The following is a 144,179-nucleotide window of genomic DNA, read 5'->3' on the forward strand; positions in this document are numbered from 1 at the left end:
TTACTACAAAATTTAAAAAAAAATTATTTTAAAATTTCAAAGAAGTGAAGAAGGAGAAACATCTAGTAAAAGTAAATGTAAAATTAATTTTCTTCTGGTGCAAGCAAAGAAACATGAGTCTAATCTGACTTTGTCAAATGAGTGTATCTCCATACACTGTTAAAAATTCAGGAAGATTTTCTGGTAATTGTTACTGTAAAATTGCATCGCCGACGCATCGCTGATTTTTACGGTAATTTATACTGGAGAAATAAGCGATCCCAGCGCCAACTGGTTGCTGTGGCCTACCGAGGAAACCGTAAAATTTTACAGTAACATTTGATTTTTACGGTAATAGTTACTGGCAACATGGATGCCAGTAACAATTACCGTAAATTTTCCGGAAAATTTTTAACAGTGTACATTTCATTGAAAATAGCTACCGAAAATTCAGGTCTTAGTCGCCAAAAGTGGCAATCATGGGTTTCTTTATTTGTGAAGATTCATATCGTATATTGAGGTACGAAAACATGGTTCCAATCTAGAGACGTTTTCGGAACAAGTAACTCGGAGAAAACTCCCTTAAGTGTATTTATTTTTGCGTTGAATATATACACCTATTTTTAAATAGCTACCAAAGAGTCAAAAAAACGGTTAACATGTTTTGTAAATCTGGTTGACGTAAGTCAATTTAGCCACTGTGCTGTTAGGGTAAATTTTTCTAACACGCTTTACGATGCCTGTCGAAATGGAATTGATTTATTTCTTGAATCAAACACGTATAACTTTTAGATAAAATAATTAATTTTTGTTTCTGAAATTACTAAAATTAACACTTCTGTGTGTTATAACTAGAGATGAAAACAGTCGGAAAAAACCGGAAAATTTCCGAAAGAAACGGTTTTTTTCCGAAGGGGTTTATTTCCACTTCGGAAAAATTGAAAACTTGAATTTTTTCAACTTTTCATGGAGTTTCAATTGAAATTTTCAGCAAAAAGTAATAAAATTAGAAATTTCTCATACTTAAAATCAGACGCTATATCCTTTCTCCAGGCAGAACAGGCCATAGATTGTAACAAATGTGATTGAGGTCTATTGAGTAGAGCATCCACTCTAAAGATATCAAGTCAAAAACAATGCGCCTTGCACCACTCTTGTCTTTTTGGCCGTATGAACGGGTGTAGAATCTAATTGAAATGTCCAGTCTACATTACTGAAGAGCTCTTAGAGCCATAGAGGTACAACAGCTTCTAAAATGTCCTTCTGGTACACTTTTTGATTCATTTTACAGCCTTCACTCACAATAAAACAGAGATTTTTCGTCGCTTGTGGGTTGATTACATCACAGATCAAGCCTAACTTCGGATTTTGGCGATGTTTAACAGTTTCTAATGTGCTTAAATTGTTTACAAACCAAATCGTATCGTTCTGGGGGTTATGCATTGGTTGAACAGTCAATCAGTGAAAGGTATCTCTTCCTTCACGGACTTGCGGCCCGTCTCAAACGTTTTTTGCATCTTTATTGTAGTCATACAAATTTGTTTTCTTCAGAAAATCCTGAACTTTTTGGAACTCGTAAAGCTTCTGTTCGAGATCTGTTTTTGCCGTTAGTCGTACTGATCTGTCACAAATTCCCCCCGTTCCACAAAGCACTTCTCTCGGAAACACAAGGGTTTCATTTAACTCACTTAGATGCCCTGACGATTAACGGAAATGTTCACTGTTCATTTTTGTATGCTTTCTGGACACCGAATATTATTTCCAAGCCACTTGAAGCGGCATACTGAGTCAGATACTGTTTGCTGAGGCACAACAAGCATACGGACTATCGTTCTACTTGGTCAAACACCTTAAAAATAGCAGGTCTTTTGCTTAAAATTGCAACAAAACCGAAAAACAATACATGAACTGGGATAAAGTATATTGTAAATTATTTTCTAATAAATTGAGGGACAAAAACAAATTAAGACACTCATTTAAAATAAATTAGTTTGCTTCCATTCGATGATGCTAACTTTGTTCGAGCTTTTCTGCCGCACTGCACACTGTCGTGCTAAGAATTTGCAGTTGAGCTCAAACTAAGATATTGTTTTTTAAAGTTTAGCTCATCCATTTATTTGATTCAGATGTCTTTTTTTTTAATAGTTCTTGATCAAATGACCCTAAAACAATTTATTTATTAAGTAAAATACAAACAGAGAACAACATGGTTACAATAACTCAATTTTGTTCAAAAGTATGACTGCTTTTACTACCGTGCTTAGTACGGTCGTATAGTTAACTGAAACTCCAGTTTAAGTTTTGGTTCAGCTTTGGAAACCATTATGCAGTTTTGGTTTGAGGTTTCCGTTAGAAAGAAAAAGAAAAACCAATTTAGTTTTGATTTGGATTTAGACTGGATTGGAAAAAATCAAAACTCAGTAGCATTCATTTTCAGACATTAAAGTTACATTGCAAGGAAGGGAAATCATACTTATTTTTCTTTCAAACAATATCAATCATAAAGTAAGACAAGTAGTGTCTGCTGTAATTTGCAAATTTGTGCTTCATCTAACGTTGTTTTGTCTTACTTTACTGTTCAGCACAAAGGTATTTATTTATCTTAATATCAATCATATTTGAAATTCAATAATTACTATTATTATTTCAAATTTCACAGGCAATCTAAAATAGAAAATGCAATTGTTGATTAGACACACCTTACCCAATATTATTGGTTGAATGACGACTTGACTTATTTCTTGCGTTTGACCAAGAAAGCTCTCAATTATAAAACAAAAAAATTTTTTTTAAATTAAACTTACCTTTATGTGTAATTATGTCCAGCAGAAAAAGAAGATGCGTGGATTGCATATATTTTTAAATGCTTAACCCTTTATATATTCCAAGAAACACAGAACTATTAAGGAACCTTATTTTTATTCATAAAAAATATCAGTTTTTCCTTTTTTTTTTTTTTTCAATTTTCCCCGAAAAAACCGATAAAAAACCAGTTTCTTTCCACCGCTTCAAAATTTCCGGAAATTTTACATCTCTAGTTATAACTCATAATATTTACAATCACTAGGCTTCGCAACTAACCCAATTTTCCCGTAAAGTTCATCATCGTCACTGTGTGAGTATGGGTTGGTGCAAGCGGTTGTAAACTAATGTTATATAATCTGTTAAACGAAGACCATTCTCAAATAACCGGATAACGCAATACGAAAGAAAATAAATAATTCCAATTGAACAAAACTAACAGCAAGTTAATTTTTGAAATTCAAAGAAAAAGTTTCTTTCGCTAATTTAAAAGTTCCGCAAGCAACCATTTCCAACCCGGGTAGCTGTTCGAATCAATAGCCGTTAAATCTGACTTTTCTCTCTTTCAACTTTAGTACATAATTCAATTTCCTTAGTCTTTGAGATGATATACATCCGTCTTTTCATGTACTTTTGTAAAAAAAATAATTTCAAACTGTGAGACAAACATTGTTTTCTTGAAAAGAAGTCTTTTCCTCAATTATTTCGTGAGTGCTCTTTGGTTCTAGAGAGAGAAAAAGTCGAATGTGTGTGGTGTTTTAAAATCTTTATCGAAAATCCGTAGCTTGTTTTTGTAACTTATAGAAAATTACGTTTTTATAAATGAAGCTTTTGGAGTTTTTTTTTTTTTTTAATTGTTTTTTTAATTTAGTTTTTGGTAAACTTTTTCCACAAAAATCTTGAAAATTGCTTTAATTTTGCGTTTTTAAATTTTATTTTCTTTCAAAATTTAAATACATTTTGCTGAAGCGCATTTATTTTAATCTTCTTATAGCTCACATTAAGAAATGTATAGTTTACCACATAGTGATTGTGTACTCTTATAAACAACGTACGTATGTTATTCGATATGTCAGGGTCTATTTTAGAGAAAAATTGGAAACTATTATTCAAATTGTAAACAATAGGGGAGGATGGCCCAAAGCGGGTAGGTTTTTGAAGAACGCTCGAAAATTGTAGTTTTTGGATTTTTATCGCAATAATTTCGGTTTATTTCCTAGAAGAGTTTTTGAACTTCAAAATAAAAAGGGATTTTTGTATTATTTTAAACTTAATATTTATTTATTATCAAATTTTACAAAATTTGAAAAACCCGCTTTGCCCTACCCAGGGAGCCCAAATGATTAAAATACTTGACCTGCCATTATATAAAATAATGTAAAACAGCTGTACTTATCCAATTTAAAATCAGCACATTTGTTTACAAAACATAAAGAAATAACTGGTAAAATTGATAGACTAATTTATTGCCATCCTAAAAAATAACTTTTTAAAATAATACTTATGCTATTAAATTAGAAGTTCTTAGTCAGCACACGAGTCAAGAAAGTACAAATAAATATAAGAGTAAATCCTAAATCCTATACTCGCGTTGACCGACCCGCTTTGCCCAAAAGCACGTTTTTTATTTCTAAAATTATAGCCGTAAATTTAAAAATAAAATAAATAAATAAATAAATAAAAAACGAAATGACTATTTTAGTTTGTAGGTGGGTGATGTCAGAATAACTTAATATTATTGACAATCAAAAAAATAAGCTGTTCTTCAACTAATCATAAGTTACAAAACTTCATTTTTTAAGAAATGTATCTTTTTTTTTATTATTATTATTTTAAGCTTGTTCGCGACTTACCGCTTCACTGCTGCTTCGCTGGAACTGATAAAAAACTCGCGGGGGGGGGGGCATGTAAACACGACATACGTATGCATCGCCACTTACACATCATTGGGGAAGGGCATAAGAAGGACTACCCGCTTTGGGCCACCCTCCTCTATTCGAAGTGTTGGTCTTTTTTTTTCATTTTTAACTTTTAGTAAATACTTTCCAACGCATCAAAAGGTGTGTTGTTGTCGTTGTCTTGTGCCATCTCGGCTTTCGCAAGACAACAACAAAAATGAAAAATGTCCCAACACAGCAAAAGATGTTTTCGGAATTGTGATAAATGTGGCAAAAACTATAATACGTATACGCATCGTAGGCGACATATGAATATGTCATCTGCAATGAACGAATATAAAAGTCATTTAACTTCTTTCCTTTGGTGTAAACCATAAACAGATAAGATTTACGCCAGCTATTTTTACTTCCTTTTAGAAAAAAGGAAGCATTGTATTCGCGAAAAAATTTTCACTCAAAAATCGACCTTAATTTACATTTTGCTTCCCCCCGAATGAATGTTGAGTTTTTTTTTCGACTCGACCACACGTGCATAGATACCTCAGAACGTATGGACACCCGAAATATCTATTTTGACGATTCCTGAGTTAATTACAACGAGTTTTCTCGTGACGTCTGTACGTACGTATGTATGTATGTGCGGATGTGCGCATGTGCGTATGTATGTCGCATAACTCAAGAACGATATGTCCTAGAAAGTTGAAATTTGGTACATAGACTCCTAGTGGGGTCTAGCTGTGCACCTCCCCTTTTGGTTGCATTCGGGTGTTTCTAAAAAGGTCTTTTGCCCCTTTTTAGGGGAAAACCATTGTTAATTTCGATGTAAACTTTAGTGGTGTTATAATTTGGGGGACACTTGGCGATAAATCTCCAGTCTTTCGGTCACTCAAAAATCGGCCTTAATTTCCATTTTGCTCACCCCCGAATGAATATTCAGTTTATTTTTCAACCCGACCACACGTGGATATATGCCTAGGAACGTACAGACACTCGAAATATCCATTTTGACCATCCCCCGAGTTAATTACAACGAGTTTTCTCGTGACGTCCGTATGTACGTATGTATGTGCGTCTGTGCGTATGTGTGTATGTATGTCGGATAACTCAAGAACGGAATGTCCTAGAAAGTTGAAATTTGGTACTCAGTCTTCTAGTGGGGTCTAGTTGCGCACCTCTCTTTTTGGTTGCATTTGGATGCTTTAAAGGGGGTCTTTTGCCCCTTTTTGGGGGGTAATCATTGTTAATTACGATGTAAGCTCAAGTGGTGTTATAATTTGGTAGACACTTGGCTATATATCGCCAGTCTTTTGGTCGCCAAGTTTTATCGCGAACTTGGCGACAAATTTGGCGGATTTTTTTTTTTTAATCTGGTTTCAATTTGGCCATTGTTGGTGATATTTAGAGAGTAAGCTATTGAATCATATTAAAATTGCCAAAAATGTGGAAATGACATCAAATTGGAGTAAAAGGAAGTCATGTGATGCACACAGCAGCTCGTTCTCTTCTATTTTATGAATTTTGTTTTTAACAGATGGTATCAATCTCTGAAGGACTTATGTATCATTATTATCTCAAAAGCTGCTATTTTTTTAAGCAGATTAGAAAAGCAATTTCCAGTGAAAAAGACTTGACTTTGCTTTAATGTTTTAGAAGCTTTCCAAATACCCGAAAAATATTTTAATAAAAATATGAGTTATTAAAATTAGATACCATCAAAAAGTAATCACAATGACAAAAGTTGCTCTAATTCATAGAAAATTTCCGCTAAAGTTACCAGTTCTGTTTAAATTGAGAGTAGATTGGAAAAGCAATATCCAGAGAAAAGGGTTTCTTTCTGTGTTTAAGTACCGCCATACGTCTCTTATGTCAAAAACGACTTTCGTTTGGCACATATCTTATTTATATTTCCATCGTCCAGATTGCATTCTGCATTTTGTTTACAGCTTTTACTAAAATGGGCTTTTGTAAGGAGATGTTTTTCACGTACAATTTCGCGTGATCGTGTAGTATTCTCTCATCTTGAAAAAGCTCAATAGTCTTTTTAACTTGCAATTTTTTTACATTAATAACAAATACTACCTTGCGCCTAAGAATATTTTCATAATTTTAAATAGCAACACAATATGAAGACACTTTTTGAAAAAGTATTCCATTCAGCAATGCCTCAAGAGACTTGTAATAAATGTATGTTGCCTCAAGAGATAGACTGTAAAAACTTTTTGAAAGTTAATTTTAAACTCTATATTGTTTATATTTCAACTGTTCCATCATCACACACGCAAAAAACAGGATTCTTTGGCACTTTCTTTATTTTTAACTGAAATGAAGTTTTAACTGGATACTGCTTTTTACTGAAGACCGAAGTGGACACATCAATAAGGTGTCGGACTCGTAACCGAAGGATCCTGGGTTCGAAATCAGCAGGTCGAATAACCTCTGTGTCCGTTAACGGTGACTAAAAGCACGTTAATTTTAAGTCATCCAAGTGAATCATGCATCTTGTGTGCTGGACCAGAGATTGCTCGGCTTTTGGCCTGGATCAAAAAAAAAAAAAAAAAAAAAGAGATGATATGGTATGATATATCCTAAAACTTAATTTTTTTTCTACCGAGAAACAAGTTTGTTGTAACCTCAAATAATGTATCTGAAAATAATTTAGCTCATTAATTTTTTTTAATGATAATTATAATTTTTTTATCATAAATATAAACGAGCTGATGTGTGCATCACATGACTTCCTTTTACTCCAATTTAGTGTCATTTTCCCATCATTTGCAATTTTAATGTGATTCAATAGTTTACTCTCTAAATATCATCAACAATGGCCAAATTAAAACCAAATTTTAGAAAAAATCCGCCTAATTTTTCGCCAAGTTGGCGCCAAAACTCGGCGACCAAAAGACTGGCGATATATCGCCAAGTGTCTGACAAATTATAACACCACTTGAGTTTACATCGAAATTAACGATGATTTTCTCCCAAAAAAGGGCAAAAGACCCCTTAAATAACAACCGAATGCAACCAAAAGAGAAGGTGCACAACTAGACCCCACTAGGAGTCTACGTACTAAATTTCAACTTTCTAGGACATAGCGTTTTTGAGTTATGCAAGATACATACACACATAAACACATACGCACATACCTACGTACATACGGACGTCACGAGAAAATTTGTTGTAATTAACTCGGGGGTCGTCAAAATGGATATTTCAGATGTCTGTAGGTTCCTAGGCATATATCCACGTGTGGTCGGATTGAAAAAAGAACTCAACATTCATTCGGGGGTGAGAAAAATGGAAATTAATGCTGATTTTTGAGTGAAAAATTTTTTACGAATACAATACTTCCTGTTTTGTAAAAGGAAGTAAAAATGGAGGAAAAAAGGGAAAACTTAGCTTTTAATAAAAGAAAACTGTACTAAAATTCACATTTCCCTGCTGTCTGCTGTCAGATTATTTTTTGTATTAATTCTACACTAAATACTTTGAATGATGTTATATGTTTGCAATCGCCTTCGGTTTTACTTTGCCTAACCATATAAGACAACTTTGTCGCTCTTATCCGTAATTTATACTTTTGCGTAAGCAACCTGCTTGAGAGCATCGCTCATTATTTCACTTCTGCTCCCACGAGGTGCAATGAGCGATTAATTTCCACACAAAGGTGCTAACTCTGGCATTTATCTCCATTACCTGTAAGGTACAAACACCCCACCGTTCGTGATAAATTCATGTGATATAGGTAAAATGCCCTCATGAAATGCTGTAACAGAACACGGCAGCTTAAGCTAGTATTTGGTTGTTATTGAGCATATTTAAATGCTTAAACCTTTTAAATGTATTGCTCTGGCGTTGTTCGGTTCATTCATAGAGTTGTTTTAACGCCACAAAATGTACAAAATAATGACAAGATTTTTGAAATCAGTAATGTTTCTAATGTTTTATTACATTTACTGATCAACGTGTCAGATTTGCAGTTGTAGATAATTTATAGAAAATTTTACTGTTCATTTTTAAAATGATTTTTTTTTTGTTAAAATTTGAATTTTAATTTATAAACCCGAACTGAAAAATCTACGGATGCCCCTGGTTAAGAGTTATTTTAGCGCAAAATCCCAGATTGATAAATATAGCCTTCAAACACACTTAGTATGTTAATAATAGGTTAGAATGACTTTAAAATGCAGTTTATGACTTATTAAATAACCATTATAAATAGTCGAAAGTTTCAAATAAAATAACAGCGTATAAGTATTCTGTGTGGATTTTACAGAGAATACTTTTGTGTATTGTGTATGCAATTGTAAACGTTTGTATATGGAAGGATGTGAAGTCATCTTGATATTTTTATAGCTATGTCTGATTTATATACTTGAAGCTAAACCCAATGTCTTTCTGCAAATGCTTGCGATTAGATATGATGCACATTACACATATATCATCGACAATGCTAAACTTCCATTTTCACTTCCTTTTACAAAAAAGGAATATTGTATTGGCGAAAAAATTTCACTCAAAAATCGACCTTAATTTCCATTTTACTAACCCTCAAATGAATATTGAGTTTTTTTTTTTTCCCCGACTCGACCACACGTGGATAAGTGCCTAAGAACGTATAGACACGCGAAATATCCATAGTGACGATTCCCGAGTTAATTACAACGAATTTTCTCGTGACGTCTGTATGTACGTATGTATGTATGTATATGCGTATGTATGTCGCATAACTCAAGAACGGAATGTTCTAGAAAATTGAAATTCGGTACGTAGACTCCTAGTGGTGTCTAGTTGTGCACCTCCCCATTTGGTTGCATTCGGGGGTTTCTAAAGGGGTCGTTTTCCCCTTTTTGTGGGGAAATCATTGTTAATTTCGATGTAAACTAAAGTGGTGTTATTATTTGGCATTGACTTGGCGATATATCGCCAGTCTTTGGTTGCCAAGTTTTGTCGCCAACTTGGTGACAAATTTGCCTTTTTTTTTAATCTGGTTTCAATTTGGCCACTGTTGGCGATATTTAGAGAGTAAACTATTGAATGACATTAAAACTGCCAGTAATGGGGAAATGACATCAAATTGGAATAAAAGGAAGTCATGTGATGCGCACATCAGCTCGTTTTTATACATTATTGAGCAAATATTAAAAAAAGGCATTTGCAATGAATTTGCATCAACATCAAAAAAACATCAATTTGTGTATTCGACAATCTCAAGTCATAGCTCCTAAATTTATATCGCAAAATGTCTTCCAATGAATAAAAATTCTGCAGTAAAAAAGTCATACCTATTTACTTTTATTTCAATAAATGGTATTCCATCTAGATCTGGTACACTCACTTTACACGATATTTAAAGTGTTTACTTCATTTCATTCTTGTGTTTAAAGAAATGTATATTTTTTCTGTGTTTAAGAAGGTTAATTCCTTAAATATTAATGAAAAAGAAAGCTAAATGATGCAGTAAATCTTAAATTTAATTTTTTAAAGTGCTGTCGTTGATGAATTGATAGAACAAACAAAATTGATAATGAAGCTGTTCCTTTCAAAGAGGAAAAGCAAATTTTATAATCTCAATCAATTTGTATAGTTTAAAAAGTTTTATCACTTAGCTTAATTAAAATGATGCTTAAAAAATTCTAAGAGTAGTTAAGACCTTTTTATAATTAAAAAGGTAAGACAAGAGTTGTTGAATTTCAGAGATTAATAAAAGTGGTTAACGTTTTTTTTTTTATTAAAAATATTTGTCTTATTTCTTGATGAAATTTAAGCAGTTAAAAATAAATCATTAAAGAAATAAAACCAGGAACATAGGTTTTCAAATAAAAGTTTTATGCTTGAAGTGATTTAGTATGCTTCTCAAATAGTTAACGTAAATACGTGTTTGAAGAATAGAACCGATATATAAACAAATATGTATGATATTTTTTTTAATCGATGTCCAGTAAAGACATGGAAGTTTGAACAAATGAACAGATAAATTGGTAATACATTTTATTTTCTAGGTTAAGCATTTCAATACAATGAAATAACTGAAAGTTGTCTAGAAACGATCCTACATTAAGACTTAAAACAGTTTTTATATTAAAAGAAATCAGCACAATATTTCTGATATTTTTTCCTATTGCAAAAGAAAAAGGGCAAAAAATATATAAAAATATTTGAAAAAACTACTAAAAATCTCCCCTACTTAGTTCGCATTTATGTTACATTGCGGGTCTTTTTTTTTAATTTAAATTACGTGATAGAAAATTTTACCAGGCAATTTTCTCTGTAGCACTTCCTAGCTCACATTACACAGTTCTAGTTTTAATAATCTTGCATAAACATTTTATTATATCTGAAACTAGCTGTACCCGACGCGCGTTGCTACGCCAACAAAAAAAATACATCATTATACTGATTTTCATGACAATCGGTGGAACGGGGCAGAAGTTGCTACTCTGCAGTGCCATCTGGTGGCGAGTGGCTTCAATGAGCATATTATGCACCTTCTCCGTGCAAAAATACATATATATAGCAATTTTCATAATAATCGGTCCAGATATCAAGTGAAGCCGTGACTAGACTCAAATTTTGTACTCACGCAGTTTGCAAGATCAATCAATCGCTAAAAATTTCAAATAGAAAAAGTTTTAAATCCCCCCGTTGCATGAAAAGCCATAAAACAATAAAGAAAGATTTTTTTTTGTTCAAACTCAAGAAAAATGGCAACAGCTAACTTCTTATCAATGAGATCTTCACGCGAATTAATTTCTGCAGCCGATAATTTTATTCGTATTTATCCAATGGATTGTGACTTAAATTGGAATAAAAAAGGAACAATCAATCGGATTTTTTTCGAACTGGTCTATAAACATTCCCAGTACCAAAAATAACAAACGCTGAAAGTTTCAACCAAATCTGCCGAGTAGTTTTTGAGTTCATGGATGACATACAGAAAAACATTCATTTTTATATATATAGATGTGTTTTTTAGATAAAGATCTTTCCCAGGTTGTTTCTTTCTCGGAATAAGAATTAATAAAAGAAAATAACAACAGTAGTAATAGTTAGGAAGTAACATGATGCATTCATACAAGCGCATACAAACATAATATGCTTTACATAAACATTCATAGGAGGGGGAGCATTATGGAATAGTCTAGAAATATATAATACCGAGTTTTCAGCTGCGTGTTTAGAGCTTGTATCAAGGATAAATTTGATGAACTCCACATAAAAGATTCCCATGATTTAGTTAAAAAGTTTGAGGTAAATTTCAATGCGTCATTGTATACTTTCATGTATCAGATTTATTTTATTTTTTTTATAATTTCATTTACAGCTGTTTGCTTTCGAAACGTAGCGAAAGAAAACTCAATGCTACTGACGATGCACAAAATACATCAAAAAAATCAGATAAGAGTTTCATTTAATAAGAAATTATTTTCGTACAAAAATATTTCAGTTATATCGATTCTCAATTTTTTTATTAATAACCGTTGCAAACAAAATTAAACATTATTTTTACTCCTTCAAATTAAAAATATGATTTTTTATATTGAATGTGTGCTAAATAAAAATTCTTGGCCTATTTGCTTCTATTACATAAAGTTTTTTTTTTTTTTTTTTTTGCGAAATCACTTTACATGTGTAGCATAATTCCGCTAATTTCATCACGAACATTGCCATAATATACTTCTTCTAAAGAAAAATGTAATATGCAATGCACACACAATTTGCTGCATTTAGTTTTATAAACTCCTAACGTGTACGAAAATTATGTTGTACAGTAAATAAAATCAATTTAGGTGCGGGGTTGAGTGAAGTTAAATCGATACAAAACAAAACACAGCTTTTGTTTGAAATCTTTTTTTTTTTTTTCGAAAATTTGTTTTGACGGCACAGTTTCGGTTTATAAACTTACTTCATAATAAAGTAACATTTGAAGATAATTCTGTGAAACTTTCATTAAGTTTTCATGGAAAAATAAGTCGTTTCGAGGACATCTCAAGACGAAACAAAATATACTGCGGTGCCCTTTGTAATTCATCACTGGATCCTCTGAAAAGAAAAGAAATGTAATGATTTTTATTAGTTACAGTAGATCTCTACGAATCAATTGGTATCCGACTCCATTCAGATAATTTGAAATTCTGATAATTGGATTTTCCCTAAAAAAATTAAAAATCCATTTTTTAGTTAGTTACTGCATGTATGTTTAAAATAGGAGAAAAATAATTGAAAGGAAAAATAAAGTTTAATGAATTAAATGAATGAGAATACTTTTACATGTTAAGCGTAGTTTCAAGTGCTGCACATTAGAGACCTAATCCAATAATGTTCACCCTGCGCCTACGCTAGTTTTGCGGAGGGAAGGACAATAGCAAACAGAATCATTCCAGAACGTTGACATCTTGCCTTTTTTTTTTTTTTTTCTATAAGGATAATCAACGATTCGGACAGTCAGAACTCGGATAATTATAGTTCTACTGTATTATGCTTCTGCAATGACAATGCTTTATTTTGTTTAATACTTTCAAGGTAATTTTGAAACAGTAAAATTTTCGATTCCCCCCCCCCAATGAAGTATATAGACCAAAGTGCTGCAAAAAATGAAAATTCAAATCAAGAAAAAAACTTGACGTTTTTACCTCATAAAAAGTACTTACTATTAAAGTCATTTTGGGGTTTTTGATTTCACATTATCTAGTGGTTAATTATGGGAGAAACCGCAGTGAAACTTCTTCTTTTATTTTTCCTAAAAAGTCTTTTTGAGGAGATTCTTTGGCAAGACCTCATTTCTTCTTAAAAACTGATGACGATTTAACAGAATAATCTTCAAATATGCTACTTTATTGTTCAGTGGTTATAGGGGAAAAAAATATGTTAACTGTGTAGTTGAAAATAAATGGGGAAAATATGCTCTTTTTTATCGAATTTAACTTACTCCTTTATATTTTCTAATCTGATTTCAGCATGCTAAAAAAACAAAGATATTTAAATTTCGGGGACAGCGATTTCATCGCACTCTCTAGTGTTATTGTTTTTTTTTAATTTATTTATTTATTTTTGTATAAGTTCAACTGATATTACGTAAAATTCAAGTTATGGTAGTACATATTTGATACATTATAACTTCATTAAATTATTTATACACGGTTTTAAAGATTGAAAGTAAGTCTGTTTGAATTGCTTTTAAAACTTAATAATTGCTTTTGAGTAAGTATTCAAAATGCTATGTAAACATTTTTTATACTTTACTATTAATTTTTATTTTAATGGTGGCACATTTTTCAAAACTTGCGCGAAACAGCGAAAAAAGAAAATTATATATATATATATATATATATATATATATATATATATATATATATATATATATATATATATATATATATATATATATATATATATATATATATATATATATATACATTGTACTGTTCTTGCGGATATATGCATCGATGTTACTATAGTTTTGACATCTGGAAACTAGCACTGAGAGAAATTTTGATGGATTCTCCCTTTTAAGTGACACAACACGCAAATAGTGTCCAACAGATTCCCATTGAGTTCCACTCAACTAGGCGTTAATTAATAACCCAACTGACTTATGCATAAATGCAGTTCAAACGACGGGGAATAAATTTCCTATGCGCGCCTGGGGCCCGATGTCTGCTTAAGATCGCCGAAACTCGCTTCAATTCACAAATGCGTGCACTAACAACTGTCTGATCCAACGCCAAATTAATTACCTTGTCTGAATAAAATTCCTTGGGTGATACCCAGGGAATTATCTTATCCCTGAAATCACGTGCTGTGTAGGATAAGGATACAATGAATATTGCAGAAAAATGTTCTTTCTTATCTATTGGTTCCTGATCGGTTTATAATTTTCTCATTGGTGTTTGGCTAATCCGCTATTTTTAACTTTTAAGCTGCATGCTTATCTGCTCTTGGCTTTTGTCGGATGTCTTTTCATCCATAAGCTCTTTACTTTTTGCATTGAAACAGGCATTCCCTGTAACGCCGAAACACGTGTCTGCTGTAATTGGCTAATTTGTGCCTTTTTTTTTTTACGTTGTTTTTCTTACTTTACTGTTCAGCACAAAGGTATTTATTTATCTTATTTATCTGATATATATTTGTCAAAATTATTTATGTGACAGAACTAAGAAATAACGCGGCTGCATATTATATGACACTCTAACCGAACAGAGACATTCTCAAAAGACCACACACATCCATGTATACTCATGTTTTGAAGTGAAAAAAATAGATGCGCAGATCTTACTTACGTTTTAAATTAGTGAGATCTTGAAAAAACATATTTGCGCTGTGAAATATTTATTTTATCCCTAAATTTTCAATGCAAAAAATGTCGATTCTTTTACTGCAGACACGTATTTCGGTCTTTGCATTGAAAAAGGTGTTCCTTGTAACACCGGAACACGTGTCTGCAGTAATATATGATTTTTCTCCATTACAACTTTGGTAATTCATTCATTTAATCATATCTTTGCTCACGTTCCCTACTTCAGACTGCAATAAGCACTGAGATATAGCTACAGGTATTTTTTTTTTTTTTTTTTAAAGCGTAAAAGCATTTCGGAGGAGTGACACACAGAAAAGTAGTGCAGACCATACGAGGGGGGACCCAAAAATAACCGGATTTTTGTTCTAAAATATTTATATATTAGTTTATTCACAAAATTTCTTTAGTCTCCTTTAAAGTGTTCACCCTTAGATGCAATACACTTGGTAATTCTTTTTTTTCACTGTTAGAAGCTCCCCTGGAACTCCATTTGACCATGTCCAGTGCCTGTTGCAAAGCAGTTTTTACAGCCTCTACATCATCAAAACGCTTCACTTTCAGATTTTTTTCATCCTCGGAAACAGAAAAAGATCACAGGCGGCTAGGTCTGGCGAATACGGGGGTCGAAGAACGGCTGGCCACCGAGATGAGAGGCCAATTAGCGGTTAATAGTGAAGGTTGTGTGTACGGGAGCGCTATCATTGTGAAGGGGAACCATCCTTCCGATCGCCCTAGCGAGCTCCAACTCACTCTTGTTTCTTCTAAATTTTCGTCAATCGTAAAACGACGACTCTCGTTGATTTTTGGCAGATTTTTTTCAACATTTTCATCGTTTCGGGACGTTGAAGGGCTCTCAGAGCGAGCACGATCTTCAACATTCATGCTACCGCGTTTAAAGCACCCAAACCACTCGAAAACTTATGTACGACTCATAGCACCGATCTTGAAAGCTTGTTGAAACATTTGGTAAGCTAATCTCTTGCCGACATTTCAAGCAGGAGAAGCAAAATTTCAAGTTTACAGTTTGTTCTTTCAAATTGCCATAATGAGTTCGGAGGCAGAAAGAAACAACACCTGAGAAAACCAACCCTACGATCAGACGTTATCAATTAAACTGACGCCACCTGCACAGCTGATTTGTGAAGGTCTCTACTTCAGCCATCTAGCTGGAGAACATTCTACTACATCTAGGATTGGCATCGCACCATTAGTCCGGTTTCTTTTGGGTCCCCCCTCGTAAAAGCGATCAATTCTGTTTTCAAAGATGTTAATTCCCTATTGAAAACAAAAAGCGTAAAACTACGGTTTGAATACATTTGTGAGGCATTTCTTCGATTTTAATTAAGTTAAAATGCTTTTATAGACGTTAAAAATATTTATGCAAGTTATGTTACTGAAGAAGGTTTTGGTTTTCTAAACTTTTTCGCTGGTTTCAAAATAAGGTAGAATTATGTTTTTATTATTTCAATTGTATGTTGTTGGCACAAAAAGCAAACTTTATTTTAAAATACTAAACTTGGTTATTTTACTTTTCTACAAATAAATAATTGAACAAAGAAGCTTTACATTGAGGTTCACATTTTACTACTGCATTACAATAATAATTTACGAATGTTTTATGACTCATACATATTTCCAATACATAAGGCTTTAAATTTTTTTCAGGATAGAGTTTAACAAGATCATTAAAATACTTTTCTTTTCCTTTTCTTTTCCTTAAAGGGTTTTTCTTTTCCTTTCTTTTTTTTATGAATCAATTGCGTCTCCATGAGCTAACTTTAAAACTTTCTGCGCATGCATAAATTTGTTTCCTGTATGTCCATAGCGAAAGTCGCTGATGGCAACAGAGTGTGACTGAGGTAGTGTGTAGGGTTCTCGTCAGATGTTTTTATTTCAAGAAACATAACGAAACGGCTGGTTCAGCGTTACTATTGCATCAAGTTTTGTAAGAAACTGGGTGCCAAATGAAAAAATTCATGCATGCGCACAAAGGTGTCGCCTCATGGAACCACGTTTGATTCATATCTATCAAGTTTTAATACAAAAAAAAAGTTTTACATTTTTCTAACAGCCTTTGTATACATATATACTTAAAAGGGAAAAAGAGTTTTACCTTTTGCGCAGTTTTTATTCTAAGAGAAGTTGTTGTTTATCGTAGCAAAAAAAAAATTTCAACGCAGTCACTTTTACATAGTCATATTTATAAACAAAATGCATATCGACAGCAAGAGAAAATATAACAAGACTTTAAGTTGTGTTAAAAGCATTTATTCCTTTGTTTCGAACTCCTAAATTTTTGAAAGGGGAAAAAATAGAAGCAAACTAAGAGCTAAATGAAACTTTTAATGCAAAAAAAAAAAAAAAAAAACGGTATATTAAACTCTGTTTGCGGAAAAATTTCATTTTCATTCTCAAAACCGCTGAGGAATTTTAACAAGGCTAGCAAATTACTCAACGCTAAGCGTGTACGACATTTACGTTAGGGTATTTCATTTTATCTCTTAAAGTTAAACGCAGCTTGAAGAAGAAGATGAAAATGCGATTTGCAAGAATAAGGGAAATAACTTTTTATTAAAGTAGCAGCATTTGCGGATTTTAGTTTTGAGGAATTTTATGCCTTTACAACACTTAGTAGAAGACAGATTATGATTTTAAGCACGAAGAATCAGTTTCATACTTCTAGAAGCATTTTGAGGCTAGAACCTTTTTAGTGTGTGTGTGTGTGTGTGTGTGTGTGTGTGTGTGTGTGTGCGCGCGCGCGCGCATTAAAAAACTTACAACATAATTATTTTCAGTTTTTCTGTCTTTACACATTAAAAGGTAAAACTAGTTTTCTTTCAAAGGCTACCTTTTCGCTGGATAGCGGTCGGCATTGTTAATAGCATTGGGAATTCCAACTGGCTGCATAAAGATAATTGAAACGAAAGACATGAACGCAATTGATATCGCGTGCCTTCTATGAGTCAACCCGTGTTCCTATGATTCGCATAGAATCATGGAAACCGTACGAATATAAACCGTACGTATGGAATCGAATATAACGTAATGATTGTATAACATCAAGAATCTTCAGAACAACATTTAAATAATGATTTTCATTTATTTATTTATTGAACATTGGACAATCTCCAAAAACTGGAATCGTTATAAAATACTTGGAGAGGAGGTGTAATCGCACTTTTACTTCCAAGTCGTACACCCCGGACGACTATATTTAAGGAAATTGAGAAGTTTCTATCTGAAGAAAAGTGAAATTGGTTATTTTAAACCACACTGCAAAAAATAATATGGAATGTTTTCGGAAAATAATGGCCATCTAATGTTTCTAATTTCTGCTAGTAAAATATCTACCAAAAAAAAGGAGATAAATTTACAGCTGAAATTCGGTAACCTTCCTGGAATTTTCTCGTAAAATTCGGAAACCTTTTCAATAAAAACCAGTCATGTTTCCGGAATAAACCAAGAACTTTACCAAAAAAAAATATTTTTTATCGTAATAGCTAGGCACCTTTTAAAATTAAAAGAAAGGCTCCTAGTGCAATTTAACAAATACCGAGCTACTAATTTGTCTGTAATTCCTGCATGGTTACAGTATCCATCCATACTTCATTATTGGCTGGGGTTCAGTCAATATGGAACGGCTGTGACAAAACTACAGGTGAAACACGTAATAAAGATAAGTATATCTACACTATAAGTAAAAAATATTTTTCGTGACAATGATAACCTTGCATACATGCAACTTGTAGGAATTGAAGACATTTTTCGTAAACATACTTGCTTTTTACAGGAAGCTAATGGAAAATCGAGAAATCCAACAACGCTAGCTGGAAACGTTTCTGTGCACTGTAAAAACGATTCAGAAACGTTCCTGGAAAATAATGGGCAGCTGATGTGTCCAATTCCTGCCTGTAACGTATCTTGCAAAATCCAGGAATGTTTTCCACTAAAATTCAGTAACCTTCCTGATATTATCCTGGAAGGCTTCTGACAAATTCACAAATCTTCCCGTTAAAAGCCAGTCGTGTCCCTGGAAATTTAGAGTCATTTTAGGAAGGTATAATATAATAGCTTGGCATCTGTGTGTGTGTGTGCCTAGTTTATCAAGGAAGTTCCAAGAGCAATATTGCAAACATGGCCAAAGCTAAGCCAGAATTGCAAGTAAGTAACAAGAATTACTTCCCTGCATTTCTTGCAAAGCAATCGTTGTCCATACTTATTGGCTCCCTTTGGGAGCTTAATCAGTCTGGACGGGCCGTAGTTGAGCTGAAGCCGATACACTTTATAAATACACGCAGTTAATCTTTAAACTAGGAGCTAAATATGTTTTTCGTAACGATGAGAAGTCTGCATTCGCGCAACTTGTAGCAATTCAGGAAACTTTTTGACAGTGATACTTAATTTTTCCAGGAAGTAGATAAAACAATTGAAATCCTGAAACGTAACACGGAAGTACTCAGTAACGTTTCAGAATTTTTTTACAGTGTGATGTTTCGTAATTTTATTACGGTACAGTCTCATACAGCAGGATGTTTCCAAGAAGGCTCCTGTGAAACTCAAAAATTTCAATTTCCATATAGCAATTCACGACATTTTTAGTAATCATACTTGTTTTACCCAGGAAGCTAATGGAAACTCAAGAAATCGAACAACGCTAGCTGGAAACGTTTCTGTGATGGTTCGTAGTTTTCTTACAGTACAGTCTCATACAACAGATACTTCCAAGAAGCGTACAGAGAGCAGTACCTCTGTACATGGCATTGTATGTCAGATATTGAAGTATATGAAACTTTGCTAGATTTAATGCGTTTATTTTAATTTAAACTTATAGAAACTCATTTTGCTCTTTTAAGTAGGGGATATTATGAATTTTTATTTAAATCAATTTAATTCAATTAATTTATCGATTGAGGCAATGAAAAGCAAAGGGGTGTAAGTGGCAAAATTGAAAATTTGGAGATAGTCACTCCAAATAGAAGATGAACCTCTCCTTTGTTTTGAGGCAAGAGATAGCACTAGTAGTCTTGGTAGGCGCTGCTTTACACAGTGATTTAGAAAAACTTTTCAACGAAAGCCTACCTAGAACCTTATCTTTAAACGCGTTTTACTCAAAGCCTGAAAATGTCTACTTACATCCCTTTGCTTCTCACTGCCTCAATTGTAATTAAAAACCATTTCTCATGAAGCTTATTTATCGGTATAATACTCATCATGATAAAACTATTGAGAAGCAAAGGGGTGTAAGTGGCAAAATTGAAAATTTGGAGATAGTCACTCCAAATAGAAGGTGAACCTCTCCTTTGTTTTGAGGCAAGAGATAGCACTAGTAGTCTTGGTAGGCGCTGCTTTACAGAGTGATTTAGAAAAACTTTTCAACGAAAGCCTACCTAGAACCTTATCTTTAAACGCGTTTTACTCAAAGCCTGAAAATGTCTACTTACATCCCTTTGCTTCTCACTGCCTCAATTGTAATTAAAAACCATTTCTCATGAAGCTTATTTATCGGTATAATACTCATCATGATAAAACTATTGAGAAGCAAAGGGGTGTAAGTGGCAAAATTGAAAATTTGGAGATAGTCACTCCAAATAGAAGGTGAACCTCTCCTTTGTTTTGAGGCAAGAGATAGCACTAGTAGTCTTGGTAGACGCTGCTATACAGCATAATTTAGAAAAACTTTTCAATGAAAGCCTACCTAGGACCTTATCTTTAAACGCGTTTTACTCAAAGCCTGAAAATGTCTACTTACATCCCTTTGCTTCTCACTACCTCAATTGTAATTAAAAACCATTTCTCATGAAGCTTATTTATCGGTATAATACTCAGCATTTTAAAACTATTGAAAATACACATACATCTTTATAAACAGATGTTTCTTCTGTTCAAAAGGTTTTAATTTATTATCGAAATATATATTTAGATATTTGTACATCGAGGTACTACTACACATTGAGGTTTAATATTTTAATGGAAACTTATATCTCATTAATTTCGTTTGATCGTAGTTGGAAAATATTTAGAATTTAAAGCTTATTTTAAACTTTTAAACAATGCCAAATTAGAAATAAATAAACTAAAAGTTCTCGTTACAGATTGGTTAATATTATTCACCAATAATTTGCTCTTAAAATTATACGAAATTTGTTCTGTTTTTTTATGACATTTCCCATTTTTCTTTTAATTGTAGCTTGAAAGGATTCAAAACTGAAAGCTTATTTGAAACAATTCCAAATTAGAAATTAATAAACTAAACGTTCACGTTAAAGGGTAATTTTATTATTGAGCCATAAAATGCTACGAATTGTGTTCCAATTTTTATGATATTTCAATTTTGTTTTATTTTTGAATTGTCGGAAACTATTAAATTTGACTCAAGCCAAACCAATTTCATTGCAGTTATGATCAAATACGGATCATTGAAACAATTAAATAGAGCGCCGACATTCCCTTACTCTTTCTCTCACTGCTCAAATATGCAATTTAAGAACCTTTGATCTGCATTAACGTAATAATGGATTTCATTTTACAGTTAACCACACCAGATATTTCCCTAACTATCAAACTAAATGACAAAAATATAGTTACAGTTCATTCAACTGTAATAGTATAAAGAGGAAAAAGTTGAATATTTTTTTCTGACCGTACTATTTTTTGTAAAATTGCTTTTAACTGCGTTTTTAAAATGCTTTTATAAATTAAATTGTTCAGAAAGTAATGCATCCGTCGTACCTTTTATGCGGGAAATTCTTTGTAATACGAAAACAGGGAGTGTCAAAGCTGCTTATTCGTTTTAGAGTAATAAAAAATATAATTTGATTTTTTTTTTAATGATCAAAAAAATAATAATTCGTTTAAAAACAAACATGAAATTCTGCGTTGATGACATTTACAATGGGGTTGTTTCCTTCAGTCAAAAGTACTACTTTTAGTCACTGAAATTGACGTGGTAGATAGAATGAGTAAAAAAACCCAGAAAATACTTTCACTTTCCCAACTGTTATTTTTTAATTAATTTTTTTAAGTTTCCGATTTTGAAAACAAGGCATAATCTTTATGACGTCATAAATGATGCGATTTGGCGCATCTTTCTACCACGTTTCCACGTTATTATAATCAAGAAGCGAATTAAATATTGCGCTCTGCGCTTGCCATCAACCATATCGTTGCCAAAACACGTGAGTAAAGGTGCGAATTAAATATTTTTCTCCGTTAATGGCAACACTGACTGGCATTTCATCATTTGTGATGTCACACGACAGAAGCGTAAACAATGAAAGCGAGAAAATTTAAATATTTTTTTTAAATATTAAACTTAAACAAATTATTTAAAAAATGGTCAGATTCTGTGTTTTTAAGCATGCTCATTCAGAAAAAAATACTTTTAAAATTTTGGAAACAAACCCATTATATTTATTTACTCTTTCTTCTTTTTTTATTTTTTATTTATTTATTTATTTATTTTTTATTTATTTATTTATTTTTTTTTGAATAAAGAATTAAATTGAAAGAAATTTATTAATTACTAGAAAATCACTCGTCAAGATATGACGGGTGAAAATTGCTTCTACATTAGAACGAAGCCAATTGCCTGTTTGATGATACTTTGATACTTGACATTTTAACCCTTAACTGCAGTGGATTAACCCTAAACTCCAGTAGATAGCGTTCATTATTGACTCCTTTTTCGTTTCTTCATTCCTCTGAAATGACAGTCTTACCAGTAAAACAGTTAAATTACCGGATGTAGTTCAGTCTTGTCACTATAAAGCATTTCCCTGTATTTTAAACATTACCAAAACATATTAACAAAATTATCATGTCGTGGCACGAGTTTAATTAATGATAACGTCGGGAGCGTTACTCGATCAGTGGCTATTATATATATGATTATTTTTAACAGTTAGGAGTGAAGTTTCCTTTTGGCCTTGCGCAAAAGCAATGTCCATTTAAGAAATTTCTGTCCTTTAGATGAAACCGTGCGTTTCAGCAGAATTTACAACGAGGGCAAAATCAAAGGCTCTAAAAAGAACTGCAGAAGAAACTAATACATCCGGCCCCCGTTTATCCGGGTCAGATTTGTAGAGCATTGAAGATATTCATAATAAGTATTGATTCATTTAAAATAAAACGTGAAATTTCGCGCTGATGACATTTGTGATTGCATTTAATAAATGTTTTTTAAATAAAGAATTTGCTTGATAGGAGTTTATTATCTAACTAGTGGTACCCGCACGACTTTACCCGTAGTAGAAAATTAAAAGGTCATTTTGTTCACCTGTATATTTACAAATAATGGATGATGAATTTCTCGCCAATTTCTTATGTTCATTTGCTCGCCCATGTTACTGTTTCACGTTATGATAATTTGGTAATTTACTCGTCCACGTTATGATAATTTGCTTGGTAAAATGTTCTTAAAATTGGAATAAAAAAAATAGCAAGTTCGAATTTGCGAAAAAACGCTTCAAGGTGCTCACTCCTATGCTACGAACTAATTCTGCGCCAAATTTCATGAAAATCTGCCGAACGGTCAAGGCGCTTTACGCGCAACAGACATCCGGAGAAACAGATATCCAGAGATCCAGACTTTTTCAGCTTTATTAGTAGTAAAGACTTCAACATTTAAGAGTGAAGTTTCATTCTTTCCTTGCACAAAAGCAAGATCTTTTCAAGTCATTTCTGTCCTTCAGATGAAAACCTACGTTTCAACAGAATCTACAACAAGGGCAAAATCAAGGGCTGTAAAAATAAGAACAGAAAAACCTCGTATATCCGGCTCCCGTTTATCCGGATCAAATTTGTACAGTATTGAAATTATTATATTCACCGACATAATAGTTCTTACCCTGAACAATCCATTAACTGTACAACTCCTGCATAGATCGTACAACAAACTATAGGGGTGTCGTACAATAAACTATTTTAAGGGTCAACCTCCCGGAATCTTTAGTTTAAACACACATTGCGTATTCTTATATGACACTTTATATTCAGTTCAGGACTTTCCTGATCTAACTCTTAGTTCCCAAAATGTTTTTTGAGCAATCACAATTGCTTATTGCTTTCATTTGACTGTTTTTGGCGTCCTATGATTTTATTTTCCCACCGCCACCCTCTGCAGCATCACCGTCGACCGGCTCCTCACGATGCTGCACCTATAGCGAAAGCCGTCTCCAGGTTGCATCCATGTCCTACACACACGCGCATACATACACAACTACACACATATACACACATACACACACATACACACACACAAACACACATACATACATACACACATACACCTACACACACATACACGCATACATACAGACACCTACACACACAAAAACATACACACACACATACACACAACTACCCACACATTCATGCCTGCACACAGACACAAACACACATGCCTACACAAACATACACATACCCTAACACATAAACACACATACTCCGCACACAAACACACACGCCTACATACACACACTCGTGATTGCGAAAAACATAATTTGAATTCAAGATGTCAAAATTCAAATTATTATGTTTTTTTTTTTTTTTTACAAAGCACTTGATTTCAAATTATGGGTCTTCATGTATCGCAGATACATCAGATTGGAGCTAAAAATTAAATTAAAGAAACTGATAAAAAGAAAATTTAAAATGCATAAAACAGTAAAATTATCAACAACAAAACAATAAAGAAATGTATAACGATTCAAAGGAGAAGAATTACGTATAAATACATGAAATCGAAAATAATTCAGTCACTAAATGTCAACATCATACAACATCAACAACAAAACAAAAAAGAAATGTATAACGATTCAAAGGAGAAAAATTACGTATAAATACATGAAATCGAAAATAATTCAGTCACTAAATGTCAACATCATACAACATCAACAACAAAACAAAAAAGAAATGTATAACGATTCAAAGGAGAAGAATTACGTATAAATACATGAAATCGAAAATAATTCAGTCACTAAATGTCAACATCAACTGGCACGCTAATATCGGTAGCAAAGATTGAGTAGAGAGCAATTGAGTAGATGTTCTTTGCCCACTATATCTTCATTGCATAGAGTGTAGTTGGGACTGTTATATATGCCAATAAAATGCAGGTGTTTAGCAAGGCAATCGTGACTAGTTTCCAAACGAAATATCGCAACTGCACAACAGAATTCAATTCCCAGAATGTAAATTCTGGTTTCGCTAGAATCTGGCTGGAGGTTGAAAATCGTCTAAATGTTCTCAAAACTATGTAAGTTGTGAACGTAGGGCTGAATTAACGTTAAAAGAAAATCAAATTTTGAGGTAAGTATCAAAATTTTTTTTAAAAAAGTGAAGAATTATGTCTGACTCTGATGTAGATTTTTTTCCCTTGTCATTAAAAAGTGAAAGTCTTAAGTCTTTCCAGTGCAACTGTTTAAAAAAATTCCGAAACGTCACTGATTATTTCGGTGGAACGTTTCGGGATTTTACAGGTCTTTATCCATTTCCCCCTTAAAATCAAGCATATTTGCAAAAAAAAAAATGTTTCCTGAATTGCTACAAGGTGGCACGAATGCAGAATTTTCACTGCCGTGAGAAATATTATTAGTTACCAGTTTAAAGGTTGACTGAGCGTGATTATTAAGCATATCGGCTTTAGTTCGCTTACGTTCCGTTAAGATTGACCAAGCTCCGGATGAGAGCGAATAAGTCTCTGGATAGCTGCAGCTTTTCAAGGCAAGGGTTTTAGTCAAGGGAGATGCTTATTTCTTACTTTCAATTCTGTTTTAACTTTGGCCACGTTTACATTAATAATTTAGGAGCTTTCTTATTAAACCAGGAAAGTTCTAATGAACTACATTAAATATATTCAGTAAATTACCGCCAATTAGCCAGGGCTAAAGCAGAAATACATGAAATACACCGCCAGCTCAGTCAATTCCAGCCGAGTACTGCAGTTTCGTACTTATTAGCACTCATCAGCCCGGCATAGGAAAGTGACTGAGCTGGAATGTACCTAATTTTCATTGTAGGTTACCCCTCCAGAGACATGACTGGCCTTAACCGAGGAGATTTCCAAATTGTTCAGAAACATTCAAGGATAATTTCAGGAAAATTACTGACTTTTAGCTGAAAACGTTTCTGTTTTTGACGAGATATGTTACTGGCAGAAATTAGGCATATCAACTGCCCATTATTTTAAAGGAACGTTTCATAATTACTTTTATAGTGAAGACTTGATAAATACCCTATACGAAGTTCTTCTGAAATCTTAAAATATCCCCTGAGGGATCCTCAGAAAAATCCACTCAAATGCACTAAGAAAAAACAACAGTTCAAAATGCAAGAGGAACACTTCACGTCTAAGCCGAATGCCTGTAAACCACGACTCAAAAATTATCACAGGATCTGCACCAAAAGTTAAGAAATGTATCACATATAGACAGTCCCTCTCTTTATGTAGTTTTTATAGCACCGAAAAAAGCCTGCTCAAATATCTGGGATGGTCAAGACATTGCTAGGGTTGGTGGCGGGTTTGCCTACTATTTGGCGATATCTCAGAAAGTTTGGCCCAAAAATTAGATTCGGACTCCAGTTAGTAATAATGCTGATATTAGGCGAAATGACTGAGCACGCCTGAAAACAAAACGTTGAAACATTGGTCACATTTTCTATCGACAGTTCAAGCAAAGTTGTCTTTCCTGACCACTTTCTAGGTATTACTTTTATAAAATTTTAGAGGCATTTAATGTTTCACAAAGTTTAATGTTTATTTCTTCTAAAGTTGGGGTTAATAATAGTTAATGAGCTAAGAATAGTTAAATTACGAAATATATGAACTGACTGTTTTCGAAAACTTATAACAGGAAAACGGTTAATGATAAAAAGAATAATTCTTGCAGAAAATTCATGTGGTGGGTCGTAAGTTTTTTCTCACTGAGTTCCAAATTTTGGTTCAAAAATTTTCCAATAGATGACGCTGCAGATAGTAAGCCCGTGACTCAAAGAAAAGTAGAAAATAAAATCATAATTTTTTGAAAAAGATTTTTAATGAACAAAATTACACAGCAATATTTTCAAAATGTCTACCGTCCGTCGGCTGCAATCGCATACCGCAATCGGAGGAAAAACCGGTGAATTTCAAATTTTCCTTTTTGACTTAAAGGTCTTACTATCTCTGCAGTGCCATCAATTGAAAAATTTTTGAACTAAAATTTGCAACTCTGGGGGGGGGGGAGGTTATCGCTCACCACATGAATTTTCTGCAGAGAAGATGATTTTTATGATTAACATTTCTCCCGTTATGAATTTTGGAAAACAGTCAGTCTATTTCAGGGGACACCCTGTATTTCTTATAAACTACAAAAATATAGTAATAATTTTACAACGGGATCGATTTAAACTCAACTCTACTCTGTCTTTATTTAAACCTAAAAATACAGGAGAAACAAATTATAGAACCAAATTAAAAGAAAAACTTCCCCATTAAAAAAAGTCTTTGCTTACATTAGTTTATCCCAACACTATCAATTCAAAATACTTTATATAACGTATCATTTCCATTAAGATGATAGAAGCAGCAATCTTGCAACTCTACTCAATCGACACGCTGTAGGGAGGGGGAGAGTTAATAAAAATTATTAATAGGTCTGAGAGAAAGCTGCAGAACGTCGAAGGAGAATTCTTCTTCTTAATTTTTCATGGACGGAATTACTGCCAATGTTTCACCTCTTTAGCGATGAATAAGATATTTTCTTACTCCTTAATCTGATTTTGGTGCTTGAATAATGTTTAAATGTGATAAATTGTTTGTTTTGGGGATGAAAATGATAAACATTAGTCATGTTTGAAGTGAAGTTTTATTGATTGAAGAAAAAAATGTTTAAGCTAAACTTTCCGGTAAACAAATAACTTGTTTCTTTGATTTAAGGTATTACGTATTATTTATGTCTATCCCATTGAAGGTTACAATTAAATGCACAATGTAGTTTTAGTTGGTACCTTCATCGATGAGAAAGATTTTTTTAAGGTTTGAAATACGCTTTATCCTTTTCATTTCCGTTCTTTCTGCAACTTCTAGCTTTTCTTAATCTAATTTGTGTGCGTACCCCTGCGCATTTTCAAATAATAGTTTCTACATAATGTGAAATACGTCATATTACACTATACGCGTACGCGTTACATACATTCATGCGTTTCGAAAAATTTGTTGTGATTTTCGATAAAACGCAAAACTACTAATTCTTTTTCGATCGCAGAAGTGATCGTAAATTGAATAATTGCAGCACTTTTGCCCAACATTGTATGACATTGATCTATGCAAGTATGTAGTGGGTTAAAAAAAATCGAGGACTACAGTCACCGTTGACAGTCAAACGTAAACGTGGTCAAAAGAGGCGGATTAATGTAATGGATAATCGATGCATGTTCAGATTTTTCTTGAAAATACGCAGGAAACTTGTTTTCGTTGAGAGATCTCGGCGATTTTCCCAAGATTTTGGAAACTCTTTGTGAAGATGATTCCCTTTCAGATACCAATTTAAAATTTTACTTAGTTTCCAAAGCGCTCATCTTCAGAGAATTCTTGCCCGTCTTTAAATTGCCGGTGCCAATTTTACACCCCCAATCTCGCCATCCTGTAGCTACACCTTAATCTTTCTTTAGCATATCTAAAGTCTCTGAAGGTGTTTTAAATAGATGTTGATACGTTATGTTACAGAAGTGCTCTTGAAAATGCATATTTCTCACATTACCGAACAGCTCTGCCTAGTTTCTGGCAACTTACGCGCATGCTCAATTTAATCACATGACATGGGTGAAACTAACTAAACAATTAGGTGAGAGATAATAGAATACATCTTAAACGAATTCACGTTAATTAAATGCCTTAGCTGTCATTGGTGACCCCGAACTTTTGGAACCTATTACATATATATATATATATATTATAAGTTATTGATGATGGTCATGTGTCAGTGGTGACGTATCAGATTCGAAAAATCGCCAGATTTTGTGACAAAGACGAGTTGCCGAAAATGATGCCAACTTGGCAATATCTCTTCAATTTCTTAAAAAGCCGATAGACTCCAGATACGTTATCATCACCAAGTGAAACGCCGCAAGCGGTAAAATAAAATTTGTTGGCTGGAATAGTTGTTTGTTGTATAAATAAATATTTGTTTCATTTTTATTATTTAAATAATTTAGATGAGAGCTTTTTACATAGGAATTTTGCAATACGTTGACGGAAACTGCTAATAAGTTAGAATCGGAAATAGTACATTTTAGCACAAGTGTATTCCAGAAGCAGTACCTCTAAATAATTCACTGTATACCGCGCAATATTTTACTCAATAATCACGTACTTAAACAGCAAAATAAATGAAGTCTGCAAAAAATGATAGCAATAGCAGCATTAATTTTATTAAGCAACCTCACAGTATATTTTGTTAAGAATTCACATACAAGATTATTTGTTTAAAACATATAAGTTATTTCTGTTTACAAAAAGTAACTACATTACAAAAATGGAATGAAAGGAATTAGGGTTAAAACCCAATGCAAAATATACATCATTTGTCTTTTTTATGAGACAGTACTCTTCAAAAAAGAACGGAAATTCAAATATCATAATCCCTTTATATATTCGATTCAAACGAAAATTTCAGATAGTTATGATTTTCATCCAATTTCTACGTTTACATATATTCCTATCATTAACATAGCTTTTTCTCGTTTTATTTTTGTTAAATAACTTGGTGTTAGCATGGTTTTCGTTTATATGTCTCTGATGTGGAATATACGTTGATAATTGCATCGTTATCTGCCGAAAACTCTCCTGTAAAAAACATTTTGTTCACAAAACTTTTTCCCAAGTTTTTGTTCTTACATTTCAAATGCTCGTTATGAAAGAACTTAAAGAATCTGTTAAAATAAAATAGCTGATTTCTTTTTGAACTAATTTTATTTTTGAAGTACCTCCACTTGTTCATTTGCTTTAAAGAATTTGATAGCTTATGTAAAGAAAAGAAAAACTAGGCATTCCTTCGTAACCATTAGTTTTCTCATTTTAAATAATATTAAAATCTTAGAGTCAAGGCACTTTCTACATTGGTAAAAACTGCAAAATGCCGTTTACATTGCCACTCTGTGCTCCGCTTTTATATTCCTTCAATATAATAATGGGAATACCATTATTATGTCCTTACACTGTTGAAAATTCAGGAAGATTTTCTGGTACTTGTTACTGTAAAATGGCGGACTTAACGCATCGCTGATTTTAACGGTAATATATACCGGAAAAATAAGCGACCGCAGCTCCAATTGGTTGCTGTGGTCTACCGAGGAAACCGTAAAATTTTACAGTAACATTTGATTTTTACGGTAATAGTTACTGGCAACATAGATGCCAGTAACAATTACCGTAAATTTTCCGGAAAAGTTTTAACAGTGTAATTTTAAGGGGGTCCAGGACACATTTTGAAATTTTTTTTATTATATACTTTAGAGTTTTGAATTTTTTTACACTGATTCACCATTTAATTAATAAGCAAAATCACAACATAAATATGAAAAAAAAAAATTTATTTAAATTTAATTCGTTTAAAAAAAATGGGGTTGCTTTAAATTGCTATAACTCAAAATATTGTTGGTCAATTTTCAATTGTTTTTTCAAAAAAGTATGCACAAATATCCAAGCTTTAATTTTTATTCGGAGATTTTAAAAACATTGATTCAATAAAAAATTAAAAATATTGGAGGAAAAATTTCAAAAAATTCGAAGATACTTTTTTTTAAAAAAAGACTTTTTTTTTGCAGTAACCGTTTTTTTTTTTTTTTTTTAATCAAAATCGCCGAATAAAAATTAAAGTAAACTGTTTGAAAAAGACATGCTCCAAATTTCATTACTTTATCTTCATTGGTTCCTGACTTATAAGAGTTTGAATTCAAGAAATCGGGAAAAATTGCATCATGGAGAAAAACGCGTTTAAAGTTTTAAAGTTCAATACACATTAGTTAGGTGCGGGCAACAAAAAGAATTATATCTTTTGTTCTAATAAAGATAGAAACACGATTCAAACGTTCTTTTAAGCAGAAGAAACGGAGTAATTTTTTAAATGATAAAAAAAAAATGCAAAATTTGACAATTTTTGTGTCCCGGACCCCCTTAATGAAAATTTTAACATTTTTCAATAATTGAATGTATTTTTTTACAGAATTATATTGCATGCTTATGGTTCCTTTAACGTTGCATTTATATTCCTTGGTCGATTTTGCCAAAAAGGTAACTTAACGTACAACATTGTTTAAAGGTGGCGGCAAATACTATTGTTGACATACAGTTGCTGTGAGCTACCATCTATAAAACTGCTACATTGCATTGGTGAAAACTTCACTAAAGCCATCAAGATCAAATAAAAGTTAAAAAACGCAACCAATAAAGGAACGTCTTATGGTTAAAATGTGAAAAATGTGATCTTGTGATTAAAATGTGCAAAATGATCTTGAATTGAAAAGCAAGCTTGTTTTTAAAAAAATAATGTTCCCTCGTCTCATGTATTATAGAAAGAAGAAAAAATTATTCAAGTAAAAGGAAAATATATTCAGTAATTACAAAATATGCCCAATTTACTATACGATTGAAGAAAAAATACTTGACTTTTTGATCCCTAACACAGTAAATTTATGACACTGATAAGAATTAAACTAAAAACTGCTTAAGGCTTTCCCGGCCGGCGTCAATATGAAAAAATAACATTTCCGGGCTTGTTGGCCGTGGTCGAAATGGAAAAGAAAATCCACACGGTTTATCAAGCTCTGCGGCTGACATCAACAGTGGATGAGTTCGATGCGACTGATGAGCTGCTCCGGTATTTAAGCAAACTGCCGGTGGGTGCCGGTTAATGATTGGATGGAGTTCTGAAACTGCTGGCGGATGCCGGTTCCTGATTGGAGGGCGTTCTTCTCTTGGATTGCGTTCTACTTTGATTGGTGCTCTGATGGAAAGTGGGAGTGACTTCAGATTCAAAATGGGAGGTGACATCAGTCTGTTTCAAACTGTTGTGGCGAACATATCTCTTCTCTGAACTGTTTAATATTATAACCTTTCTTCCCAATAATGCTTACAACTTCCTTTCCCTGCATGATGAGTCAGATGGTTAGAATGAGGAATGTGCCATCTGCAGGCAAGGGATCTACAGCCCCGGTTGGGGGTGGTCTATGGAGGACCTGGGGTTTTTAAGTATCCACAGGTTGTATAAGATAACATGCCTTTCAGCGAAGAGATTTTGACAAGTAAACTGAATGAACGATTTCGTTCATTCAGCCTCCAAGAGAAGAACGCGATCCAATCAGGAAAAGCAATCCACCAGCAGTTTGAGGACTCCATCCAATCAGGAACCGGCGCCCACTAGCAGTTTGCGTAAATACCGGAGCAACTCCTCAATCGTATCGAACTCATCCACTGATGATGTCAGCCGCAGAAATTGACGAAACGTCAAGATTTTCTTTTCCATTTCGACCACGACCAATAAACCCAGAATCATTATACTAAATATCACTATCATGTGACATCAATGCAAAAAGAAAAAAGTTTAAGGTTTTATGAGTGTAATCAAGTGCATGCGCAGCAAAGTGGATGGGGTAAAATTAAACAACTCATTTCCATTTACTTATTGAAACATTTATAAAGTTACTTATGTCTTCATTTGCTAATTAATGTCTTTACATTCCTTAATTTAATAATTATCCTTTTTCTTTCATTTATTTATTTCTTAATCATCCACGATTTTATTCACTCATTTATTTTTCTTATAAATTAAGTTGTTCATTTATTCTTCTATTGAATTACTACATATTCATTTGATCATTCATTCTTTTATTTACTCATTCATTTGATCAAAAATAAAAACTCACACTTAGAAGACTTTGTAAAGGCATTTGAGAATATATATATATATATATATATATATATATATATATATATATATATATATATATATATATATATATATATATATATATATATATATATATATATATATATATATATATATATATATATATATATATATATAGAAAAAATTAGTATAAGTATCTAAGTATCGAATAACTTTAAAACTCTAAACTAAAGTAACTTCCTAATATATGCTTAATATGTTCAACAAAAAATAAATAAATAAATCTTTCTCAAATGCCTTTACAAAGTCTTCTAAGTGTGATGAAAGCGAAACTCTAGTGGCAAAGATGAGCATTCACAGAAGTCAGTTTTTTAATACTCTCAAGGATGTGAGAAAACATTTTCGTTTGCTTTATTCATAGCAGTATCCCAGTGTATTAGACGATGACTGAGAAAAAAAAATGAGCATTTCTGTTGAAATAAAATGGAATGAAATGATGATTTCGAAGGTGATTTCTTGCAGCTGTTGCGAAAATGTGCTTTCATGCCAACGTGTCAAACCCAATCTGATTTTTCGCCATTTTTCATTCATTTCATTGATGTTTGAGTGTAGATAATTTTACGACGGAATTTTCGGAATATATTATTAAAGTTCAAAGGTTTTTCAGAGAATTATTCTGAGTTCTATTACTTTTAAAAGTGCTCCTTTTATATTGTTTTAACTAAATATCTGTCATATTGCTTTTGACACGTATCTTGTAATTGATGGAACCCTCTCTGAAATGCCTAGCTCAAATTCGATGATTATCCAATCGTTAGTTGAAGTTCCTTAATTCCAACACTTTTTTCCCGGCTGAGGCAGAAACTGATACTTAAATCTCAAGAAATCTGTATTAATGTGACGATAAGCCTACTCAGTTTGACGAAAGTTTATTCGGAGTATTTTTCTATTTCTGAAAGCGTAATAACAGAAAAACAATTTGTAAGGCTTCAGCAGCAATATTGAAAGAAAGACAATTTAAATAAGTTCAACCTTATGCCTTACGAAAAACAGCAACTAAGCTTTGAATTAAATTCAACCCCAATGCCCAAAACAGTAAATCCTCGTCATATCGTGCTTAGACGGAAAAAATAAAAGAAGCGCAATATATCCAAGGTCAAAAAGTAATGATCCAATTAGCGTACAAATATATGATAGGTGCACGAACAAAAAAATAGATAATTGTTACACAAGGTAAAATCCTTCTTAATAAAAAATAGAAAATTAGTCTACCAAATTTCCTTTCAAAATAAAAAAAATACTTAATTTAAAATCATGGAACACCAATCAAAACTTGTAGCTTCAACGACAACAAATTAATTGCACGGAAAACAAGCCCGTTTTGTTCATTAATTAAAAGAAAAAAAGAAAGAGAAATATTTTTTCTGAGAAATTTTTCTGCGATGTTAAATATAAAGCAACTTTTTTTTTTTAAATATTTTCGGGATTCCAAGGAAAAGCACGATACATCCGAATGAGTGATGTAACGAGTAACGATATAACGAGGGATTAAAATTTACTTTTCCCACAACATGTGCGAAATGTTGTGGGAAAAGTAAATCACAAGAGCGAATTGGCAAGTATTTCGCTTTAAATTTCTTAATAACCTATTACCGTAAAAATGCATACGGAAATGTTCGGTAAGATTCTAATCTGGTTACTTATCTCATTTTCCGGTTTCAAAAGGAGAAATTTTTGCCAATCATTACGGTAAAGCTTTCTGCGCAATAAGTTACTCTAATATCTTTGAAAGAGCAAGTGTTGCATCAAAAAAAAAAAAAAAGAACCTCTGTAGAGAAGTTAATGATAAGTTAAAAGTAAAACTAATTATCTGGAGCAGCCAGGCATTAAACATGTTTTTACTATCAAATTAATCTATACTGTGTTCTGTTCGTTCTGTCTATACTTTTTGTTCTAACTTTTTGAAACTGATCAGAACATATACTAAAGCACCTAAAAAGGATAATAAAAAAACTAACAAAAATTAAATATTCCTTAAAAGAACATTTTTCGAAAACTGTAACTTTGCTTCAACCGTGTGCTCATAAAATGAGTTATTGGTCAAGGAGGCACATACTGAGAGAGGCACTGCCATGTCAATGTATAAATAATCAAATTATTATTTATTAAATCATTCTCATGAACTAGAGAGTCGCTCGTCAAGGAACGACGGGGAAAATTGCTTCTACATTTGAACGAAACAATTGCCTGTTTGGTGATCTTTTGATATTTGAAATTTTAATCCTGACTCCAGTGGATTAATTCTAAACTCCAATAGAATAGCGTTCATTGTTGACCACTTTTTCGTTTCTTCATTCCCCTGAAATGACAGTCCTACCAGTAAAACGGTTAAGTTTGCGGATCGAGTTCAGCCTTGTCATAATAAAGTCTTTCCATACATGTTATATACTACTAAAACACATTATCAAATTATCATGCCGTAGCGCGAGTTTCATTGTTGGAACACGCGCGTTACTCTATTAGCGGCTATTATATATATATATATATATATATATATATATATTCAAATTTTATTTTATTTATTTATTTATTTATTTATTTTTTTGAAAAAATAGTTTTTTTTCTTTAATTTAATTAATTTTTATTATTTTGTTTTGCATTATTTTACTATACATTTTCTCAAAAATGTAAACTGAAAGAGAAAATTCTGAATATGAAATAAAAAACATGTTTTTCAAAATTACAGCATTACATTTTATTTCGTTGCTCTAAAGATGCAAATGCAACAAAAACTCGTCAAAATAGAGTACATTTTTACTACAACTTGAAAGAAAATGGAATATTTCTCAGGATATCATAATTCTATCTTTTTCTGACTGGAGCTGGGTACAAAACATAGTGCGTACATAAAAATGATTTCGAGCATTATTTTTATAATCAAAAAAGATTTAAGCATTTTCTTGAAGGAAACATCTAGTCATAAATACTTGACTTGATGCCCTAAAATCTTACAAAAAAATATCAGTTTTTATAGATTCAAAATATTCAAATCAAGAGCTTTCAAGCAACACCGAATTCATGTTTTACATAATATTGATAGGAGGGTCAATCTAAAAGTAATGTTCCCATCAATTTCAGAAATATACATCACTGTCTATTATCACTGAAATTTACATCATTGGAAAGAAAAAGAAACGTTTCTCTATTTTTATACATAATCGCCATCTTTTTCTGTGCATTACTGTTGACTGTGCCCAAACTTCTGTATCGAGTGTCACAGAAGTCCATCGCCAAGTTGAGAGGGGAAACGTTTTACCCCTTTTTAGACTTCTTCATCGCTCCGGAGACGTTGGCCATCAAAGTGTTCTTTAAACTTAGGAAACAAGTGGTAATCACTGGACTTGAGCTCCGGGCTGCATCAAGAGCAGAGTGGTTTGTTGATTGTCATTTCCCACTCTGGCGGTGGAATTCTGTGACACTCGATAAAAAAAATTAAGGCACCGTCGCCAACTATGCACAGAAAAAGATGGCGATTATGTATAAAAATAGAGAAACATTTTTTCGTATTATATATATATATATATATAATACGATATATATTATATATATATATATATATATATATATATATATATATATATATATATATATATATATATATATATATATATATATATATATATATATATATATATATTCCGTGGATGGCTAATTACCGGAACTTGTTTTCCTAATTAGTCGAGGCGAAACCCCCTGCTTTTAGTTTTAGGTTTGAGCTCTTGTTTATTGTTTATAGTTTAGCATGTGGTGCATTTGCCCAATGTTACTCTATTTTGCATGTACAGAAGCTTAAACATTCTCTTTTAGTTTAAAGTTAAAAAATTTTAGTCTTTTGACCATATTTAATGAATCCTCCACGGCTGATGAGCTCTGGGTTCATACTTTATCTTTTCCTATTTAATAGTTATTTGCAATTTTCCTTTTTATCATCATTAATTTTATATAATTTGTTTAATATTTGGATTTGGCTTGCTTATTTTACATTTACTTGGCTTTTTAGTTTTGCTGCGTTGTGCATCTATGAGCTTTTGGTGTGGTCTTTTCAATATTTTTCACTTTTATTTTTATTATTATATATATATATATATATATATATATATATATATATATATATATATATATATAATTTTACTAATATTTATAGCGTAAATAACTGTAGCTAAATAATAAGGACATTAAAAGATACATTTAGTCAAAATAGCAAAAATATCGTGCTCAGGTAAAAAATTAAAAAAATCATTTCTTTCTCAGTTAAAACTATACATATGCAATCACAGCTATTAAAACACGTGATACGCTAAGTTCAAGTAAAAAAAGGAGTAAGTCTTGTTCCTTTTTTCCAAAAAGAAACTTTAATGGAAAATCTGAATACGAATTCAACCCTATTAGAAGTATAAAAAGCTAAGATATTGATCTAGTATTGGAATCCAATGAAAATAGTTCCCTTTTCTATGATTTTTTAAACAGAATTGAAAGTCCAAGTCTCTTTAACCATGCTGTCTGCGATTTTTGTTACTTGAAAAACTAAGATACATAAATGTTCTGTTAAAATTACGGGGAAATATATGTTTTGTTCTTTGAATTGTAAATCAGTTCTATTAAAATATGTAATTGGTAATGGAAAACTTATCAAAAAAGTTTCAACGTAACTAAATCACATTAAGGCAGCTGAAAAAGTTTTTTTATGGATGATATATGTTATATTCTTCAATAACTTCTTTTGTGAAAAATTGTAATACACTGGCCTCAAAAAGTTAAGGTACAACTGGTTTTTTGCGTCTAATTTGCAAATGAATAAACGTGGAAACAAAAAATTTGGAGGATATGTGCGTTAAATGGTTTTTTATTGAATGCGTCATAGAAATTTGCATACGTGTATTGCAGAAACGATTTATAACAAAAAAAGCAATCTTTGCGGAAAAGTCCATTCTTGAAGAAAACAGAACATCACAGTGTTATGTAGTAAAATGTCAGAGAACAATACAAAAAAGGGTTCTTATAAGGAATATGTCCCCCCTAACTTGAATTCATTGGCGGCATCGATTTTCCATGCTATTTATTAAGTTGTCGGACACCGGAATAGGAAGCAAAGACCAGACACAGAGTAAGCCTTGTTCCAGCTCATGTAACGACCTTGGAGGAGGATTGAAAGCATCAACCTGTCTGCCAAGATAGTCCCATAGATGTTCTATCGGATGCAGGTCTGAAGATTGAGCTAGCCATTCCATTCGTCCCATACCGTGATCCTCACGATACTCCTTAACAATCTGAGCTCGGTGATGTCGTGCATTATAATCGGTCAGAATGAAGTCATTACCAGTAGCATCAGCATATGAGCAGACATATGGATCAAGGATCTCATTCCGATAGCTCAGAACATTCAGAGTTCTCCCATGGAACACATGCAGGTCAGTGTGACCACCGAGCGAAATCCCTGCTCAAACCATGATTCCACTACCTCTATGACCGCCTTATTCACCATTAACCTAACCACACGCCTTAAACCGCGAGTTTCATTAACTCGTAGTTGGGATTGTTACCGCGAGGTTAAAATTTCGGTATTCACCGGCGAAAAACACCTCGGAGTTTCTCAACAAGAAGTTACTCAACTAAACTTCATGCGGTTATAAGCGCAGACACCCTATTGGCTAATAAAGATCATATGATTTTCACACGTTTTCTTCTTCGTTACTGTTATTTCAGCTCTGCGCTTGTGTAGAGTTCGTGGTAGAGGTAAAGCCGATCTTTGCTCGTGGTGTTGTTGTCATAAGCCTGATAACTTTTTTATCTTTTTTTATAAAGTAGCTTGTTGGTAAAGAAAATGGAAATAGGTAATAAAAAAGAACGCGTCATCTCTATATACGCGTCTCTGAGTTCTAAAAACTCGATGTATTGCAGTTGCCGTATGCGAAGTTGCACTCGGTCCGCCATTGTTTCAAATGTTTACTTGTAAAATGCGCATGCTCAGAAGCCAAACCAAGCCCTTAACCTTGCTTCCGGAGCTTGGTTAGGTTTTCCAACCACGCCTGGTTTCGAAACCTGTCAGCGAATAGTTGAAGTTAACGGTGAATACAGAAGAAGGGGATAACCCCAGGTTAAGCGCTTAACCGCGTAGTTCAGTTAATGATGAATACAGCGGTAAGTGTGGTCTTTCAACAGTTTTAGATTGATGGTATCTATTGCGCTGTTCCCTCCAGATCAGTAGACGCACTGAATCACTCCCTAATGTAAATCTGGACTCGTCTGTGAACAGCACAGAAGCCCATTGCTGCTGGGTGCAGGAAACATGTCCGCTTGCCCAGCATAAGCGGATCCTTCGCAGTGGTCCGTTAAGCAGAACACACACAACTGGTTATCTTGCATAGATACCTGCATTGTGAAGACAATTTCGCACCGTTGTAGCAGAGATTCTTCTTCCTGATGCTACAAAGTGGTCTGTAACGAGCTGCGGCACAGTAATGGTTCTTCTGCTTCGGGCTGAAAGAACTAGAAAACGATCTTCTACAGGTATTGTAGCTAGTGGTTGGCCCGGAGCAGGTCTTCTGGACATAAAATCTTCGGATTGGTATCGATCCTAAAGTCGCTGAGCAACACTACGAGACACATTGAGACGCCTAGCAGCATCAGCCTGCGACAAACTCATTTCAATCCATCTAACTGCCCTCCACCTTAACGACGAATCAGGTAAACGACACCTCTGAAACATTTTCTAAACTCTATTGACTATTGTCACCGAAACTGCCAACAGTTAAAAATCAGCACAGCTAACACACAAAAGTATGAAAGCTCAATATTTGCATATTTTTTCGCACTCTTAAAAATATGTTTTTTTTTTTCTATAAAATAAAAGTGGCAGCAACTTTTTTTTCATAAGTGACTTTAAAGTTCGTTATTATCATTCATGCAAACTATGCATTTTATTGTTATTGCCATTTTTTTATCGTGAGCTTCCAAAGACATGTTGTACTTTAACTTTTTTAAGCCAGTGTATGATAAGCCAAAGCAGAAGATACACTGTGAATATCGCTTAACAGAATTAAAGAATCAACACCTTTCAACAGTAGGTATAATTTTTAAAAATCTACTAGTTATTGATAAACATTAATTAAGAAAGTAATGTGAAGCCTTATTTTGGTAACAGAAGAAACTGAATATTTTTAGCTAAAGAAAAATGGATTTAATTCATTGCTAAATATAGCAAAAAGTTTCAGTATATTATGAACAATAAAAACAATCTTAGGTATTACTTACATATAAAAACTCAATCAAGTCTATTACGATTGTTGAAATGAGAAAAATTGATTCAACTTATTTTATAGCAATATACTTTACTGTTTTAATCAAGAAATTCTTTAGAAAAACTATTAGGTATATAAAATACAAAAGTGAGGAGTTTCTGAAAAAAAAGAAAACAAGTAACTCTCTGAAGTACGAAATATAGAAAAAAAATACGATAAAAATGCGACTTTAAAATATTCCGAGTTTATACAACTGGATTCGTTTAAAAAAATACGAAATTAAAAAAGAAACGCTGTATTAACAAAAGAATGTTAAATCGAAAATTTTGAAATCAAAAATAATTGGATTAACATAATTCAAAAGAATAAAACTCAATCCAGTGGAGGAAATGAAATAATCTTTGTTTTACTTAGTTCAAGTCATTAACGAAGTTCTGTTATTTAATGAGCGGAAGTTGTATTTCCTAATTTGATTCAGCCAAGTTTTCAGAATTTAATTGAGTGTCTCAAAAAAAAAAAATTCTTAAAATAATTTCCGCAAAAGTTATGTTTTTCCCCTGTGCTCAGTTTCTTGGCAGTTACAATAGATTTGTTCTTGACTACAGGCATACGCAAACTAAAGAAAATATTAATCTTAAAATACCTACATTCTTTTAGAAAGACTTTCTTAAGTTAACAACATAACTAAAATATAAACATGAACGAACTATTTTGACTGTATTCTCGCTGTTTGTTTTCCACCAATAATATATTTAAATTGCAGTAATAGTAGTTACAGTTGAGTTACATTTGTTAGAGAAACGATGCATTATTTTCATTTTTAGAAGTAAAAGTATAATACAATTAAGATATAAATACAGGGTATTATCAAAGTCCATGTCATTCAAGTTAATCATATGGTAAGATTTACATTGTACAGTTGGGAACAACTGGTAGGAATGAAAATTGTAGTGTTTCGATAAAGACAAACGATATAAGTGAAACTTTTATATTACACTGTTAAAAAAAAAAAAAATCCGAAATTTTACGGTAAATGTTACTGGCATCCATATTTTACTGTAATTGTCACTGGCAAGTCATGTTTTACTGAGCAATTTTACCGTAAAATTAACGAGACTTAAAAGACGCAAAATGCGAGCAGCAGGTTCGATCTCAGGACCATCGAACTGGCAAGTGGCTTTGCTGTCCACCATGCGAGTTGGGATAGCCGCGTTCGCAACTTTTTTACCTCGTAAATAACAGCTCCGGGTCCAAAAAAAAAATGGTTGAAAAATTCCCCGTTTACATGTAAAAAGAGGTTTTCCATTGTACCAGAGAAAACTGTTTTTACCCAGCATCCTTAGCGGCTATACCCAGCAAGTAGACGAACTTGTTTCACGTAATGCATTCTGGGTAAACTCCGTTTCTACTAAAGAAGGAAGCAGGAGGAGAAAATTTCCACATATACACAGCAAATAACCGGAATGCGGTGAAAAGCAGATTTTTTTCCGGGGTCGAAAGTGCCCATGGAAACGCGCCTATCGAGTGAGGGGAAACACGGGTGTTATGTGATTCGCACCGTAATTTGAAGTGGTGTATCAATTGGCGCTGCAATCGTTCATTTTTTTGGTACAACTCACAGTACATTTTTTCTGTACTGTAAACATTCCATTTTGCAGTAATATTTACCATAAAAGTTTCCTGATTTTTTTAAAAGTGTGCAGGGAAGTACAAAAATGGAGGGAGGGTTGTACTACCTGTCAATTTGACGAAAATCGATGCACCAGTGACTGGTCCTAGAACCCCTCCGAAGGACAGACCGACCTATCCTCCATTTTGGTTCCAAGAACACTTTAGCTTTAGACTTGTGTCAAGAACTTGTAAGTGCACTTTACTATAGTCGCTTGTTGTCACATTCTCCCCATCGTATGACCCTCTTGTCATCTCTTTCCTCTCCCTTGTCACAAACTGTTACTATTTTGTGAACCCCACCTTAAAGCGGGACTTAATTCGTAGAAAGAGCCTGTTTTGTGGTAACCGTATGCAAATATATATTTCCCTACTCTTTGTTCACGTATGCAAAGAAAAAAAGAATTGCGCTGCAATTGGTGCCAAATATTTGACGCCAATAGATAAAGAGCCCTCTCCTTGTCACAAACTGTTACTGTTTCTCGTACCCCACCTTAAAGCGGGACTCAATTCGTGGACAGCCCCTGTTTTGTGGTAGCCTTTATAAGTCTCTGAATATAGACCAGAAGAAATCAAATCATTAGTTTTGTCAATATAAGATGATTTGTGAAGAACAACAATATGACCACCTTTGTCAGCTTTTGTAACAACTATACCTGAATTATTCAGTAAGTTAAGGGCCCTATAGCCAGAGAAATACATGAAATACACCGCCAGCTGTATTTCATGTATTTCTGCCTTAGCCCTGGCTATAGGGCGGTAACTTACTGAATATACCAGCCTTGCCTGCAATATTCGAGTTAAACCGAACTATTGTTTCGGTCTCGTCTGGTCAGTGCTAATTCTATGTTAGCTACCAGTTTGTTTGGAACTCTTGGCTTCCTTAAGAGGTTTTCCACCTCCAGCTCAGTTAATACTATGCCGGGCTGATGAATGCTAATAAACATGAAACTGCAGTCCTCGGCTGGAATTGACTGAGCTGGCGGTGTATTTCATGTATACCTGAATTAGAAGTTAATTTCTTTATTATTTTCAGCACAAAGGTATTTATTCGTTATTAAGAAATGTATGGCTCTAAAATAATTCCAAGTGACGGAATGATGGTAATGTAAACTACCACGTGGGTGCAAAGCCTTTTTTATGGTAAATACATTTATATTGGTACGTACTACATCAGGAAATTTGTACGAGACTATTGCAATCGACTCCTATGAGCGTATAAGGGACAGATCATAAAAGAGTCATTGAAAAATTAATGACTAAAATAATTTGTAGATTAATCTTAACCTATTGCAACCACGAACTAAAAAGGAATTCAAAATGTACAATTGTTGATTAAACTAGTAACTCAGAATACTTTATTATTCTAATGTTTAATTACGACCTTAAATAGTTTTCATTGTCAGGAGTTTATTCCAGTTATCGATTGTTGATTTGGTGTAGTTTGAGGTTCACATTTTAAATATTGAGGTATAAATATGTACTGTTCTAAAAGGTTAGAATATATTGTATGGAAGAGGTTGCTATCTGCTTTTTCATACAATATATTTTACCTTGTAGGAATCTTATCGCTTACCTTCCTCTTGTCTATTTGCACCCACGAGCTCAAAAATAATTCAAAATGTACAACTGTTGATTAAATTAATAACTTCGTCGATGAATACTTTATTATTCTATTGTTTTATTACGACCTTAAGTAGTTTTCATTGGCTATCGATTGATTATTTGGTTCAATTAGAAGTTCAAATTTTAAATAGTATGGTAGAAATACGTGACAGGTCTACAAGGTAGGAATATGTTGCATAAAAATTCAGGTAAGATTGTGAATTTAGTCATGTGTTTTATTTCATACTTTAAGAAACAACTACATGATTTCATAAATGCCTTAAGCTAATGCCCGCCTTTTTTTGCAATAAGTAATTCGTGCAACCACGAATTACTTATTGCTCTCACTTGACATTGCTGATGTTCCTTTGATTTATTTTTCTATATGCTGATAATGAAAACTTCTGATCCAAGGGACTACGTGAGCATGTTCCTCTTTCAGGGCTGCGGCTTCCATGCCCCCGGAATCGACTTTCTTTATAGCCGACCTCTCGACGTTACATAGACCTCTTTGGACAAAAAAAATATCCATCAGACAAGATCTAGCATCCAGCCTCTGGCATTATTTTACATGTTGACGTCATAAAATCAAATTATGTTTTTAACAATTATGATTGCAATAGGAGCATTGTAGAAATAAGAAGCCCAACGAGCAGGGTCTTACCGCAGTTTGAGACTATGAAATACATAGTTTGAATTGAAAACGTCAAAATTAAAATGAATGTTTTTTTTTGAGCAATCACGATTGCTTATTGCTTTCATTTGACTGTTTTTGACGTCCTTTCATTTTATTTTCTCACCGCCACCCTCCGCACCATCACCGTCGACCTAGAGCGAAAGCCGTCTCCAGGTTGCGTCCATGTCCTACACACACGCACATACATACACAATTACACACACACACATATACACACACGCATACATACAGACACCTACACATACACACACATACACACAACTACCCACACATATACATACAGACACCTACACATACACACACATACACACAACTACCCACACATTCATGCCTACACACACATACACATACCACCTACACACAAACACACATACCCCCCCCCCCACACACACAAACACACACTCGTGATTGCGAAAAACATAATTTGAATTCAAGATGTCAAAATTCAATTTTTTTTTTTACAAAATTATGGGGACGATAATGATAAAAATTTACATTTGATTGTAAATATGTAAAAACTCAATTTTAAAGAAAGTGTTTAATTATGTCTATTGATTTTGCCAGAAACATTTTGTTAGAAATTTTAGAAAATGAGTATTATTGGTTTTTCTATGGAATGAACGGTTCAGAAATAGTTTCCTTTTTTAAGGATATTTCGCCAAGTTATGCATCATCTCTAAATGTAGAGTATGAACTCTGTTTACGGGATGCATAGACCGAATGTAAACAAAAAGGTTTCCAGAAGATTTGCCGCTATGCCTTTTCCGGGGATTTTCTCTTGAATGAAAATTAAGTCAACCACACACACACACAATGGAATTCTTATTTGTTGTCTGCTTGACCCGCACTTGTTTTTGTCCAAGCCAAGCACGTAATGGGGTGGTTTCCTTCAGTCAAAAGTACTACTTTTAGTCATTGAAATGGATAAAATAAGGAAAAAAAATTACATGGACCCAGAAAATACTTTGATTTTCCCAACAGTTTTTTTTTAATTAATATTTTTAAATGTCCGATTTTTCAAACAAGGCGTGGTCTTTATGACGTCACAAATGATGCAATTAGGCGCATCTTTCTACTACGTTTCCACATTATGATAATTAAACAGCGAATTAAAATTGCGCTCTACGCTTGGTATCAACCATATCGTTGCCAATACGCGTGAGTAAAGATGCGAATTAAATATTTTGTTCTGTGAATGGCAACATTGAATGGCATTTCATCATTTGTGATGTCACACGACAGAAGTGTAAAAAATGAAAGCGCACCGATTTAAGTAATTTTTTTTAAATATTAAACTTGAATGAATTATTCAAAAAATGGTCAGATCCTATGTTTTTAAGCATGTTCTTTCAGAAAAAAATACTTTAAAAATTTTGGAAACGACCCCATTGAGGTCACCATATGGCACAATTCTTCGTTTACGTCTAGTCTACCTTTCCCGCGAATGGATTGTAAATGAATGTAAAGTAATCCTGCAAAGGCCTTTGCGGAATAAATCATCTACAAGTTTGCATTGAAAAAGGAGTTCCTTGAAACCCGGAAACATGCTTTTGCATTTTTTCTTTTTCAAATTCGAGTTTTTAATGCTATTTGAGTTTTACTATTGGTTTCTTGTACAAAGTTATTTGTTTATTTCTTTACACAAAAGTCGTTTAATTTGAGAGAAATATTCATTTTTTTTTTTGCAAAATGCTCTCAAATCATCTGTATCAAAGAGGAGCAATAATGGTCGTGTTTGAATAGGATCATCCTGTAACCCGAGCAGTTGATAATATGATGGTTGATAACACCAGTGGTTAGTGTGCGTAGAAAGTTTTCATATACGATCGGCAAACCAATGGCTTTGTTAGAACGCATCTGGTTAGTTCCTGGTGTGCCCAGGTTAACCGATTGAATTATTCGAATGCGACCAAATAGAATATCCCGTTGCCATCTGTGCTTTTTCCGCATTAAAAGTTTTATGAAGTAGTATGATTTTGAACGCGTGACATTCGTGCATGTGTACTATCACTGCAATATGATGACGATATTATTACACACTTTAGAGTTCGAACTGATTTTTATAAACCAACACCAACACAGGTTCCACAATCCTGGTACTGTTTTCTCGATGCATAGTCAAAACTTGTCCGTTCATAAGTTTATAAGTGGTAACGAGTTCAAATTTAGTACAACGGAGTACAGACTGTTTTGCACAAAAAAAAAGATAAATTAATTTGAATTATGGCATTTTGAATTCAAATTATGTTTTTCGCAATCACGAGTGTGTGTGTGTGTGTGTGTGTATGTAGGCGTGTGTGTTTGTGTCTGTATGCAGGTATGAGTGTGTGTGTGTATACAAGTGTGTGTTTGTGTCTGTGTGCAGGCATGAGTGTGTGTGTATGTGTGTGTGCGCGTGTGTATTTGTATCTGTGTGCAGGCATGAGTGTGTGTGTATGTGTGTGCGCGTGTGTATTTGTGTCTGTGTGCAGGCATGAGTGTGTGTGTGTGCAGGTGTGTGTACGTATGCGTGTGTATGTTGGATATGGACGTAACCTGGAGACGGTTTTCACTAGAGGAGCAGCATCGTGAGGCCGGTCGACGGTGGTGCTACAGAGGGAGGCGGTGGGAAAATAAAATCATAGGAACATCAAAACAGTCAAATGAGAACAATAAGCAATCGTGATTGCTCAAAAAAAAAGAACTGAAAAAAGAATTTTTCAAAAAGTCATGGAATTTTTTTTAGTATATATTTGCACTAAACTTATTTTTAAAATAGCGGTCAACGTTTTTATGCTCTTCATTTTCAAAATAAACTTTAAAGATCTTTTATAGAAAAAAAAAATTCTTTGCTTTTCTTCTTTTTATTGAAAAGAGAATTTAATCTTTTTAATGGATTTAATATTTTTTGTCTGTTTTCTGATTTTGAAAAAGCTGTCGCGTTTTTGTCCTTGTTAATAAATTCGATTACAATAAAGTTAGATTTTTTTTCCAGCAGTAAAAATCGAATCTTTTTGTATGTAAATTATGTTGATGTTTTCTCGTAGACTTGTGATTAGATTTCGTATAAATTTCAATTTATTACATTTTCATAAATGATTTTTTTTTCATTCGTCGTAGAGTTTGCGAGAAGACAATAGATTTAAATGTGACGCAAATGGAATATATTTTTGACCCATTGTTTTTGTAAAATACTGCTAATTAAAAATAACATATTTCTGCAAAATGTAGAATCATTTCATTCATGCGCTTTTTCCAATAATAAAATATTGTGCGCTATTTATCTAAACTGGATTAAAGACTAAGACTTGAATTCAAAGCAGAAACCCAATGACTGCTTGCAGTAGCTGAATTGTTGATTTTTGTTTTATTTTCTAAAACATAGCATAACAACTTTAAAAAAAAAAAGTTTTGAAAGTTCAATTTGGTTGCGAAGCATTAATTTTCAATTAAAATTTATACATTAACTTTATAATAGAAAGTAAGTAACAACATAAATACTTTCATGACAGTACAGCAAAATAACATACTTTTTGTTCATAATCATCTTAGGTTGCGTTCGACGAACCTAACCGGTTGACCGGTAACTAACCGCACCGTTCTATTATCTACCGGTTACTGCACCGGTTACTGTTTTAAGCTGTTGATTGGTTGATTGAAGCACGTGATCATTAGCTGTCACGTGATCGGTTAACCGGTAACTACCGGTTGAGTTCGTCAAACGCAAGCTTAGTTAAAAACTTTAAAAGTAATAAAAATAAATTCAATCGGAGATTAAAGAACTTGCATTTCTGTATTCCGAACGTTTGTTACTGTCAAACCAGTGATCAGTTAGGCTTTTGTTATTGAAAATTAGCCCTTACATAGGATAAAAGCTTTATTTAAGAATGTCACATTTCTTTCCTTCAAAAGAAAAAAAGATTGGTTATTATAAAATAAAGTAAGTTCCTTATCACAAATTGTAAAATATCGTGTTTTTGTGAATCTCAAATACCTGCGTTTTTTAATTAGAAAACTATATGTCAGTTATATAATCATGTAAACACACAAATTAAGAAAAAGGCAAAACTACAAAACTGATTTACAAAGCAAAACACCCTTTTTTGGGAAAAAAAATCATAGATAAAAGAAAAGGAATTTTTTTTAAGTATTGATGTAAAAGCCGAATGTATTGAAAATACCATTATTTGTAAAAAAGCAGTCGAAAACTTTGTACTATGGAATGAGTAAAAATGACAACAACTTGCATAAAGTACAAATAATGTAGTAAAAAAGAGTTAAAAACTCAGCAAACAGCTGTTTCGGGGCTGTCATATGCAAGCCCCTTCATCAGTGCAAAAAAGAACTGAAAGTTCACACAATGTAAACCGAACGATAAAACTCTTACTTTATAATACTACATTATTTGTACTTTATGCACGTTGTTGTCATTTTTACTCATACCATTATTTAACAAAGGATTTTTTTTTTAATTTGAACTTGATTATTTTCATACTACACTAGTTTTATATTTCAGGTTTTATGTTTTGGTTTTTTATTCATAGATTTTATTTATTTCACAGTACAAAAAGCAAGAATACATATCGATTCATTAATTTGAACATGATTATTTTCATACTACATAGTTTTATATTTCAGGTTTTACGTTTTGGTTTTTTGTTCTCAGATTTTATTTATTTCACAGTACAAAAAGCAAGAATGCATATAGATTCCAAAATTTGAATTTTTTTTTTTTTTTTTTTTGCTGTAGAAGTCTTTTTTGAAGAGGAAAGAGTTTTACAATGAAAATGATTAAATTTCTATCGGAAACATCAATTAAATAACTTGAAGCTGCTTAAAAATAGCGTTAAAGTTGTGTTGATTGGAGGACGAAAGAAGAACAGAATGGGAACTCGTTCATAAACCTTTTTTATTATTTTTTTTTTATTTGTTTATTTTTGTTTTGTTTCTGTTCTAGAAATGGTCTTTTTAAAAATTTGTAACCACCAAATGGAAACTTTACAGATACATTAAATTTTATTGGTTTAAAAAAACAGCTCAAAAGTTTAAAAAAGAGTGAATGATTTCTAAAGAGTCATCGTTGACATAATATACTATCTCATTTTAATTACCGTATTTTTTATAGATATATTTGGGGTTAATTTATCTAGAAACTAACCAGTCATACTATGACGGGTGCGAATTGACATTTAATTTCATTTGTAGACATAAGAAACCAAATGAGTAGGATCCTATCGCAATTAATGATTGAAAAAACACAATAATTTGAATTCAAGGCAACAAAATTACAATGAATGCTTTGGGCTTGTTGCTGGTCGTTTTATTTAAGTAATTTTATCGATTTTGATATGAAATTAGGATGAAAATCATAGCAGGTTCATACACCTAGCACGTTGATTTAGCTAGCGAATATGCACTCCATATCTGGGAAGCAAACCAACCACTTGGACATTGGTCAAACAGTTGTTTGCTTTGGCCAATAGGGACTCCCATTCCTTTGAAAACTCCTCATTTTTACTGTGGCCTACATCATTTGTTCTCACCCACAAAGTAACCATATCCTCCTCATTTAATAACCCTTTCTTTTCAGCAACCTTATTAACGTCTTTCACCCGAGCCCCTGGTAAACAACACCTAGCCACCTTATGCTTTACTCTCCCAACTGTATTACCCACCTCCCTTACCACAGAGTCCCCCAAAATTACACCCTTAGTTTCCCAATCTGAATCATTATTTCAAACTCCCCCCTTTAAACTTAAAATACACGGCCAGCTCAGTTATTCCAGCGGTTGCGGTCGCTCATCTGGTTTGCTAATTCTGCATTAGCTACCAGTTTGTTTGGCTCTCTTGGCTCCCTTAAGAGATTTTTCACCTCCAGCTCATGTGATCCCTATTCCGAGCTGATAAGTGCTAAAAAGCACGAAACTGCAGTCCTCGGATGGAATAACTTAGCTGGCGGTGTATTTTGAGTATTTCTGCCTTAGCCCTGGCTTTAGGGCGGAAATTTACTACAAAATCCCCCCTTTATCTCTGAAATATTTGTACCCACTACAACTGGCCTACAACCTAATGCTAACTAGGCTTTCAAAGTTAGCGTCCTAACTTTTAAGTCTGAGAGTTCAGCACATTTAGTGCAGATATGATCCTTCTCAAAAACACTCATCCTCCCCCTTGTACAGGCAGAACATATGACCGAAGTCAGATGAGATCCACCTGCCTCCCTTTCTACTCTTAACCTCTTTCATTCTGCATATAACACACATTTCTACTCAGTGAAAATTCAAAAAAGCCAACCAGAAATGACAAAAATGCAAAAAACACAGAATAATACACTAAAAACACCATATAGCGGTAAATAAACAAACTGTGTTGCTACTTCCATCCAAGCACACAAAATCAAAACAAGGAGATCATTAGGCTAAGCTCCCAAAAATGCAAAAACACTTCAAAAATGCAAAAACACTTCAAGAATGCAATAATAGTAAAAATAAGCCCCCAAAAAACTAAAACACTAAATTACATGATGAAATGCAGTAAAAATACTAAAACTAGACAGTAGTAATCAAAAAATATACTAAAAAACCACTTATCTGAGTAGGAGAACAGAACTCTCCATTAGAGATCCTAAATACGGAGAGATTGGACAACTTCACAGATGCGGCCATCTTGGTTGCGTTCGACGAAACTCACCGGTCGACCGGTAAGTAACTGGTTACAAACTGAAGCGTTCTATGATCAACCGATTACCACAGCGGTTACCATTCTAAGCAGTTGATTGGTTGATTGGAGCACGTGATCATTAGCTGTCACGTGATTAACTAACCGGTCGCTCCCGGTCGAGCTCGTCGAACGCAACCCTTATGTCTAAAGATGCTCACTCCCCTTAGACCGTAATGCATCTTCTACCCCAAATATCACTGTACATTGTAATGAAAAAATTACAGGCTGGTTCTGATATTATGAAATGAAATGTGCAAAGCACAAATATCTGTTTGTTTTCTGTATTTATGAACAAACTTTTGAGAAAAAAAAAATTCTTTATAAGCGCTATGACGATACGAAACGATTGGCACCGGATTGCCAGACTGGGCGCTCACTTCGTTTGATGAAAATAGAAGGAGAACAAAAATCAGTCTATTTTTCAAAGATTTCATGTCGTATATTCCGTGGGAAATCTAGAAATTCATACAGCACAGCATTTCGAGCTAACAATGGACTAAACATGGCGGACAGCCATGTTTAGCGCGCCGTTGTCCAATCTCTACGTGTATAGGATTTCTACTCTCCATACACCACATGCGCCCTCTGGTGGCCAACCAGCAGTGTCCCAATGTAAAGGAAACTTATCTCATTTGTTGATAACCCATAGTTTAAAAAATTGAAAAAAAAAAAAATCTGTTGAGCCACATTCCACGAAAAAGTTGTTACTTTGCCCGCACGTACCTAATGGTTCACATATTTCATTAAAAAATAATTATTTTAAAAAAGTAAAGACGAAATACTTTGCTTATGGAATCACACATTCGTTTGTAATTTGTTATGCACTAAAATTTGTATCATTACCATTTAAATTATTATTTTTACTGAAATATATGAGGCAGCGCGTGCGGGACAAAATCAGTTTTCCGTGGAATGGCACAGTTGTTGCACTTAAGCGTTTTCTACTGGACGGTCTACCCTACATGTAAAGTAGGCGCTTTTTTTGGTCTTTATTTTATTCATATATATATATATATATATATATATATATATATATATATATATATATATATATATATATATATATATATATATATATATATATATATATATATATATATATATATATATATTGCACCATCCTATCCATCAGATAAAAAACATGTTTCAAACTTACGCACTGAAAAATCAGAGAAACTAAAAAAAATGTATTTTACACAAAACTGTTCTTTTCAGCCAAAAACTCAAAAATTGTGAGTGCCTCTGTACTTAAACATGCATACATTCACGATTCCACAATCTGGCCACAGAAAACGTTGAATCTGGCTAGAGACCAAGTTAGGACAATTCCATCAGAATGAATATAGGAAGGGAGAAAGGGGAAAATAGTCATGTTATTTTTACTTAAGTGTTTTATAATGTCAGTGTAAGCTTATTAATTTATTGTATTCTCTAAGATGAAAATAAGGGGGAACGAACACAGCTTTTATGAAAACAACAAAAAGAAACTAAAATGTTTTCATTTAGTTCAGAAAAATAAAAGCAAAATGGTAAGTTCAAATGATCGAATTCAACTCGGACACCTTTTAATCAAAAACTAATCTCTGACTCCGCTGCTCAATTCCGTTTTCCACAGTTCTGGTTCAAAATGGAAAACCCAGGTTAAGGATTACTTTCACAGAAACTGATGCAGGAATTCTTAGAGACCCGCTTTGGAAGTAAAAAATATAAAAAGTTAAATAGCCGTCTGGTTTATGCCATTAAATACTTAGAACCAGATCTTAATTTACGTGGGAGCTCAAAGGAGCCCAGCTCTTGCACTTCTATGCAATTTTCTGTCAATATTTACAAATTTTGAAAGTATTCAAACTATTGACGCATTAAAATAAGGCCTGAAGGCTAGAGCTCCGTCAATCTTTAGATAGAAATTAAGTCCTGCTTAGAAAACAATTCAAAGCATTTACTATTCTTAGTCTTTAAATTGTCAACTTCAAAACATCAACCCTTTTTGATGTGACAATGTGAGATTTCAGTAAAATACTCCAGACATCAAGATTGGAAGTTTTAAAGACACTTGTTTGTCTTTTCAAGGCATAAAATGTGTTGGAAAGTTATTGATTACGAGTTCTTTTTCTTTTGAATAAATACCTACAAAACATTGCGTTGAGGTATTTTATTACGGACGCAAACGTATCCAAACATTTTTATCGCGTTTTAGCGAGTGCATTAGCTTTTATCCGTGTAAGAAGAAATATTGTTTTTATACACACCAAATAAAATAGCTATATCTTAGAAACAAAAATGACGACGTGTCTCAGCGCTCTATGATTACTTAAATAAAATGCACAAGCAGATGCTTAAAACATGTTACGAGCTTCTGAACAAGTGATTCTGGTACTTTTTAAAATGGTACTTTGTAAAAGCTATATTATTGCTTTTTGTTGGAGTTGATGTGGAATTAGAATTGACATGCAAAAAATAAATAAATAAATAAATAAGTAAAATTTGAATATATGAATATACATACACACACACACAGACACACACACACACACACACACACACACACACACACATATATATATATATATATATATATATATATATATATATATATATATATATATATATATATATATATATATATATATATATATATATATATATATATATATATATATATATATATATATATACATTTTTTTTTTTTGAGGTGAGCGGTAACCTTTCAACCAAACACCAATGCATCAAGGGTGTACATTTGCAACTAAATTGACTTATTTGATAAATTCTTCCTTTTGCAACACTAAAAAAACGTGAAACAAAGTAAAATGTATTAGAAGTCACTCTTTCATTATAGAATTAAAAAATGTAAATAAAAAGAAGCAATGTGTACCCACTCGAAAGCAATATGCTTACGCAGTATTGCATCTCTATAGTACAGAAATTAACAAGTTTATGGTATTAAAATTAATTCTTGATTGCTTTTGAACTGTTTTTTTTCAATAGTTCAACCCCCCCCCCCTCCCCCTACAACTCCCAGTCTCTGATTGTCAAAGTTTATCCAATATAAAATGTAGTTTTGTTTTAGGAACAGACACACTATGATTTTTTAAACAAATTTAGTTTAATGCCAGTGTAATTTCAATTTGTGCTAAGTTGAAACAGTGTTTAAATAACGTTATCAATTGAATTCAGGTACCTGAAAAACAAAAGTGCTTAAAAATCAAGCAAAGCGCATAAGGAGGTCGAAATGAAATATGCCAATCTCTGTTCACGTGACACTTAAAATTTGCTTATTAAAGTGAAAATTAAAAATATATTTGAATACAAACGAAAGAATTCCGTACAAAAATATGAGACGCTCTTATGTTCGACTATTTGAATTACTAAGTTGAATCAGTTTCATGAAGTGACTTGTATAAGCTTCAGAAAATTTCAAGGCGTCTTCAAAAATTAATTTATTTAATGGAAGAGCCCAGATCTATAGAAAAAAAACTGAAAAAGAAGTTTTTTAATTGGTACGGAATGTGAAAGCGTGGGAGTAAATTTATATGGAAGGTTCAAAAAGAAGTGGAAATCAAGTTTCATATTAAAAACACTCGTTTAAATAGGAATGAAAAAAATCCGTCTTTTTGCACTTTGAAGCGACGGAATTTTTTTTATCAATTTGTTGTATAAGCAATTTCTATTTTCTGAAGTCTTCTCTTTCTATGTTTTAATAACTCTCAATGAAGTTCTTTTTTCATCCACGTTAATGTTTCACCAGTAATATCATCTTTTATGTAAAAAAATGCTGCATTTTTTTAAGAATATTTAATAGTAGAAATGTTTTGCACTCCTTGAAAGATTAGAGCTTTTAAAAGACATATAGAAAGCAATTTTTGTTAAATGTTTCAATTAAATGTAAACTACTAAGGAACGGCGCTTTTTACACGCATTCTTGACAAATTTTTAGCTAGATTATGAATTTTTCATCGGTTAATCAACTTCAAAAAACAAACCAAACCAAAAAGGAAGTTCAGGAAATTTACATTCCCGTCCTTCAGGGTAACTTTACCCCACAAAATTTATATATTTTTAAAACCCTCACTAATAATTTAATAGCGTTATTGCGTTCATTGACATGAAATTGAAGAAAATCCCTAAAGTTAGCATAGTTATCCAAAAATTTAAGAAATAACAAACATAAACACAATTCAAATGAATTATTTCAAACTTAAACTGACGCATATGCTTACTATAGAGCATAGCATGTAAGAAATATGATGTGTGAAGAAAATAAAAGAAAAACTGTCCAACACGCAACATCTATAGTATCCAACTCCTCGCATTAATTTAAATTTTAACATTTTGAATTTAAATTATGTTTTTCGCAAATAATGAATTACGGTAGGACTCCATTCGTTGTGTTTCTTGTTTCTATAAATGATTCCTGTTACAATCATAACTGTCATAAACATAATTTGATTCCAATATGTCAAAATTAGTGGCAGCAATGCAAAAGTTAATGTCAGTGGCTGGATGATGTGTGCTGGATGCTGAATGTTGGGAGCAACATGCTAGCTGTTGTCTGCTGGATGCTAGATGTTGTCTGATGGATGATAGATGTTATGTGCTGGATGCTAGGTGTTGTCTGCTGGATGCTGGATGTTGTCTGCTGGATGCTGGATGTTGTCCGCTGGATGCTGTATGTTGTCTGCTGGATGCTGGATGTTGTCTGCTGGATGCTGGATGTTTCCTGCTGGATGCTGGATGTTGTCTGCTGGATGCTGGATGTTGTCTGCTGGATGCTGGATGTTGTCTGCTGGATGCTGGATGTTTCCTGCTGGATGCTGGATGTTGTCTGCTGGATGCTGGATGTTGTCTGCTGGATGCTGGATGTTGTCTGCTGGATGCTGGATGTTGTCTGCTGGATGTTGGATGTTGTTTGATGGATGCAAAAGGTTGTGTGCTGGATGCTAGATGTTGCGTGCTGGTTGCATGTATGTTGTCTGCTGGATGCTAGATGATGCTGTCTCCTTGACAATAGATGATATTGCCTGCTGAATGCTAGTTTATGTTGTCTGCTGGATGTTAGATATTGTTTGGTGGATGCTAGATGTTATGTGCTGTGTCTGCTGGATACTGGATGTTGTCTGCTGGATGCTGGATGTTGTTTGATGGATGCAAAAGGTTGTCTGCTGGATGCTAGATGTTGCGTGCTGGATGCTGGATGTTGTCATCTGGAAGCTAGATGTTGTCTGCTGGATGCTGGATGTTGTCATCTGGAAGCTAGATGTTGTCTGCTGGATGCTGGATGTTGTCAGATGGATGCTAGATGTCTGCTGGAAGCTAGATGTTGCGTGCTGGCTGCATGTATGTTGTCTGCTGGATGCTAGATGATGTTGTCTCCCGGGTGATAGATGATATTACCTGCTGAATGATAGATGATGTTGTCTGCTGAATGCTAGATGCTATGCGCTGGATGCTAGATGTTGTACGCTGGATACTAGATATTCTGTGCTGCTGGCTAGATGCTGCGCTCTGGATGCTAGATATTGTGCGCTACATGCTAGATGTTGTACGCTGGATATCTTTTTGTCTAAAGAGGATTGTGTTAAGTTGAGACAAATAAAATCGATTCCGGGGGACATGATCGAGGATTCGGAGGAGTTAGCATCCGAGAGGCGCATCCAAGCGCGGAGACCTTATTACTTCCAAAGCGATAGGACATCAAGTACGGTCATTTGATAACAATAAGCAATCGTGACGGCTCACTAAAAAAAAGCTGTGTACGATGCTCGACAAAAACTATACTTCTAAATATATAAGAACATTATATTTCTTATTTTATAGCGTCTCATGATTTCCCTAATTTATCATACTACATAAAATATTACAGCGTGAGAACGAGAGATTTCTACTACTGCAAGTCAACACGCACATTCAAGAATAACTTCCCACACTAACTCCTGTTTCATTGGAATATTCATTTACCTGTGTTGCCAACTGATTTTGAAACATCAACATACATAAGGTACGTGGACAAAGGCGGCCAGTGTTTCTAAGGTAGACCTACTTCAAAAAGTAAAATCAGTGTTGTTTACTATCACTAAATGGTGGAACAGCATTTTAAAACACGTAACTGCTGTGCAAAAGGATGAATTTGAGAAAAAGACCGTTATAGGTCACCATTATCAGCAGTGATTTCTCTTTTGAGGAGGAGTAGCTCTAACTTCCAGGTTCAATCATATTATTTAAATTTACTTGAGTTTAAATTCTTATGACTTTGGGGTAAGTTTTCTAAAAGGTTGTTTCTTTCTTTTTAGGGTCATTAAGTTTAATTCTGTTAAATTTAATGGATTAATAATTTTACATAACGAATAATGACTGTATGCATCCTCCCAAGGTGTCCACTTGAAGACAAAAATGTAAACTAATGTAGTGATTTCTGTTGATTCACTGCATTATATTACTTTTAACGCAACGCCTGATTCTACTGTCATTTTCTTTAAAAACAAAACCAAAAAATAATAAACAAAAAAAAAAGGAACAAGTGAATCCAAGACACTGCAGGAAAAAAGAATGCTGATTGTATTTTTCCATATAATTTCCTTGTAGTTAAATATTTTCTTTTAGTTGAACATTGTATTTATTTTTTATAAGTATAAATCGTGTGCCGATTCCTTTTTTTTTCACATTTTAGAAGTAATTTCAGCGTACCTTTGGGTCATCTTTAGAGCACTACGCTTCTAAGATAGCCCACAAGCTGTAATTTTAAAAGTCTGTTATAAGAACAGTTGATTTTTGTCTCACAAAAGCAAATTGCACTTCATATGTGTCACAGATAGGTTTAAAATCAAACAATACCCCTTACCAGAAAAATATAAAAAGTTACTGGAGCTTAACTATGGCCTACTTTGACTGCTTCGACGAATTTAAAGAGAAACTTATAAAGCAAACATACCTATTTCTGGAGATTAAGTAGCGTTTTCGTCAATAAAATATATTATTTAGTCGTAATTCTTATTTTATATGCTTATCAAACAGAAACAAAATAAAGCTGAAAGTCTGAATGTCTGCTACACGCATAGCGCATAAACCGTTCGGCCGATTTTCATACAATTTTCTTCTTTTTACTTCCTTTTACAAAAAAGGAAGTATAGTATTCGAGAAAAAAATTTCTCTCAAAATTCCGCCTTAATTTCCATTTTGCTCACCCCCGAATTAATGTTTAGTTTTTTTTTCAACCCGATCACACGCGGATAAGTGCTTACGAACATACAAATATTCGAAATATGCGTTTTGACATTCCCCGAGTTAATTACAACGACTTTTCTCGTGACGTCCGTATGTATGTATGTGCGTATGTGCGGATGTGTGTATGTATGTCGCATAACTCAAGAACGGTATGTCCTAGAAAGTTGAAATTTGGTACGTAGACTCCTAGTGGGGTCTAGTTGTGCACCTCCCCTTTTGGTTGCTTTCGGGTGTTTTTAAGGGGGTCTTTTGCCCCTTTTTGTGGGGAAATCATTGTTAATTTCGATGTATACTCAAGTGGTGTTATAATTTGGCAGACACTTGGCGACATATCGCCAGTCTTTTAGTCACCAAGTTTGTCGCCAACTTGGCGACAAATTTGGCGATTATATTGTAAAATCTGGTTTTAGTTTGGTAACTGGTGGTGATATTTAGAGCGTAAACTATTGAATTACATTAAAATTTCCAATAATGGGAAAATGACATTAAAATTGGAGTAAAAGGAAGTCATGTGATGCACACATCAGCTCGTTTGATAAAAATGTTAAGTCATCATTGGTGGATTTAATTCTTCTGCAGCAATACCGAGCGAATTATTATAACATGGACGAGCAAATTAACGTAGCATATTGGCGAGAAGTTCATCATCCATTATTTGTAAGTATACAGGCGAACCAAATGACCTTTTAATTTTCTACTACGGGCAAAGCCGTCCGGGTACCGCTAGATCAAATAATAAATGCGACAGGTTTTTACGAATCTTCTATTCGAAATTTGATTTGGCGTTATTAAACGTTTTAAGCACTCTTTTATCCTACCTCCACACACTTAGTGCAATGCAATTGGAATATTTATTTTCTAATTTTCTAAAATGGAATTTCAAACGCTTTATTTTCTGAGTATACGATGAACGTTTCAAATGCTGTTCGCATGTAATTGAAATAATGCACCTTAAGAGATATTGAGTTGCAAAACCATTATCTATCCATCTAAGTTCTCTTTAAAAGCTATTTTCGTGTTCAAAATGAGAAAGATTAGAAGAAATATTTCTTTCACTTAAAGTAAAAGATCTCAAATTATTACATTTAAAGTCGCATTAAAACTTTGGTTAAATTCCGATGAAAAGAACTGGAAAATCCCAGGGAGGGGGGAAAAATCCTCGTTAATTTTTGAGTTTTTCAACTGATTTTTTTTTTCTTTCCATTTTTAGCATTTTGTCACACGTTTTCTCATGTGCATTTTGTTTTGTCAATAAAGCTCTTATTAAATAAACTGATTAAACATTTTTTTACAAATAATGAATATTTAATATTTAACATGGCAAGCATGTAATAGGAAAGATGAATGATTGCATTTGCTTTTTGAAGTAACATTTTCTTAAAGTGAAAATGTTACTATCTTTTTCCTTCGTTTTGGAACAAACAGAAAACTTTATCTTTTATATTAATTGAATACTAATTTCTTTTATATTATTTTAATACGTACGGCATACTCTCTGATTTGGATTACATAAATCAAATGACTTTCTAAGAAGAGCAATATGATTCGAAAAAATAATAAATTTAAACAAAGACAGCTGAGTTTTATGCCTAAGTAAGGTGTTTGCACCCCATATAAGAAGAGGACCCCCAAAAATACCCGGATGTTTGCTCTAAAATATTTATTTATCAGTTGATTTATAAAATGTCTTTAATCCCCTTCAATGGGTTCGTCATGACACGCAATACACTTGTCAATTCTTTTTTTTTCCACTGTTGTGAAAACTCTGAAACTCTTTAACTTTTTCACGTCCAGTACCCTTTGTGAAGCAGTTTTGACAGCCTCTAAAATGCATCCCTTTTGGATTTTTTTTTATCCACAAGAAAAGAAAAAGAAATCACAGGGGGCTAGGTCTGGCGAATACAGGGACTGAGGAAGGACTAGCCGCCCCTGAGTGGTCAAGTAGCCATAAATAGTGCAGGCTGAGTGTGTGGGAGCGTTATCATGGTGAAGAAACCATTCACCCGATCGCCCGCACGAGCTCCAACTCACTGCTGAAACTTCGTCAATCGTAAAAATGCGATTCTCGTTGATTTTTTGGCTGATTTTTTCCACGTATTCATCATTTCGAGACATTGAAGGGCGCCGAGAACAAACGTAATCTTCAACAGTCATCTCCCCACGTTTAAAGCTACCAAACTACTCCAAAACTTGTGTACGGCTCCATAGCATCGTTCTAGAAAGCGTCTTGAAGTATTTGGGAAGTTATTCCGCTGCCGACTTTTCTAGCAGGAAGCGAAATTTCGTGCTTACGCTTTGTTCTTTGGAATTTGCCGTAATGAGTTAGCTGGCGATAAGAACTTGAACACTTGAGAAAACCAACAATATGATCAGACGTTATCAACTATTGTCCGTTTTTCAGAAGTTGAGACTTGGCCACGCCCCCAACACGTGGTATCGGAAGATTCTATATGCGTCTTTTGGGGATGAAGCTTCAGACCAACACTGAGAAAGGTTGCCAGTTGGCCATCGTTATCGCAATGGAAGAAGACGAGTGTTCTATAATTTTCTAAGAAATCACCTCCCACCTTCTCTCTCGAAGAAAAGGTGTGCTACATTTGTTAAGATTTGCAGTGTATTTCTATACGTTTCGGGTTAATTTATCATTGATTTTGCAAAGGAAATCCTAAACTTTCTGTTTTTCGCACTAACTAAACATTTTCTGCAAACACGGTGAGCAGTTACAGGTGAAATTGGAACGAAAATGTTTCATTCTATTATGCTGAAACTTTCACAGAACTCAAACGTGGGTTTTAACGCATTTTCTAATTATAAATCTCTGATCGCATTTTGTTAACTTTGCTGGTCAACCATTTCTCACCTTATTTTCGATCCAATTTTCTTCTTTAAAGCGTTTTTTTAAGTATTACACAGTAGTATGGGATAAATGAACTATTTTGCAATGTTTCGAACTGTTTTACTTCGCATATAATGAAGAATTAATACATTTTCGAATTGCGTTTGTTGTTACTTTGCGAATGCGACCCATTTTGAAAATAATTCGTAGAATTTATGAAGTAAACAAGCAAACATTAATACCAAACAATCTTTTAACCACTGCATTGAAAAAATAATAAAAAAAAGAAAACGAACAGACGACGACTTTAATTTCGAATTTTTCTGAAAATATTTCTATGTCACCTCGTTTTTGGCCCATTTCAAACAGTAAATATTTTGTAAAAAATGTCGGGTTGATGTAATATAGAGACAGTATGAAAAAGTATTGAACTACTATTTCAATTTCTAGGCACTTCATTTTTAGCCACACACATTTAAAGCGTACGAATAATTTTGGAAGCCACAGTAGGTAAGTTGCACTCTGTGTGACACATTTCAATACTTTAGTACTATTTTTTTTTTTTTTTCAATATAACTTTTATTCTTCAGAAATGAAAAAAGGAACAAAACAAAAGTTAAAGTAATCATAAAATAGGCAAAAATTTGTTGCCCGTATTCTAATACAGCTCTGAACAAGGACGGATATAAGGCAGGGGCGTTGGGGGCGACCGCCCCTTCCTTGAGTCGAGATGCAGAACTCTTCCACGGCATATCTTTGATACTGAAGTTGAAAATTGTTTTAGCCTATCTTCAATAGTTTTACGAAGCTTAGGGATCCGAACTTTATATAAGAAGTATTTCAAAGTAGTAAAGTAATTAGTAGGAAGTATTCAAAAACTCAATTTTAGACGATTTTAGTGATATTAAATAAGGTTATAGGGCGCAAGGGCTCTTCTCACGAAAGTTTCGAAAATTGACGTCCCCTCCCCCCCCCCCCAAAAAAAAAGAGAAACTATTATGGGACACCTTTGATGGCGTTAAGATAAGGGATGTGGTTTGGTACACTCCTCTGCAATTTTGTAGAAAAAAAAGTCCCCCTCCCTCCCAAAATAACTGAAATGAGACGATCTTTCATGGTGTTTGGAAGGGGGGATGGAGCGGAGGTTTGTGAATTTATAAAAGGGAAAAAGTGTGAAATCAATCGCCCCCTCCTTGAATAGTATCTGGATCCGTCCTTGACTCTGAATGTAAAAGGCGTAATTTTTAGCAAGAAACATTGCTATAGTCAACCTATTCAGTTGTTCAACGTATCGCACATTGCTCCCCCCCCCCCCCCCCCGCACCATTTAGGTGAGCTAACTTTGAGATTTTTGTGTCGAGAAAGAGCATTAAATTTAGAATTTAAATCAGTAGCCGGTGCGGTTTTCCAAATTTTGAATTGTGTCACTTTCCTTGCCGGGGTGCAATATGATTCTTTGTTAAGAACATACATGATCTTAAAAATATTGTGACTAGCGCTATCCAGGGGGAGGGGGAGCCGGTCTTTTCCCTTAAAACAATTGTTGGTGCGATTTTGGTGACTTAGAGCAAATCTAAGGAGCCGTTCATAAATGATGTTACGCTTGAAAGGGGTAGGGAGGGAGGGTTCGGTTTTCATGAACTTCTGATAGTTAGTCTCAAGGGGGAAGGAGGGGATTACAAGAAATGTGACTTCACACATTTTGGTTCAAATAAAAGTGTTCGTTATAGCAAGTGGACGTTAAGCTACTGTTGTACTGAAGTGTTATAACTAACTTCGTTTCTGCCCCCCCCCCATAGAAACGAAGTTAATTAGCCCCCCCCCCCCCGCGCTGGCAAATACTCGCCCTGGAAGTACTCGTCATCTCTTAAGACGGCCCTACCGATGAACCTATAATTTTAAAACAGTATTCAAATCAGTCACTTTTTATAACGCACCGAAAATTATTACATATTTCTAAACATTAACATCCATGCAATACGTAGAGAAATAATCTTGATTTTAATAATCAATTGCATTAATATATTTCAGATTGATTTTTTTTCTCATTTACTTTTATTTCTCACATGTAAATCCTTTCTGGAACAGCTGGCCAGTTCCCGCCTTTGGTTCAACCAGGTTTTTTGTGGGGGGGGGGCAACTTTTGTTCGAATAATGTCATCAGCATTTTTTAAAAATAACTGCTACTGTAGATATACTGATTGTATATCCACTCTAATTGATCTGAAATTTTGTACAATCCATACAGAAGCATCAAAGACCCAGCCCCTGAGAGCTTCTGAGTCATCTCCCCCCCCCCCCTCAAGAAGAGAGAGAGGGAGATGGAGAGAGATGTACTAAGTCTTCAAAAAGAACGCAACCCTTAAGCATTTCAATGCAACAGTCTGTGTGGCAATGATATTTTTCTGCCCCCCCCCCCTTTTTTTTTTAACAGCGCACTTGCAATTTCGAATATAGGACGTAAGTGTTTAAAAGGATATCGTTCAAAATTCAGAAAGCCTATCCTTAATAGAAATGTTTCATTTGGAAAACAAAATACCTTATTATTTTTTTTTTTTGTAAATACAATATTTATAGTTCTGAAATTTTCAGTTTAAAAGGTAAAGATTCCCCGTAGACGACAATTACGCGAAGCTAGAAACGAAAGGAAAGAACACAATGAAATTTTCGCAAATTTAAATGCCCGCCAAAGTTAGGGTTGTCTCAATCGCAAGCGGTAGCGATCACCCCCGCGCTAAAATTAGCTCTGCTTTCGGGAAGGCGTGCCGAAGTGTCTTCTCCTCATGAATGCACAATACTCACGCCACTTTGCACAGCTGTTTCGTGAAGGTCTCTACTTGAACCATCTAGCTAGAGAACATTCCACTACATCTAGCATCGGCATTGCTACATCAGTCCGGTTTCTTTTGCCCCCACCTCCCACTCCTATATGGTTTATCAGAAAATTCACCCTAATACAGTAAAACCTGTCTACAACGATACTGTTGGAACCTTAAAAAATATCGTAATAGACAGGTTATCGTTTTAGACAGTTTGATAATTCATGCTGACGTTTTGCTGCGGCCAGAAAAAAATATTGTAATAGGCAGGTTATCGTTATAGACAGTACCGTTATACACAGGTTTCACTGTATAGACTTTTTGCGCCTTCCAGATTTATAAAAGAGTGCAAAATTCTTTTCCGCTGAAATTTATCTTTTCACCTTAATACAATAAAATTTGCAAGCTTCGGCGAAATTTCTGGAATAAGTTACATTAAGAATTGGAGTTTTAAGTTATATTTTAAATATTATTAATAGTTTTGTTTTAGGTATTTTCATCAAGTTCCTTTTTCTTCGATTTGGAGCAGACTTTTTAGACTGTTTTAATTATAATAAGTTTGTTAATTGGATTTTTTATTTTTTTATTTAGTGGAAGTGGGATTTTCATTTTGTTCTAATCATAAGACGTATTTTAATCTGATTCTTCCTAAAAGAAGATATAAATTTTCGCGAACCAAATTTAATTGCGCAGCAATCTTCGGCGGTTGGTGAAAGTCAGCAAGTAGGGGGCGGATCACCCTAGTAATAACAATAATAATATGATAATAAAAGCAATAACGACAATAATAATAACAGTGAAACACTAACAAAATTAATAATAATAAAACCAATAATAATAATTATAACTACAACAAAAACAGCAAAACCAACATTTCAACAATAATAATGATTATAAATGTGCTCACTGGAATAATAGAAAAATATCTAATTTTAACGTTTTTACACAGAAAGACAGTTTATAAAAAAAAGTGAAAAATATTGTAGCTTGTAATATGTGTAAAAAAAGTATGCATGAATCTTTCGAGTTAAAAAAAACGTAAAGTAAAACTCATCTATCCATTAGCATTTTGATTAAAAACGCGTATCATATGCTTATTATCATCGAGTTTAAGAAGCTGGATATGAGTAAAAAAATGTAAGCACTTTTCATGAATGTATTTTTTTCCGTATTTTAACGAGTCAAAAAGCAAGGCACAAGAATTAAGTGTGTGATGATTAATCTTTATTTGGATAAATTGTAAAGATATGCTATAAAGAAAAAAGTACAGTTTGTAATGAAAATAAATTTTTCTATGCTTTAAAACTCAAGATTATTTATTATGTCTGAAAGAAATTTTCTATTTTCTGTGCGAAATATAATTAAAAGTATTTATAATGAAAGTATATATGAATAAGAAATAGCTTGAAGGAAACAAAATATAGTCATAAAGGAAGGGGGAGGGGGAATAGTCATAAAAGGATTGGGCAAACTGAAATGTTGAAATATTTATTGCTTTTAGCGCCACCTATCTGGTAATATTTTAACTATGTAGTAATACACGTAGTCTATTACAGCCAGTAAAAAGTAACCTCTGAAGATCAAAGAATATGAAAATAAAAGCAATTTTTAACATTGATACTCATAATGTAATATTCTGTTGTAAGTCAAAATTATTTTTCTTATTTTAAAATAATAATCGTTACTAATATTTTAAATAATAATTAAGGCCTACTAATATTCAGTGCAGCAATTATTTATTTAACTAGTTGCGTGCCCGGCGTTGCACGGGGTACTTAAAAAATGAAAGAGATGTCCAATTGATGTTTTTGTATTACTATGACATCAGTTTCTAAAGCGCTAAGGAGTAAATAAATACGCGTAATGCAAGGTTTGCAAAACACCAGTAGAGCATATTTTTGGCAAAACTCTGTTTAACGTTATTTATAGTTACCAATGATACAATTTATTAGTATTTTCAATTAGCACAAAAGATGAAAATATATTCCTGAATAACGTTATGTTAATTACCGTTTTAATTAATATCTCCGCTAATTAAAGTCGCACAATTACGAGATTGGTCCTATTGTTTTCTTTGGAAAATTTTGAATTGATCGGTATCTCGTTTGACTGTCGATTCGCAGCGGCCCTCGAGAAAATCGATCTTCAGACAGACAGACAGTTAGACGGACGCGAACAGATTTTAATATTATAGTGGATACTAATTTTTGTTTTAAATTTTTTATATAATTCGTCAAGTGTGCGCGGGGCAAAGGGAAATACTAGCTCATTTCGTTTACTCATTTAATCAAAACTTGATTCATTCACATATTTATGCATCAATTAATTCATTTGCATTTGTTCATTGAAAAATTTACTTATTTATTCTCATTCACTTATTTCCTTATTTATTTTTTTTTCTTTTGTTCGCTCATTTATTTTTATTACATACTAATGTACTTCTGCTCATTTATTCATTTATTATTTCATTTTTGAGCAATCACGATTGCTTATTGTTCTCACTTGACTGTTTTGATGTCCTATGATTTTATTTTCCAACCGCCTCCTCTCTAGCACCACCGTCGGCCAGCAGCTTCACGATGCTGCTCCTCTAGCGAAAACCGTCTCCAGGTTGCGTCACTTACTTCCCTACCTTTACTCATACACCTACATACACAAACACATACACACACGCTTACATACAGACATCTACACATACACACAAACACATATACACCTACACATACACACAACTACCCACATATACACCTACACATACACACAACTACCCACACATACACATACCCCCCCACACACGCACAAACACACATGCATACAACTACCCACACACACACACAAACACACATGCCTACACACACATACACATACCCCCACACACAAACATTCCACTACCCCCCTCACACACAAACACAAACGCCTGCATACACACACTCGTGATTGCGAAAAACATAATTTGAATTCAAAGTCTCAAAGTTAAAATTAATTTTTTTTTATTCATTCTTCTACTTTCTCATTCCTTTGATAAAAAGTATTTTCAATAATCAAGCAAAATATATTTTAGAATAAAAATGATTTATTTTTCACTTTGCCCCATGAAAAAACAAAAAAAAAAGGGAAATGCTTTAAGCCTTTGGAAGTTTAAATTTACTGCTAAAAATAAAAATAATAATAATAATTCAATGCAAGTTTCATTATAAAATGAATAGGTCTTTCTTTATGTTCTGTAATTTTCAAAACAAATTTCTAAACTTCATTTTGAAAAAGGTAAGTTATCTTAACTATTTAACTATTTATTTTGTCTGAAAATAAGCAGATCAATAATATGATACTATCTGTTCTTTGTCAAGTTTGGCATTTTTCAACGTACTAATATTTTTCTTTACTTATTATATCATTAACTTTGTTCAAACTTGTATTTTCACAAGAAGGTACAAATTTTAGACAGCTCTTCAGTTACAACTGTAAACGCGAAACAACCTCAAAAGAAATATTCCGAATAAGAAAAGATTTTTACCATTATACCCATTGTTTCTAACAAACTTCATATTTTTCTCCATTTTCAATTTTTACATATTTGTGTCAGACGCTCAAAACAACAATTTCAAGACGACATCAAAGAGTACTGTAATATTCTAAAGTGTGCGCTCTTTTTTTTCCTAAATATCGAATTTCAGGAAGCACTTATCTTCTTTTATGGAAACAAAATGAAACCAAAACTTGCTAAAAGCTAATGCATTTCCAGGTCTGTCCTTAAATTCAAAGATGTTTCTGAATGGACGGCGTTTGTCACAAAATAACTTCCTTCGGTTTGTTAATGATGTTGACAAAGAGGGAAACGGAGCTTTACATCATATACTAGCAAAATGCGATTTCTTAAAAATAAAATTACATTATATTTATGTTTGAAATACGAAACTTTAACATTGACTTATTATTTAATTTATTATGCACTAGTGGTGCCCGCACGGCTTTTCCCCTAGTAGAAAATTAAAAGTTCATTTGGTTCGGCTGTATATTTACAAATAATGGATGATGAATTTCTCGCCAATTTGCTATGTTTATTTGCTCACCCATGTTACGGTTCCACGTTATGATAACTTCCTAATTTACTCTTCCACGTTGTGATAATTTGCTCGGTAATATGTTCTTAATATTAAAATTAAAAAGGAAAAAAGCGAATTTTTGAAAAATCGCTTCGAGGTGCACTCTCCCATGCCACAAATTAATTTTGTACCGAATTTCATGAAAATCCGCCGAACGATTTAGGCGCTGTGTGCATCACAGAGATCCAGACTGAGAGATTTTGAGCTTTATTATTAGTAAAGGTTCTTGTAATGAAAAAAATTGACATGCAAATAGTTAGTTAACGTATAGTCAAGACCGCTTAATGGACTAGCCAATTTTCCACGAAATATTATTCTTATAAACGGAACATTCCATTAAATGGGTTTAAAAATATAGACATCAACGGTTTGGTACATTGAAAATGAACTACATTAAGCGGGATATTCTTTTAACCGAGAGTCTAATAAACGGACTTGACTATATTCATAAAACTCTCTTTTTTTTAATTTTAATGTTTTTATGTTAGTATCCCCCCCCCCACCTTTTTTTTACAATTGAAAATATAAAACTGACTCATAACAGAAATAATGTGATTGCATTGTAGTAGCTCGATATTGAATAAAAAATAAATTTTGCTCTCGGCACAAAAAGCAAGGGGTCGGGGGGGGGGGGGGTAGGGGGTTCAAATTTAACCCGTACTTTTAATATCTGTTTGCGGCATCGTAGTTCCTTAAACGGTAAGCCGATTTTGATTTATGTTTATTTATATTATAGAAAAGTGACTTGATTGAGCGTACTCTTAGCCTTATTCATTTCATTTGTTAAGTTTTTAATTTAATATTACTTTATGTTTAGCTTATTTCAGTAGAGCTTGCTTTGCATCACTCACAAGAGTAAATAAACAGACATGGGAACGGCATGAACTTTTTTTCCAGAAAGAAATTTGAAACATGGTTTATATGTTTATGGAGGGCACTGAATCTGATGGAGGAGTTCTAATAATTCGCAAGTTCCCCGTTTTCGAGTTATACGTGGATCCCCGATTTTACATTGTTTATTTCATCATACGCTATTCCACTGCCCGTTTTCTGTGGGTGCCTTAAAAACTTTCTTCTTTAGGTTTCCATTTTTCAAAATAATTTTTTTCATAGCTGCTTGAAGCAGCTTTGGCCTTTTTTTTTTTTTTTTTTTGAGCAATCACGATTGCTTATTGCTTTCATTTGACTGTTTTGATGTCCCATGATTTTATTTTCCCGCCAGCACCCTCTGCAGCATCACCGTCGACCGACTCCTCACGATGCTGCTCCTATAGCGAAAGTAGTGTCCATGCATCCATATCGTACACACAAGCGCATACATGCACAACTATACACATACGCACAAACACATACACACACGCATACATACAGACACCTACATATACGCACAAACACATACACACACTCATACATACAGACACCTACACATTCACACACACACAAACACATTCACACAACTTCCCACACATTCATGCCTGCACACAGACACAAACACATATGTCTACTTACACATACACATAACCCGCCCCCACGCACACAAACACTCATACACACAACTACCCACACACTCATACCTGCACACAGACACAAACACATGTACCCCTACACACAAACACACATACCCCCCCCCCTACTCACACACAAACACACACGCCTACATACACACACACACTCGTGATTGCGAAAAACATAATTTGAATTCAAGATGACAAAACTCTTTTTTTTTTTTTTTTTTGTCGAATCGTCCTTTACCTGCGAGAGGGATTTCTTCTGATCGTCCAATCTTTCTTCATGACCATTAAGGACTAGAGCTGCTGAAACTCTTCTCGAAAATGCTTGTATGATCTCATGACATCACGATTTCCTTCAAAATTTGATTTACCACCCGCTTTCAATGATAATGATGAAGACGAAGAAGATACAATCCAAGGTGTCCCCACAGCTAATTAAGCATAAAAACGCTAAAGCTATTTTTATTTCTAAATGCCAACTAAGTAGAAAATTTTGCAAAGCTTTGTTGGTAAAGGTCGTGCTATAGGTAAAATTATATTGTTTTTCTTATCTTGTGCCAGCAAGGCTGGCAATTTGGGGTGAGCTGCTTCACTTTTCCAACTGTGCCGTAATTTGGTTTGAAGTCCGACTTCTACAGTACAAGCATGCCATAAGGACCCGTTTATAGGGTAGACAACCATTCACAGCATAACAACACATTCACACAAAGAAAGGATAAGGACAGGAGAGAGAAAGTACGTCCATGCCCGAGCCGGGATTCGAACCGGGACCTTCCTGTCACAGCCAGACTTCTCTGACCACTAGACAAGGCAGGCGGTACGCATATTAGGAAATATGACGTATTTCATATTCTGAAGAAACTACTATTTGAAAATTCGCAGGGGGGGGTACGCAAACAAATTAGACTAAGAAAAACGGGAAGTTGCAGAAAGAACGGAAATGAAAAGGATAAAACGTATTTTAAACCTTAAAAAGAATCTTTCTCATCCATCAAGGTATCAACTAAAACTAAATTGTGTATTTAATTGTAACTATCAATGGGATAGACATAAATAATACGTAATACCTTAAATCAAAGAAACAAGTTATTTGTTTTCCGGAAAATTTAGCTTAAACATTTTTTTCTTCAATCAATAAAATTTCATTTCAAACATGACTAATGTTTATCATTTTCATCTCCAAAACAAACAATTTATCACATTTAAACATTATTCAAGCACCAAAATCAGATTAAGGAGTAAGAAAATATCTTATTCATCGCTAAAGAGATAAAACATTGGCAGTAATTCCGTCCATGAAAAATTTAAAAAAGTCCGACTTCCACACTACACACCCGCCATAAGGAGCAGTTTAGAAGGTAAGCTACCAATCGCAACACAACAACATTGATGAAGTACGTCCGTGCTCGAGCCGGGATTCGAACCCTGGACATCCCCATCGCTGTTCGACTCCTCAGACAACTAGACAGGGCAGGCGGCAATTGAAGTTGTATTTAAAAACAAGTAAATATATTACACATTTTCCCCATTACTTCCTTGGATAAGAGTCATCGCTGGCCCGACAGAAAACTTAAAATCAGGGGTCCACTATAGCATATAATGGTATATTTCAATGGCGTTAGTCTCGGTTTTCAGACATCTCTCAAATAGTAGACTGAAATTGGAACTATTTTATAAATTAGCACCGAATTTAATATAGGAATTGGAAACTAATACACCAGCCTTATTTATACAATAGCGAATTCAGTGACCGAGTAACGCTCTTGACGTCATCAGCAATGAAACGGGCACCACGGCATGATAATTTGATAATATTTTTTGGTAATGTTTGACATTCTGGGAAATGCTTTATTTCGACATGGCAGAACTGGATCCAGTAACTTAACTGTTTTACTGGTAAGACTCATTTTAGGAGAATAAAGAAACGAAAAAGTGGTCAATAATGAACGCTCTCTACTGGAGTTTAGGGTTAATCCAGTGGAGTTAGGGTTAAGATGTCAACTATAAAAATATTACCAAATCGTCAATTGCTTCGTTCAAATGTAGAAGCAATTTTCACACGTCATACCTTGACGGGCGATTTTCTAGTTTCAGAAAATGACCAATGACTACGATAGACTGGGGCACGTTTACAAGGATTTTTTTCAATGAATTGTCTAATTTTTATGTTTAAATTTAGGAAATTTTAGACATTGCGGTTTTATGAAGCAGTTAATGGAGTCAAATTGGTATATTAAGTTGTTGCTCAGTTTGTTTTTTTAACCATTAAAAAAGTCATTTTTGAGCCCAAGTCGGTTGCGTAAACTTGTCCCGGACACGGGGCACGTTTGCGCGTATTTATTTTGACAAATAAAGTGGTTTTGTTAGTGTTTTGAACATAATGTTTTCCGTCGCTAAAATAAAACAAATTTATTACAAACTGAATAGTGTATAAATTTATAGCTGAAGGGGCATGAAAACAACACTACATGATTGTAAGCTATAAGATACGAATCTGTAACTTAATTAAAAATGAAATGGTGATTTTCAACACTAAATAGCCTGAAAATACTAAAAAAGTTTAAGACTGTTCGGAGCGAAAAAAACGTAAGGTTCACACTTAAGTAAGACACAGTAAGAACGTGCGTAAAGGCGCTCCGACATCAACGCGTAAACTTGCCCTTTGCAAAGTTTGGATTTATTTCTAACGGTCTAAGAAATTGAACAACATTTCAATTCATACAAATGCAATTCTCAAAAAAGGATAAAATTCCGCATTTTTTATACATATTTGTTCTTTCCTAACGAAGTATTATTTGTTCACAATACTGTTTGACCATCGATTGCATGGAAAAGCTTATGTCCGGTTTATAGGCGGAAATGGACACATCTATTAGTTTATAGGGATGTTAGTTGGTTTGTTTCAGGTGTGCACTTTTGCCTCTATATTACTTAGCCTTAGTTTTGTAAAAATGAAAATTTGTTCACAGCAACATTTTTTAAATCTCAAGTATATTCGATCTATATTCTCAAGGCAAAAATTAATTGATTTATTTATTCACAACAAAGTTTTGAGCTTACCATTTTGCTTTTACGTTCCTGAACGAAATGAAAATATTTTATTTTCTTTTTGTTAGGTCCATGGAAACTATTTTTGTTTTTCCTTATTTTATATTAGAAAATGCAATAAATGTATAAGGTACTAGTGACATTATAAAACGTGTGCATCAAAATCCCATCGTTATTTTCCCTTCTCCACTGCTAGATTCATTCAGATAGAATCGTCTTTACTTGGCAGATTGCCAAATTACATACAATCCGTGGTCAAACAGTAAGCTTCAAAACGTTCAACCCAAATTTACTCAATTTGGTAAAAAACAGATTTTCCTTTCCACATGCTAGCCCGAAGCTCGACTGAAACTCAAAAACTTGTGAGAATGTTTGCTAAGGAGCAGATATTATCTGTTCCTTAATCATATCAATCTGTTATGACTGTTGACTCTCCTGTTATATTTCGTTTTGAGAAAAGGGTACTGCGTAAACGTGCTCCATACGTAAACGTGCCCCGGTCTACCCTGCTGGACGGTCTTATAAGTGTTGCATAAAATACCCAGACTTACGCTATTGAAATAAACAGTCATATGCTATATTTCAATCTTGCATATATCGAAAATGGAAACAAAAGACAAATTAAACCCCACCCTCAGATTAAACACTCTCGATATACAGGGTGTTCCGTTTTAACCTGCAAGACCTCTATTTTTGCAACCATTAGTCCTAGATGCATACTTCCAATTGCAAAATTGTTCAAAACCAGAAGGGAAGTTAAGATATGGAAAGTTTGAAGTAAAAATAAAAATGAGTAAAAAAAATACAAAATTTAACTTTTTATACCGGCCCCATGTCCTCTAACTTATATTTAGAAAAATAATCGAAATTGAAAAAAATTCCAACACAAAAAGTTTGAAATGAGTACGTCCAATATTCACCGAGATATGAAATGCAGCGTTTTGTAACTTACACTACTTTTCACTCGGCGTCAATAACACCTTTTGGGGGGAAATATAGTAGTTAAAAGAATTTAAAATTCTATGTGTGCATAGAATGTGGTCTTTCAAATTGTTCAAGGTTTCGTAGTGTGTTTTTCGTATCACGGCATAACATCAGCATTTATTTTTGAATGGCAATAAAAAATATAATTACCTTTTTTTTCTTATTTTGACGACCTTTCGTTTTTCTGAAAGGGCGATAAGTTCCAATTTCATCTTCTGTATGGTCCCTTAAAACTTTAAACTCGAATATCTTTTTGAGGTTTAGTCGCACAAATGACAAGTTTTTGGGTCAGTAATAGTTTTCAATGGAGATTATTTCTCTAAATATTAGTTACGGGACCTAGGGCCCGTATAAAAAGTTAAATTTTGTATTTTTTGACTCATTTCAATTTTTGCTTCAAACTTTCAATATCTTAACTGCATCCGTTTTTGAACATTTTTGCAAATGGAAGTATACATGTAGGACTAATAGTTGCGAAAATAAAGGTCTTGTAGGTTAAAACGGAACATCCTGTATATAAGAATAATATTTCAATATGTTTTCAGGTTAAACAGGTTCAGCACAAGAAGAAACACCAAATCGGTATCAGAACGAGAAGAGATAAAAAAAAAGAAAACAACAAGTTTTATGTTCTGAATGCAAATTGGTTCAGATTAAAGTATGAAAACAAATCTATTTGTAGTGTATCAAAAAGTATTACCCAAATCATTGATACTTAGATAATGGCTAACTGACAAATTTTCGAAACGCAAACATAAAATGCGAATGTCTATTAAATCGCTTGTCAGTCGTAGGTCAGTCGCAACTTCTAAAAAGTGAAACATTCGAAACAATTGAAGACTGCAATGCATGTTTAGTTTTGGTGTCACCTACTTTCGCCGGCATTTAAAATTTCCTCCACCCATTTTCTCTGTTTCAACCTAACCCTTTAATTTTTTTTCAGAAGGCAGGACATTTTAAATGACTGCAAAAAGTAGGGTGAACCTTATTTTTCAAGGAATTAACAGAAAACAATAAATGCTAATTTTGAAAAGTTCTTTGCTCAAATGAACTGTCGTAACAGGCAAGTTTACAAAATACATTTTTCTGAAAAATACAATTGCTTCAACAAGCATGTTTTAAAGATCTAACTTTTCAAATTATAATAAAATGCTAATTGATTTAACGCTATTAAGGAAATTGAATACATTATTTATTTATCTTTTTAAAGTGGTATCTTTATACCATTTCTTTTATTCATAATCAAGTATCATTTTAATTAAGGAAACGGAAATTTTCGCTTTTTGTTTAGGACAAGGAAATCTCTTATGAGTGAATCTTTTGAAAAGTAATCACGTGCAGAAGTTATTTCAATTACATTCAGTGAAAGAGCTTTTTATTATTATTATTATTACTCATGCTTTTTGTCTCATTGAACTAAATTCATGCATTTAATATGTAGAATAAACTATAAAATAAGTGCGAATTTCTTAATCCTATTTTACTTGAGAAATGACATCATGGATTTCATTGCAAAAGCCAGAAAAAATTGATTCATTTTTAGCTTTGATTTAGCATGCATAGAAAGTTTCATAAAATGTATTACACTAAACTGCTCCGATTCAAAATGTTGGAGTTGGAGTGGTTTTATTAAACTTTAAAAGTTTTCAATAGTTTTTATTAGAAATGAAAAATGAATGACAGAGTACGATGAACCTTTTCCTTGTAAAAGTTGAAATTTTGAAAGTATTTTTTTTTTTTCAAATTTTGAAGATTATTAGTTCTATCCCTTAAACGAAAGTTTCTCCTTACAAGAAAATTTTATTAGTTTTTAAAAAGGAATAACATCAGGTTGCGTATTCCTATTCCTTGTAAAAAACAAAATTAATGAAGCAAAAATAAATTTAACTTAGTATTTTTCTTATGTTTTGGTCAGAAAAACGCTACGAAATTTTTTAAAGTACTGTTGTTTAACTGTTTCTTAATGTTTTAATGTGGACCATATGTCAGAATAATTTTGAGAATTTTAGCATTATTCCTCAAAATCATTTCTTTCAGCCAGAAAGAATTTTATTGGATTTGAAAACGAATAACAGAGCCTTATTTACCTATTCCTCGTAAAACTCAAAATTTCACGAGTTACCCCTAATGTCTTTGAGTACTTTATCTTAAACGAGCTGATGTGTGCATCACATTACTTCCTGTTACGCCAATTTCATGATAGCAGTACCTTGGAGTAAGCAAAGAAAATTTTTAAATATTTTTACCCCACGTTTGGTGCGAACTCAAGCAAAAAGGCTTCTTATACAGAGTAATTTTCCCAATGTTGGACATTTTTAATGTGATTCAATGGTTAACTCTCTAACTATCGCCAATAGTGTCCAAAATAAAATCACTTTTAAAAAAAGCCCCAAAAATTGTCGCCAAGTTGGCGAAAGGCTTGGCGATATGTCGCCAAGTGTTTGCCAAATTATAACACCACTTGTGGTTGCATTGAAATTAACAATGATTTCCCCCAAAAAAGGTGTAAAAGACCCTCTTTGGATCATCCGAATGCAACCAAAAGGGGAGGTTCACCACTAGAACTCACTAGGAGTCTACGTACCAAATTTCCAACTTTCTCGGATATACTGTTTTTCAGTTATGCGAGATACATACGCACATACAGGGTGCCCTGAAAAAGATTGACTGTTTTCAAAAATTTATAACAGGAAAACGCTAAAAAATAAAAAAAAAATAATGCTTGCAGAAAAATTATGTGGTGGGTCGTAAATGTTTCATTCCTGAGTTCCAAATTTTAGTTGAAAATTTTTCCAATAGATAGCGCTGCAGATAGTAAGTCCGTAAATTAAAAAAAATAGATAATTACATTCTGATTTTTTAAAAATAATGATTAAAAGAACAAAACAATATTTTCAAACAATCGTCGTCTGTAATCCCATGTCGCAATTTGACTTACCGGTTTACTATGTGCAGCGCCATCTGTTGAAACATTTTTGAACTAAAATTTGGAATTCTGAAGGAAAAAATTTAGCGGCCATCACATAAATTTTCTCCAAGAACTAGTTTCTTATTATCAACAGTTCTCCTGCTATAAATTTGTGAAAACAGTCAGGTTTTTTTTGACACCCGGTACATACGTACACACGGACGTCACGAGAAAACTCGTCGTTCGGGGATCGTCAAAATGGATATTTCGGGTGTCTATATGTTTCTAGGCATATATCTACGTGTGGTTGGATTGGAAAAAAATCAATTCATTCGGGGGCGAGCAAAATTGAAATTAAGGCCGATTTTGGGGTGAAAATTTTTTCGCGAATACAATACTTTCTTTACATCGTAAAAGGAAGTAAAAATCATTTTTTGTTTTTAAAATAATTTTATTAGACTATAAAAATAATTGACACATTCTTTTTTAATGAATTTCTTGAATAATCTAGAATCTTGATGGCAACAATTTTGCCTGAAATGTTATAAATAATTTGTTTAAAAGTCGTTATGACATTTTTTTATCATGATTCTGTTTAACCATTCCTAAATGTTTTAATCTTGATCATGTCTGAATAATTTCGAAGATTTTAGCTCTAGTTCCCGAAAAATATTTCTACTATTCAGAAAATTTTAATTAGGCTTGGAAAAGGAATAATAGAATCATATTTGCCATTGCCCTTCAAATTTCAACACCAATAATTTTACCTAATTTCATCTTAAAGGTTATTTTAGAGGATGTTCTGCGTTTTATTTTTTTTTTTTTTTTTGAAGCTATGTTGTTTAAACATTCCTTTTTATTCACATTCTCAATAATGAGCTCATACAACTTACATTAATCTTCTATCGTTTACTAACCGAATTTCTAATGCAAAATAATTTTCTTAAACGCTTGTAATAAAAGTCTCGCCAGATCATTTGTCTCTGGTTTAAAACTTAGGTTTTAAAAATAAAAAGTTTTCGTAAATGTAAATTTTAAACTATTGTCTGTTACATTAATGACCATTTGTCTTTATTGCTAACTAAGAAGCTTAAGTTTTAGAACAAGTATTTTTCATTTATGACTTGTGTGAAGTAATAGCCTTCACAATGGGGTCGTTTCCAAATTTTTAAAAGTATTTAATTCTGAAAGAGCATGCTTAAAAACATAGGATCTGACCATTTCTTGAATAATTTATTTAAGTTTATATTGAAATATTAAGTCAAATATTTTTCCTTGTTATTCTTCATGAAATTTTGCCTAAAGTGATTTTTTTCCTCCAGCAACTAAACTTTTAGAGTAAATATTTTGAATAAATGTTTTAAACCAAAAATTTATGGCCCTTTTTCTCCTATATTTCATCAACCTTAACCTTTACTATTAGAATTCAACTACAGTTTTGAGTCTTCAAACATCTTTTCTCTTTATACAAAAAAACTATTACAAAAGATATCTTTTTATTTATGTAGTAAAAATGATGTTTTGAACGATCTTGGTTTGATACTAACCCATTGAGAACGGTGCTTTTGTTTGAGGTCACGACTTTCTTAATTTTATTCTTCAGCCAACGAACGCAATAACTTTAAAAACAAAACAAAAATGAAGCCATCATCAATTTGAAATTCGACATTTTAAATTCCAATAATGTTTTTCCCAATCACTAATTGCGATAGGACCCTACTCGTTGGGTTTCTCCTTTCTGCAAATGGCTTCTATCGCAATAATAACTCCGAAAACATAACTTAAATTGATGTTGTCAAAATTTATATAAATGCCAGGGGCTGGGTGCTAAAAGTTGTGCGGTGGATGTTGGATGTTATGTGCTCGATTCTGTTTTTATCTAGGATTGTGTAAAGTCGAAAGGGTCAGGTATAAATAAAGTCGGTTCCGCTGAAATGGACTTCACTGTATAGAAATAATAGCTACGCGCGGAGACCTGTAGACTTCAAAATCTACCCGGATCACCAATTTCATTCAAGTAAGAACAATTAGCATTTCGTGATTGCTCAGAGAAAAAAAAAAAGCCGATGTTTAAACAAAAAACATAAACGTATGTACTATCATGGTCCCCTATTGGAAAAAATCTCACCGGTAGAAAAAATAATACCGACTCTTGAAACATCGGTTCCAGGTTTTGTAAATCCATAAAAAAAAAGCGGTGATGTGACATCACAAGACTTCCTTTTACACGAATTAAAAGTTATTTCCCCATTATTGGCAATTTTAATGTCATTCAATAGTTAACTCTCTACATATCACCAACAATGGCCAAATGAAATTTAGATTTTTAAAAAAATTGCCACATTTGTCGCCAAGTTGGTGACAAAACTTGGCGACCAAAAGCATGGCGATATATTGCCAGGTGTTTGCATAAATTATAACGCCACTTGAGTCTGCATTGAAATTAACATTGATTTCCCCCCAAAAAGGAGTAAAATACCCCCTTTGGAACATCCGAATGCAACCAAAAGGAGAGGTGCACAACTAGACCCCACTAGGAGTCTACGTACCAAATTTCAACTTTCTAGGATATACCGTTCTTGAGTTATGCGACATACATACGCACATACGCACATACATTCATACATACTTACATACGGACGTCACGAGAAAAGTCATTGTAATTAACTCGGGGAGTGTCAAAATGTATTTTTCGGGGGTCTATACGTTCTAAGACACTTATCCGCGTGTGGTCGGGTTGAAAAAAAAAAAACTCAACATTGATTCGGGGGTAAGCAAAATGGAAATTAAGGCCGAATTTTGAGTGAAATTTTTTTTGCGAATACAATACTTCCTATTTGTAGAGGGAAGTAAAAAAAAAAAACAATATCGGCTTATTCAGCTTCTCCGGTATTCCATAGGCCGGTACTTCCAACTCCGGCATTTACCGTTAAAAAAAATCTAAAGTTTTATTTCTTACTGGTTTCATATTGCTGGAAATTTTATAGTAATATTTCATTCCGGCATCAAAATTTCTGGTACTATTTTCTTGATTCCAGTAAAAATATTACTGGTCCTGCCATTGTTTCGATCTTGGATTTTGAAATATTTTTTCTGGCAGGATCTAGAAAGTGTACTTCAGCACATTTGCATATCAGTAAAAAAGGAAATTAACAAAGCTTGGGAAATTGTTTGTTTTTCATATAAACCAAATTCACAAGCATCTTATCAGCCAATGATTGATTTTGGTTCTTAAAAGACTTCCAAGCGACTTATACGCACTGGGATACATTAACTCAGTCTCTCTGTTCTGGTACGTGCATTGTAGGATTCTGTTACACATTAATCATTTATTTTTATTCAGTTATATTTAAATTCCTGAAAACGCTCTAAAGGCTCCCTTCACTTCAGAAGCTGCGTTTTAATGCACAAAAGATGAAGAAAACTCCAGTTTTACGGGATTCTAGTGTTGTTTGAGATAAACGAGAAAATTATGTTAATGAAAAAGTTTCATGTCTCTATTTTCAAGCCTAACATGATTGATGACTGTTTTATAACAAGAAGCAATTGAAACGCGGAGCTTTGCACGAAGTACAAAACTGAGAGGGGGGTTTGGTATTTCATGATCCACAAAACATAGCACTTTAAATTTTTTTATAAAATTTAAATTTCCAACTTGTATTTAGTTGTTTCAAATTTAAATATTTTAGATGCCAAAAATGTATGAAAAAGTGTATATTATTGTACATAACCTTTAGAAAGTGATATATTCCACTCCTATTTAAGCTAAATAGATGTAAGGTGTGAGGCCCAGTAACCGAATTTCTTTCAGCAGTCTGCGACGCAGATTAGAAATTCAAAGCTTATCTGCAAGATAAACCGGATCTATTTCACTCGCAAATCTAAATCGACACCAAGAAATGCTCAAAAATGAGATACAGTAGAGTCTCGAAAATCCGAGGTTAGTGGGGCTCGCCCCACCTCGGATTACTGAAAACTCGGATTATCCGAAAAATTCTTTGGACTACATAAGGACATGCGATCTTTACTTCCTTACGCTACGAAAAGAAAATATTGTCCCATCTAAAAATTTATCGCTCAAATATCAACACAATTTTATGTTTTAATTAACCCTAAACGAGTTTTTTTTTTTTTTTTTTTGATGTGTGTACGTACTTGTGTGTAAACTTTCAGGCAACTAAAAACTGCCCTTTGGTCGTCCTCGAATAAGTTTTCATGAGTTTTTTCGTGACATTTCTTGCTGAGCGTATGTATCTACCTCACTTAATACAAAAACGTTAATCATAAAGGGTGTCCCAAAATTAACGCAAGATTTGAATTTGCCACCATTTTTTCCATAAATTGTTGGCAGCCATGAAAAAAGAACAGTTTGACAGTTGAGAGTTTAGGGTTAGTAAAAATGGGGTGTTATTGTACCATACAGCTAGAGAGAGTGAAACATTTCAATTACTGCATAAGGCATTTCCTAGTCGCGTACTCTCTCATTTCGGTCATCAGAATTGGTACCCTAGATCGTGTGATTTAACATTTTTAAATTTCTTCTTATGGGGTTATTTGAATTCAAAGGTCTATGTCAACAAGTCCACAACCACCCGTGCATTACCGTGTTGCGATACCGAGCGCCAATAACAGTAACTGCTTGATCAGCCTCAACTTTCATTATTTTTGAAACAATTGCTCAATAATGAAAGCGCGTTATTGTATCGTATAACGCTCCATTTTTTTAAACCCTAACCTCTCAGCTATCAATTGTTTTATTTTTATTTTTTTTTTTTTTTTTTTTTTTTCAGAGATGCCAACCCTATTTTGCACAAATGGCAACAAAATCAAATCTTGGGTTAATTTTGGGACACCCTTTAGAAGGATCAAGTTATTTTTTGTATCAACCAACTTCCTACTTTCTCAAATGCATTTCTTAATCTATCTTTAACAGTCAAAGAATATTTCAGGTCACTTGGCAAGTGTTATTGACATAAACCTTTCAATTTCTTTTATTGCCTTATTATATATAGTTAGGAAAGTTCAAAACAGCAAAATATTTCAATTTTTAGATTAAAACATTTTTTGTCTAAAAAGGTATACCTTAAAAAATAACAACAAAGCACCTCGGATTAAGCGGAACCTCGAACTTGTGAGACTCGGATTTTTGAGACTCTACTGTACTAATAAAAGTTCATGCAACTCGTGGATTATATCCAAGAAAATGCGTCACGAATCTTCATCAAAATTTACATTTTTTTCTCCTTAAAAATGGTTTTTTTTCCTCCACCGACTGAGAAATAGTCTGCAGACTTTTTCAAAAATCTGTGACGCACGGCACAGCCTTGCACTGTTTCTGCTACCAGGATTTAGAGATTTGAGGTGTAAGCAAAGGATAATGAGATGTAAGGCGTAAGGAGAAATTAATGATATTAATGTAACTGAAAGATGCATCTTTTGTTAGTGCAACTAACTTGTGATTTGAGCTAAATTTTTTACAGTGCGAAAACGGAATTTTATTTGCTCTTATGAAAATTTTGGTTCTTAGGACTACTTAAACTAGCCCAATAGATAATGTAATTGTCTCTTTGTATTAGTAACTTAAGAAATTCGAAGTTGAGAGAGTTAAGTAGCTATCGCTTAAGTAACAAAAATCTTGACTTGAAATGATTTAAGTGGGATGTAACATTATGTTTTAAATGTATGCCTAAAAATAGTAGAAAGTTTCCTTCTTAATTAATTATTGAATACTTTCGCAGTTTTTTGTTTCGTGTTTCAAGTTTACAGTCAAATATCCGTGTCATATCAAACGAATTGCTTAAATGTAATAAAAACAAACTTGTTGAAAGAAGTATTATGTTTGCTTTTGGTTGATACAATTATTGATTAAACCAGATTCATCGCAACACAAAACTGAAAAAAAAGCCTAGCTGTGTTTCAGAAACGACACATGTGTTTAAAGTTTTTTCTCTTAAAAAACTTTGGTTACCTCATTGATATTGTGTCAATTTAACCGTGTTTGTAATGCTGATAACTTGATTCTCAGTGTATATATATGTATATATATATATATATATATATATATATATATATATATATATATATATATATATATATATATATATATATATATATATACATACATATATATATATATATATACATACATATATATATATATATATATATATATATATATATATATATATATATATATATACATATATATATATACATATATATATATATATATATATATATATAGATAGATAGATAGATAGATAGATAGATAGATAGATAGATAGATAATTGAAAAAATGTGTTTTCATAAATTTTACCGTTGCACAAGAGAAATATTACAACTGTGGTACACTGACTCTGCGTTCCGTTAAATTTAAATTTAAATTAAAGGTTATTTATTTGTTAAGGTTAAGTTAAGTTTAAATTGTCGTTTATTCGAAGACAAAATATTTCCGGTATAAATTAAGTATTTAACATAGGAACATTATTCAAAAGGTAACACCGACAAAAAAAGTGAATTTATGAAATTTAATTTGCTTCGATATCTATAAATATTTTCTACTAATATTGCCAAGTGTACACAGTTATGTTTAATTTCTAATACTGCTATACTGCTAAACAAAAAACGTAATTAGATGCACTGAAAAATGCTTATGTTATTCTGTTTTCCCATTCTGTATGATTTATATTTTTTGAAATGTAAACGAAACAGGAAATTGTGGTGTAATCTACGTTTTTTAACATTTGAAAACAAAACTTATGTTAATATTTCCCTTTTTTGCAGAGTGAGTCAAAGTCAAAAAATGAGGGATTTAAGAATAGATGTAGCATGAGGATAGTATTAACTTTTATGCGTGATGCTTTACGATGAATGAGTAAAGATTTAGCATATTTTTGATTGATCATTAATCACTCCTTATTTAAGGGTGAAAAAGGATGCGGCATAAGGATTAGCATAATATTGTCATTTAAATAAGAATAAAAAAACGTAAAAATTCTTTTGAAGTTGCAAATAGTCTATTTATTATTATTATCAAAGTCAAAATACTTACATTTTCCGGAAAACTTCAGGCTACTTATAAAAGAAGAAAAATTAAAATATAAATCAAAGAAGAAAGTTCATCTAGAACTAAATCGTCCATTTTATTCTTATATTAATATTGCTTTGTAACATTAGTTCTTACTGAGCGACATCGCAAATTCAATTCAAAATCTTTTTTTCATTGCGGGAAAACTATTTTCCACCGTAACACATATGTTCTTTAAAAATAGAAAAATACTCGTTTGCATAATAATGATCTATTTCATGTGTTTCCCGGACTCAAATTCTTAAAACTACCTTAGCGAACAACCATAGAATTTTTTTTTTTTTAAATACATTTTGAAAGGCATTACTTTTTTTTCTATAATTAATAATATTAAATCGTTTACCGAAATTAATCAAACACAATGGAAAATAACAGACGACTTTAAATGATGGATTTTAATATTCGTTTGGGGGTTTGTTTAATCAACAAAACTGAATGAGTTTCTTATTTGCAAAAGCAAAGTTTTGCGCTGGAGTAAGTTTCTGGGTCTTTGTTTTCGTAGTTAGAACAGTTTGTAATCGTTTGTAGAATTTCGTAGTTTTGAGCATGCAAAGACATTTTTAATGTTTCGACATTCTACAAGCGCATTTCACGCATTGTAAATCCTAAATAAGTCATAACAATTTAATCAAGCTTATCGTCCCTTTGCATTTTAAATAAAGATTAAGCTTCTTGGGGGGGAATGAAAAAACAACTTGGACTTTTTAAGATAGTATATTTGAATGTGTTTTTGTATCTTTGAACAAAATGTGTCGATGTTAAAAATAATATTACTACACGTATCTTCTTTCGCTGCCTACGTATTTTTTTTTTAATCTGTAGATAGTATTTAAAATAGAATTGAACATTTGCGATATTGGTTGTTTTGATATATTTCACTCCTCCAAATTCAATTTCACTCTTTAAAACAAGTCTGGAGCATTTCCATGTGCTTCAACAAAAATCTTAGCAATAGGGGAAAATGGCCAAAAGCGGGTAGGCGTTCGTATTCCGCCGCATGATGTGCAAACTGTGATGTATACGTATGTCGTGTTCACCCAAACTAGAACCCCTACAAGAGGACAGGTCGACTTATCCGACATTTTGGTTCCACGAGAGATTTGGATCCAACCCTGTTTTTAGTAAAGTAAGAAAAAACAACGTTAAAAAAAAAAAACACAAATTTGCCAATTACAGCAAATTGTGCTTTTTTTTAACGTTGCTTTTTCTTACTTTACTGTTCTGCACAAAGGTATTTATTTATCCAGTTTGTAGTATTTATAAATATGTTATAACATTTACTGGTTGCTATGTCATAAAACAATTGATGTTTAGTTGAGTGAAATGTCACTTAAGGTCAATCTAGAAAGATAACTTAACTCACAAATTCAACAAAAATGTTTCGGGAAATGTTTGCTCTAATGAAAGTCATTTCCACACCTAATTTGTTTCTTAACTTGTATTAATTAAATCTTTTTCATTTATAGAATAAAATAATCAATCATCAATCAGGTAACTCAGTTAAAGCTTGGGCACAGGTTTTCTGCGACGATGCTTTTTTATAAGAACTAATATTGCTCTCCTGTTGTTTTGGAACCAAAATGTCGGATAAGTCAGCTCCCCTTATAGCCTTAGCCCCCAAACGCCCCCAAGTTTCAATCAGTCACAACAAAGCTTATACGACACCTTGACAGTACTCCGTGAGTGATGCAGAGGATGTGAGTCACAGCGAAGCGGGAGCCATGGCACACCAATGAGGTGTGGTGAATAATACCGCATCTCACGGTGAACAAGGTTCACACTTTACGATGGTCATTTCATTTGTTTCTTTTTTAAATGTTAGGATATAATTATTGAAATGAAAAAAGTGCCTTATTCGGGCAAAGCGGGTGTAAGATTTAATCATACATTTAAGGGAAACCTGGGTAAAGTGGATAGCCCGGGCAAAGCGAATATTGCCTATACCTCCCAAATTCTTCGTTGGCCGACATCCGTGTTGTCATAGTAAAGGTTAGCACCCCGTGCGTGGCAAACACGTCAGGATGAGTTCGCGTCGCGCGGCGCCAATGAGCGGACAGAATGTGTTTTTGGGAAAACAATATTATTTTACAGAGGTAATTGTTCGTTTTCAAGTTTAATGCTATTTGTGCCATGGTCTTTGTTATGAGTAAGATTTAATGCATGATTATGTAGCTTTCAACTATCCGTAGACGAGTTTGGGTGCTCTGGTTTTTTGAGTATTTTGAGATAACCTCAAAAATGTACCGAAAGTTCAAAGCGAATTGAGCAAAGTGGTAACCGTATTCACTTTGCCCGATCATGACAAATTATACAGTTATATGAAAGATGGTACTTCATCGCGGTTTTTTTTTTTTTTTTTTTCAATTGTAGATGGCGTATAAATATGAAAGAAAAAAGACAACTCAAGGATCCTGGAGTAAAGAAAACATGAATGTCGCTATAAATTTGTGTTTGGTGGGAGAATCGTTCAAAGGGACGGCAAAATAAAATTACGAGCTAGCTTATGCAACACTATATCGACATGTCAAAAACGGAATTGCTTCTCCACAGTTAGGTCGATTCCGACCTATATTAACGGAGGTTCAAGAAAATGAAATGGTGACTTATCTACAGGATGCTACAAGGACTCGGTGTTCTTTGGCCTTATTTGGGATGAATTTATGAGTCTAGCATTTGAGTATGCAAAACGCAACCATTTACACTGTCCTGAGAGCTGTAATATACATAACAAAGCAGGAGAAGACTGGTTGCAATGAATTTTATGACGGTCGACGGACGTAATAATTTTATTTATAATAACTACATTAATTAGCATTGTAGCAAAAAAATGAGTTTGTATACATTCCCTTAATTTTCGAGGGTTTTTTTTTTTTTGAGCAATCACGATTGCTTATTATTCTCATTTGACCGTCGTTGATGTTCCGTGCCTTTTTCAACCACCACCGTCACCTGCAGGCGCGGCTCCGTCCTCCGGTAGCCGCTCCTGGTCGATGGCGTCCATGTCCTAGACATACGCACGCTCATACACATATGCACTCACACACATACACACACGCGAACGTGCACGCACACAGGTCTACGCACACACACAAAAGCCTACACATACACAACTAATGCACACGTCTCCGTTCAACAGGAGGGTAGACTTGGAGGGACAGGAGCCGTGTCTAGAAACAAGTGAGTAGAGTAGTAACCAATGAGTAGGTTCCTGTCGCAACTCGTGATTGCGAAAAACATAATTTGAATTCAAAATTTAAGAATTCAAATTAATTTAATTTTGTGCAAATATGTTGTATTTATTTATTTATTTTTTTTTTAATTCTTAATTTTTAGCTCCATGACAAATAATATTGTTGTTCACTTTGCCCTAGTACCGAATCCACTTTACCCGGGATGTAGGGCAAAGTGGATATTCGTGCCATTGTTGAAAACTGGCCTTATATCTAATAGTTTAATTAACATTAAGAACAACTGTTATTGCATTATGTAAGTTCATTAAGGAAGAATAAATATAAAAAAAATTCAATTTTCCCAGTTATAACTGAACAACAATAATCAAGAAAAGCTAAAGATATTCACGTTGCCCGGGTTTCCTCTATTTATAATTTCTTGACACATGTGTTGACTTAAATTTTCTATTTCAATAAGATAAGTATGACTTTAAAAAGCTATTTTTTTAATGGCAATTAGTAAGTCTATTAATTTAATCAGTTATTTCTTCGTATTTTATAAACAAATGTGCTGACATAGATTTTCAAGTTAAATCGGATAAGTATAACTTTTTTATCTTTCTTTATAATGGCAGTTAGCTAGTCAATTAATTTAATCATTTATAACTTCATGTTTGATTGGCAAATGTATCAAATCACAATTAGTTAAACTTACCCGCTTTAGGCCCCCTGGTAGGGCAAAGCTGGTTTTTCAAGTGTTTGTAATGTTTGATAATAAATAAATATTGCATTTGAAATGCGGCAAAAATCACTATTTATTTTGAAGTTCAAGAGCCTTGCTAGGAAATAAAACCGAAAATGTTGCGATAAAAATGCAAAAACTGCAACTTTCGAGTGTTTTTCGTTAACCTACCCCCCCCCCCCGGGCCACCCAAACACCATAAGTACATCGGATAAATACATCTTGAACTCGAGTAATTCTTAGTATAAAAGTCCTGTATGTGCCTCGAGATTCCATTTATTTATTTTTTTCTACTTGTTCGATATGTGCGTATACATATACAATGACATTCCGTTATAAAGATCTTCAAAAGACTGTAAATTTTGTTCGTTGCAGCAGGAATTTCGTTGTAATGGAGTTTAAGTAATGTAACGACAACTAAAATTAGACAGAACATTTATTTCGTTGAAAAGAAAATTTCGTTGTATTAGTATTCGTTGTAATAAGATTTTACTGCTAACGAATATGCTTTTTTTTTTTAATTGTGAGCGTGTTTCATTATCGGAACTATATGTACCTGAAGTAGTGTTAGAAAAATATGCGATCTTAAACTTTCAACACTCTCTCGACGAAGTGGGCGGAGGATAGGCGTTAGCCTCTTTCTCCCAAAGGCGTAGGTTCGAACCTGGTTGCAGTCGGTGGATTTTCTAGGCAGAACATCAACTGCGTCCATTTCGTATTCTTATGCGGCATATAAAAGTCAGTTGAGAACTCGATTGGTTTGAGTACGTTTCTTCACCTTACCACGCCGTTTATGTTTGTGCCTTAGGTTTTACCACGCGAAGATTCCTCCTTGCGGGGCGATTGGCTTTGAGTACTCTTGGCGAAATTGAATCATACCGTAGTTTCACATCGAAGAGTGCCCAGAAACCGTACGTGAAACTTCTCGTGATAATGTCATCCAATCACTACTGATACGTTTGAAAGAATGGATGCTATGTCTGAGGATTGCACTAGATTTACAAAAGGTAAAGCCTCTAGCGCAGTGGTTCCCAACCCATGGGCCGCGACCCACCTTTGCGCCGCGAACTGCTTGTTACTGGGCAGTGGACACAGATTGAGAAACTGAACCAAGAAATCCCTGAATCGAAATTTCCGTTTTTTTTTTTTTTTTTTTTTTTTTTTTTTTTTTTTTTTTTTTTTTTTTTTTTTTTTTTTTTTTTTTTTTTGAGCAATCACGATTGTTTATTCTTCTCACTTGACTGTTTTTGGCGTTCCTATGATTTTATTTTCCCACCAGCACCCTCCACAGCATCACCGTCGACCGGCTCACGATGCTGCACCTCTAGCGAAAGCCGTCTCCAGGTGTCGTCAATATCCTACACTTACACACATACATACACGCGCCTAAAAACATATACATATATATACCTACACACACATACATACACCTACACACATACACAAACACATACACACACAAGCACACACACACTTACACACTCACATACACATAACTACCCACACACTCATGCCTGCACATATACACACCTCCCCCACACACACCTACGCACATACACACATACACATACTCCTTACACACAAACACACATACCCCTACACACAAACCCCCCCCCCACACACAAACACACACGCCTATATATATACACACACACACTCGTGATTGCGAAAAACATAATTTGAATTCAAAAAAATTTAAAAAAAAAATAGAACCGACTTCAAAATTGCTCTAAAAAGTGAAAAATAATTTTATTCTTTAAACACCATCGATAATGCTTTTAAACATAATTTTTGAAGTTGGCGCAAAAACAAAACCTAAAATCCAGTGTAACCATGCTTCGTTCATATTTGTTTTCAGAAAAGCATCCAAAGTTACGAACGAAACATTTATATCGCTATTCAAATATGCTGTCATCAATGCATAATGTAGTTATGCATCATGTGTAGTTAATTTAATTATAACCATTTAAGTATTATGTTTTTCCTAAGTAATTTACATTCCACAGCATCTAAGTTGCTCATGATGCAATCCTGTGTTTTCTTACTTAGCCCCGATCATCTGTTATCGGCATAGGTGATAACGATAAAAATACTACAGAGTAGTTGAGTCAAACCTAATGGTAGCATTGTAAAGACTAAGCAGATCCTAATCACTGCATCGCCTCGCTTCCAGGTTAGGTTTACCCCTACTATGGAGCAATAGCACTGAAGAAAGGAAGATTTTGATAATTCACATAGGGTTACTATAAATCAGCAGTGTTACTAAAATAAAATTATTTACGCCAAAAATGAGACGACAGCGCCAGATTCCCCATTATCGAAGTATCCCTTGAAGTAATTTGATGCTTGCTTCAGAGAAGCCTTCATTCAAAATTATCATTACAATTACTATTAATGTTACTGTTATATGGCACTAAACTTTTATAACAATGAATTTCATTTTGTCGCGTAGATGAAGATAGTGAAGACAATGTGAAAGCCAAATGAAGCGAATACTCGTTAGACTCAACTCGAGATCTTTATTCAGAACCACGAATAAACGTTACATCTCCTTATATACAACTTGAGAAAGTGCTGGAACTTTCCAGACTTGGAAAGATACAGAAATTAATAGAAAATTCGAGAAAATACGGGAAACAGTAGAAACGAAATTTTAGTAAAATTCACTTTGTCCTAGTCGGGATTTGAACCAGGGTCGCTTGTGTGGGAGGCGAGAATTCAACCACTGAGCCACCGTTATCCACGGATGAAAAGTGCGAACTTCGCTACAATATCATTTTAATCATTTAATAGGGAAATTGCATAAAATTTACTGTTTTTTGCCCATAACTTTTTTTCTAAAGAACAAATATGGTCAAACAAAGTAATGGGACCTAAGTTGAGCCATCACCTATCCATCAAAAAAAGAATCATCAAAATCGGTTAACTAGGTGAGACGCTATGAGTGGACAAACAAAAAAAAACATACATACGGTATGAATTGATAACCGCCTCCTTTTTGAAGTCGGTTAATGACAAAATTCATTTTTTTTTTTTTTTTTTTTTTTGCGAAAATTTGATTTATAGATAAACCGTCACTCAAAACCTCTCCCTGGCTCCCTGGCTCATAACCAATAAGGAACTTTGAGATTAGAATTTTTCGTATTTTTTAAGAACTTTTTCTTATTATTGAGATGAAATCCAATGAATCAGAAACTCCTTTAAAGACAATTACCAAAGAAACTAGTATCAGCTTCAAGTTAAAAATGCCCCTCCTTTGTTAAACTGGCATGACTAACCAGTGAATTGAGACACTCGAAAGGCTTCTACAAGCAGATGCCTTCCTCCCCCCCACCCCCCAACCCCCAGAAATTAAATTTTGGCTGCACAAGTAATATATAGGGTTTAGTGGACCTCAGTGGTGTTTTCTACAAAATTGACGGGCCGCAGAACTAAAAAGGTTGGGAACTGCTGCAACGCACTCTATTTGAAAAAGAAAACAATAAACACTCCATTTATTTGTCTGCTGTGAATGATAATAATGTACACGGAAATAAATTAGTAAAATTTTAAACTTGAAAAATATTTCATATTTCGAACTGCATGAAGTACTTTGATTGCTTCAAACTCTACCGCATCATTATAAAAAGTCTCTAGAACGTTAAAAAAAAATACTATGCACAATAAAAATCATTTCCCCCGCAACATAAAGCTAAAAGTTTTTTTATTTCATGCAGAATTTATCACAAATACGAAAATGCATTAAATGTAAAATATATTCTCTATCGTTTCATATCATTAATAAAAACTGCTTCAGGGTTTTTCTGAAAGATATTCCGAATAAAATTCCCATTGAAGTGTAAAACACGCGTTGAAGTCAATAAAGACTTCACACTTTCTTTTTTATTTCTACCATTTCAGAAAGCAAGTTTTAAAATCGTCCAAATTATGCATCTTGGTTACAGTAAAAGACTTTCATAAAACATCTCATTTAGTTTGATCACAACTTGTTAGCTGTTTTTCAGAAATAATGGTAAGTTCGGAAATATGCTTATTTGTTCTTACTGCAAAGTGAGGAGGATAGGAATGCAACTAAAAGCTAATGTGTCTCTCAGTAATATTTTTCTGCTTCAAATGCTTTTAAGCAAATTTTCTGCTTTGGCCAAAGAAATCATCGTTTCTGTATAAACCATTCAAGAAAAAGAAAAAAAAAAAACTTTGTAACTTACTGAACAAATTTCTTATTTCGTTACTGAAAGCAACGTATTGCTATGCTGATCAGTTATGTTACTGCAGGCTACGAATAAATTGTTTGTTATTGAAGGGATATTCGTTATCGTATAATAGTAGAAAGCATTTTATTACACTTAGAATGCTTTTCCTCGAAGCTATATATATTCGATGGCGTTCTATCATAAATAACTCATATCGCTGTACCAAAAGTGTTAATTTATTTTGATTACGTTTTAGTTAAAACAAAATTTGAAGCATTATATTTTTCTCTTAAATCTCACAAAATTTAACCAGAACTATTATCGAAATGAATGTGATAAGTTAAAGTAAATTCATAATTAAATGAATCAGCTAACCAACTTTTTGATGTACAAAAAATGCAAATTAATGCAGACAGGTGTTTCGGTGTTACAAGGAACACCTTTTTCAATACAAAGAAATGTGAGTTTATGAATGAAAAGTCATCCCCCGAGGAAAGCAACACGAGGGATCAGAAGACAGTATAAATAGCAAAATTGGAAATTAACAAAACAAATAAGACAAACTGATCCCCGCAGCCGAAATTACTTAACTGTTTTTACTTCTTTTTTACAAAAAAGGAAGTATTGTATTCGCGAAAAAAATTTCGCTCAAAATCGGCCTTAATTTCCATTTTTCTCACCCCCGAATGAATGTTGAGTTTTGTTTTCGACCTGACCACACATGGATATATGCCCAGAAACCTACAGACACCCGAAATATCCATTTTGACAACCCTCGAGTTAATTACCATGAGTTTTCTCGTGACGTCCGTATGTACGTATGTATGTGCGTATGTGTGTATCTCTGTATGTATCTCGCATAACTCAAAAGTGGTATGTCCTAGAAAGTTGAAATTCTGTACGTAGACTCCTAGTGGCTTCCTAGTTGTGCATCTTCTCTTTCAGTTGCATTCGGATGTTCTTAAGGGAGTCTTTTGCCCCGTTTTGGGGGGAAATCAATGTTAATTTCGATGTAAACTCAAGTGGTGTTATAATTTGTCGGACACTTGGCGATATATTGCCAGAATTTTGGTCGCCTATCAAAAAAACTATCAAAATATCACCAAACAGGCAATTGCTTCGTTCAAATGTAAAAGCAGTTTTCACACGTCATATCTTGACGGGCGATTTTCTAATTAAACAATATGCGCGGTTAATTTGGATAAATATATCACCAGTTACCACAATTATTCTTACTAACCCTAAAAGCTTTAAAACAAAATTCTGCGGAAAACTCACTGTATGGTACATATTATGAAATCAAGTTCTATTCAAAATTATAAGCATCACGAATTATATTTTAGTTAGTTAATGATCTTTCAAAACATTAGGAAAGGTATTGCCAAATCAGTGCCTGAGTACCTTATTTTCGTTCTATGACAAATTTGTTGCATCTTTCCTAGAATCAATGGCGTATTTATTATAAGCCAGAATTTTTGTTTTAATTACTCAAAACATTCCGATAATTAAATAAATTTACTCTATTTATGATGGCATATTAATTAGAGGAAAAAATCTCTTACCTAATATCGAGTAACAACTTTCGATCTTCATTTCAATTTTTTCGACTCCTCCGAATTTGAATGGATTCGAAGCCCAGCTCAAAACTACGTGAGTGCAATTAAAAAGAATATCATCGAATGTAGTTAAATGAAATGATTTTGTTTCGTACAATTCTCAAATTAATTTTCAAAAGATTCGCTCATGAAAGCATCCTCAATTAAACGACTGAGAAGAGTTCCCTTCCTCTTAATTAAAAGGGTACCTTATTAGTGTGACAAAAGAAAACACTTCAGAAAAACTTATTAATTACACTTTTCCTAATTGAATAATTCTTTCATTTTGTTTAATTGTTTTAAAACCAATTATTATTTTTTTTCTGGTTCGATTTTAGAAGCTATTTCACTGAAAGTCATTCTACAGTGCTCTCGTAATTGAAACAAATCTTTCTCTCTTTCACTTGGAAGAGTATTCTAAACAAATAGAAGTAAGTGGGATAGAATATTTTGTTTACCAGAATTTTTCTTTTTTTCTGAATTTTAATTTATCCTCTTTTTTCAGAGCGGACAGATTTGTAAAATTAACAGTTTGATCATATATCTAAGTTTTTTTTATATCATTTTGAATGAAAAATTTTAATTTCTGTCAATCGCGGATGAGTTCTGTTTGTCGTCACTTTAACTTTATACTTAACTAGTGGTACCCGCACGGCTTTGCCCGTAATAGAAAAATTAAAAGGTCTTTTGGTTTGCCTGTATATTTACAAATAATGTATGGTGAATTTTCTCGCCAATTGACTTGTACCCATGTTACGGTTCCACGTTATGATAATTTCGTATCTTGCCAATTGGCTTGTGCCCATGTTACGGTTCCACGTTATGATAATTTCGTAATTTACTCGTCCATCTTATGATAGTTTTGTTCTTAAAATTGAAACAGAAAAAGAACCACATCGAATTTTGAAAAAATCACTTCGAGGTGCACACCCCGTGCTACAAACTAACTTTGTGCCAAATTTCATGAAAATCGGCCGAACGGTCTAGACGCTATGCGCGTCACAGAGATCCAGACATCCTCCGGACATCCAGACAGAGAGACTTTCAGTTTTATTATTAGTAAAGATTAGGTTTAATAATAATTAACTTTAACTGAAGTACATTCGTGCCCCAAAAGTTTAAAGAAATACGTCAAACATTAATTTTATTCGCTGTTAAAATTACATTACATCTTCCTGAATTCTTTAAAATACATAAGAAAGGGCAAAAAAAAAAAATATTATTACTTTCTCAAAAAATACTCTTAATTTGATAAAGAAACTTTTCTACCAGGAAGTAGTTGGTTTTGTATTTTTTGAAAACTTTTGACTACTTTTTTCATACTAATGCTACAATTTTCTTTACATGAGATAATTTCGGTATTTAATTGTAGACAGTACCAAACAAACAGTTCACCCAGAAGTAAACGAACTTACTTTTCCATGGACCAACTTTGAACTTGTTGTACTAGTTATCTCCCTACTTTCTTTCTCGTGTAGCGGATTTTTTTTTTTTTTTTTTTTGAATGCTAATACCTTTCAAAAAACTAAAGCATTAAAAATAATAATTAAATGATTCTATTTTGACTGAAAAGAAAAGTAAAGCTTTTACATCGCTGTAACACATATTCCTCTCACTGTAAAAATTCACAACTGAATGGGTAAAAGAAATGAACAAAAGTTCGAATAGAACCATTCTTTCTATAGTTATAAGGAGAACTGCCTACTCTACAGCAAAACGTTTCCCGAATTTTAAAAACCTACTTTTCAAAAAAAATCATTTTTTTAATAGTATCGTTAGTTTATCGATATTTTTACAAAACATTAAGCCTTATCTCACTTTTTATTTTGAACTTTCATGTTAAAGTATACTAGAAACGACATCTTCAAATATTATGGTGTGACATATAAGTACTATACGTAGAAAATATCATTTGATATTTTATTTGACTGTTTGGTATGTCTACTATTTTGACAGGAATTTTAAATTTCAGTTTTTATTAAAAATATTTTAGATCTTAAATTTATATATCATATCCTTGAAAACATATTGGTTCAGTTTTACAAAGTATTGTCTACCGAACTCATATGAGTAATTAATTACGTGCTTTAATGTCTTTGAGAAAGAAGCCTTGCTTTTAATGAAGTTTTAATAATTCTATTATATGGTAAACACCATTATTTTTCAGCCTTCTTTTTTCGTTTTTCAACAAGAAAAGTAAAACATTGCAGAATTGAGTGTAAATTTGAAAAAAAAGGTTAGTTTATCGAGACATAATGATTGAAAATGGAAAGGAAGTTTATATGAAGGGTAGCAAACATTAAAAGTAAAATATCGAAAATAAAAAGTATAGTTTTTTTTTTTTTTTTTTTTTTTTGTATTATTAATTATATTCTTTGCAAATAGATGAAAAAATATAGTTTAAATATAGTTTTTAAAAATTAAGAAAAAGTATGGAAATGCCTTAGTTTTTAGACGCTTGTTCTTTTTGTATTACTATTATTATTATTACTGTTACTTTTTAAAAACTGTAGGCTATTTCATGAATTCGAAAGCATAAATTGTATATAAAAGATTCTATGATGGTTGGAGAATTTCATTTGGCGATCTTGGAACTTCAAATGAAATAAGGACAGCAATTTATTAGTATTACTATTATAATAAGGTCATCTGTCTCTCAAATTTCCCATCAGAAAAAGAGCAATGCTCCCAAAAAGCTCATCCTAAGAAAGGGAAAGTATTTCCTAAAAATACCCTTTAGAATAAGGACATCAGTCACTAAAAAAAATTTGATAGAATAAAATGAATCGTTTTCAAATTGCGTAAAGGGTGTTTTTGAAAATCCAGATCAGGATATGGATAATAATCCCGCAAACGTTTTTCCAAATGAAAAGAATTCCGAAATTAATGCAACAAAGTCAGTACAACCCCCTCATTTAATTAAGAGGAAAAGCTTCAAAACAAGTTCCATTTGAAAAAAGCCCGTAAAACAATTCCAAAACGTTTTTGGAATGCAGAAAACTTTTAAAACAAGATCAACAGATTTTTAAAATTGAAATCTTTTTTTTTTTTTTTTCAATTTCAAATATGCGAATACGTTTCTCCTAAAAAGTAGCTAAAGTATGTTAATTGACGTTTTGAAAAATCTCTGTCAACTGAATTCCTACAAAAACTGAGACTTTGCGAAATAATTTTCCTTAAAAGTTTGAAATTGTCTAGTTCCTTGCTCGACACCCGACTCCGGGTCGTTCAGAAGGAGGTGATGTATGTGACGGATGGACACAAAATCAAACACACATACAGACTGCCACGCAGCCACACAGACAAATGCACAAATAGACAAACGCACAAATACAAGCAAACACACATGGGTCATTCTTCAAAAAGTGTAACTTTTCTGTCACACGCCTTTTACAATTGAAACTCTAAGGAGCAATTCATTTAACAATGTTTTTTTATTTTATCAAAAAATTATCTATTTAAAATCTGCCAACAATTTTTAATAAACATTTCTATTTTTATATATTTTTGATTCATTACATGTGTATTCTCACATCCGTGGCAGGTCACAAACCTGGTGTGACCGTTTACGTTGCTTAATAACTGGTATATATATATATATATATATATATATATATATATATATATATATATATATATATATATATATATATATATATATATATATATATATATATATATATATATATATATATGTATGTACACACAATTGTCCCAAACAGTTATTGTTTAAGCATTATTAACTTTTTAATATTATAAAGAAAGTGTGAGATTTTGTTGAAAAACAAGAAAATAGATTTTGTTATAAAAACAAAGTGTGGTTATCCTGAATTCTCATCTCCGTAAATTTGAATTTCAGGGATGTAAATTAATGTAAAAACAGAAGCGAACATGTTTTCATATGTTTAACATGTGCAGATTGTAGCAACGAAGAAATGTTTCCTTGAAAAACGTATCCATTAGGCCTAGTATATTAATCGATTGTCCTCACCTCCTAGACATACCTTATCAATGTCATTATTTCTGAAGTGAAAATAACTGATGGAGAAGAAAAACATTAATTTTAGACAGTCTACGAAAATTATAAGCTGCCAGTATATTTGAAAATTTGCTAATTTGGAAATATGTTAATATTATACTATTTGTTAACTAGCATTTGAACTAAAAGGATAACTAGAAATGAAGCCGTTCTTTAATTAAGAGAGCGTAATATTAACTTCAAACTAATGATTACAATAGCTCATTGTTTGCACAATTAACAAAATTACTACTTTGACATTAAATTGGCCTCGATTTTCAAACACTAAAAGTTTTTTTCTTCCTTTTTCACTTTCTTCTATATCTAATGTATAGAAGAAAGTATTGGATTCGTGCAAATTTTCGAATTTCGAATTTTGACGGATTCGAACGTTTTGAGGTGTGCTGAGTCCATTTCGACTATTTTTGGAAAATGTCTCTGTCTGTGTGTGCGTATGTGTGTGTCTGCGTGTGTGTGTGTGTGTGTGTGTATGTGTGTGTGTGTGTGTCACGTCTGTGTGTGACCCGTTTTTTGTTGCCGCTCTACAGCAAAAACTACCGCATGAAAATGAACGAAATTTGGTACACATATGTACCCCTATGTGAACTTGTGCTCATTGGTTTTTGGCGCGAATTCCTTCAAGGGGGGGTGGAGCAATGGGACGTTTTTTGAGTTACGCGTGCTTGCTATTCCTCAGGAAATAACTGGCGGAATAACAAAATTTGGTCCATATGTTGCCCCTAACAGGAGCAGGTGTTGATTCAATTTTGGTGTCAATAGCTCAAACGGAGGTTGAGTTATAGAACGTTTTTTGTCGTCAATTGTGACTGCTGTATCTCAAGAAATAACGAACGGAATCAAACACAAATTTTTTGACAAGTAGCCTTAGGTGGGTATAAGAGCTGGTTTTATTTTGGTGTCAACAGCTAAAAAGGGGGTAGCGCAATCGCCCGTTCTTTTTTTCCATTTTGAGTGCCCTATCTCAAGAAGTAATGCTACGTTCTGGTTGAAATTTGGAATATATGTGAATCCATACGTAAACAGGCTTTGGTTCAATTTTGACTCCAATCGCTCCAAGAGGTGTTGATTTTTTTTTTGAGCAATCACGATTGCTTATTGCTTTCATTTGACTGTTTTTGGCGTGCTATCATTTTTCCCACCGGCGCGGCGCCACCCTCTGCCAGCACCACCCGTCGCGCCGGCCGGCCTCACGATGCTGCTCCTCTAGCGAAAACCGTTTCCAGGTTGCGTCCATATCCTACACACAGACGCATACATACATGCACCAACACACACGCACACACAAACACATACACAAACACCACCATACACACATACCCTTACACACATAAACAAACACATATACACACACGCATGCATACAGACACCTACACATACACATAACTAACTGTCCAAACATTCATGCCTGCACACAGACACAAACACATATGCTTACACACACACACGCATACTCATATCCCGCCCCCACGCACACAAACACTCATACACACAACTACCCACACACTCATGACTGCACACAGACACAAACACACATGCATACAGATATACACATACTCCCCCCCCACACATACAAACACACACTCGTGATTGCGAAAAACATAATTTGAATTCAAGATGACAAAATTCAAATTAATTTTTCTTTTTTTTGCGAATAAAAATAGTTTTATTAATGCAACAATAAGAAAGATAAATCGTAATAGATTGTCGTCTGCGTATTTCTCGTGATTTTAATTGTATGGAAATGATCGGAAATATTATCTCAATGATTTAAAATTTCTAACTGTTGCCAGCTTATGTTTGTTAATAAGTAAAATGTTTGTAATTAATTCAAGTAAGGCTTTTAAAGTAACTTTCAATTTTCAGTCTTTGTTTTGTTTTTACAATAATTCAGACATTGGGATGGTCGTCAAGTTTTTGCATGTGTAATTTTGTTTTTGTTAGGAATATTGCTTCCTCGTCAAGCATGGGGAGGGATCAGAAAAAGGAAAAATATAGAAGAAAGTTTCGTGATGGCCACAACATACTAGTTATTTTCGTGAACAAAGCATTTTTTTTATATTTTTCTTATATATATATGAGTAAAACAATTGGAATTTATCTGGGCCATTGTTTATGGTTACTTCTAGTAGGTAACACTTTCATGTAAGAATTTTAAAAAAAATGAGCTGATGTGTGCATCACATGACTTCCTTTTACTCCAATTTAATGCCATTTTCTCATTATTGGCAGTTTTAATGTGATTCAATAGTTTACTCTCTAAATATCAACAACAATGGCGAAATTAAAACCAGATTGTAAAAAAAAAAAATTTAAAAATCGCCAAATTTGTCGCTAAGTTGGTGACCAAAAGACTGACAATATATCGCCAAGTGTCCACCAAATTATAACACCACTTGAGTTTACAACGAAATTAACAATGATTCTCCCCCCCCCCCCAAAAAAGGGGCAAAAAAAACCCTTTGGAGCATCCGAATGCAACCAGAAAGGAATTTGCACAACTAGGAGTCTATGTATCAAATTTCAATTTTCTAGGACATTCCGTTCTTGAGTTACGCGACATATATACACGCATACACACATACGCACATACGCACATACATACGTACATACAGACGTCACGAGAAAACTCGTTGTAAATTCCTCGGTGATGGTCAAAATGGATATTTCGCGTGTCTGTACGTTCTTGGGCACTTATTCACGTGTGGTTGGGTTGAAAAAAAAACTCAACATTCATTCGGGGGATAGCAAAATGGAAATTAAGGCCGATTTTTGAGTGAAAATTTTTTTGCGAATACAATACTTCCTTTTTTGTAAAAGGAAGTAAAAACGATTTGGAAATTGAAAATTTTAAAAGTTACACTTTCTGGAGAATAATAACCCACATACACAGACAAACGCGCATAAGGCACAACTAATTGGTTTAACTATAACTAACGTCATGGTATCATGCGTGTCAACCAGATCAAAAAGAATATTGCCTACGATTGCCTCTTTCGGTTATTATTAGAGCCCCCTTTTTCAACGAAACGAAAATCAAAGGAAAAAAAAAAGACTTTGAATATTGACAATGAGCAACTGTTGCCAAAGAAGCTAAATCTTATTGCTTCAAAAAACGTGTTAGCGCATATGAATTTATTATTATTATTTTTTTTTTTTTTTGAGAAATCATGATTGCTTATTGTTTTTATTTGACAGTTTTGAATTCCTATGATTTTATTTTCCCTACGCCACCCTCTGCAGCACCCAAGTCGACCGGCTCCTCACGATGCTGCTCCTCTAGCGAAAACCGTCTCCAGGTTGCATCCATGTAGTACACACACGCGCATACATACACAACTACACATACATACCCACACACAAACACACACAGACGCATACATACACAAACACATACACACAACTACCCACACACTCATTCCTGCACGCAGACTCAAACACATACGCCTACACACACACAAACACTCGTGATTGCGAAAAACTTAATTTGAATTCCAGATGTCAAAATTCAAATTATTTTTTTTTTCATTTTGTGCTTTAAAAGGCATGACTTCATCATATAGTATTTGTTCTACATAAAATGTCAGTACTCCTATTTTATTAAAATAAAAAAAAACATCATATTGCAAGTGAAGTAGTAGCCAGTATGAAGTAGTAATCAGTTCTTAAAAAAAAATAATTGGAATTTTGACATTTTGAATTCAAATTATGTTTTTCGCAACCACGAGTGTGTGTATGTAGGCGTGTGTGTTTGTGTGGGGGGGGTATGTGTGTTTGTGTGCAGGGCGTATGTGTATGTGTGTGTAGGCATGTGTGTTTGTATCTGTGTGCTGGCATAAGTGTGTGGGTAGTTGTGTATATGAATGAGTGTGGGGGGGGGAGTATGTATGTGTAGGCATATGTGTTTGTGTCTGTGTGCAGGCATGAATGTGTGGGTAGTTGTGTGTATGTGTGTATGTGTTTGTGTGTATGTGTTTGTGTGTGTGTGTTTGTGTATGTGTGTGTTTGTGTATGTGTGTGTGTGTTTGTGTGCGTGTGTGTGTGCGTGCGTGCGTGTGTGTGTAGTTGTGTATGTATGCGCGTGTGTGTAGGACATGGATGCAACCTGGAGACGGCTTTCGCTATAGGAGCAGCATCGTGAGGACCCGATCGACGGTGATGATGCAGAGGGTGTTGGTAAGAAAATAAAATCAAAGGACATCAAAACAGTCAAGTGAGAACAATAAGCAATCGTGATTGCTTAAAAAAAAAAACATTATAATAGTCCGTTAAGTAAGAATAAAAAAAAGTGTCTTTAATACAGTATTAATTGATAAAGTGTCTATTTTTAGAAAAATTGTTCTTTCGATAGTTGAAATTATGATGGATAAAAACGCTAAGTATAATTTTATAATTTTCTTCCAGATATGTTTTTTAAGCATGCGTATAGACACAAGCATTTTTGCTACTTCTTCAAAAAAATGTTCAAGAAAAAATCAATAGCATATTTAAATTCAATTTAAAAGGTACATATAATTAAAGAAGCGATATCAAATTAAACGGAGCACGATGAACGCTACGGACAGTTTTTTTTTCTCTAATAAGGTATCTTGTTTTTAATTAAGATGAAATAATTTACTTTTTCTGTAATTAGTCTGAGATTTGAAACTGGGGATCTATTTTAAATCAAAATAATCTAAGAAACAATAAATTTAATTCGAGGCAGCTTTTTTTTAAACAATTTCCTTAATTAGGAATCTTTGCGAACTTCGAAAAACTTAAAGGAGGTCTCTTAGGCATTTTATTTAAAAAATATAGCTTGGACAGTACTTGACTTCCTTGTGAGTCAATTAAATAATCGATGATTCTTTAATAATTCAAGCGAAATAGATGCGTACAATCATGTACGCGTGTCAGAAGCAATACTTCTTTAATAAATGAATGAAATGATTTTTCTAGATTTTTACTGAATGCTCATTTTTTACTACATTGTACATAGGGTAAATAAACTCATTAAAATATTTATTATGATTTACTGTCTCATCTAAATAATAACATAAAGGCACGGACAGGCAGACACACACATTCTCAGCATCAAAGGAAGAAGAAAAGTACCTAACTTTAGGCATAACCACCCACCATGGACAACGAAGTAGCCGACCACTTGCGTTTCATTGACCGAGAATTGCGACGTCTGTGTAGAATTATCAGGGTAAATAGACAAGCCACGCTGCGTAAAATAACAAAATAAATCGATAAAAACAATCACTAAACATTGTACGAGGCGTATTTTTAAAGTAAGTTCCGTTTTTATATGAAAAAGGAACAAGTACAGATAGAGCTAAGTAATTTAGTACACAAAAATCTACCACCCTTACGCTATTTTTCGACATTGCTCCCGTGATTTTCCAAGCATTTGTCATAGCGTGGTACAGGTTTTTGTATACCTATTCGTACAAAGTTACCGCCCGTTTAGTCAACCATGAGGACTCTTTCAGGGCTTTGGCTGGGGCGTTTTTGAACATCCTCTGGTGTGCCCTCACCTCGCTCGCAGCATCTTTCATTTGTTTCGGCATCTAAAGTCTTTCCAAGGTGGTCTGTGGCGCAACAGCAATAATGAGCTCAGAGAACATGTTATCCCATGGCTGACTACACAGGCGGCAATTTTGTATGAATAGGTATACAAAAACCTGTACCACGCTATGACAAATGTTTGGAAAATCACGGGAGCAATGTCAAAAAATAGCGTAAGGATGGTAGATTTTTGTGCAATAAATTTCTTTGCTCTATCTGTACTTGTTCTTTTTTTATATCAAAACGGAACTTACTTTAAAAATACGCCTCGTATTTAAATAATGAAAATAATAATCATCATTATTATTATTATTATTATTATTATTATAACAAAAACAATAATAATAATAATAATAGTAATAGTAATAGTAATAGTAATAGTAATAGTAATAATAGTAGTAATAACGGTAATAATAGTAATAGTAATAATAATAGTAATAGTAATAATAATAGTAATAGTAATAATAATAGTAATAGTAATAGTAATAATAGTAGTAATAACGGTAATAATAATAATAATAATAATAATAATAATAATAATAGTAATAATAGAAACAGTAATAGTAATAATAATAATAATAATAATAGTAATAATAATAGTAATAGTAATATTAATAATAATAGTAATAATAAAAATAACAGTAATAATAATAATTATAGTAATAATAATAGTAATATTAGTAATAGTGGTAATAATAATTATAGTAATAATAGTAATAATAATAGTAATAATAAATAAAATAAATTAAAAAAACGGAGTGCTTTTAGGTCTCTTACACACGAGGAGGCTAGTGGAATCAACTTTTCGAAAAAATTGCCTGTCACTTGTTTAGTGGCGTTTCCGTTGTCTTCACACGAGACAACTTAGCTGTCTCAACTCTTCATTTAAAACCTTTTCAGGGGCGCGTCATTAATTTTTGAGAAATCTTAAGAAAAAACACCACAAATGGGTTTATTTGATTATCTAGACATAGATTTGTCAGTTAGAAAAAAATTTTTTCAGAATTTTTTTTCACTGGGGGTGGTGTCCTCATTTATTCACACCCCCCACGTGGGGAAGGACAAAAACATGTTTATGCATGTAAAAATGAATTTGAATCTTTTCGAACAATATGATTGACTACCTCAGGAAAAAAGAAGAAAAATGATTCACTCTTTCAGCGCTAATTAAAAATTTTAAAATCTGAAAAAAATTCCAATTTTTGGGGTAAACGAAAAATTGAAAAATTGATGATTTGAACAAGAAATTGAGCCTACGAAATTTTTTTTTTTTTGTTATTCTGCCATCTAATGTTGTTCATTGAACTTAAAAGAAGAGGACTCAAGCGATTTTGATTCAAAAAATTCGGAAAAAAGAGAGAAAAAAATTCATAAATTAGTGGTTTCACAGCGCAACCACCGCCCCTGAAAGTGTTAAGAAACCGAAATATATTTCGAGGAACTGCTTCACAAGGCTGTTAAAATTGAATCCCTCAACTAGTTTACTCGTGTGTAGAGCGAATGCTTTGCAATGAGTTGAATCAACTAATAAGTTGTTTCAACTCATCGGGATGAGAATGGTAGCGGCACATGCGCTTGGTGTGCCTGATGAACTGACTGTCTTGTGAAGGATGATTGATAGGTGATTCCTTCACTTTTCTACCTGGTTTAACTTTCTAATAATCCCCCTTTCGAAAATTGATTCAACTAAGTTGACTTGTGTGGAAGAGGTCTTATGTGGGTTCACGGCACCTTTCAATTTCAAAAAATGAAAACAAAAGCTGTAGATATTTTTGAGTGAACTTAAAGATAAGAATATTAAATGAAATTAATATGAAAGACACAAAGATTATTGATGCAAGTAGGTGTTGCTAAGCTAAAATAAGTAGGTGTTGCTTCCTTAAGAGGTTTTCCACCCCCAACTCAGTCACTCCTATGCTGGGCTGATGAGTGCTAATAAACACGAAACTGCAGTCCTCGGCTGGAATCGACTGAGCTGGCGGTGTATTTCATGTATTTCTGCCATAGCCCTGGCTATAGGGCGGTAACTTACTGAATATACCTGCCTCACCTTCAATACTCGAGTTGAACCGAACCATTGTTTCGATCACTCGTCTGGTCAGTGCTAATTGTGTATTAGCTACCAGTTTGTTTGGCACTCTTGGCTTCCTTAAGAGGTTTTTCACCTCCAGCTCAGTCACTCCTATGCCGGGCTCATGAGTGCTAAAGCACGAAATTGAAGTCCTCGGCTGGAATTGACTGAGCTGTCGGTGTATTTCATGTATTTCTGCCTTAGCCCTGGCTATAGGGCTGTAACTTACTGAATATACCTGCCTCACCTTCAATACTCGAGTTGAACCGAACCATTGTTTCGATCACTCGTCTGGTCAGTGCTAATTGTGTATTAGCTACCAGTTTGTTTGGCACTCTTGGCTTCCTTAAGAGGTTTTCCACCTCCAGCTCAGTCACTCCTATGCCGGCTGATGAGTGCTAATAAGCACGAAACTGCAGTCCTCGGCTGGAATTGACTGAGCTGGCGGTATATTTCATGTCTTTCTGCCTTAGCCTTGGCTATAGGGCGGTAACTTACTGAATAGTTGATGCTAGTTTCGTGTAATGCATACTAAAACAGAAGACCTTCTGAAACAATAATTGTGAAGATTTATTATGGGAATGATTGTATGTTGCATAGGAAAAGGAGTGAGGGGAGGGTCCACGGGATTTCTAGGCCTAGAGCCCCGCTATCTCTTGAACGGGCCCTTGCGAAGCCACCTTCCAACTGGAATCTACTGAGTAAGGAATTTCTTCCAATGATTTCCCTTAGCATCATTTTCGCTACAGTTTAATGCTTGTATTCACCAAAGAGTGATTTGCCAAGCATCGTTTTTTTTCTGACTGTGTTCTATAAAATACGAGTACAATGCGTAATAGCTCGTTGTACGGAATGTCGTTTGTGAATTGCTCATATTTTTAATTAATTAAATTATATTATGCATAATTATATTGAATAAGAAATAGGTATTCAGACATTCTTGGACAAAAATATCAAAGAAATGATTTTTTTCATTTACTCTAGGATAATAATACATCTGTGCGACCACCCAATTATGCTAGTGAAGTTGCATTTGAATCATAAAATACAACTGTATTGAAATCGAAAGGAGCATGTCTTGAAAAGCATCCAATTAAGATTTCAAAGTTGCGTCTCTGAATTATTAATGTAATTCAATATCTTACGTAAAGTGAGTCTCGTTTTCAAATTAGCTTGCATGTATTGCCTTCAATTATGCATTTTACATTTTAGAAATAACGAGATATGTTCAAGGTAGTTCTCTTTCACTGACGAAGAATTTATTTTGTTAAAAAAATAGAGTGACTTTTCTACAAGAAAGATTATTGAGCCTAAATGAAATATATTATGACTAATTGTGGTCAAAAGTTAATCAAAGTTGTTCTTGTACGCCTGTTAGATACCTGCTATTTTTAAATACTTTAATTGGAATCGTTTCCGAAATTTTAAAAGCATTTTTTCCTGAAAGAGCATGCTCAAAAACATTGGATCTGATCATTTTTTAAACAATTTGACTAAGTTTTATATTTAAAAAAATTATTTTAATCGGTGTGCTTTCATTGTTTACGCTTCTGCCGATGACACCACAAATGATGAAATGCCATTCCCTGATGCCCTTCACAGAGCACAATATTTAATTCGCTTCTTTACTCACATGTATTGGCAACTAGATGGTTGGTAGCAAGCGCAGAGTGCCATATTTAATTCGCTTCTTAATTATCATAACTTGGAAACGCGATAGACAGATGCGCCAAAGTACATCATTTTTAACGTCAAAAACATTACGCCTTATTTTCAAAATCGGACATTTTAATAAAATAATCAAAAGTTAAGCGCTGGGAAAGTGATTTTTTTTTTCTCGCTCCATGTTATTTATTTATTTATTTATTTATTTATTCATTTTTATTTTATTTATTTATTTATTTATTTATTTTGGGCTTATTCTGTGAATTGTAGGGATTAAAGTAGTACTTTTGGCTGAAATAAACAACCCCATTTACTTATACATATATTAGCGTTTTTTTTTTTTTTTTTTTTTTTTTTTTGCTCTTGTTGACTGATATTTTGAATTTCTTACTTACTGAAGAAATTTAACAGAACTATTATGTCAGTTTGTATTCCCAAATGGATAGATTCTTCGAGAAAACTTGTATAGAACGAGCTGAAAAATGAACTTTGAACATATGATATTGAAATGATTGCTTCAATCCCCAATATTGACATGGAATTCTTCGTAAGAGTAGTTACCGCTTTCTGAAAATAGATGAAATCCAATTGCTGCGTCAGACATTTTGGATGTTTAAAAGTTTTTCTGCAATGTATTTCCTTTCCAAAAAATCAAAAATTAAACTATAAACATAGAATAAATTATATTTATGTATAAATGTAATGTTTTTCGATATTTGTAATCTAGTCCAGTGATTCTCAACCTGTGGTCCGCGCTCCGCGGACTGTTTTCATGTGGTCCGCTCAGTGAACAGTCATAAAATAATCAATTTAAATGTTGGCTCTTGAGACGTAAACTAATGCGTCTTCCGATTTTTTTTTAACTCAAAACGTCAAAACAAGACCAAGGGAGTCAATAACGTGTTGATTTGGCGCTATCTATGTCTTTTTATTTTGTTTCTTATATTAATAATATCTATGTGTTCCGCCAATAATTCTTAAAGGTACAAGTGGTCCTCAGTGGTGAAAAGGATGCGAACCACTGATTTTGTCTATGATAGATCAGATAAATTGCTCAACAAATTCCCTAGTAGTCTTGAAAGAAATAAAAACTCAGTGATTATGGACATCAAATAAAATTGTCTCTTAAATGTTTGAAATAAAATTCTTACAAATAGGAATACAAAATTTAAACTCTGATTAAAATGCCATATATATGCTCTTATTTGATAAATTTAGAGCATTAAAATTGATTTAAATAACAAACTTAATTGTATTCTGCCTGTTAAAAGAGAAGACGTTTTAATTGGTACTAGCATTATTTTGAACATGCTATTTTACCACTCGATGTTCAAAGTCAGGGTGTGTTATAATTGTGTCATGGAGAGAGGGCGGATGAACTGGAAACGGAAACAGGGCCCTTTATTTTGCAGTTGGTACGATCTACGAAAAAAAGCGAGCAGCAAAATTTTAGTGTTTGATCTTTCTTACTAATCCTATCTATTACACAATAATGGGATACTATTTTTAATTCTAGTTTATCCGCTCTCCCCTCTTGGCACAACTATAAAGAAAAATGATAGAAATTATTATTTATATGATACCTATTTTTTTTTTTTTTTTTTTTTTTTTTTTGTACATTTTTTTTTTAGTAATCACGATTGCTTATTGTTCTCATTTGACTGTTTTGAATTCCTATCATTTTATTTTCCCACCAGCACCCTCTGCCAGCACCACCGTTGCGTCGACCGGCCTCACAATACTGCTCCTCTTGCGAAAACAGTCTCCAGGTTGCGTCCATATCCTACACACACACGCATACACACACACGCCTACACACACTCATGCCTGCGCACAGACAGAAACACAAACTCCTACACACACACATACACATACACATAATCATATCTGCACACAGACACAAACACATATGCCTACATACACACATACACACACGAACGCCTACACACACACGCGCGCGCACACACAGTACTGCATACACACGCACCCACACACATGCGCCTACACAAACACACACGCGTATTCATACACGCACACGCTCGTGATTCGAAAAACATAATTTGAATTCAAGATGCCAAAAATTCAAATTAATATTTTTTTTTTTACTTTAATGCATAACACACAACTTAATCTTATTTTTTAAATCGTTACGCTGATTGTTCTTCCTTTTCTTATGTATAGATTTCTAATCATTATAACAAGGATCTATTGTTCAAAATCGCAGAATGTATTTTTTTCCCTCTCTTTTTCCCTATTTAGAGAAAACTTTCATCCAAAATGCGGATCTATTCTTCGATCAACCAACGTCTAAAAGCGTCGGGGACTAAGAAAATAACTTCAATATAAATTAGATCCACGGGGAAAAGTCGACTTTTTGAGTTGGGTTCCTCAACTGTTTTGTGAAGTCATTATATTCGTCCAGACGTCAACTTTTAGAACCGTAGCAGAAAAACTTTCCCTTTTTTATGCTGAGAAATATTAGCTTCAAAAAGTATATTCGTACATTTCACAGGCAACTTAGCTCAATGTTAAAATTTCCATTGTGATGGTTAAAAGTATATTACGACATGACTACCTTGAAATGATTTTACAAATTTCAAGGGGTTTTTTTTCTTTCTTTTTTATAAACAACGGCTGTTTTTTTTTTTTTTTTTTTTTTTTTTTTTTTGAATAATCAAACGAATTGCTTATTATCTCCACTCGACCGCGTTGATGTAGCTCTGATTTTTCAGATTAACAACGGCTGCTTTTAATATTTATTTAGGGAGCGAAAATTTTACTGTCATAGTTACAACTCGTCTGTGGTTTGATTTTATTCATATTTTTCTCAGGGCTTAACTCTGACTTTAGCTAAAAAACAAAAGCCTTTTTGCGGAAAAATTACGTTTTTTTCAGGAAAAAACATTTATATGGATAAAACATAAAGAGAAAAAATTTCATCTAAAAACAGAATTTTCAGATGACTAATTCCCACCGTTTAAGATTGATAAGAAATAAGAATACATAACGCCATATGCTGTAATTAGTGTATTGGTGAATGTCGGCTGTAAAATCTTTATCTTTATTACCGCATCCTAATCATAATTTCTTTTTTTATGGATATGCGACCTACTAACTATTCTTGAAAATCATCAGTCATAATATGACGGGAGCAAATATCTTGGCCATTACTATTTCATTCCGTTTGTAGAAACAAGAAACGCAATGAGCAGCATCCTACCGCAATTCGTGATTGCGAAAAACACAATTTAATTCAAGACGTCAAAATTGAAATGACTTTTGAGCAATCTCATTGCTTATTGTCCTCATTTGACTGTTTTTGGCGTTCCTATGATTTTATTTTCCCACCTCCTCCCTCTGCAGCACCACCGTCGACCAGCCTCATTATGCTGCTCCTGTAGCGAGAACCGTCTCCAGGTTGCGTCCATATCCTACAAACACATGCGCACACACACATACACAAACGCACATACACACATACCTACACACAAACATACCTACACACACATACCTACATACACACATACACACGCAGACACACCTACACACACACACTCATGCCTGCACGCAAACACACACGCCTACATACACACACACTCGTGATTGCGAAAAACATAATTTGAATTCCAGATGCCAAAATTCATTTTTTTTTTCAGCAATCACGATTGTTTATTGTTCTCACTTGACTGTTTTGATGTCCGATGATTTTATTTCCCCCTGCCTCCCTCTGCTACACCACCGTCGGCCGGCCGCCTCACGATGCTTCTCCTCTAGCGAAAACCATCTCCAGGTTGCGTTCATATCCTACACACACACACACATCTACACTCACATGCACACCTACACACACGCGCATACAAATACATACACACATGCACACACAGAGATACACAAAACACACACACTCTTGATTGCGAGAAACATAATTTGAATTCAAGATGTCGAAATTCAAATTATTATTATTATTACTTTTTTTTTGAGCAATCACGATTGCTTATTGTTCTCATTTGACGGTCCTTGGCGTTGTGGTTCCTTTTTCAGCTTGGAACAGGCGCACCAGCACCACCGCCCACCGGCCTCTGCAGGCGCGACTGTCCCCCGGTAGCCGTTTCTCCTGGTCGATGACGTTCATGTCCTACACACACACACACGCTCACAAACATACACGCTCACACACGCGCATCGTTACGCACATACACACACCCACACACACGCCTAAGTGCGTACCCACAGGTCTACGCACACATGTAAGCCTATACATGCACGCACGTGGGCCTGCACACATAATTATACACACGTAACCGCCCAAGAGGAGGGGCATTCCTGGGGGACAGGAGCCGTTTCTGGAAACAATAACTCCAATGAGTAGGATCCTGTCGTAATTGCGAAAACCATAATTTTAATTTAAAATTTCAGAATTCATTTTTTTTTTTTTTTTTTTTTTTTTTTTTTTTTTTTTTGTAGCGAAGCCAAATTTGTTTTCCAGCATTGGTTTTGCATTAGCAGAGAAACCATATTTACGGAATTCACTTAGCATTATCTTCTGCATTAGAAGTGACTTGCGACACTATTGGCTGCGGAGTCGGAGATTTCATTGCAAAAAACGTTAATAAAGGCATCGTGTGGGGCCGTGGTAGCCCGATCGGTAGAGTGTCGGATTCGGGGCAGGACCGTCGTCATTAAAGGGGACTGGGCGACGTTAAATACGCTCGTGGTCTCAATGTCCTCCAAGTGAAACGATACCTGGGGGGGGGGTGCTAGCACCAGGTAGCTATTAACTCCTGGACTAGTTCTAAATTCTCATTAACTGTTCGATCCGGTGATGGTGCTGCCATCTATCGGTATATAAAATAATGGAGGCAAGGCACTTAGTATGCAGTCCTCGACATAAATACAGTTGTAGTCAGTTGTGACTCTGAATAGGAATAGGAAGGCATCATGTGCCATAAGAATCTGCCCTAAATGTTTTAACTCAATATGGCAATAATTGATGTAGCAAATTTCAGGATAAAAGGGAGATATGATTATCTTAGGAAACCCCTACCGGGGACTGGCAGTCTCTCAAGCTTGCTCACTGTACTTAACTCCAATACGAATGATGACTACCTTAACTATTGTGCAGGACTTGAAGACTGATTGTAAGTACTGCTAATGATTTATATACAGCTTTTCGGGTGTATATCTGAACTATGTTAAGGTTTTTGACTTTTAGGCTCTGAACTGGTTACGGTTTAAAATACGATTACTGTCTTAATTAAAGAATAATGAACACAAAATAGTTTGGTGCAATTTAATTTGAAGACTGATATTTTTCATCAAGCTTACAGTATCACTTGCCCGTCAACAGAACCCTGCTTGTCATCAAACGGGATATTTAGCGTGATTCCTTTGATCAAGCGTGGACCGTCATAGTTACTTCGATGAAGAACAACTTTAAAGGTACGGCTGACCAGTCCGAAATTTGGTTTACAGAGAGATTCGGATACTCTTTTTACAAGTACATTGAGAAATATCTTATTTTAGGCCAGTCACACAAGAAATGGCTAGTTGAACCAACCGTTCGAAAAAGTTACCTGTAACTAGTGTACCGGCATTTTTCGTTGTGTTCACACAAGGCAACAAAGTTGAATCAACTTTTCTTCTCATAATCCGAAAAGCCAAATTTACTCGAGCAGCTGCTCCTCATCGCTGTTAAAACTGAACCGAGTTTACTCAGCTAGTTTTGCTTGTGTGTAGAGCTAACGCTTGGCAATGTCCCGATAAGTTGAATCAACTAAAAAGTTGTTTTTATTCACCGGGATAAGAAGGATGCAGACATATGTGCCTGATGAGCTGAGTGTCATGTGAAGGATTCCTGGTATTTCTTTCGATTTTTTATTTGGTTGCACGTGCTGATAACCAGACAACAGAAAGTTGATTCGACACAGTTACCTCTTGTGAAGGAGGCCCTAGTCGTTGCTTGCTACGTCGTAAAAATACCTAACAAAAATACGCCACTTTAAGCAAATCTAACTAGATAACTGATTTAATAATTTTAATCATAGCTTATTTCAGCGTCAATATTTGAGTTGAACCGCACCACTGCTGCGGTCGCTCATCTGGTTTGCTAATTCTGCATTAGCTACCAGTTTGTTTGGCTCTCTTGGCTCCCTTAAGAGGTTTTTCGCTTCCAGCTCATGTGATTCCTATTCCGGGCTGATGAGTGCTAAAAAGCACGAAACTGCAGTCCTCGGATGGAATAACTGAGCTGGCGGTGTATTTTAAGTATTAATAATAGCTTATCGAGAAATGTTTCGTGTAAAGAGCAATCGTATTTTTAGACGTGTTTTAAATCTGAATTAACGAAATATCACCCTTTTACAGCTAACAATAGTTAAACATCAGTCAAGCAGCATATACGCAGCTTCGATTACAGTTTTCTTTAGTACCGTTTGAATACACATACTACTAGTGGTATCGAAAGTTTACTGTAAAAAAAAATCCTGTAATTTTACGGTAAAATTACTGGCATCCATGTTGGCTGTAACTTTTACCTTAACATTCTATTTTACTGTAAAATTTTAGGTTAGAATGAACGAGAGTTAAAAAACGCAAAGTGCGAGCAGCAGGTTCGAACTCATGACCTTCGTATTGGCTGGCGGCTTTGCTTACCACTATAACAGTCAGTTCACATCGAGTGAGGGAAAATACGGTGTTATCGGCTTTGCATTGTAAGACCCGCGGTTTATCAATTGGCGCTGCTATCGTTTATTTGTTTCGGTAGAGTTGACTGTAATTTTTTTTTCTCTATTGTAAAAACTCCATTTTATGGTAACATTTACCATAAAAGTTTAATGAATTTTTAACGGTGCTCCCTTTTGGAACTCAAATATCATACTGGGTGACCCCTATTGTTGCTTGGAGAAAATTTTTCAATTCTACATCGTGCCACGGACGTAACGACTTCCTGCGTCGGACTAGTGCAAAAAATATAGATAATATAAAAAAAAAGGTATGTATCAAGACACCTTAATGAGTTGATTCGACGAAAACTTTAAATAATACATGTTAAGAATTAAGAGAACATACGTGTTTTTTTTAACTGAAAAAAAAATCCTAAAAAATATCACAATTTTTTTAATGTGCTTGAAACAGTTGAAAACTTTCGAAGCACTTTAAAAGAAAAAAAAAAACATTTTTTGGACAATATTATACAGAACAATTGCCAAGGGGAACACAAAGCTGAAACCAAAGAAAAAGCTGAATAAAATATGCCTTGAAACTTTTAAACAATTTAAATAAAAAACACATTGAGTAGGCGCAATAAAAAAATGCCCGAAAACTTTTTATGACTTTTACTGTAAAGAACAAAAATAAATTATCAATAATAGATGTCATTAACAGCTTATATCGATCCTATTTTTTGTCGCATTCTTGAAATCAATGAAAATCTCCATTTAAAAGTTTTTTCGCTTGCACAGTTGAAAAACTAAATTTTTGCGTAAAAGCTCTTAAAAGCGCATTCAGAAAATTAAAGTGTAAAATGTTCATTAAATTTTTTGTTATTTTTTCAAAAAGTATTAGAAGAAAAAGCTCACGTTTTTTATTGTGTTTTATTTCAAAATTTTACTGCTTCTCAGAGTAACTTCTAACACTCTTGTTTGATATTTCATATTCACAGTAGTGGATGCATTTGTGCATACTCTCGCATGACATGACGAAAGAATAATGCATCGATTTAAACTATCAATTAATAGTTTTTGGTAAATTAACATTAAAGTGTATTAAGTAAATTTGCATGTTTTATGTGTATCTAATAACATTTTAATTGTTTTCCAGAGCAAAAAACAGTATCTTTCTGTTTTTTTTTTTTTTTTTTTTTTCTTTTTTTTTTTAATCGCAGATTAAATAGCTCTGCTTTTGATGGTTGGTCGTCTCGTGGCAGTTTGCATAGCAAGGGCAATTTTAGAAGCCCTTTCAATTGTAGAATTTAAATTAATTTTTTTTTATGATAGTTGCCTCGCATTTTCTTTAAGAGCAAAGCTTAAACTTTAGGCTTAAAATGATATCGCTTTGATAAGAAATATCTAAAAATATGAAAATATCAAGTCCTCACACTGTGATTATCACTGTCACGTGACATCATCATTGTCAAGTTACCGTCATCATGGTCACTTGACATCTGTGGTGGGTGACGTCATTTGCCCAACTGTCAACCAGAAATGACTACTAAACGGACAAAATACCTACATGCATGAATGCATGAGATAGTTTGGATTTTAATCAATAAAAATATGTAATATTTTTTAAAAATAAACTTTTCAGCTTTAAGCTTTTTTTCTCAAAAACATGAAAAAAGCCATTAATTATCTAATCGAAAAGCTTTACTACTTCAGTAGTTATTTTTTAAACAACATTTTAAACAGCATATCTTTCAGTAAACGAGCATGTACAGGAACTAAAAACAATTTTACGCTCTCATTTAATGTTTTCATAAGTAATGAAAAAAATAGCAGATCATACATTTTACAAATAAACAAGATGGAATAGATTCTTATTTTCTTCACATAGCTTTATTTTTCTCAATATAAATTTCACAAAATATGCTTTGCCTTTACTGGTTCTAGCCTTCTAAATTTCAGCGTTATGTAACTGAAAGAGAAATTTTGGAAAAGAGAAACAGTTTCCAAATCGTTTTATCCATATTTCATACACAGAGAGAGAAATGGTGAGGAGAATCATCCGCAGATATTTCTATTGAAATATTTTTGTCAACATGAATGCTGAAGCTATATAATCTTTCAGCTACAATAGAGTATTTTTGACTCAAAATATTCTATTTCTATTCATAGTATGAAGCAGGCGCTTGAGATTTAAGACTAGTATATTTAAACCTAAAAGTCTTAGGATCATAAAACCCATGCATTTCTTCTCTAAACTAAGGCTATAAAGAAAATGGTGTTCATAATTTGAAGTTCACCAAAAAAAGAAAAGAAAAGATGACTTACATTTATTCAGTTTTAAATTTGCACATGTTTGTATATAAAATGCAGAACATTAAAAATAAGGCAGTGAGAAGAAAAGGGATTTAAATGCCAAAATGAAAATTTTTTAAGTTAACCAGTGCTAGTGATTGCAATACCGGTATACCGAACACCGGTATGTTGAGCAATTTTCCAATTTCATAATACCGGTATTTTCGGTATTAGGTGAAAATAAAAATAGTTTCAATAAAAGTTAAAAATTAATTTGAATTCTGACATCTGGAATTCAAATTATGTTCTTCGCAATCACGAGTGTGTGTGTGTGTGTGTGTGTGTGTGTGTTTGTGTGTGTGTGCAGGTATGAGTGTGTGGGTAGTTGTGTGTATGAGTGTTTGTGGTAGGGGGGAATGTATGTGTGTGCAGGCATATATGTTTGTGTCTGTGTGCAGGCATGAGTGTGTGTAGGTGTGTGTGTATGTGTAGGTGTCTGTATGTATGCGTGTGTGCATGTGTTTGTGTATGTGTGTAGGTGTATGCGTGTAGGTGTATGTGTGTGTATGTGTTTGTGTGTGTATGTATGCGCTTGTGTCTAGGATATGAACGCAACCTGGAGGCGGTTTTCGCTATAGGAGCAGCATCGTGAGGAGCCGGTCGACGGTGATGCTGCAGAGGGTGCTGGCGGGAAAATAAAATGATAGCACATCAAAACAGTCAAGTAAAAGCAATAAGAAATCGTGATTTCTCAAAAAGAGTTATTAATTTAAATTGTTAAATACCTACTTTTATTTTAAATGTAAATTTCCTTTTTCATGATACAGAACCAAAATCAATCTATTAATGTTAAAATTTAGCTCCAGAAGAACTAACTAATAGAATATCATTAAACTAAAGTAGCGGAAAGATTGTAAAATGATACTTTCATTACCCAATGGTGAGATGAACCGCATTTTCGTGCGCTTATGTGCACCAAGTTTTAATCTGTTCCATTTCCCTGATCACTCCCTTTCCCTTTTGTGAAAGTTCATATCAAGTGTGGTTTTGAATGTATTTGTCCTATGAGAAATTTATTTCAACCATCGACTGCAGTAACACTTTGTTTTTCTAAATATTTGTTTCAACTGTACTGACTTTTGATAAAAAATTTCTAAAATAACAAATGTTAATTTGTTGCCATGGGATTGGTTTGTTGTCCTGTCTCGCTATTTATCTTTATACTTGGCAAGATAATATTTATAAATTATATAGTGCATTGAAAATTTGCATAGCGGTAAGATGCTTGAGATTTAAAACTAGTTTATTTAAATCTAAAAGTTTTAGAATCATAAAACCCATAAATTCCATCTCGAAGCTAAGGATGTAAAGAAAATGGTGTACATAATTTGAAGTTCACCAAAAAGAAAAGAAAAGGTGACTTACATTTATCCAGTTTTAAAATTGCACATGTTTGCATTATATAAAATGTAGAATATCAAAAATGAGTCAGTGCGAGAGTTGAAGTTAACCAGTGCCAGTAGAGATAGTTCTAATATCCCTGATAGGGACTGCTATACGAGTATAGCGGGATTTAGAATACTTTTCTAAACGCCTACCGAGAATAAAAGCTCTTAACACGTTTTTCTCAAAACTTAAAAACGTCTAATTTGCTTCTCCCTGCCTCAAATGTGACTGATAGTTACGCCGGTGAAAAAAAATTGAGATTGAGGTCTTGGTAGAAGTTGTATGTTAAGTAATTAATGTATGTTAAGTATTTTCTTTTAATATTGCGTTTTCTTATTATTATTTAATAACGTCTCAGAATGAGTGGGAATCTGTTCTCCATATCATTCTTTCTAGACATTGGCTGAGGTGAAAATACATAAAAGGAAGTTCGAAGAAAAACAATTATAAAATAATGCTGCAAAAACCTATTTTTACAAAACTATTTTCTTAAATAAATTCATATCTGTGTGTATGTGTGTATCGGATAAGTATTTTTTTTAAAAAAGCTAGTCGACTGATTTTTCTATTATTTTACAGATTGCTCTTCTTACCAGGACCTACACGATAGTATAATCATGAGAAAATAAATAAATAAATAAGTAGCAACCAAAAAAGCATTGTAAAACATGTTTCTAGACCCATAAAATAATTTCTCTTGGGTCCTGTTACCAAAATATGAAGTCTCAAAGTCTGCCCACCGGCAGACTTTCAGGCCTAATATCTCAATTACGGACGGACGAGGGCAAATATTTTTTGAGTCAAAAATAAGTTTTAAGATAATCTCTTGATTGCTACCTGTTTAAACTTTTTTTATGTTATTACACTATTCGTGTGGATCCATGGTTAGTACAGGGCCCATTTGAAGAGTTGGATGCAGGAAAGATTGGTTGCACTAGAGATCATCTGCACTAGTGATGAGCATAATCGAGTTCTCATAATCGAATCACTCGATTATTCAAGGTTATTCGAGAACTCGATTATCACGATTTCTCGATTATCAGATCTCGAGTTTTCGATTCTCAGATCTAGAGTTATCGATTATCACAACTCGAGTTCTCATTTACCGTATCTCGAATTTTCGATTATCACCTTTCGGATTCTTGATTATCACATCTCGAGTTTTCGATTATTATGTCTCGAGTTCTTGATTATCACATCTCGTGTTCCCGATTATCACCTCCCGAAATCTCGTTTAAATATAATCGTGAAGTCAATCGCTCGAGATCTTGATTTCAAAAGATCTCGATTATCAGTCGCTCAAGTTCCCGATTTAGAAACATCTCGATTGCAATCGCTTGATTATGAGAAATACTCGATTCCCGAGCTGTCGATTAGTAAAAGTTATCGGTTATGCACATCACAATCTGCACAGAGAGCCTGAAATATTCACCATATTGTTTAATTCTTTGCCAGCTTACTATAGGGGCATTCCACGGTATTTTTGACATTTATGTGGAGTCCGTAACGTGACCTTTTTTGCCATAACTTTTTAATTTACTGTTTGATTAGCATATTATTTTATTTTGATCTTTTCCTACCAACACACCAGCTCAAATTAAAATAATTTGCAAATCAAACGGTAAATTAAAAAGTTATGGCAAAAAAAGGTCACGTTACGGACTCTACATAATGTCAAAAATACCGTGGAATGCCCCTATAGCATTTTAGTCTACTGTAACCGCAATTGAGGCAGGGAGAAGCAAAGGGATGTCAGTGGACATTTTCAGGTTTTGAGTAAAACGCGTTCAAAGTTGCGGTGCTCGGTAGGCTTTCATTATTTTTTTTCTTATAAATCATGTTGTATAGCAACACCTACCAAGACTATTATCACTATCTCTAACCCCAAGGCAGATGAGAAGTTCACCTTCCATTTGTAATGTTCATCTACAGAATTTTAATTTTGGCACTTATATCCCTTTGCTTCTCACTGCTTTAACTATAATATTATATTTTTTTTTCTTAGTATCTTAATCGGAATTATTGAAATTTTCTTTTTCAACTAAAATTAAATTTTATTAAAAAGGACGTTTTTTTTGCTCTGTCAAGACAGTTTACAAACACTTGGTCTACAGACATCTTCTGAAACTATTTGGAATTCAGAAGTGAACTTTTGTTTTCATAGAAGGTGTTTATTATAAGTAAAAAGATCTATTTCCATTATACATAAATGTTAAATATTGCCTACAATGTTTAATATTGGCTCTCAAAGTAAAGCTTTTAAATGTCCAAACTGTAAAAATTAAATTTGAAAAAATCATACCTCTCCTGTTTTTTTTTCTCGTAAAAAACTAACATTTTGTAGAATTGACAACTAAAACGCGAAACTCGAATTGATCTTGCCCGTTGAACTATGAAATAAATTACAAAATAAATATTAGATGCTAAAAAAAGTCCAGAAGTTCAAGTTTTTGAAGATATTGAGATGTTCACATTTTCCCCTGAAACCAACTACACTTTACAATGCATGAAAAGCAAAAGTTTGTTTCAAAAAGAAACAAAGTATTTCTGAGCTCGTTACAAACGAAAAAGCATATCTTATCTCTTTTCTTTTTAAAACTCGACAAAATGAACACTCAAGTAAAAATTTCAAAAGGTTGTTATTTACTTCTAATATTTGTCTTGACTTTTATTCATCTATTGTAATATATCTTTTCTGAATCTTTTTTATGAAAAAATAAGAATAGTCGTCTTCTATTTGTTGGCACTTTGCTTTGTTGTAATTGAGCAGTTCACATTTAATGATCCTAAAAGAAGAAAAGGAAAAAAAAGGACTGAAATTAAAACTATGGCTTTTATCTCCGGCTTCTACTTAACTTTAAACTGAAACACCTTTTTGTATTATAACTGATGGATGCTATTTACATGAAAATAATTTTGAAAAAAAAAATTCTTAGAAAATCATTTATTATTTTACGTTTTCAATCTTCTTTCTCTATTGCATGACTAATAGGTATACTTCGTCAAGCATGTTATTTGTTGGTAGTCTATAAAAATATTTAACCACATTTTCTCAATGTGAGTGTTGTAACTTTTCTCGTGTTGACTATTCTTTGAAATATAAAATGTTAGTTGAAAGAAAAGAGTTATACAGCCCATGGATATAAAGTTCGGTAAATAATTATGCAACATTAACGTAAATGAAATACTTAAGAAAGTTACCTTTCTGTTCTTCGAAATATTCTCTCCCTTAATTATGCACCGTCGAAATCTGCTCTTATATGTCCTTAAAACTTTTCAAGAAGTCTTCTTTTGGGATTGAGTTCAAAAACCTCGTCACGTTTCGCTAGGTGTTGGGAATATTGTCAAACATGTTTCTATGTAACGAAGGTTAGAATTGAAGAAATAGGAAGAAGTGAAGAAGATTGAGATCTGGTGAGTATGATGAATGATCTTTACAGTGACCTGTCCAGCTTAAAATACAATTTTTAAGAAACCTTTTGTTCATTCATTTTCATGTCCCAGTTAAGAAACAACGCATTAACAAGCACTTTGAAAAGGAATAGACGTCTACTAGTCCAGAAACGTTCTAAAACGTTTTTCTCACCTAACTTTGAAATATCCAAAGGGTCATCTTAACATTGCTTCGAGTAATTGATGGATTTGTAAAACCATCTGCAAAAAAATTAAGACTGCTTAAATATCCATTTCAAGAGATGGATTTCTAGTTAAACATAGGATCTTCTTTATTGCTAATAGAAAATTATTACAGCTTGTCCAATCAGCGGTCTAGAAACTGACTTAGAGCTGTCATTATCACCTAATCAGCAATTTCGATCAGTGGGCAATTTCTGTGTGCTCCTAGTAGGCAATACATTCTCTCTTTTTTTTTTTTTTTTTAATTTTAGCATTGGTATACTAATAGTAAATAGAAGAACTAAAGATGAACCAAATTCATGCTTAACTCATCTTGAAAGTTTTTGAATCAACATCTCTGGGGCTACTGAGCCAAGTTTTGTTAGGCTTCTGGTTTGCTTTTAAATATCGAATTCTTGTCAGTTAGCGCTTCCATCTTTCGTGTGCTGTCACAGCTTATTTGGACTTCCAAATAAATGGTGCTCGTTGAAACGGAAGCTGTCCTTCTCTACCTTAAATTGATTAGTAACTGCTACCCGAATCGGTTATCCAGATTTTATTAGTGACAACAACAACAAAATTTTGATTTATGCCTTCATCATTCTAACCCATCCATTTTATAAAAACATCAATGTTTTAATAAGTTCAAAACTCTCGAATATAGATATCCAACAAAATCAAACACCATAAATATGATTGCAAAATTGAAACCTACTACTAATAACAACATTTTCTATAAGCTTTTTTATACGATAAACGTGCTTTAACAAAAAAAAAATAGGATAAAAAGACAGATTGTATTTCTTCGGATTCAAAATCTTACTTTTTATCTCCCTTTACAAAAAGTGAGTATCGACCGAACGGCGACCAAAATGGATTTTACGGTGCAAAAAAGGTACTGAAGCAAAAACCCATCTTCGCACTTTTCTGGAAAAATGGGGGAAATTTCCCCGACTATCGGATCCTATCTCTCATATCAATTGAATGTGATACGAAAAGCTGTGTACCTATACGCATAGAAAATGGGCGCTCAGAGTTCAAGAAGGTAATTTAAATGAGTGATTTCAGCCACAGCTGTGGAAAACGGATTTCTTAGCTAGGCACAGCACTTAATTTGTATATTTTCTTAGGTTTTTAAAAGGAATTTTTCAAATATGTTTTGAGAGTTGCCTGAAATGAATTGTTGCATTAGAGCTTGTCCAGTAGATATTTGTACCAGGGAAATAATGTAGTATTCCAATGGTAGTTACAAGGAGAGGGTCGAGGGTGTCATGATCCCCCCCTCCCCCCCCCCCCCGTCCACTAAACCGACGACTGTAGTATCCGTCTCCATTGTGTTCAAACACTTTATGAATAATATGTATACGATTTCGGTAGTCTTTCAATACATTAAATATTTTTGAAAACAAAATTTAAAATACTACTTCTTTTCGTTGCTTGTGAATTAATAATGTAACGATTATGCCTTATTTATGGTCGATTTCGTGCTTTTCATTGACATCTAAGCAGTTTCAGAAACTTTTTGTGACCAAAAGCTATAGGTTTGTTAATGGGGGGGGCGTTTTTCTGCGTGACTCCCCCCTAAAATAAAAGTTTGTATCCGATCGTGCAATAATCAAAACCATTAATCCAATATAGTAGTATTTCTTCAATAAACTAAGTCCACTTCAAATTCGATTCGTTTATCAAAGATACCACATCGGCACACGTATAAACACCAAAACTACCATGCATCCAAAAATTACCGTATTCTATCAATGTCAGAATGTATATTTTCGTATTTCTTTACGAAAACATGACAATATTTTTAAATGCCATAGTTCAGAAAATGGGTGTACTGGAAATCACTTTTTCAGTTAAAAGATTCATCTGTAGTTCATGCACGGTATTAACAAGGAATTGAAGAAAAAAAAAATAATCTCCTACTTTCTAAAAATTCTATAGTTGTTTTTTGAGCAATCACGATTGCTTATTGTTCCCACTTGACAGTTTTGAATTCCTGTGATTTTATTTTCTCCCCGCCTCCCTCTGCAGCACCGTCGTCGGCCGGCCGCCTCACGATGCTGCTCCTCTAGCGAAAACCGTCTCCAGGTTACGTCCATATCCTACACACACACACACACACACCTTCACACACCTACACACACATTCACACACCTACATACACGAACACACACAAACACATACACACACATACACAAAACAGTCTCCAGGTTGTGTCACATACTTGCCTACACTTACACATACACCTGCACTTACACATACACCTACACTTACACATACACCTACACACACATACACCTACACACACACACATACACATACACCTACACTTACACATACACCTACACACACATACACCTACACACACACACATACACATACACCTACACACAAGCACATACACACACGCATACATACAGATACCTACACATACACACACAACTACCCACACATACACATACCCCCCCCTTCACACAAACACACAACTACCCACACATACACATACCCCCCACACACACACAACTACTCACACACACATACACTAACACACATGCTTAAAGACACATACACATACCCCCCCACACACACACACAAACACACACGCCTACATACGCACCCACACTCGTGATTGCGGAAAATATAATTTGAATTCAAGATGTCAAAGTTCAAGTTGCCTTTTTTTTTTTTTTTTTTCTTTTTTTACATTAAAAAAAAAAACGGAAATGCTCTGTAAAATAAATTTTTTTAAATAATACTGAAATTTGAAAACATAATAAATAACCGGAAATTTTCAATGAATACACCTGCTTAATTTTTTTCAGTCAAAGTGATTGCATGAGCTCTTTTCTCTAGAAGTGTAATCTCGTGTGTATTAAGGGACCAACAACATATTATAGACGAGAAATAGTTATTTAAAACGCTGCATCGCAGAAAGCTACAAAACTCAGTACGTTTCACGAAACATTTTACTAACTATGAACAATCATTCTATGTTTTTTTCATAAAAATAATACTTGGTTTAACCTTATTATTAAAGCACATTAACATTAGAAGCATTATTGCTGACGATATAAGCATCATATCTTCAAACCTTCAGAAAATTTGATTGTCAATTTATGAAATAGTGTGGGCACTCTATTTCTTTACTTACATTATTTTTCTTCATAAACGTAGGTTCACGTAGATAAACTCATGTATCATTGACATCTGCATAATGTAGCCAAAACTGCTAGCTACTAAATCTCAAGACCGATTAAATATAAAACCACTAAAATGAGAAAGCGCGCCAACTGCTTCAATAAGTTTCACCCAAGCGCACATGATTTGTCTGCAAACTAACACGCAAAAATAACTACAAATTATGCAGACATTGTAATTAAATAGTCGTGGGTCTCATGCCATGGATCGCTGAAATACCGGGAGTCTCCAATGTAAAACTAAACAAATAAATAAAATTAGAAGCAAGCAGCAATTATCTACGAATCAATATTCAACGTTTCTAGAAATTGAGGGCTAGAAACAAATGCTTTAGTGTTTAAAATCACTGCTGTCTGCCTGTACAAGGGTGTTTGTGATCCGAAATTTCCTAAAATTCCGAAAAATTTGTGTTGCCGTTTCCGAAAATTTGGAGCTGACAACTCATTTTAAAACTGAAAAATTATTTTTATTAAAAAAAAAACGTTAAAAATGTTTTTTTTTTTTCAGTGATTTTTATAAGCATATTTGAAGAGTTTTTCCGAGATGGGGGGGGAGGGAGTCAAGCTTCCTCATAGTTTCCGAAATGTTCAGTCTTCAGAAAATTTTACGTGAGTTCAATTGCACCACTGGCACTAGGTGTAGAACACAATGGATAACTTTTATTTCTTAAGTCACTTCACTGCAAGACTAATAACGTCACTTACAATAAACTTATGCTTTAACTTCAATGTTTCACATTCAAATAAAGAGACATTATGTATAACTTTTAGCAGAAAATCAATTAATTGCAGATGTCCTTATTAAAATGTACGAAAAGCATGCATATGCAGTAAATAAACAAACTATTTTAAGTTTAATTTTGTAATAGTTTAACCTAAACAAAATAAAAAAACAAACATGTAGCAAATACGTCAAAAAAAGACATTTAAAATAGAAAGAAGCAAACATGTTTGCGTTAAAAAAGTTTTTTTTTTTGCGTTTAAAAAAAAGCTAAAGGTTTTTTTTTTTTTTTTACAATGAAGTATACATGATTTCAAAGTGTTTTCTTCTTTTAGATATATTTATTTCAATCTGAATGCAATAAGTTACTTTTCGAAAAAAAATGTTTCACTGAATGAAATAAAATGGCTTAGTTTAAAATTATTATTTTTCTTTTGTGAAACTTATTTGCGAAAAAATATTAATTGCTTATAAGAGCAAAAAACAAACAGTCATCATATTTATTTTATTGTTTTATTGGCTTGAGGTGCACTACTACTTTTATTAACTATTTCACAGATGTATCGGACAGACCTAATTAATTGTAGGCATAACGAGCGTAGCAATATTATGTAACGAATGAGTTAGTCAAGGAAAAATTGCGTACAGCCAAAGCAGAAAGAGCAAATTAAAAAAAACACTGCTGCATAATTATACAGTTTTCTGGTTAAATAAGTTAATTGAAAACAAACTATTTATTTTCTTTTTTTAACATTAGAAGTTTATGACAACTGTTTAAAGATTTATTAGAAGACTTATTTTTCTCTTCTTCTTGCATTTAATTCCTAATATTTATTATATTACGAAAATATTTGCTAAGAATAGGGTAACAAGTTATTAGTAACAATAACCAAGCTAATATAAATATTAATCACGCATTTTGGCATGTGTGACAAACAATAAGGTGTTTATTTTCTGTGTGCTTTGGTCCACCATGTTCCCCAGAAATTCCACTTTTTAACAGTTTTAGAAATGTTTGGAGAGAAATTCTACACAATAGCTTTCCGGGTATGGACCTCCAAGAAGATAATAACAGGTTTGAAGTTTCAACTGTAGTCTTTCATCTGTAGATTAATCTCTAATTACACAGGTCTGCAACCGAAAAACTGCATGCGATTTTTTTAATGTTTCATACAGATTTTCACTCACGAAAACAAAACACAATAAAAAGTTTCCATCACGTACTTTTTTTTTTGCAAAAGTCATGTGTTCATATACTTATTGTTCATTGATTCATCGAAAAGAAGCCTCAAAATAGTCTTGCTTCAAAATGGAAACACATTAACACCACTTCCTTTGGGACAGTCCTTACATTTGGAAGAAAACTATAACGAATTGGCTATGATTATTGAGAAAGTCAACTTTCAAAAACCTCAATGGGCGGTTTGAGGAGACTTCAAAATACAAATTATGTTGTTGGGCCAGCTGCCAGGTTATACAAGACATCCCTGCTTGTTATGCCTGTGTGACAGTCGCGCCAGAGATCTCTATTGGACAAAAAATGACTGGCCAGCCATAATCCCCGGTGAAAATAATGTAATTAAAACGTCCTTGGTACCACGTCAGAAGGTTTTATTACCACCTCTGCATATTAAATTACAGCTTATGAAGCAGTTTATAAAGTTACTGCCAAAAGATGGACAATGTTTCACATATCTGTGTTTCAAGTAAACTGTCTGCAGCTAAGTTGAAAGAGAGTTTTTACTGGTCCCGACGTACGAAAACTTTTATTCAATCACCTCTTTTTAGAAGCAATTGCGAAAAAAGAAAAAGAAGAATGGGAATTCTTCAAAGACGTTTCATCCAAATTTTTAGGGAACACTGAAGCCCCTCTCTACAAAACCATTGGAAAATGAAAAGCGAAAGCGTGTTCAAGAAGCATCAAAGAGAAAAAGAAAAGATTTCACAGGCAACAAGAGTGAACACAGAATGTGAAATAGTCATGAACGAATTTGTTTGTTTTGAGAAATAATGTTTAGTTTAATGTATTAAATTCAAAGTTTTCTTCATCGCAATTAGGATAGTGTCAACATTTTGACCACTATTATTTTCTCAAAAACTGTACGTGATGGGGGAAATGGGGGTTATATTTGAATTCAACATCCTCGAAAACATTAAGTTTGCCAAAAATATTCCATGCAGCTGAAAAAAAAATTTTTTTACAGACCTGTGTTATCGGAAATTATAATATAGAAGTAGGTAGAACCCACATGAAAAAATTCACTGGAGAGCACCAGGTGTTACTAATGCTAGATGGATGGCTCAGCTCATATTTATATTTCGAAATCAACAAGAGATTTTTCATTTAACAAAGAGAAAACAAACGCATCTACTATGGGTTTTTTTTTTTTCAGTTAAGTGCTTTTTTGTACAACAAGATGTGGATAGACGCTGCACTTGCTGATGAAACTCCTGGAAATGACCTAAATTTGTGGAAAAACCTTAAAGGATATGAAATAGTTGATATGAAAGTTGAAGTAGCAGCGATGAAAGTTTTAGCAAATCATCTGTGGTGCCTTTCAGGTGAGTTAGTTGGTTTGGCCTTGTTTATGGACAGAGTTATAGCAGAAGAGAAACCGAAGTTATTGCGGGGATGAAGAAAACCAAAGCTTTGTGAAATGTAAGAGGACCAGTGCAATTGGAAGTATTAAAACACTATGGAAGTCTCGGAGATTTTGCAACAGAAAAAAACAGTAGAGCTTTTTTCTCGCATGAATATTAACAATTCTTTTTTAACATTCCTCCTTGACGCGTAGAATGATAATACCGACTAAAAAAGTGGAATGATAATACCAACTGGACGAGAGGAATGATAATACCAACTAGACGAGTGAAATGGTGATACCAACTACAGATCGGGTAGAAAACGAATGAAAGAAATAAAAGGTGTAAATGATACAGCTAAAAGAGGTGTTCTGCTGATTCTAGAGTTCAAAAAAATTTTAACAAATGATGAGGACTATTAGCAGTTTCTTTCGCACGATGTTGAAACAAATCTAAAGGCTGTACCTACCCAGACAACAAAACAATCTGTTGTTAAAAGTCTCTCAAAATTTAAACTAAAAATTAAGTATTACATGTAAATTAATTTTCCAAACATTATAAATATGTAAAAAATTTATAGTGTTTAAATAATTTGGTTTTAGTTTAAATTTTCTAGCACAATTGCATACAAGCATTCAAATTTTAGCAAAACTTGACAACTATTTCAGTAATGAGCACCATCTTTTAATATGATTAGGAGCTTGAAAGTTTGGCAAAAAAAAAACGGCTAGGTAAGTGTAAAAAAAAGTAGGGGGTGTCCTGATTTAGAGCAAAGAAAAAAATTATCATTGGTTTGTAAATCGCCCTAGGAAGGAGTAGAGATCCTAAATACGGAGAGACTGGACAACTTCGGAACGTCGGCCATCTTATGTCCAAAGATGCTCACTCCCTGTAGACCGTAATGCATCTTCTACCCCAAATATCACTGTACATTGTATGGAACAAATTGCAAAGTGCAGATCACAAATATCTGTTTGTTTTCTATCTTCATGAGCAAATTTTTGAGAAATAAAAATTTCTTTGTACGCGCTTTGACGATGCGAAACGATTGGGGCCGAATTGTCGGATTTGGCGCTCACTCCGTTTAATGAAAATACGAGGAGAAGAAAAAAATCAGTTTGTTCTTTAAAGATTTTATGTCCTACATTCCATGAGAAAGCTAAAAATTCACACAGCGCAGCATTTCGAGCTGACAACACTTGGACTAAACATGGCAGAGATCGGCGCGCACGTTGTCTAATCTCTCCGTATATTTTTGATCTCCAGGAAGGAGGTCTGGTGTCAATTACTTCGATTAATCAAAGTAACGCTCTGTGTGTGTACGCACGCACACATGTGTTTAGTTACAGAAATATCGATTAAAAAATAACTGTCTCACACTTCAATTTCCTAAACCATCCAAAATCCTCTATGCATTATTAGTTGATTTAATTCATGAAACTTCCCTATGTTTTTCAACTTAAAAAAGATCTGGATCTGTAGAAACATAAAAGAACCGTTTTCAATTACTTGTGCGGCTTATAATTTACTTTGCGATCAAGACTCAAAGTATTTGCACAAGAATTCGACTCACACAAAGTTTAATTAAACTTTTCTGACTTCAGATCTCTAAAAAAAGAAGCGTCACTTCTTTAACAATAGTGAGAAAAGTACAAATTTTCTCTTTAAAACATGACTTACCGGATTAGCAAAAAGAAAACATTCGGGGGACTTAGACAATTAGAGAAAAAAATAATCTCGAAAAATGTGTAATGTGTCCAGAGTAATGCTATCTCTGAATGATAAATCCATTAATTCCACTTTATTGAAACGCAGTTTAATGTGTCATTTTAAAATCACTTTGAATTGTAAGGTTTCGTTCCACTCCAAGCAAATCGACAAAGAAATTGTTTTTGCTTTGCCGTTTATTTAAAGTTTCCTATTTTTCAGATGTCAAATTTAAATTAATCACTGCAAAATAATGAAAGACTTCTGCTCCATTATTTATTTTCATTATCCCAAGTTAAGTTTGACAAAATTTCAATTCCTAAAGAAAAAAAATCTCTTTTCTTGATGATTTTCAATAGTTTTTTTTAATTGGCTGTTTCAGTTAATCTTTAAAGAGAACAATGCACGAAAGTTTTTGTGAGAACTTAACATAAATGAAAACTAATTGTTTTCGCTTAGCAATCCAAGTTTTCAAATTGCAATTAAAAGCTTAATTATTAATCTAGATTAAAGTTAATTTCCTTCTTCGTTTGTTCAAAACTCTCTAGTAAACTATTCTTCTGCAAAATAAATGTGTACAACATAATCGCGTTTTCTCATAGAACTATATTTAAAAAAATAATAATAATAAGCATCAAATATTGCTTCCTATATCACAAAAATATCAGTAAGAGGAAAACAAAAAGTCAAAAAAAAAAGGGAAATAAATACTTTGAAACGAGTGTCTTTTGCCCTCCTTGGTCTGTCTGCCTCTCCTCCTCCCCCATTACTTTTGAGGGATGAGTCTGATTCAAAACAAGTTTTTCATTGACTGAAAGACCTCACTCACTAATACGAGAGCGTTTCTTCTCCCAAGATCCAAATGGTCGCAAAGAATAAATTCCCGACAAAATTCGATGGTACTGGAGGAAATATGTTGCGCACACCCTCTAATATACCCGCCAATTATCTCGCCAATGGGATGGTTTCCTTCAGTCAAAAGTACTACTTTTAGTCATTGAAATGGATAGAATGAGTAAAGGAAATTACATGGACCAAGAAAATACTTTCATTTTCCCAACAGTTTTTTTTTAATTAATTTTTTTAAATACCCGATTTTTCAAACAAAGCGTGGTCTTTATGACGTCATAAATGATGCAATTTGACGCATGTTCCTACTACGCTTCCACGTTATGATAATCAAGCAGCGAATTAAAATTGCGCTCTACGCTTGCTATCAACCATATAGTTGCCAATACACGTGAGTAAAGATGCGAATTAAATATTTTGTTCTGTGAATGGCAACATTCAATGGCATTTCGTCATTTGTGATGTCACACGACAGAAGTGTAAACAATGAAAGCGCACCGATTTAAGTAATTTTTTAAAAATATTAAACTTAAATAAATTATTTTAAAAAATGTCAGATCCTATGTTTCTAAGCATGATCTTTCAGAAAAAAAAATACTTTTAAAATTTTAGAAACGACCCCATTATCTCAGGTTATAGTGATTAGTTTTGAAAGTGCAATATGCATGTTAAAATAGTCTACCACGAGGTGGGAATTTCATGCTCTTTTTATTCTGTCATTCGATTTTTGCTTACTGAGCGGGGCAGTGCAACAAAAAAATCATCTACAAATTAGTAATACCATGCAGGAAACCTATTATAAATAACAGTAAAGTGTGACCAACCAGAACTTGAAGAAAAAAACAAGCCTTGTGAAATCTTGCACTATTATAATTTTATAACTTTCAATATATGTTACAAATATATTGAAATTATTTACTGCTTATGTAGTTAATTTATACTTTCCACCTTTGTAATTTTGACCTATTATTATTTTTTTAATTTTTCTTAAGTTTCTTTTTTTTTAATCTCGAAATATTCAAAAAGTTGTTCTTAATAAAAAAAATTAATTAATAGCAAAAACTCTTCGAAACACACAAGGACATTGCACACAGGGATTGCACCCTGAAATGTGAACCCTGATTAAACATTTGCGTCATTGAACTTAGTTGAAAAAGAAAACTTGTTATATTTATCCTGCAATTCAAGTAGCACTTATTGTAATTAGTACACGTGCAGTAATTTTTAAAACATGATTTTTTTTTTTTTTTTTTTTTGAAATCGGGTCCAACATTTGCGCTCAACCTGTAATAAAGATTCGGAGCTTTACTTTTGCATAAAGTTTATAATGAAAAGAAACACTCTCATATAAATAATGATCTAAAGAATTCTTTTTAAACCATTTTAAGGTTTTCTTCCCTCATTAATCACTAATAAATTTCAGGTAAGCATCTGCATTTTATCTTTTCTGTCACAAGGTTTAAAAAAAATAAATAAAAAAATAAATAAATAAATTCGTTTGATTCTGTATGTTTAGAGGCTTTTCAACGACACCTTGAACCAAATGAGAGAATTATGTAAATGAGAAATCCACATTTCTTGAAAAATTACTGAAGAAAATTATCAAAGAAAAACAGAAATAATGGTAGACTTGCGAGATTTAGTGAAATAAATTTTTCATTCAATTTTTTTGCATCTCTTGCCTTCACCCAAAGTTTTATTTCTATAATGAAAGTGAGTTTATTCAGCTATTTTAAACATCGAATTTTGCTACGGAATTCGTGAAATCAAATCTAAATCTTTCATTCTACTACATGCGGTTGGAAAAAAAACATAGAAAAACTGCCTCTTCTAGTGTTAATTGTATCAAAGCAATTACATTTTGCGGACAATTTATTCCATCCATTGCTAATAAAGCCTCGATTGCGCTAACTTTTGTTGAGTTTCATTGAAGTCGATTAAATTTTTTCAGTCATTTCCATCGCTGACAGTTATTATTTGATTCACGCAATTAAAGGGCAGTCTCTTTATTAGTGTTAGAAGTTTGGCGAAAGATAATAATGAGACTATAAATCTTCCCTGCTTTTATACATTTTCTCTAGCTGCATTAGTCAAGAACAACATATTATGCGCGAAAATTTAAATGGATGGAAATTTAAATAATTTAAATGAATGAGTTTCAAACGACATTGATTTTTTTTTCTGTTTGAAAAAACATAGTTCATTCTATTCAGTAAATTTCCACCCAATTAACCAGGGCTAAAGCAGAAATACATGAAATACACCGCCAGCTCAGTCATTTCCAGCCGAGGACTGCAGTTTCGTGCTTATTAGCACTCATCAGCCCGGCATAGGAAAGTGACTGAGCTGAAGATGGAAAACCTCATAAGGAAGCCAAGAGTGCCAAAAAAATGGTAGCTAATATAGAATTAGCACAGAGCAGACGGGTGACCAAAGCAATGGTTCGGTTCAACTCAAAGATTGAAGGCAAGGCATGGTATATTCATTAAATTACAGCCCATTAGCCAGGGCTAAAGCAGAAATACATGAAATACACCGCCAGCTCCGTCATTTCCAGCCGAGGACTGCGGTTTCGTGCTTATTAGCACTCATCAGCCCGGCATAGGAAAGTGACTGAGCTGGAGATGCAAAACCTCTTAAGGAAGCCAAGGGTGCCAAACAAACTGGTAGCTAATATAGAATTGGCACAGACCAGACGAGTGACCGAAACAATAGTTTGGATCAACTCGAAGATTGAAGGCAAGGCATTGTATATTCAGTAAATTACCGGTCCAATTAAGCACGAAACTGCAGTCCACGACTGGAAATGACTGAGCTGGCGGTGTATTTCATGTATAGTTCACTCTATTTCTACATAAATACATTTATGCATATTAAAGAATGATAATGATAACAAGGAATGCCAGTTTTGCGGTCAATAGGTTTACCCAAATCAGCTGAACATTTTTCCACACAGTTCCGAAACAGTCAGAATTTTCGCACTAAACATTCTCAGCATGTCATTCGAAACTTCATAATTTTTTAAACCCTCCCTTTTGTAATCAAACACAAACTTGTTGGTAAACTCAAATTTTCGCCCAGATGACTATGACTTGCTGATTACGCTATGGTGTGATACAAATTAGATAGATCCTCTCAGTTGGTTTGATGTTCAACAGGGGTTGTTGCAATAGATGTATTTTGCTAGATGACAAACCAGCATTGAAATCGTTTTTCGCTACCTTTTTTGCAAACACTTGCACAATACGGAAAATATTTCCATAAATAAGCTGTAAGGTAAACACACCAGTAGTGGCCAGTGCTTCAGTAGTGGCAACTTAACCCTAGAGAAGTCGCGTTTCCTTTTGTTACGCTAGTGCTCGCGCTTCGGTCTTTTCCCCGCCGTAGCGATCCATGAGACGAAAGCAGAAGAAAGGAAGTGCCGGGGAGAAAATTACACCTGACTAGGATGACGCGCTATTGGTCTAAATGACCAATATACATTTCCAAAAGCTATACAACCTCGAAATACCGAAGAAAATTCTCAGAACTAAGTGTGTGGGCTGGGAAGAGTCTGACCTTCAGCTACACACATGGGCCCCATTATTAGAATAAAGGGTGGTATAGAGCGAAATATCTGACAACGGGCGGGGAATCTACCGAAACGCGACTTCTCTAGGATTTTAAATACTTAATACATACTAGTAGTGCCCACAGTGAAGCATATTTTTAAACTGTGGGTCTACACTATTAATTACCCCTCTTGAAACTCAGTGAGCGTATTATAGCCCAACTCTTTCTAAACCGTCACAATTTCTAAAAATGTCAGAATTTCATTTTGTTCAATTTTTATCAATTTTTCGCCAAACCTCAAACTTGATCCAGTAGTGGCTACTCCAAAGTCTGAAAATTTCAGTAGTGGCCAATCTGACATTTTCCCATCCGAAGAATTTACATGACTTACTTTAAATTCAAATTAGCATTTAATTTTTCAGCAAACACCAGTAAATTCAAAGAAAAAATAATTTCAAAGAAAAAGCCGGATTTATCCGAATAACTTGAAGTTGTCTTTCGAGATATAATTACCTTCCAAAGAAACAAAACACCATTCTAAAACAGCAACATTGAAACTCAGCTGCAATTTTTGAGGTACACATTCTAACTTTCATATCCAAATTTGAAATGTGAGGTGAAATTTTCAAAAATCGATACTCTATGTCATGAGAACGCTTTCAGCCTCTAGAGTATCAAGATATTTATCACGTTATTTACTGATATGAAATGAATGCAGCAGGCAACAAACATTTCAAACTCGTTCTTATTTTCCTTCTGCATTCTTATCTTCAAGAACAAGCGTGCGTGTTCTACTTTATCGCTCGTGAGCAGGAACATTTTTGTTTTTAAAGCAGGGAAATGAATTCCGATTCTATTTTAGAAAGAATAAACGAGTCTCTTTTGCATATTTTTCCACAGAAAAGTCAAAATATCGTAGCATATACGAAAAGGAATTAGTTTAAAGGAATCTATTGCCACGATTTTCGAAATATCCACTGTTCAAACAATAACTTCGTTTTGCGCTACCTGCAAGTAATTGCTCTTTATTCTTTTAAACACACACACACACACACGGGTGATTCTTAAAATACGGAAGGATTTTTGTCCATAAATATTCAAAATAATTTAGTAGGCTTTCTAGAATGTTTTCAACTTCATATATGTCTTTTTTGTTATTATTCTTGATTTTAACCAAGAAAAACTCACTTTTCAAATAAAAACACTTTAAAAGCAGCAGAATAAAATGAATGTCATTAGTCCGGATGTCCACAGCAGTTACGTCTTTTATGATGTCGACATTAAATGTTAGAACCATATTTAAGACCAAAAAGAAATGTTATTCTTTGTGTGTACTCCATATTTCATTTTTAAAGCAAGAGCATGCCTTAGAAGCTGTTTATTAATCTGTATTTCATTTTTACAAACACAGTGTTTCTAAAAAAAATATTTCTTTTTCCTTGGAAATACGTGGTCATTTTAGATTAGTGTGCGAAATTGAAGAGTCTGCGGTGTTTTGAAAACAAAGTCACAGATTAGTTGAGTATGTCGATTCTACGTCATTTGGATAGATAGTAATTTTCATCTTAAATTTTTAATCAAAAACTATTATTTTGCTCATTTTAATATAACGTTGGTATTTTAAATGCCGTAGAAAGAAATATTGCTATATATATAACCTCATTTAAGTATAAATTTGTTTAGCATGGCTGAGTACTAGTGCCATTAGAACAGATTTTTTTGTCCATACAGATGACAAATGGCAAAGGACTTTTTTTTAAGCGAAATTTTAAATGTTTTTTTTCCTGACAGCAGGTAAGGCATACAGGATACTTTTTAAGAAATCTGTTTTCCAAAAATTTTACAAACAATAATTTAAGTTTTTTTTTTCATTATTATTTTTACTATTATTTGAAAACAGTTTTCTGTTTAGAAAACCATTAACACGTGTGTGTGTGTGAAAGAGAGAGCAAGTCAAAATGGAATGCCATTTCATTTCTATAAATATATCTACTGGTTTTTTAATAAAAAACCGCAAATTAACATGAGTGCATACGATAACAATGTGAAACGAACTGACTCGCAAATAGGAAAAAAAAGTTATATTTATTTTGTTGTCCTGAAAAAATAATTTAACAAAACATAATAAATAGACGGTGGTATGAAATTGGTAGTTGAACTATTGAAAAGCCCGAAGGATCTGTCTCTTTTATTGTTATAGAACTTATGTTCCTTTCTATGTTACCAGGGGTCTGTCCAGGATTTTTCACAGGGTCCGTTTTTTGTGAAAAATCAAATAATTTTGTGAAAAATGAATTAATTTTGTAAAAAATCAAAAATTTTCGCAAAAAAAATTTTTTTTTGTTAAAACAAAATTTTGGAATTTAGAGATGGCACAAACTGCATCAATTAAACTTAAAGTTGAGTGTTTTCCTCTTCTATTTCGAGAAAATAATTCTGGAGTGTTTTTCTGATATTTGGTGGGGGGGGGGGGGGCATCGCTCTCTCAAGTATCAATATTTATCTACCATTTTTTTGTTACAATTACTTTAAATACTGTACAGAAATATATTATACTAGAAATATTTCTGTACAGTATTTAAAATAATTGTAACAAAAAAATAAATAAAATAAAATTCAGAATAGGGGGTTCAGCATTTAACTTTTGACCCAAGACACTTTTAAAAAGCACAGAATTTCGTTTGAAACTTATAAATTCCGTGACTTTAACAAAAATAAAAAGATGTTGTAATTGTTTACCTCTTAACAAAGTGTAAATATCATCAAAAATTCGAAAAATCGGATTCCCATAGCGGATGCAAAGAGATCGCAATTCTCAAAGTGAAGAAAGACATCAAAAGTATAAAAACGGCTTGTAAAAGAAATATTTTTGATAAAATTATTTTTAAATTTCATTTTAGAGTCCTATGATAAACATTTCATTAATATCTGTGGACACAGTTGGCGCAAAAAAAAAAAAATAAATAAATAAAAAAATAAATAAAATAAACCATCTATTCAGTATTTTAATTTTTGACCCATAACAGAAAATGGAATTTTGCTTTAAAAACTTGAAATGAGAGTTCTAACAGAAATAAAGAGACTTTTCATTTATTTGCATCCTAATAAAGGGAAATTAGCTTGAAAAAAGAACAAAATATGATTCTCATATCGGATGTTAAAAGATTGCATTTTTCAAAATGTAGACATCTAAAGAAAAAAAACGGTAATTAAAAGAGTTAATTTAAAGTAATCATCTTGTTAGTATCGAAAAATCAAAACCCATATAATTTTCTCCCAAAATAACAATTAAACATCGCACCGCACCACACCGCACCATAAAAACGTTGACCATCTGGTAAAATGAGAATATTTTCTAATCAAGTCATTATAAAGGTTCAATGCCAGATGCTAAGTGGTGATAATTTTAAAGTTGGTAACCCTATCTGAAGCGATCATATTTTTCCCCCACCCTTACTATCACTTTGCAGTTCTAAGTTCATTTCGCAGATATATATTATTATTGTTTATTAAATCATGAGCAGAGAAAAGTGCTTACCAATGCCTTTTCAGAAAAGTTTACAGCAACACCGCTGCTAATTAGGTGTGATAAAACAAACAACCATTATATTTATTTGGCAGTAGCAATTATTTATAGCTTGCAGGAACATCGCAAGAGTGCCGATTTTTTTTTTTTTTTTTTTTTTTTTTTTCAAAATTAGCCGATTTTGCATAAGCTGATCCCTCTAATTTGACTTTTAAAAAAATCCAAAAATTATCGGTTTATACCCAGAAATATGCGTTATTTTGCTTTTAGATTTGTTCTTTCAATAAACAATTTGTGAAAGATCCGATCTTGTTTATCAGAATTTTGTGAAGAGTCCGTTTTGTTTGATAGGGATTTTGTGAAAGGTCCGTTTTGTTTGATCGGGATTTTGTGAAAGGTCCGTTTTGGTTGATCGGATTTTTGTGAAGGGTCCGTTAACGGACCCAAATATCCTCTGGCCAGACCCCTGGTTACATTGTCTCTCAGTTGCCTCTTTTGTACTATTTTTATATGGGAAGTAAGCTGTTATCGAAGAAGTCATAGCTTTCCAGCGCATATTTGTTTGTTGCTTTTTTTAAGGTAATGGGAGGTACGTTTTTAAAGTATGGGTTGGAAAATAATGTTGTTGACTCAAATTTAATAAGGGCAACGACATGAAAACTCTTGAACGAGTAATTATACCTCGGAAATAGCAGAATACCTGGTATTCCATAATATCTGACCCACTATTTTGGAAAAATAACCTTGAAACTGATGGATAAAACAATGTCAGAGAAAAAAGCTACCACGATATAACAAACTAAAATTCCTCTGGGGGATTAAAAACTTTGGACACTTGCTTGAAATCACAAAAAATTCTTTGTTCTCTAGTACAGCTTCTCTTAATTTCTTTGATCAGTGGAACATTTTTAAATGCTCACCTTTTTCGAGGAAACCTTGGTTTTTTGTCAATAGCAGTGGCGTAGCCAAGGTTCTGTTTAAGAGGAAGCCCAGGTTATTATCTCAAAGAGACTATCACATTAACTACTTGTCGTTAAATTGATAATTAAATAGGCTTCATTATAGAACATGGTAATTATTGCTAATGCGTTTTTTTTTTTTTTTTTTTTTCAAACACCGAAACACTCCTATTTGCATAGGCGGCTGGTGTTCCAAAAAAAGTAGGGAGTCAAAGGAGGTGCGGGGGGAGGGGCAGGTTTGGTTGGCAGGCGGACACACCCTTAAAGCTAAATTTTTTCTTCAAATGTTGAGCAATTGAATTTTTGCGTCACTATTAATGAATTGACCTTCTTCCAAAAATTTGATAAATGGACCCAAAAAGCGGGACCAGATGGTCATAAAAGATTCTCTCCTACAAAAACAAAGTTCCATTTTAATTTTTACGAAATAATAACATGAAATAAGCATAAAACAAGCACTTATTAAGTCAGTTCTTTCTTTAAACACGTGAATAGTTCATCACTATCATTTTTCATTCGACCCTTAGTTTTGAACTTAGAAAAGTGGAGGGGCAATTGCCCCCCTTGCCCCCTCGTGCGAGCCGCCTATGCCAATGTATGATTCTGAGTATCTTTAAAAGGGATAAATAACCTCAGAATTTATGCATGAGTTATATTGATAAAAAAATTTCTAAATTAGGAAAAGAAATACTTATGTGTTTTACCAACAATAGTGTTAATAAGTCGCAAAAATTTACAACGAAAAAGATTTTGGAATTTAAAAACTAAAATGTCTCTTATTTTGCAACATTTTTTAAAGTTATTTATAAATCAGAGACTATGATGTCACTGTATGTTATGTTGACCTAAATTGGTCCTCACTCGTTAAATGTTAAAATTGTGCTTTCAACTGCTGTCATACATGTAGGGAGGGTGGCTAGTAATTATAGTAGAATATTTGAAATTTTAATGATGCAGGAAAGGTAATTTGTGGTATACGTCCATAAGTTTTTCAACATTGAAGTCACTTTTAAACTATCTTTGGTGATATTAGGGGGTCAGTAGCTTCTTCCGGAATTTTTTTGAAATTGAAGTGTTTAAAAGTGAGAAAGAGGTGCTTTAGGACTGATCTTGGAAAAATTTCGAAGTTGAATCTTAAAGGCACAATTTCAGGCGACAAATAAAATTATTCCTTTAGTGGCTAACCCCGATGGTTAATAAAGCTCAGATTAGTATACGAAAGTAAAATTAAATTTATTTTTAATTTTGGGAAAGCGGTTTTATCGATTTTTTAAGTGAAAAATTTGAAAGGTATGTAATGAAACCATGCAAGTCTCATGGAACCCCAGAGAGAGCTTTGTGGAACCTTGAGGTTCCGCGGAACACAATTTAAGAAACGCTGCGAGTGGTACAACAACTAGCGGTCAACGCTAACTGCAATGTATTATGGGAGTCTTTTTCGAGTAGTTCATGATATTGCTAGGTGTTATCGGTTCTAAGCAAAAATATAACCTCAGAATTCCTCAATGTTTCCCAACTATTGCGTAATACCCCTCTCATCTTTAGTAATAATAAAGCTGAAAGTCTCTCTGTCCGTCAGGATCTCTGTCCGGATCTCTATCTGTCAGGATCTCTGACGCGCATAGCGCCTAGACCGTTCGGCCGATTTTCGTGAAATTTGGCACAAAGTTAGTTTGTAGCATGGGGGTGTGCACCCCGAAAAGATTTTTCGAAAATTCGATGTGGTTCTTTTTCTATTCCAATTTTAAGAACGAAAAATATCATAAGATGGACGAGTAAATTACGAAATTATCAAAACGTGAAACTATAACATGGGCACAAGCCAATTGGCGAGATACGAAATAATCATAACGTGGAACCGTAACATGGGTACAGCCAATTGGCGAGAAACTTCACCATACATTATTTGTAAATATACAGGCGAACCAGAAGCCTTTTAATTTTTCTATTACTGGCAAAGCCGTGCGGGTACCACTCGTATACTATATATCTAGAGATAACTAGATAGATTTTTTAGCGTCTAAGGTACAACTTACAACGAAGAAGTGAAAAGATATTAGTTGCACTAAAATTAAAGAATTATAGTTATTTGGTCCCAGTCATGATATCTAATCGTTGGCTCATATGTTTTGGCCAGATTATTATGAATAATAATAATAATTACTTTCTCAAGTTCAATGCCTGAATTAATGAATGCTTCTTTTCATTGTCTTCTTTTACCTTCATTACCATTCTACTCATTCCCTCGCATTTAGAACTCTGAATCAAATATTTAAATATCATTGTCTTCATCTTATTTTAGCAAAGATAAACAGTACACTATCTTTATTACGAATTACAAAACTTCAATATTTACTGCCTCTAACGTTGTTAATTGAAAGCAAATATTATGTCAACCGATCCCAAAACGGGGATATTGATGAGTTTTTGTTAAAACTTTTTGCATATATATAACTTATCGTTTTCTTTTCCAATACAATACTTTAAATGATTTTTTTTCTACACATCATAAAACTAAAACTGTTTTAGAAGTTTTAATTGCTTATAAGATAAATTAGTACGTTTTTTTCATTGTCTAGTTTTTTTATTAAGAAAAAAGCAATAAATTAAGAGCTTACGTGTAAAAGTTAATGCCAACAAGACAAGACAAAAATTATTCAAACTATTGTTTGATTTTCATTAAAATTGACTTGAGTATTTTTATCCTCGCTTCGACACTTCTTAAAGTGTTTTTTTTTTCTTTGAATTACTAGATTATGCAAATCAAAGTTTTCAAACGCTGTTATCTTAAAACATAACGACAAGAATTAATCAATCTTTTCCTTCCTTCAAAACCTCTTTGTAACAAGGTTTTCGAAAAAAATAAAAAAACAAAGATTTTATTTTGGGCTTTTAGAAAACATCATACTTTGCTGTATTAACAATTTTAAAGTTAAAGTTCATTTGCAAGTGAAATTATCCTTCAGAATACAGTAATTGTTTTGCTTTATAGTTTTGTCTGTTCTACTTTCTTTTACTATGATGCATGTTTTGCAAGTTATAAAAGAAAGTAGACATTTTGAGCAAGGAGTTAACCACTTAATTAAGACATAGGTACATCATATGTAAGACACTTTTATTATCTTAAGAGTCGAAACGCTTTTAATATAGTAGCGTGTGATTATGTCTCTTTAGGCATAAAAAATCAATGCATATTATATATGTCTTTCAGTTCAGTCACTAACCCTGAAATTTATCGAAAAAAAAGTTCTATTTTTTTTTAAAATTAAAGTATTGGACTTGTATTCTAGCTTTAAAAAAAAAGAACATATCTACATTTCATTATAAAGTCAAATGTCGTTGTTAATATCTTCATATACATAATAGCCAAAATCACTGATCGAGAAACGTTCGGACGTCACCGACAATGAAACTCGCGCTATAGCATGCGTGACGGCAATATTTCATCGTTGAAGCACCGAAAATTCGGTAAGTTATTTATAATTTGATGATATTCCTTTGCAATGTTTGACATGCCAGTAAATTCTTTGTTTTGACGAGGCTGAACAGGTTCCTTTTTTTACTGGTAAGACTTATTTTAGAAGAATGAAGAAATGAAAAAGTGAACTGAGGTTGAAATGGGCAACAAGCGTGTATTTGCAACTTGGGACAAATCATCGATACTAAATCTACTGTTACTTATAACAAACTTTTACAGTTACTCTAAGGAAAAATATTAAGAAAGATGTGATACTGAAACGTCAACACCAGTCAAAGTTTTGAAATAATAAAACAACTCTTTCATTAGAACGGCTGCTGAGAATACGTGGCAATAAATAAATTAAAATGCGTTAAGATTTCAGCTATTGTTTCTTGAAGCTCCTAAAGTGCAAAAATAACCGCAATAACTCTCACATTTTCTGTTTCGGCCATCTTGTCAATGGGGGAGGGGCTTCTGTCCCCCCCCCCAAACCGGAGTTAATTTAAATATTTTTTATTTAGTTTTGTATATATACTACATAGGCACACACGTTGCAAGCCTATCCTATCTTTCCTTCAGTGAAAGCTGGAGACACCAAGACGATATAAAAAACAAGAACCTAAAAAAAAAACAAAGTCCCGTCACCGCAAAATTATATCTCAAAAAACGGTCATTTACCTATGTTGTTCAAAATTACGAAGCATCGATATTTTCTTCTTTTGTCATGAGTAATTGAAAAAAAGTTATAAATTAGACAAATATAAGAACCGAAAAGTTAATTCATTGCATAAAAAACTTTTTTTTTTCTCCTTCTTTTTCCCTCTCTAACACAAAACCCCGATAACATTTTCCGTCAAAATTAGCACAAAAAGAAGGATTGCCCTGAATCTTAGCATTCATGACTAAAGAACTAATTATTTTTAAATGATTATCTGTATGGACACTAAAAAACGATGGGCTGTCATCTCTGTTTGAGACGCTAATGTGAAGCACCTGACAAAAATTCTTCAGATTCCCGTGTTTGATTTTCATTAAATCTTATGATAAAATTAGCTTCTCTCTTCTCTTTTTCTCATTTTCATTATTACGGAAGGAAATTTTCTTCCTTTTAGTTTGAAAACTGGTTTAAACCATGTTTTCTAACTAGTTTAAATCATGTTTTCTAACTTTCAGTTAAAAAGGCAAAAAAAGAGTAGTGCAAGGTGTTTATGTCTTGCACTGATAAAGAAAAACCATTGAAAAGCTCTTCATGATTTATGTGTAATTCATTCTTTATTTTGAGCCTTATTTCAACAAGTTTTTTCCTTTCGCTCAATACTGTGAAATCCCGTTGCAACGACTACCAACACAACGAAAAACCCGACTCAACAAAATAAATTTTCAGTCCCGATTTAATTTCCAACTACATTGATTGAACTCCGTTACAGCGAAATTATCGTTACAACGAACAAATTTGTGGCCCCTTGAAGCTCATTCTAGGGGAATTTCACTGCATTACCCTAAGGCATATAGGTGGTGCTAACATCGAAAACTAAAAAATGGCGAAAACTAAAAAAGATGAACCTCCCAAGAGAATCTCGAGAATGTTTGATTGTCGGCCCCCAAGAGCTTTTGGTTTAAACACGTATTTCCAACTAGAAGATCGCCCGTCATGATATGACGGGTGAAAATTGTTTCTACATTTGAACGAAGCAATTGTCCGTTTAGTGATAGTTTGATAGTTGAAATTTTGACCCTAACTCCAGTGGATTAACCCTAAATTCCAGTAGATAGCGTTCATTGTTTTCGTTTCTTCACTCCCCTGAAATGACACAATCTTACAAGTAAAACAGTTCAGTTACCCCAAGAGCTTCTGGTTTAAACACATATTACCAACTAGAAAATTGCCCGTCATGGTATGACGGGTGAAAATTTTTTCGACGTTTGAACGAAGCAATTGCCCGTTTAATGATATTTTGATAGTTGAAATTTTGACCCTAACTCCAGCAGATTAACCAAACTCCAGTAGATAGCATTCATTGTTTTCGTTTCTTCATTCCCCTGAAATGACACAGTCTTACCAGTAAAACAGTTCAGCTACCGGATCCAGTTCAGCCTTGTCAAAATAAAGCATTTCCTTACGTGTCAAACATTGACAAAAAATATTATCTCATTTTCATTCCGTGGAACGAGTTTCATTGTTGGTGACGTCAGGAGCGTACCTCGATCATTCGCTATTAAATATATGAAGATACTAATATAACAATTTATATCCGTGTAAGGAATGGTTTATCAAAACTCTCAATCAACCCGCAGAAGGTAAATTCTTGCTGCTCTCGTATCTAAAGCGAAGTTGAAAATCATTAAAATCTTCCCAGGAGTGTGAAAGGTACTAGCATAGAAGTGTATTCATGCTGTGAAACAAGACTTTTTGAGATATGGATCAAAATTAAGATAGAATTATGTTGAAACGTGAAGTTGTTTTTGTTTTATTATTATTACTATTATTAATTAATTTTCTTTATCAGTGCAAAGCTTTATAAACAGCTCGTATATAGTGAGTATTTGCTTAAAAGTATAAACATTTTACATTCTTTTTTTTTTTTTTTTTTGGTCACCCTTTTGGCATAAAAGGTAGACCATAGACTTGTAGAATCCCAAATTTGGATTCCTTGAAAGAGTAGTTGGTGTCGTAAACTTAGTTACTCAGGAACCTTCAGAGTTCAAAGAAGAACTTCACCATAAGTCAGATTCTCGGATGCAAAACTAGTCGCCTTTGCTCAAGCGGGAAAAAAAAGTCATTTTAACCAAAAAGAATCCTCATAATTATCATTAATAAATAATTGACTCTCTTGCTTAAACATTACTACTGCATTCCCCTTCATTACAAATTAAATATGCAAAGCCTTTTCAGTGAGTACCACCGGCCTGAAAAGGAACGCGTTGGAGGAATCGCATTTGTTTACAGGAATTAAAGAGTTTTTCTAACTTTTTCCAATTGGCAACAAACAACAAGATTAATTTCTCGCGAACAGAACAAGGCTTATGTAACATTCAGAGAATTATAAAGCTCCGCGGAGATTCATGAGATATATTACGGGAATGCAAAAAAAAAGTTGGTTTTTTTCTGTTGGAAATACTGAACATTTAATATTAACTTCGACTTACTAAAGGTCTCTTTTTTTTTTTTTTTTTAAGTGTTGGGGCAATCCCATTACGCATCATGTTAATACTGGAGGGGATTGATCAAAACATCTTTC

This window comes from Uloborus diversus, chromosome 5, assembly GCF_026930045.1.
Source record: "Uloborus diversus isolate 005 chromosome 5, Udiv.v.3.1, whole genome shotgun sequence".
NCBI classification, from domain to species: domain Eukaryota; kingdom Metazoa; phylum Arthropoda; class Arachnida; order Araneae; family Uloboridae; genus Uloborus; species Uloborus diversus.